Below are 144,179 nucleotides of genomic sequence, written 5' to 3'. Positions count from 1 at the left end.
TTAATGTATACACATGTTGTTTTTTATTTTCAACTAGGTTTTTTATACGTCTATTGTTATTTGTACACATATATTGTATACACTTGTTGGTTTGTTCAATGAGTTATACACACCTAATGTATCCATATATTGGTTTTCTTAAAAATTGGTTGTGTATACATATGCAAGTTTGTTGAATGCATTTGATTTTTTATTTTGATTTTAGTTAGGTTTGCATAGACGTAATAGTATACACCCTCTGATTTGTATGCATATGATAGTTTTTTTTCAAAAAAATTTGGATGTACTTTATTGATAATCAAAAAGAAGGTTGCATATTTTAAGGCTTAAAATATGCTAAACGTTTTAGGTTAAATATTTGCTAATATTATGTAGTACTTGTATGAAGATGTCAATTTGCCGCCAAAATATTCAGGGACTTGGCCCATAAAGAAAATAAAATGTGAATAAGATGAATTCATGCATACTACATTAAAGGGTAGAGGAGAGATAATATGACCATATCTCAGCAATCAATTTGGAATGTGAGAAAAAATCTGGGAGCTAGAGCAATAATTAGTCGAATGCTTACTTCTAAAAGAGTAAAAGGGCTTAATCAAGCAAATTTATCTGCAACTACTTGATGATTTTCCAAAGGTTGACTGGAATTGTCTGATGTTTCATCATGTTGTTAGACCTAAAGCCATATTCACAATGTAATTGCCTGTACAGAAACTTTACCTAGTTTTGATAGCTCTTAACTTTTTTACTACTATTTGATGCGCCATATTCTGGAGCTAAGATAATAGCTCCATATGTAGGACATAGAGATGTTTTATCTTGTCGTTTAGCTAGCTTTTTCACTTGGTTATTAGTAAAAAATGTTCAATTAGCACGACAAAATAAAATATATTGGCTATGCAAAAACTATTTATACAATATACATAATTACCGATAAATCTTTATAATAAGTATTAGAGATAATGGTTAAAAACATAATTCAAGTATCACATATTTTTTAGTTTCCGACTTGAACTATCACGTGTGAGAGTTTCCTGCCTAAAAACAAAGTAAGAAAAGTGAACAATTGATAGTTGAGGTGTGTTTTGCTAACTAGTTGGTGATATTTAGTTTAGGTAGGAAACTAAAAAAAAAAAAAAATGATACTTGAGGTGTGTTTTTGACCCTTAAGCCTTAACTCTAAGTATTAATTGTTAAAATTGACCTAGCGCAACAGATTAAAATTGTGATAGGGTATATAACACTTACATTATCAGTATACAACTACTACTACTACTACAACAACAATATATATACCCAGTTTAATCACATAAAGTCCGATTTTGTGCAAGGTAGTGTGTACACAGATCTGACCCTGCCTGAAAGGTAGAAAAGTGTTTCCAATAGACTCTCTGACTCAAGAAAAAATAGTTCAAAGCAAGCATTTATTACTTAATTTTTTTTTCTCATAATAATACTCCCAACCAGAGTCCAGAAGAAGTTCCTTTGAAGTTGCCCAAAGTTCTAACCCCTTTCTTATGGACTTAATCTCTCCACGAGCTTCTCTATGTCACAATCATCGGCTGTGGACCATCTGGCGCTCTGTTTGCACATGAGGACAAAACAAAACCAAAAAAAAAAAAAAGGGTGAAAGGTCAGAACTAGTGGTGTTCAAACCAAACCAAGAATCACGTTAAATCAAAAAGTCAAATCAAACCGATAAAAGAAATCTATTAGGCTTGGTTAGGCATTATGTAAGAAAAATTCGAACCAAACCGACATATAAATGTATAATTTTTATATATATTTAAAATTTTATATAAGTTCTTTAAAAGCATATGTCAAGAAATATTTTTGATTCTCCCATTGAGTATACTATTTAGTAGGACTATGTAGTGCATCCATTCTATTTACTTTAAACAATGTTTAACTTATTCCTATTTCATAAATATCAAACTCGTATATTATCTTCACTACTAAAAAGTCACTATTTTCATACTGAATTTCCCGCTAAAAAATATTCAGTGGTTATTTTCACATGTCAGTGGGAAAAACTTAAATAAGTAGTGTTTCACACGGAAAAATTAAGAAGTTTCCCAGCATTTCAATCGGAACCTGTTTCCCACCGGCGTTTTCCTAGTGAGCTGGTTCGGTGGAAATGAGATGAAAAACTCATATTTTATAGCACAAATTTCCTACTGAATGTCGGCGAGAAAAACCTCTATTTTTTTAGAGCTTCGAATTTGAGGTGTATTACTTGTAATTTATAAAATTAAACAAAGCATATCATTTTTAGGTTTACATTGACTTTTGTGTTTATTAAAATTTGGTTAAGTTTGAGCGTGCACAACGTTGAAAAAATATTTTAAACTAAAGAAACCTATCATATGTTTAATAGATCATAAACAAATTGTTCAATTATTACTAGACATATATTGATTTATTAAACTTCATCTATAATTCCAAAAAAGTGTTTGTGTATAGAAGAAGATTTAATGTTAAAGAAATAAGGAGAAAGTGAGCGGGATGAATCTGATTAGTGAAGAAGGTGAAAGATGGCTTTTCGATCTGTTATCACTCCCGTTTTATCTAGATTTACTCAAGCATTATTTAGATAATAAGATTTAAAAAAATAAATAAGAAAGTGATACTAACTAATACAAGTAAATCAAGACCCTTGATTTTGCATTGTACACATGGCTCCATCTAATAGTGTATCCGACGATACTAGACATTACTCTTTTCGTTCACTTTTATATATCTATAATGGCCTTTACACTTCCTTTAAGAAATAATAATAAAGGAAGTGAATATTTTACTATACTTATTCATTAGTGTAAAGTTTTAATACACTTGATAAATGATTTGAAGAATAAGCAGTTAATGTTTAGTAAAACAAGAAAAGAATTTTTTAGTTCTCTTGATATGCTAAAATGGACAAGTAAAAATGATAATTTATTTTTAATATAGCGCACAAGTAAAAGTGAGCGGAGAGAATAACTTACTTATAATTGTGTGTATGTCCATTTACCCTTGGTGAAGGATACATATGCATCGGAGTCTCCCTGTTACTGCGACCTCGGACTAGAATCATATCTTCACCTGTGTCGTAGATATAAATTAAATAAATAAAAGTGTGATTTCTATAATAATTTAATTTTTAAAATCAGAGATGATCATACAATGTAATTAACAACATGAGATAAGAATGAACGAGAAAATACCTTTGAATTTGATAAGGGGTGAGCCGAAGACCCTGGCTTCACTTTGTAGAAACCATGTATCCACTGATAATACGAGAAAAATTACAATAACATAATAGTAAGCAGCAACCTTCCTCATTTCTGGATTTCAAATTTTACCTGCCAAAATTAACGTTGGGTTAAGTATAGAACGGATGCTTTTTATATATGATTGCAGATGTATGGAAAAAATCCAACCTCTTAAAATAATCATTACTTGCGCTTTGCAGTTGTCTAGCATACTTTAAATCAACAAGGGTTGTGGTGGAATGATAACTATTCTTTCATCCTTAACTAGAGGTGTCGGGTTAGAGCCCTATTAGATACGAAGTTGCATTTGTTATGAAGTGTTCTATCTTCCAATGTGAAATTTTGCAGCGCGAATCCAAATTTAATCAGGTCAGAATACGTTACCAAACACCGATTTAGAAATAAACAACAAACAAAAATAGTCTAGCGCTCACCTGAGTCAATAAAATGGATGTGTGAGTGGACACTACAGTCAATAGAAAAACCCAAAGTTTGGTAATTTTCCAAATCCCATTAGCCACGGAAGGAACCCAAAGTTTGGTAATTTTCCAAATCCCATTAGCCACGGAAGGAGCAGCGCACTAGCGGAGTCAAAAAATTCTAATGAGAATACTAAAAAAATGGTATGCCTCATATTTAGATTTTGAACCTGCAATCAAGATATACATATATATATATATTTCTATTAAATATAAGTGCCAAAGGAGGGCCAACACAGCATTAACAAATTGTGCATAGAGCGTTTCATATTGTACCCTATTTCACTGGCTAAGGACACGTTAGATTATACTATAAATTTTGTCAATTTCATTAATGATGAATGGACACGTGTTTGCACAAAAAGTTTAGTAAATTGTACACTTTAACCAAATTTCTTTTTCATCCCACTTGACATATGTCATGGTACTGAATATTTATTCCCTTATCCTATATACATGTGTATGCACTTCATTATAATCCTCCTATTTTGAGTGACACATATTTATACTCTCCGATTCAAAATAATTGTTTACTTAGCCTTTTTTACATCTCCTAAGAAAACACTAGCTTCTAGAAAGGGTATTTTGTCTAAACTATCTTTAATTAATAAAATTCTTGCTTATTTATTGTCTTGAGTAAATAGAGGTAAATCTGGAAGAATACAATTAATTCCTTCATTATGTAAGTTAACACTTATTTTGAACAGCAAAAAGACTAAGTGGACACTTATTTTGAACGGAGTACGTTTTTATTCCTTTTTTCCTTCTTTGACATTACTTTACTTATTTTTATTCTCCTTTGTGTTCTCTGATTATTGGTTCTTTACATTTATAAAATTTGAAATTTATCACTTTATATTTTCATTTAGGAATTTGATAATTTTACTTATGGATTAAAACTCTATGATTTACAATATTATGTCTATCTTTCTAATTTTGATTTTTGTTTAAATAATTTTAAAAATATTTTATTAGTTTTCTTTTATGAAATCCAATGAACAACAGTAAAAAAGCTAAGTGGACACTTATTTTGAATGGATTACCTTTTTATTCCCTTTTTCCTTCTTTGATATTACTTTACTTATTTTTATTCTCCTTTGTATTCTCTGATTATTTTTTCTTTACATTTATAAAATTTATTAATTTATATTTTCATTTAGGAATTTGATAATTTTACTTATGGATTAAAACTCCATGATTTACGATATTATGTCTATCATTTTAATTTTGATTTCTTTGTAACAATTATTTTAATCTATAATTGTTAATATAAAAAATTCTAATGTAACTAATTTACCCCTTATTAACTTATTTTTTGTTTAATTAATTTTAAAAATATTTTATTAGTTTTTCTTTTATGAAATCCAATATATACAACAATGGTTCTTATGTTTGGATATGAACAATTAGTCAATAGCGATGAATATAAACTTCTCGGGATACATATTAGATATTAAAAAATTAAAAGAAAAAACTAGAATCAAAATATTATTTTTTCCTCAAATTCTTACTAATTTTCTTTTTTCCATCGATGAACAACTTTCATTGACGCTCAAATTACACCTAATGGTATAACGCGGACGTTGTCAAATATAGTAACCCAACGAGGTTGGGGTCGAATCCCACAGAGAATATGGCGTGAAAAGTTTACTAAACAAGTATTATACTAATCTTGCGGTCCTAGTGTATTCCAGAGAAGAGTTTTATAGTTGATTTGGTTTATGGACTAATTTAAAGTGACTGGAAATTTAAGGTTGAAAATATATGGGTAAAAGGAACCAAGGTTGTGTCCCCGTCAGATAAAGTGTATGATCATGGGTATTGATCTTGATATACTTCTAATGGACTGTTGTATGGATGCACTTAACCTCTGCGTGAATCTAAACTATTTCCCAATAAGAAAAAATTATTTCTTTCTATGCTTTTTCCAAAAATAAGAAAGTATGCATGAAGAACGGTTAATTATGCCAAGTAAATTCCTTTTATTCCTAAGTGAATTTATTAAACAAGGTTTAAAGCCCTGAGTTCTTGTTATTTGTTCTTACCTAACCCTAGCTATTTTCCCAAATAAACTAAAGTTTATGGCGTTAGCTAATGTCTGCAACCACTAACTATATGATGAATACGAAGAACAAATAAACCCTAACAATCCCTTATGCGTATATCCTTCATGATCCCCAATCACAACACACCCATCCTTGGGTTCACAACCTTAGTAAAGGTGTTTAGCTACTCATGACAATAAGAAAACAATAAAAGATTGAAGATTGCATAATTGAATTATTGTATTTGAACTTACGAATAAAACTTGAAAGTAATGAATGTAATTGTCTGGAAATCTTCCAAAGCAATAACAACTCAAAAGTAATTACTACAAGTCTAAAACTCCAGATGTCTGAAAAATAAAACCTAAACAGGTATTTATACAAGTCAAACTCGGAATAATCAATCCTAGTCCTATTCCAGCTCGGCTTGCACTTCGACGGGTCGTCTTTGCACTTCGACGGTCGTCGACATGCTCGACGACCATATCAACGATCTGAGTCTGCCTTTTTCACTCTGTAGGAACTCCACCGTCGAAGCACTTCGACGGACTGTCGATCATGTCGACGGTACAGGTCGACGATCTGATGATGCTCTGATGATATGTTACTTCGCAGGAACTTATTGACGAGGCGATTCGACGGACCGTCGAGCATGTTGACGGTCCGTCCTTATGCTTATCAGAACAGATTTCTTATTTTCCTCGTTTTTTCGCTTTCCGAGCATTCTAACTTCAAAATACCTGCACAACACATAAAACACATCAAACTAACACAAACTTGCTCGAAAACAAGTAAAACTTAGAGTTAAAGAGCATTAGATGTGCCAAAACTCCCAGCACATCAATATGACAACGAGGAAATAGTCCAACTCTTTCCATCTCAAAGACTTAATTCTATTCTATCATACATGTTTGAAATTTCAAAAGAAAATGATTTAAAACACATGAAACTTATTTGCACTAATGTTAAAGTTAGAAGATATATTTAATTTTTAAACTCCAGTTTTTAATTTTAACTAAAGTGATGGTACGTTAACGAACCTTAAAGACTAGGTAAAGTGAATAACTAAATTAACTATGTTGGGCACGTGCATCGCACGGGCATACTTTGCTAGTGTATATATATATATATATATATACACATATGACTAAATATTTGTTATCCTATTTGCGTTATATAATTTTTTGACAAAAAAGATTTAATATATACCCCTTAATCTGAACCATGTAGTTTATTCCTGCACACTAGCCGTGGAAGTGTAATGGATCTATATTTATGGAAGAAGATAGAGACAATTTCTATTAATTGCAACGTTCAAGAACAATTAAAAAGAACTAAAATAAAAGGAAAATAAAGAGTGGAGGGAGATTCCAGATTTCTATTGTGAATAACTAAGAAAAAAAAGACCAAGTTCTAGCATAACTTTAATAAAATATTTCTTCTTGTATATATAAGCATCTTCATAAAGTGCACATACTCCTTCTAACCTAGAATCACAAATTATGTAATTTGCTAAATATCCAATTGTGCCCTCCTTCAAAACAACAATCTTCTAGACGAAATAACTATGGCTTTTTATGAGTTCATTATCTTTTTTCTTATCTTAACAAAGGGGAAAGAAAAAGGAAAAGGCAGGGTAAGCTTGTCAATTGGGCCGGGTCGGACCGGGACCGACCCACCCAACCCTGCCCATAACCAGCCCGACCCCCCAATCCGGTAAGAGGGTGTTGGGCTGGGCAAGTGGAAAAAATTAGGGGGCTGGGCCGGACATGCCGTTTAGCCCGGCCCACCAACAGCCCGGGTTTTGGCCCACCGAGGGCCCGGCCTAGTCCGGCCCACTTCGAATTATTTTTTTTTTAATTTTTTTTATTTAAGTGGTATATTTGTGTATATCTTGTATATGTTAATCGTATATTTGTGTATATCTTGAATATGTTGTTGAAATGAAGACTCCCAATGGCTATTTAAGTGCTAAAAATTATAAAAAATTGAGAATGTTATACAAGACTACATAAGTAATCTAAAATAAAACTTCAAACTTAAATTGATAACATTGCAAATTCAAAACATACAAACTTGAACGGTTAACTTATTACAAATGAAAAGTTCAAAACGCTAGCATCGATGGAGAAATTTAAAGAAGAGATAAACTTCAAAGTTCAATTTTGTGCCTTTTGTCCAAGTGCCTACGTAACGGACCGGTACCCCCAAAAACCGGTTCGGACTTATGGAGATATATTTTACCACAATATTGACATTTAATATGTTCCTCGTCTACTCGCTCAAAATGCAACCACGCTTGACTTGAAATTGATCTTCGGACTGGAGGACGAGGTGGAGGATTATCATTATCCATTAAATTTAAATTTTGAAATTTGAACTTGGAAGTTGGAAGAGAGAGAGAGAGAGAGAGAGAGAGAGAGAGAGAGAGAGAGAGAGAGAGAGAGAGAGAGATTTAGATGAGTAGGAAATTTAGTAAAAGAGGAGAGGAGGGAATTGTGAGACAATATGAAGAAGAATGAATGGTATTTATAGATTGAAAATAGGGCCAAAGTATAATTTAAAGAACTTGATAGTTAAAATAAAGTTGACAACAACTAGATTTTAAAGTATCAAACTTAAAAAATTTTAATATTAGAATTGTTTTTTAAATAATTAAAACCCGGCCCGGCTCACTTAGCCCACTATGTACCCCTACCTGGGTAGGGGGCTGGGCCAGACACCCCTTTCCCTCCTCCAACCCGGCCCCAATCCGACCCACTAACTATGGCCCGACGCGGCCCCATGTGACCCTCATTTATATGGCCCGGCCCGGCCCACTTGACAGGCTTAAGGCAGGGTAAGCAAGGGAGAAAAAAACAGGTTGTCAATAATTCTCAATTCATGACCAAATTCAAAAGGAGATTCAACATGATAATTATAACTGTCCACCACGTTCATATAAAAACAATTTTCATTGTAGGAGAATCCCAATAATATCTGTTACTATTCCACTAATAATATTATTCTATCAAACTCCAAATTCAAGTCACCCAATTAACACCGGATATGAAAGCATGGGTGGATGATGTTAATAAAAATTATTACAACAACAACATATCCAGTGTATTTTCATAAATGCGATCTGGAGAGGATAGAATGTACAGAGACCTTACTCATACCACGAAGGTAGAGAGGTTGTTTCCGGTAGACCCTTGGCTCAAAGGAAAGCAAATCATAGCAAATGAGAAAAAGAAATAATAGAAACAATGAAGTCATGGCAATATGCTACATAAAACATGACAAAGCATTCTGGAAAAAAGAAACAATAACGTAACTACCACAAAATCATATGGCAATCGAAGTATAGGACGCAATAGATAGTAACATGAAACTACAAGAGTAATACGAAGCGTGACACGCACAACGACCTATTAGTCGTCTACCCTGATCCGTGTCCTTCATAACCTCCTATCTAAGGTCATGTCCTCGGTGAACTGAAACCGATGATGTCATGTCTAATCACCTCTCCCCAATACTTCTTTGGCCATCCTTAACCCTCCTAAAACCATTCATAGCCAACCTTTCACACTTCCGCATTGGGGTATCCGCGCATCTCTTCTGCACATGCTCGAACCATCTTAGCCCTGATTCCCTCATCTTGTCCTCCACCGAAGCCACCCCCACCTTGTCCCGGATATCTTCATTTCTAATCCTATCTCTCCTCGTATGCCCACACATCCTCATTTCTTCCACCTTCATCTTCTGAATGTGGGAGATCTTTACTGTCCAGCACTCTGCCCCATACAACATAGTTGGTATAACCACCACTCTCTAGAATTTGCCTTTAAGTTTTGGTGCCACCTTTTTATCACACAAGACTCCAGATACAAGCCTCCAGTTCATCCACCCTACACCAATATGATGTGTGACATCTTCGTCAATCTCCCCATTTCCTTAGATAATAGACCCAAGACACTTGAAACTTTCTCTCTTTTGAATGACCTGGGCACCAAGCCACACTTCCACGCCATCCTCATGTGCTACTCCACTAACCTTGCACTCCAAGTATTCTCTCTTGGTCCTGCTCAATCTGAGCCCTTTAGATTCTAGGATTTGTGTCTCCAAACCTCCAGCTTAGCATTAACTCTGTCACGAATCTCATCAATCAAAACTATGTCATCTGCAGATAACATACACCAAGACACCTCACCTTGAATTTACCGCGTCAAAACATCCATCACCAGAGCAAAAAAAGACGGGCTAATTGCTGACCCCTAGTGCAAACCCATCACAACTAGGAAGTGTTCTGAGTCTCCCCCCACCATCCTTACCCTAGTCTTGGCTCCGTCAGACATGTCCTTGATCACCCTAGTGTACGCCATAGGTACACCACTAGCCTCCAGGCATCTCCATAGAACCATAAAAACTGTAAATTTGAATTTTCATATGATATTTTTTTTTTCTGTCAAACTATTCCTTTCAGCCGTTATGTCTATATTTTCTTGTACTACTAATAACATATATTGTTTATTAAGTATCATATTAACTTCGAGTCACCAAAAATACAGTGTAATCTTTGGTCAAAAAGTGAAATATATTCGACCAGTGTAATCTTTGTACATCCAACTAGCTCATTGAATTCTAGAGCTAGTTCCCAAAAAAACTGAAAACAACAACTTGAAGGAAACCTAGCTAACATTTTATGACTATACAATTATCCGAGGAAATTGTTCAGTTTGCTAAGAAAATAACTCCATTTATGTTGCCTCTGCCCTCTGATGTGAAGTTGAAGAATGATCTCCTTGACTCAAACTCTTGCATCTTGATTGTGTTGTTGAAACCTACGAACATTTATTTCCTTCCATACATGATAAACCAAGGCAGCAAATAACCAACTAAGGATCTGAGTCCTTGGCTTCCCTTTCTGAGCTTGACTTGATAACCATCTCACCTCATCCTCCCATGTAGTAATCTGATTATTCAATCAGAGTAGAGTCTTCCACATAGTTCTCGTATACTCACAATTAAAGAACAGGTGCGAGTTGAAGAACTTGTATTCCCCATTTTTCCAACATACCCACTGTAAGAGAATGTTTTCCTTGATTATTCTCTTCCCTTGAGTGGGTTGATATACATGATTTACAACATAATTGTAGGCTACAAATTAGGAACTAATTTGACTAAATAATTCTAACATATGCTATCCTACAATAGAAGATTACAAACTATATTTGACTAAATATTTACATAATCTAGCACACCCCCGCAGTCGAAGCGGGAGGTTTACGAACGGTTAGACTGTCCCGAAAATCATCAAATAGTACGCGCGGAAGACCTTTGGTGAAGATGTCAGTAATCTGATAACGGGACGGAACATGTAAGACACGAACCTCTCCACGTCTAACCTTTTCACGAACAAAGTGAATGTCCATTTCAATATGCATGGTACGTTGATATTGTACCGGATTTCCAGACAAGTAAATGGCACTCACATTATCACAATAGACCAAAGTTGCTTTACGAATAGGACAATTGAGTTCAAGCAACAGATTACGAATCCAACAAGATTCAAAGACAACATTAGCAACCCCTCTGTATTCAGCTTCAGCACTTGACTTAGATACAGTAGATTGGTGCTTGGAAGACCAAGAAATCAAGTTATCCCCAAGATAGACACAATAACCCGATGTGGAGCGTCGAGTGTCTGGACATCCTCCCCAATCAACATTTGTATATGATAGTAGTGACTATAGAGAGGTTTTGTATAAATGTGTGCCAAAGTCAATCGTACCTCGAATGTAACGCAAAATGCGTTTTAATGTTTCCATATGCTGGACTTTGGGGTCATGCATAAACAAGCAAACCTGTTGGACGGCGTATGATATGTCTGGCCGAGTAAATGTCAAGTATTGCAAAGCACCTGCCAGACGACGATACTTCGTAGGATCCTCATACGGGGCGCTTGAAGAAACGCTGAGTTTGCCTTTTGTGTCAACTGGAGTGTGGCAAGGCTTACACTGTGACATGCCTGCCCTGTCAAGAGTATCCTCTGCATAAGAACTCTAAGACATAAAGAGACTATTTTTGTCTCGGGAGACAGCAATCCCCAAAAAATAGCTCAACGGACCCAAGTCTTTCATTGCAAATTTCGTAGCTAACTTAGACATAATACCGAGTCTGAGAGAGTCTGAAGATGCAGTTAGAATAATATCATCCACATATAACAAAATGTAAGCAGTATCCTTTCCACGACAATAAGTGAAGAGAGAGTTGTCAGATGTACTATGCGAGAAACCAATGGTTGCCACATATTCAGCAATACACTGATACTAAGCCCGTGGTGCCTGTTTCAAACCATAAAGAGACTTACGCAAGAGACAGACATGATCAGGACGAGCCGGATCCCGGAATCCCAGAGGCTGATACATATAGACGGTCTCATTCAAATTGCCATGTAAGAAAGCATTCTTTACATCAAGTTGGTGAATGGGCCAAGAGTGAGATAAAGCAATAGTAAGAACCACACAGATAGTTGCCGGTTGACCACCGGACTGAAAGTCTCGTCACAATCAACACCTTCCCGTTGAGACCTGCCATCACCTACAAGACGGGCTTTATGCCTCTCAAAAGAACCATCAGATTTCTTTTTATGCCGAAAAATCCATAAAGACCGAATAATATTAGTATTTGGAGGACGAGGGACAAACTCCCAAGTCTTACTATCAATAAGAGCATTATATTCATCTTGCATAGCATTTTTCCAATTCGGGTCATTAAGGGCACCAACGGGATTCCGAGGAATGGGGGAGATGGAATTGTTGGTGGCACTTATGGCTTGATTATGGTATTTCAAGTTCGGCTTAAAAATCCCATGTTGACTACGTGTAGTCATGCGATGAACGGGTGGGGGCTGGCAGGGAGGGGGCTGCTGCCGTGGTGGGGCAGCGAGGGAGAAGGAGTGTGGGCCGTAGCAGGAGGAGGAAGAAGCTGGCGGGCAGCTGGGGCAGTGGGGGTGCACTGCTGGGCAGTCGACGATGAAGGAGAGGAGGTGGGGAAGCTCGGGTGGTAGGTTGCACGAGAGGGAGGGGGCTGCATTGGCGGAGCAGTGGCCTGGTCATGCAACAAATGGATTCTCAATGGGGAAGTATCATCACCCAAAAATTCATATGAGGTAGGAGATGGAGTATTTATTTGTTAAAATGGAAACGAATTTTCATCAAACCACACATGCCAGGCTATGATTATTTTTCGGCTCGATAAATCATAGCATTTGTACCCCCGATGATTGGAAGGATATCCTAGGAAAACACACTGAGTGGACCTAGATTACAGCTTATGAATTTGTGTGGAGGGAAAGAGAGGAAAGCATAGACAGCCAAAGACTCGGAGATGAGAGTATGATGGATTTTTTTGATAAAGAATGTGAGTGGGTGTCTTATATGCTAAGAGTTTAGAAGGGAGAATATTGTATAGGTACGTAATACGTTGCCATGGCCAAGGCGTGATGCCAATAGGAGGGGGGCATAGATGCATGGGCAAGGAGTGTACGAACAATATTATTGATGGATTTAATTTTCCGTTCCGCCTTACCATTTTGGGGGGAAGTGTGGGGACAAGAAAAGCGGAAAAGCATCCCGTTTTGTTCACAAAATTTATGAAAAGGACCATTATCAAATTCACGCCCGTTGTCACATTGAAAAGTTTTGATTTCTTTTTCAAACTGAGTGCGAATGAAAATCCGGAAAGACAAGAAGCAATTATAAACTTGGGACTTTGTTTTGATGGGAAAAGTCCAAAGAAAATTAGTGTAATTATCAAGAAATAAAACATAATATATGTGACCAGAAGAGCTAAGAACAGGTGAAGTCCATAAATCACTGTGAACAATGTCAAAGGGCATAGTAGTAGTTGAAAGATAGTCATAAAAAGGCAATTTAATTAATGTCCCCAGAGGGCAAGAATGACAAACATTGTTTTGAGCCTTATTACATTCAATCAAATTACTACTACGTAAAGAACTAAGAATAATATCCCCTGGATGACCTAAACGGGAGTACCAGATATGAGGAGAGATGACACTAAAAGCAGATGGTGCGGAAGACGAGATGGCTTGAAAATTTTTGAAGAATGGATAAAGATCACCCGAACTCTCACATCTCATGAGTTTGCTCCCCATCCGTAAATCCTTCACAGAAAAGCCAAAAGGATCAAATTCAACAGAAACCATATTATCGATAGTAAATTTACGAACGGAAATAAGATTTTTGATGAGTTTAGGTTCATGTAAGACATTTTTCAGTTTTAAGGAGGGATTTACTTGAAGGGATGTATGACCATAACCACGAATTGGAATCATGTTACCATTACCAACAACAATGCCATTATTTTTGCTCAATTGATAATAAGATGAGAGAGTACCTTGGGAGTTGGTCATGTGAGATGTGGCTCTGGTGTCCATGTACCAATTCTTGTCATTGGGCAGATTCAAAGACATTGTGTGCATAGCCTGATCAATATCCGTGGGTGCATACCCACCATGTGATAACGAGGCTGACGAGTAGAACGACTGTGGAGGACGAGGACCAAGAACTCCCTGCTGCGAGGGAGTTGGGCGCGACTGCTGCCACCCAGCCGTGGAGTACGGGCACGGTGGGGTGGCCCATGGCTGTGGCCCCCAAGCAGCCCATGGTGAAAAATACCACGACGGGGCAGTGGGTCCCTGCTGCTGCGACGCGGCGGGCTGGTATGCCTGTTCATTATTTCGACTACCCCCGCCGCTGCTTTGCCCATTCCCGCTGCCACCGCGGTTGTTGCGGTTGCTGCCGCTGCGACCGCGGTTGTTCTTCTTTCCACGATTGTGCGAATTTCCTCGATTGTTGAAGGTATTTTCATAATTATTGGGCTGTCCATTACCGGAGAAATTCTGAGGATTAACATTGTGGGAAACAAGAGCAGCATTCGAGCCGGAGTCGTGAATGGCGTCCTCGGCATGGCTATCTTCCTCAAGCTCAAGCATCGACCGGACAACGTCAAAAGATGGGAGAGGAGTACGGTGCTGCACCGTCGTTCGAAAAGTTTTATATTCCTCCGACAACCCTCGCAGAAGACGAAGCACAAGTCGTTCGTCGGAAACTTTGTGACCGACGTTGGCGAGGTTGTCTGCAAGAACTTTAAGCCTGGTGCAGTATGCTTTCACATTTGGAAAATCCACCAATTTGGTGTTGGTGAATTTTGCATCAAGAGCAAGAGCCCTAGCCGATTTGTTGTCCTGAAAGAGATGAACAAGGCGATCCCAAGCCTCGGCTGCGGTGTCCTCTTGATGAATGATCGTGTTGAGAAGATCATTCGATATCGTAGCATATATCCATTGCCGAACAATGTCGTCTAGCCGTTCCCATAGGGCCTTAGCAGCAAGTTTTTCGGCTGCAGTTGCCGGTGGTGGCACGGTGGGGGAGGCAGGAGGTAGGATGTGGTCAATCACCAAGTTTGCACGACAATGGAGCTTGAAGACGGTAGCCCAGTTATTGTATTGGCTTCCTTCATAGTCAAGTACAATAGGAATGCATGATTTGATGTTGGTGACGGTAGTCGCAGGATGCAACTTGGAGGTGTCAGCCATGGAGAAGAGGAGGGGGAATAGCCGAAGGGGAGGAAAACGAAAGAGGGGGGGGGGGGGGTCGGCGGCCAAGGGCTAGGGTTTAGGATGCTAGGGTTTTTAGGAGAAACCTAGTCTGATACCATGTAAGAGAATGTTTTCCTTGATTATTCTCTTCCCTTGAATGGGTTGATATACATGATTTACAACATAATTGTAGGCTACAAATTTGGAACTAATTTGACTAAATAATTTTAACATATGCTATCCTACAATAGAAGATTACAAAATATATTTGACTAAATATTTACATAATCTAACATCCACAATTTCCGATCTCTGATGCAATGCAAGCCAACGGATGAACCGGTGCTTTGGCACTATCCTTGTGTTCGTGACTAAACTTTTCCAGCTTAGCTTTGGATATTATGGAATTAATAGAGGGCATGTAGGTGTCCTTTATGCTGAAATTTCCTTTCTGTACACTCTTCTGCAGGGCTGTTACCACATCTCCGGTCAGAAACCAATACCTTGCATTAAATATCTTCCTCACAATCCAACAAGCTTGTTTAGGAGTCTGCATATTGTTGATGTCCTGCCTCTTTATGTAGAACCTGTGTATCCATTGAACCCATAGAGTATCCTTATTCTGAGTCACTGCCCATAGCAGCTTGCACAAGGCAACTTTATTCCAAGTAAGGATTTCTACGAAGTTAAGACCACCTACACCCTTTGATTTACACATTGTCTCCCTAGATACCAGAGATTTCCTTGATGTCTCGGTGTTACCTGTTAGCAGTGAAGTAAAACGCTACTGGACTGCAAGTGCGTTCCCTCAACATTCCTCCTTCCTTCGGATATGAAAATTATATATTCCTCCCAAAATCAAATCCTTACAACAAACACTTACCTCTAGCACCTTGGCATTCTCGACAATGCTACATGCATGTCTCCTTTGCCAACAAGCGGAAACCATTCCACATATACTCTTATACTGTAAAATAGCCACCAATGTGGATCCCAACTTGGATTGCTAATCTTTTACCCACTACAATGAATAATTCATTTGGTCTATCCAACTAGCTTAGAACCATACTACATTATGTTTCCAACTACCAACTAAAGCATGTTATTAATAATTAGCTGCTACACCATCATAATGTTTTTAATAAATCAAAAAACATTGTCAACGTCACACCTATAATTATATATCCATAAAGCTATTACTAGTATACACTTATTGGCTATCCCAAACACCCCACATAACCCCAGGTTCCTACATACCTGAAATGGCACCCACCAAAGCCTGATGTACTACAAACTAAATACTGACGGTGCAACTTCCCAAAGACATGGCGTACTTCGTGACTCCCTAGGAAATTGGGTATTAAGCTACACAGGAAATATACATTTTGTCTCTTGTTTTCGTTCTGAATTAATTGTTGTGATGCAGGGACTCCAACTTGGTATACATAGGGTTTTGAAAAAAAAAAAACAAATAAAATATGGATGTAAAGGAGGTAATTCGAATGTTATATGAAAATAATCTTTGTTACAAAAAATTTAAAATGATTACGCGTTCTTTCTGAGTTTGTTTAATGATCCTCCTGTCGAGCATATATAGGGAACAAAATAGGGTTGCAGATAAGCTGGCGCAACATGGTTGCACTCAGAGGTCCTTTAACTCCATCAGTTTTCTTGTAGATACTCCTACTTTGTCCAAGCAGCCCTCCAGGATGATATATCAGGAAACTCCACCAACTATATATTAGTTAATTCTGGCGATTCCAAGTTATCCCTTTTTGTAATGACTCCACTCCCCAGTTCAACATGTTTGTCATGACTATGTTTTGACTCATGCATCCCCTTTTGTGTATTAAATGCTCCAAACAATGCTCCACGTAGGCACGTACTATGGCTACTTAAGTGACATGTTTCTTCCAGACCAAAAACGAAAACTAATTTTTAGCTAGAAGATTTTGAGTTTTGACATCCGTACCTCAAAAAAAAAAAAAAAGGAATATACTCATGCCAAGCTATTTTTAGCTAGTGATTTAATTACCTCGGAATACCTTGTCTAGCAAAATGTAAGCTAATTTAGGTACGGATGAGTGTTCCAATAATAGGCCCAAGCGCTCCCTCAAAAGCTTTTTTTTCTTTTATGTTTTTTTCATTTTCATCTCAAATAACAGTTTGACAAGAAAAGAAAATCACACAAACACTATGAATTAGTAATTACATGTATCCAATATTTCAGGAACTACCAAAATTTCTTTCTCTGTCATCTATTTCTTCTTGTAATTTTCAGTACTAAGAAATTAACTAGGAATTTTCACTACAGGAATAATCAATGACTAATTCTAAATTATGAAGAATATCCCACTTCAAATGTCTTCATTGTTCCAATTAATTCATATTAACATCGGGTAGGCCCACTAAGGGACAGTTAGGTGTTCCTCACCAAGAAGTTTTCATTCTCGAAGCTCAAATTCGAGACCTATAGTTAAGAAGATAATATCTCAGATGGTCACTTAATTATGGCTAGTTCACTCAGAAAGTCACTCAACTTTGTTTCTAACCAGAAAATCACTCAACTATGGGTATTTCACTCAAAAAGTGACCTGACCTATTTAAATAATTTTTCATTAAATTTTACTGACATGAAATTTTTTTATAAAACCAAAATTGTAAAAAGTAAAAAAATATCCATTTTAACCATTTTATGACCCGGCCCACTAAAAATATATTGACCATAACCTTTTATTTTACCCTCATTCTCTCCTAATTTCTCTCGTGCCCAGGACTCTTTCTCCTCTTTCTCTGTGTTATTTTTCCTCTTTCTGCCTCTTCTTCCTCTTTTGGTTGGACATCTCAAGCTCTATGTTAAGTAGGAAAGGTAAGAATAATGTGGCTGGTAGATTGTTTAATTTAATCCTCAAATAGTTATGTCTTTTCCTTGACATTTGCTCAATTTAATCCTCAATTTCATCCTCAAAGAGGAGAAAGAGTCACGGACACGAGAGAAACTAGGAGAGAATGAGGGTAAATAAAAGGTCTTGGTCAAAACATTTTTAGTGGATCGGATGAAAATACTTTGTTATTTTTATAATTTTGGCTTTAAATAAAACTTTCATTTCAGGATTTTTTTAATGAAAAATCACTTAAATAGGTTGGGTGACTTTTTGAGTGAAACACTCATAATTGAGTGATTTTTTTGTTAAAAAATAAAGTTGAATGACTTTTTGAGTGAACTAATCATAGTTGAGTGATCATCTGAGATATTATCTCTATATTTAATGATGAGCATATCCCAAATTATACTATCATAACCCTTTGATGGCAGAAAGAGAAGTAATACTATCATTTAATATTAGTAAAACGACAGCTTCTAATCAATATCTAATACTAACTCCAATACTTTTTAATATGGCATTATTAATGTGAAGAAAGAAAACAGAGAAGATAAGGAATTAATAAAACACTAAATTGTCCCGTAGTCTTTAGCTGACGACTGGTAGAATATTCAACAAATTCAGCAGTTAATTGAACAAGTCGTCAACAAATGCCTTCCGACATTTTCAATGAATTAAAAATTGACGAAATTAGAATTTTGAGTTTATGAATTTTGGATTCTAAAAAGTATAGCTTACTCAATTCTCGATAAATTATTTATTCATATTAAATGAATTTTAATAAAAATACAGAATTTGAGCTGAAGCTACTAAATTATGTTGAATTCGCAGAAGAAGCTCTAGCTCCGCAGACACACACAACACCCCACCCCCCCACCCCCAATCTAAACACATTCATATTGGCATCTTCATCTTGGTTCTTCATAAGAGCTTCCTTGCCCATTACATTATCATCGGGGGTGGACTATAATCACTGCGTGCAAATTAAAATTTAGATCTGTTAGAAATCTTTCATAAAACAGCAAGGAAAAAAAATAGAAATAAAAATTATGAGTGTCTAAATTATACATACTAATGACTACGAGGGTTTGCTATTGGCGAAGGATTGACTTTGATTGGAATCTGCCTGTTACTCCGACCTCGAACAACACCTTTGAATTTGATTGAAGACAAATCCAAGTCCAAGATCCTGGCTTCACTTTGTAGACACCATGATAAAATAAGAAAATTTGCAAGAATAAAATAGAAAGTAGAAGGACTAGACGCCTTCTTCATTTCTGGATTACAAAAACTGGCCACGCGTTTTTTTGTGTTAATGTGTATATATAGAGAGAAAACTAGAGGTAGATGCTTTTGTCTTATATAATATAAATAAATAAATAAATGCTTATTGTCCCTATATTATAATACCCATATCATCTGTTGCAGTACTGTTGCACTTGCCACCCATAACTTTGACTTTCTCAGTCAAAACCTTCCGGCTGATACTTGAACTGAAATCTTCAGTCAAAGAAGAAAATGTGTTATAGTTTCTCAAATCACACCAACCAACCCTCACGTCCGAACCCAATAATCAAACAATTGGAAAATTCAAGTGAATTAGGCTGCCATATATAGATCACTTAGATTATTAGTTTTATTATATATATAGGTGTCTGAGCCAGCTTGCACGCATCTCGATTAATTTTACTGGACACCTACTACCTCCCAAAAACATAAATCACTTTTTTTAAGCGATCATATACCACTAGACAAAGTCTCTAGCGACTTTTTTTTAATAATAAAAAGTAATCCTCAAAAGGGAGAAGTACAAACAAGGGAAACTAACCTTCCCTTACCAATCCTAATGAGGTAACAAACACAAGCGTGCAAAAATAAGAGCTAGAGATAACTAGATATACTATGATCATCGCAGAAATTATATTACACTCTATGGATGAAGGACTATATTACTCAGAACAAAGGCAATGCCAACTGTTGTTACCCTCCAACATACTGTCTGAGCTATGATCAAGTTTCTCCTGCTTTAAGGATGGCTTTGGCTTCCTATTTAGCTATTGAGGAGCCTCAGTTATATTAAAAGGCTTCTCAGATCCCAGAGTGGGTGGGAGCAATGAAGTCTAAAATTTCTGCACCTGAGGAAAACAATACATGGTCTATAGTTGACTTGCCTTCTAGCAAGATACCTATTGGTTGCAAGTGGGTATTCAAGGTGAAGTATATTGTTGCTGGAGAGGTGAAGAGATATAAGGCTAGGTTGGAGGTTAAGGGGTACAGTCAAAGGGAGGGTCTAGATTACACTGAGACCTTCTCTCATGTGGCCAAAATGGTCACTGTCAGGTTTGTTATTGTTGTGGTTGCAGCTAAGAATTGCCATCTGTTTCAAATGGAAGTCCATAATGCTTTTCTGCATGGTGACTTACTGGAGGAAGTTTATATGGATATCCCTCAGGGATTTGCAACCCATAGAGGGTCTTGTAGAAAGGTTTGCAAACTTAATAAGTCATTATATGGCCTGAAACAGGCTTCCAGACAATGGAACAAGAAGTTGACAAATACTTTACTCAAACTGGGATTTGTTCAGAGTCATTTTGATTACTTCCTTTTTACACAAAAGATTGGTGATGATCTTGTAGTTGTGTTGGTATGTGTAGATGACTTAATTGTCACTGGATGTTGCTTGTCACTTATTTAGAAGACTAGAAATGATTTGAAAATCAAGTTCAAGATGAAAGACTTGGGGGAACTCAAATTCTTTCTAGGCATAAAGGTTGCAAGGTCAACAAAAGGAATAGTCTTAAACTAGAGAAAGTTTGCTCTGGAACTAATCTCAATGATGAGTCTTTGAGGCACTAAACCTACTGGTATTCCTCTAGAAGCAAAAGTAGAGTTTGATTCAGTTGTGAAATCCACTTCATCTTAGGAGTTAGATAAACTGCTAGAAGATCCAGGACACTAGCAAAGGCTAGTTACGAGGTTGATGTATCTTACAAAAACCAAAGTTAATATTTACTTGGTTGTTCAAAACTTAAGCCAGTTCATGCACAATCCCAAGCAATCACATTGGGATGCTACACTTAGAATAGTGAGGTACATAAAGAATGCACCTGGTCTTGGCTTGTTGATGCCACCTGAAGGAACATGTAAACTTAAAGCTTATTGTGACTCAGACTAGGGTGAATGTCTACAAAGTAGGAGGTCTGTCACAAGTTACTTGGTAAGATTTGGGATGCATTGGTGTCTTGGAAGTCTCAGAAGCAGGATATTGTGGCTAGGAGCTCTGCAGAAGCTGAATTTCGAAGCATGGCCTCAACGGTTGCAGAATTAACTTGGCTCACTAGTCTGTATAAAGAACTGGGAACTAAAGTGCATTTACCTATAGATTTATTTGGTGATAGCAAAGTTGTAATTTAGATTGAATCCAATTCAATATTTCATGAAAGGACAAAGCATATTGACATTGATTGTCACTTTGTCAAGGAGAAAACTGTGCTAGGTTTGGTTAAAACTCATCATGTATCTTGATGGTCCCAAGTGCATTCGTGTTTTGATGATTGTCAAACTGTTTTAGAACCAGACAGAGACCTGATCTGTAATCTGCTCTTTGTCCACCTTGCACTTTTGGCAGAGACGGTTGTAAAGCCGAGCCACTTGTTGCACATAAGTACAACTGTGAGTTGGCCCATGCTTTAGGTCAAAGTGACTAAATAGTCTCTATCCATCCCACATGCTCATACTAATGTACAACATGATGGTAACATATTGAGTAGACTTGAAAATCAAAGCAAAATCGAGCAAATCTTTGCCGTCATAAATTCTCAAGTTCTCTTAAGAAAAAGTCACTTACAAAATTGAAGAACCCGATCCAGAAGCAGATTTAGTCTAAGTTTTTTATGTTGTTGTAAGTCTTTCTTCATTTGTGCTTAAACTATAAAACTACTCTTTTTGTTTAGAAGCTGGTTGTAGGTGTCTCAAATTCTCAAAGTGTGCTTGTTGGAAGTGTGTTTCCATAAGCTTTTGAGTGGTACACTAGGCTAGAGTTAGTCTAGGTGTATTAGTAATCCTTGGCTAGAGTTAGTCAAGTGAATGTGCTTGCAATCAGAGCATTGCAAGTGAGAAGGGACTATAGGGGTTAGTTCCTAGGTTGCATAAGTGTTATTATAAGGGTGATAGATTAAGGGAGTTAATTCCTAGCTTACGATAGAGTTGTAACCTAAAGTTACTCATGTAGTGGAGTTTAAATCCTACTGGGGTAGGTTGTAATTTTTAATCCCTTGAGCAAGGAGTTTTCCACGGTGAAATCATGCTTTTTTTACTTATTGCACTGTATAATGGAACTGGTACACAACCAGCTCCCTCATATACTGTTTGGTGAGCGCACAGCCTCTAACAAGTAGTATCAGAGTAGGTGTTCTGTAAAAGGTTAACACCTAGAAAGAATCTGTAAAATGGTAGCCCCACCAAATATGGAAGAAGGACAGTTATTCACCACACCTTCCAGATTTAATGAAAAGTACTATTGGTGGTTGAATACTAGGATGCACGATTTCATCATGGCCGAAGACTCAGAGCTATGGGATGTCATCTGTGATGGTCTTTACATTCCAGTTCACACAAGTGAAGACGTTAAAGAGACCACCGTCAAAACAAGAAAGGAATACAACGAAGCTGACAGAAAAATGATTGAAAAAAAACTATAAAGCTAAGAAGATTCTCATGTGTGGAATAGAAACGGATGAGTACAATCGAGTCTCGAGTTTTTCATTAGCCAAAGAGATCTAGGAAGCTCTTCAAACTGCCCATGAAGAAACAACTCAGGTAAAAAACTCCAAGATTGACATGCTCACCACGGATTACGAGATGTTCAAAATGAAAGAGAGTGAATCCATTCATGAGATGCACACCAGATTCACCTCCATAATCAATGAGCTCCACTCTCTCAGAGAAGTCATCACAACCACCAAGCTGGTAAGAAAATTGCTTGGTGTATTACTTATATCCTGGGATAGCAAGGTAAATGCTATCTCTGAGGCCAAGGATCTCAGCAAATTGACAGTCAATGAGCGTATTGGGAACCTTAAGACTTATGAAATGAAGATGATCATGAAGAAGGGAGAAAAGAATGAGGTTAAGAAGGAAAAGAGCCTAGTTCTCAAAACTGCAAGAGGAGACTCAAGTGATGACGAGTCAGAAATAGCCTATCTCACGCAGAGATTTCACAAAATAATCAAGAGAAGTGGGGGTTTTCCCAGAATAGGAGGCTCTAGTAGAAACTTCAAGGGAAATGACTACTACTATCATATATGTGGGAAACCTGATCATTTCATGAAAGATTGTCCTCAAAATAAGTAAGGCAGTTATGACAGGACTGTAAAGCGGAACCAAGTCCCCGACAGGAGTTTCAGATGGAAAGAAGCAGCTGATAAGATTGTGAAGAAAGCATTTGCAGCCTGGGGAGACTCCTCAAGTGAGTCTGAGAGTGAAAATGACAAAGGGGGATCGTCCATGACGGTAATTGATGATGGAACAACTAAGCATAAGTCAGACCTTACACTCATAGCTGAATTTGACACGGATGATGATGATGAGAACAAAGAGGTAAATTTCTTTGATATAAAGAAAAACTTGAAAATTTACTCTCAAAGGAAACTCATATCACTGTCAAGCGTGTTGATTGATGCGTATCACGCCCTGATCACAGAGACACAGGAGTTAAATCTTACTCTTGATGAAATAGAACTGGATAGGGAAGACTTGTGTATGTTAGTTAAAGATATGAAGAATCAAGTTCATGAAACAAACCAACAAAATATCTTATTGGAAGGTCAAGTGAGTAAAGACGAGGAAATCTCCTTCAAAAGAAGAGAAGAAGCAAGCAAGACCTTCTTAAAGCATGAAGAGGAGCTGAAGAAATTAATGATGAACCTCACTGTTGAAACTAAAAAGAATGAGCAGCTCAAGAATGACTTAGAAAGGGCTAAGTTTGATCTTGACAAAAATCTCAAATGGACGTTATTGTCTGATGAATTTACTTCCAGAAATGAGACTAATGGAAAAAACAAACGAGGACTTCGTTTTGTGAAGGAAAAGGCTCCCTACAATCTTCACAGCAATCATGTTTTCAATATGGAAAACTGAGCACGCATACACGGTATACAAGCTGATCACCACCGGGAAGCCTTTAAAACAAGGACTGAAGTTGTTCAACCAGAAAAGAACCGTGTCAAGAAGGGAATGAGAAAGAAAGGAACAGGTCCTCAAAATAAAGGATCTCGAAGGAAGAAAAATAACATGTTGCCCGTGTGGGCCAGAAGAACTTTAATCTGTCCTTTCTACAACTATAAAGGACCTAAGCTGGTTTGGGTTCCCAAATCCAACTACTGACATCGTTTAAAGGGGTGGGAGAGAGAAAGAGTAGTCAACATGAATTGATAAATCGTGACAGCTCTAAGATGGAAGACTGAGGTCAAAAGGTCTCCTTTCAAAGCCATAATAGCAGGATGTGTGTCGTACGGAGATGTTTTTTTGTTGAGAAGGAAGGGATCTCTCAATGGCTACAAAGGATGCTAGGTATATCGCTGGCAAGTGTTTTTTGGCTATATCTAACTCACTTTTTCACCATTACATGTATACATACATGGGAGGATCAGGAGAACTTAAGCACAAGCAATTATGCATAGTTCACAGTGATTGTTGATACATTCAAATTACCGTTCAGTCTCCGTATCTCAGGTCAGTAATCTTTTCAGTACTCATAAATGTATTTGAACTGTAAGTTTGCCAAATAAATTATAGGTTCTTTTCTCTTCCAAGATCTTTCAAAATAGTATATGTGCCAAATCATCACTTAAACAAATTTCTTGTCCTCTGTTACACCTATTCCAAAAGTATCAACTCAGCCTGTTTAAAAGACATCCTTTTCATCTTGCCCTTTATTCTCTTCCCAAAACCGTCGAAGCACAGAGACCAAGTTCCTCCAATAGGAGAAGTAGTAAAAAGAATCTACAAAATTAAAAGTTTCTCCTTGGGAGAGTTTTTAAATATCAAGATTGAGAGAGGAACCAGAAATAAAGGTTTTGATGGAAGTGGTGAAATTTCAGGAGTGGAGCTATCTTTTTACTTAACCACCATCACGTGTATATGCAGCGGAAGTGGTTGAATTCTAAAAGAATCTGCTCTGCTCTGATAATGCTCTGGCCCTAACAGTAAATCTGACAGAGTGTATGCTCACTAAGTTGACACTTGGGAAAATCTTGGGAGTAAAGATAGTGAGATTGAGAGTCGTAGCAGATAAGAGATCTCCAGAATCCCAGAGAGTCATTATTCAAGCTGCACGGTTTGCAACAACTGGTTTCTGAAAGAGTAAGCTTAAACCTAAGCAACAACAAGCCTTTGAGTTTGTCAGCAAGGGCCTTTTGCCAAGAATAGAGGGATGATCTACCGCCACGATAGCATACTTGGTCTCCCTTATGGACTTTTCCTAATGAAAGTACTTACGCTTTTTAATCTAAGAACTGGTATAGCCTACTTAGGAACTAAGGACCATGTGTTCTCTATGGCCACTCTGAAAGAGTGAGAGTTTGTGCCACATGGACTATTTGTGCCATAGGGACTAAGTGCTGGAAGTCCATTCTCTCACTCAATTCTTATTGAAGCTTAAGAAGCGGCAAATGCAGAGATCAAACAACTCAAAGAGGAAAATTCCCTTTGGAAATCCCAACTGGCTGAACGACCGACCCAACCAAGTTCTGGGCTAGAAGAAGAAGAAGAAGAAGAAGAAGAAGAAGAAGAAGAAGAAGAAGAAGAAGAAGAAGAAGAAGAAGAAGAAGAAGAAGAAGAAGAAGAAGAAGAACAAGAAGAAGAAGAAATTGAGAAGCTACAGACAGAGAGGGATTAGTTGAGAACTCAAGAGGACGCACTCAGAGATGAGATGATGAAGGATCGTCAAGCCCATAGAAATTGACCTACTTGCTCAACCCCTTCAAGTCTCTACACTGTCTAGAAAATCCTTCCGAGCCCCCATCCCATTTGCATAAAATTGAAGTCACCTTCTTCTAAATTTTGGCAGATTTGCAGTTTAACTATCATTTGTGTGCATTGAATTGATTGCTATCTGCACTGGTGTTGATCTTTATATTGGCATATTGTTGTGTTCCTGTGCATTATCGCTAGCTTGCTTTCCTCTATCTTACTCATGCTTGTGTTGCCCAGGTGGCTATGTGTTAATATATCTGAACTTCTTGTTACTCATGCTTAAATATTTTTTATGGTGCCAAAAGGGGGAAGATATTGTGAGGCAGTGAACTGTAAGGAGAATTGTAAGGGGAAAGACAGTGAACTGAAAGGGGGAAGACATGAAAGGGAAAAGACTGACATGTCGAAGAATTATTCCGAGCAAGGGAGAAAAACTGGAGGATTGATATGTAATGATATTATGGCAATTCTTGTCTTCCAGTTGAAATTGGTATTATGTTGCTAACATGTTGCAGGTGCCTTAATAATGATGGTCTGCTTCGCAAGGGGAACAAGTGGGAAGCTGGTTCTCAGATGGAACATCAGTCTATGATTTTATCATCATCAAAAGGGGGGAAATAGATAGTCCCAAGTGCATTCGTATTTTAATGATTATCAAACTGTTTTAGAGTCAGACAGAGACCTGGTTTGTAATCTGCTCTCTGTGCGCCTTGCACTGTCAGCAAAGACAATTGTAAAGACGAGCCACTTGCTGCACACAAGTACAGCTGTGAGTTGACCCATTCTTTATGTCAAAGTGAATAAGTGGTCGCTATCCATCCTACATGCTCGTACTATATATACAACATGATGGCAATATATTGAGTATACTTGAAAATCAAAGCAAAAGCGAGAAAATCTTTGAGGTCACAAGTTCTCTCAAGAACTAGTCACTTGCAAAATTGATGAACTCGATCTAGATTCAGATTTAGTCTAAGTTCTTTATGTTGTTGTAAGTCTTTGTTCATTTATGCTTAAACTGTAAACCTACTCTTCTTGTTTAGAAGCTAGTTGTAGGTTTCTTAAATTCTCAAAGTGTGCTTGTTGGAAGTGTGTTTCCACAAGCTTTTGAGTGGTACACTAGGCTAGAGTTAGTCTAGGTGTATTACTGGTTCTTGGCTAGAGTTAGTCAAGTAGAGGTTCTTCCAATCGGAGCATTGCAAGTGAGAAGGGACTACGGGGGTTAGTTCCTAGGTTGCATAAGCATTATTGTAAGGGTGAGAGATTAAGGGAGTTAATTCCTAGCTTACGATAGAGTTGTAACCTGAAGTTGCTTGTGTAGTGGAGTTAAAATCCTACTAGGGTAGGTCGTGATTTTTAATCTCTTGAGCAAGGAGTTTTTCACGATAAAATCGTTCCTTCTTTACTTACTCCACTGCATAAGGGAACTGGTACACAACCAGGTCCCTCATATACTGTTTGGTGAGCGCACATCCTCTAACATATCTACTAAGGAACAATTCGCTGACTTGCTAACCAAGAGTCTTAGGAGAATACAATATGACCACTTGATCCCATCAGCTTGAGGGAGGGTTTTGAAGCTAACAAGCAGCTGGTGGTTGTTGGGAGAGTTAGGTTAGTTAGTTAGTTACTTAGGGGCGAATGTGTACTTTAATATTATGCCAAATTCAGTTAGTTAGGCATGAAAATATCTAAGTTTGTTAGAGTAGATAGTTGTATAAGTAAAGTAGATCTATCTTTGTAAATAAGCTTTTTGTATACGAGAATAAACATCTGAGGGTATTCTCGTACCGAAGAACGCAAGGTCCAAGGATACCGGTTTCTCGGAACATTGAGAGTAAGCAGGCTCGGAGGTTTCAAAGAGTAAGCGAGAAGTTTTAGCGGTCACAAGAGTCTCAAACGCAGCTGCCTCCCACTCCAAACAACTCCCTTCACATCAGCCGTCATCGAGCAGAGTGCCGTTGTGAGCAGAGTCCAAGCTGCATCACTCAACTGACGTCGCCTAGGGCAGTAACATATCAAGGGTTTATTTATATAAATGAAGCTTAGGAGAGAAGAAAGCATCATCACACTTTTGTACCCAAGTTCTCACTTCTTGTATTATTATTTGGCTAAGAAATGTACTTAGTCTTGGAGATCTGATCATTATTGTGATTTTCTTATTTTCCATTTACACTGTTAACTTAGATAAATATTATTACTTGTATCCCTTATAAGAAAAACAACCAAATCCCGAGCTCGTTTGAGAGAGTCTCCGGATTGAATACGACCTACTTATCTTTAAACCCGAAAAATTAAATCTCTAACTTTGTTTCTTGGTAGCTAACAATTTTATCGAAAAATAGTTTGGCGCCGTCTATGAGGATAGACAGTTGCAGAGTTGTCTCGATCTGTAGCCGATTTTCTTGAAAATCTCAGGACTAAGCACTTCATCAAAACATGGATGGACAAGCTAATGTTGCACTGGGAACGTAGGGACTCAGAGGACTAACGTCACCCGTCGAACCCCAAAAACTGGTAAATTTCTCAGAAGCGGCAGGAACAAAAGAAAAATCTACGCCAAAGAGGCGGAGCAATGAAAGTGAATCATCGATCAAACCGTCGAAAGAAGGTCGTTCTGGCGGGGCCTCAGGGAAGGCAAAGGTGAAAGAAATGCTTAAAGGTGGGGCTCGGCTAGATCTTGAACGAGAAAACCCCGAGCGGCTGAAAAGGGAGGGTCTTAGCAAAAAGACGATCACAGCCATCCTGAAAGGCCAGAACTAAATCATGTTGCGCATGGAAGTCGCGGTAGCTGTCATAGCTGCTCACTCATGAACTGGGACACCCACGATAGGGCAAAACGCTGCAGACGCCATGGCTAATCCTAGAGCCAGCAAAAAGGCTAACGAATGTGGGAAAGAATAGATGGACGCATTCACGGAAGATCTGCAGTGTATAGAGAGGGAAATAAATGAGCGGATGAGTTATATCCCCAGAGCACCACTGATGATCAAAGGCACATGAGCCAGAAGATACGGCGTCTGGCCATACCCGGGAAGTGTTGCACCTACCCCCATCCCAAAGAAGTTCAAAATGCCTGATATACTGAAATATGATGGCACCACGGACTCGGAAAATCATATCGCAACCTTCGAGGAACCAATCACTGGGCATGACCTTAAACAATCGAAAGTCGACTCCTTCATGCTCAAGAAATTTGGCCAGACACTCATAAAGGGAGAACCTTCCTGGTATATTCAATTGCCTGAAAATTTAATTGATTGCTTTGTTTCTCTTACAAATGTCTTTGTTAAGGCGCACGCAGGAGCCCGGAGGGTGGAAACGAATCAGCAGTGTTGACACCCAATTTTGTCCCTCCTTTGATCCAATTTATTTCCTTGGGCTTTTAAATTTATTAACGAGCTAAATACTTTGTTTTCACTACTATTTTTTATTACTATTAACATCGTTACTTTCATTACTTTATCACAAATTTTATATGGTTCGTCATCGTTTCATTTTAGGATTTGTACTCGTTAAATTAATTTTTACTTTATACATACTAATTACTATTTATCTTCACATAATATATTTTGTACTAGTTATTAAGTTAAAAATCCAAAGAATAATTAAATAGGAGGAGGAAGGATCAACAAATTTCAGCCAAATAAATGGCCTAAACGACCAGCCCATTACCCCTAAAACTTTCGGACCAACTACCTGCCTAAAATTACCCAGTCCAGCCCACTCCAATACCTGACCCGGTCCAACCCCACGTTTTCACTTCATCTACCCTAATCAAAACACAAATAACGCCGGAGCCCCCTCTCTCTCATCTCTTTCTCTTTTGGACAAAGCTCCATTTTTCTTCAATAATGGCAGGTTGAAAATGTTCCATTTTCGTGCAACGCTGCTGCTCTCCCGTCCTCTTCTTCATCTCTCTCCCTCTCCATTTCTAGAAAAATCCTAATCTCCTTTAACCGAACTCAGACCGTGCCTTTCCAATTTCATGAAATCTTTTGCTTTAACATAAAACTTTCAGAAGTTCACTGCAAAAGATCAAAACCGAACAGCTTTTGTTCAAATTCAAACGGCTATTCACTCAAATCCCGCCCAAATTGAAACCCTAGGTTTTGATTTACACCTATAAATACGTCTCTAAGTCCTCAGCCGAAAGGGGGACTCATTTTTGAAAAACGTTTTGGAGAAACAACTGCTTTCGGGTCCGTAGCATACCCTAAATTTCATACTACTTTGTTCTTTAGCATTTCTCATAGAAGAATTTCTAGGTTTTGGTTCGGAGATTTTTTCTGGTCCATTGGCTTACCCCTAAATTTTATGCGATTTGATAAATTACTTTTAGTTGTTCTTGAATATTTTCTGGACATAAAACTTTCTGGTTCGTTTCGATCTGCGGTTCGAATCGTTCGTCGTAGTCGAGTGTAGATTCGAGACCCGACGCCCCATTTCACTGTACACGGAAAAGGTCAGAAATCCTCCTTCTCGCCCTGGAGTAGTTCTGTTCTATGTGAACTCATATAGTTAGAACTATTTTGATTTACTGTGATCCTGATTTGGCATGATAATTAGCTACTTTTCTAAGTATGTCTTACTAATCCAGTTTGTTTGAGATATAGGAGCTATATAATGTAGTTAATCTGCTTAATAAGATTATGTGTGTTAGCTTAATTGGTTGTTTAGATGGTTAAGCTTAATTGGAGCCGTTCATGTATGACACTCGATTGTTAGTTACTTATGAAAGGAATTTTACCAATTACCTCATGTATATCTTGTATGTACTTGAACAAGATTGAAGGTCGTATATGCCTGCTTTGAACAATTCTTGAGTGTGCAATGGTTTTCTTTACTAACGTGGTTGTTGTCATACTATGTCAAAAAAAGGGACACTGTTGGAGTTTATTCCCTTTAATTTCTATAGCATGTTTCACTTCTAAATTTTTCTACCTAGCATAGTCATGTAAATTCTGGGCATTCATATCCCCTGGATTCCATAGATAAAAAGGTTCAGAAATTAAATTAGCTGGTTGTGGTTCGAAGAAATTATTAGAAGTTATTGTCGTATTCGCTCAGTTGACTGCTATAAGCTGTGCATCGAGCAGCGACTAAGAGAAAGTGTCCATTTATGCTATAAGCTGTGCATCGAGCAGCGACTGAAAGAAAGTATTAATTAGGCATCAATCTAAATATGCATTCCTTTATAGAATTCCTGAGTTCAAATATAAGCTAAGTTTGTTTAGTTAGATGTTTTCCAGTTTGTTTTCTCTTCCCTTCTATATGAATTAAACTAAGGATGATTTTTTTTTCTTCGATAAATGATAAGTACTTTGGATAAAGTTTCTGTTAAAAATTGCAAGCCTCATTTCTCTTTAAACATTCACTTATGTCCTGTTTTCAACTTTTATGTGAGTTAAGTTTTATTTGGATTACTCGGTTAATCTTTTCCCCCTTAGTCCTTATGTGTAGGACATGAACTACTATCCCTCCCTTTTCAAACTCTGTTTCTTTCTCCAGGGCAAACTCTGTTTCTTTCTCCAGGTTGTTGCGTGGAGAAAATGTTGAGTTTGCTAGCATGTTTGCATCTCTTTCTCTTTGTTGTGTCATGTTGTTTACTTTTCTAAATTCTGTTGGTCTATAGTGTATTTCTCAAGCTAGAATGACGAATATCCGGTCAAGTATTCATATGAATGTGTTCTTTCGGGTTTTCTGTTTTATTGTAGGTTAATGGTTAACTTGCGTCTAAGTTTTCAATTTGGAGAATGTTGCTGAATTCACTTAGTTTTTTTTTTTTTTTTTTTTTTTTTGTGTTCAAGTATTGTATGAGCCAAAACATGACTCTGTGTATTTTCGTTTCTCTTGTGTTCAAATCCCTATGTGTGGCTCATAAAATTTCCACTAGATGCCATGATGTAAGAATCTCGATACCCTTTTAGAAAAATTGATGCTAAGAGACATATATGATAAGCGGCCTCGAACCGCTGACATCCGCCGCAGGGTAAACCACCGCCTCTCAGGTCCCCCGACTGATTCTACCATAGAGGCCAACGATAGACAATAACTCCCCCCCCCCCCCCCCCCCCCCGAACACAGCTTACAACTTTCATCGTACTGTGCTCTCCAAATTATAAATATCCATTCCTAAAAAAAACAGAGAGTCTCGTTTAACCTATCTTTGGTGAAGATAATATATAAGTAGTGGAGATAAGTTTCCTAGTGATAAGTTGGTATTTTACCAACTTATCTCTTCTTTAATCTTATATTTTTGCTATATTTGCTTGAGAAAATAGTGTATTTAATATCATTTACATCTATTTTACAGGTCTTATGTGATTTAGAAGTGATTAGAAGAAACCAAGTGAAAATAAAGTCAAAAAGAGGTCAAATTGGACAAAACTGCACAGTTTTGCAAAACTGTCAAAAGTGGACAGTTTTGCAAAAACGGGACAGATTTGCAAAAAACGGGCAGAACTGCAAAAACGAAAATCTGGGGCATATTTTGTCATTTTTTGGACTTGAAAAAATTGGAAAACATAAAAGGAAGACTAGGGGGCAAAACATTTTGATCTTTGGCAGTTTTCACAAGTTTGGAGGCTAGGGTTTCATCACCAACACCTTGGAAGAGAAGATTTGGAGGCACCCAATGAGAAATTCTTTACCCATTTCTTCATCTCTTGCTATTTATTGAATATTTATGTGTGTAATATTTCATTTCAATACTTGAATCTCATTTGTGGAAATATTCTTGATTAAAGTTTGAATTGAATCTCTTGTTTTGCTTATGTGTTGAATGATTTTATTCCTAATGAAGTGAGTTATTGTTTCTTTAATTAATCTCATTTTGAATGATTCTTAAGGGAGTAGCTAACCCTAAGACTTGCCCATTTATTTCGGTTTAATCTTGGAAGAGGCAAACTCGGGATTGGGAAAGATTAATTAACAAGAATTTGGGGCGTTAACCCTCATCTAATGGAAATCGACCTAGGGATAGGCGACACCACTTGTAGCCATATTCGGGTGTTCTTAATGCTCCTAATTGCTTTAAGGATATTCAATTAGGTAGTCTAGTTAGTCTTCGGAAGAAGCTAATCTAGAGTCATTATCCGAGGCTAAGTAATATAAACTCACCATTATTTGTAAATCATGAAGTACATTGGATCGTTACTTGAGCATAGTTTCCCTTGTATCCATGCTTGTGGCCATTGATCATTTTACTTGCTTTCTAGGTTAGTTTACATTTTTGCATTAGCTATAATTTTCTCCAAAAACCAAAATATTATCAAGTGTTTGGCTTAGTATAGAAAGTGAAAATTTCTTACTTTCCTAATCGCCTATATATTGTTCTCTGTGGGATTCGACCCCGACTCATAGTTGGGTAAATTATATTTGCATATGACCGTGCTCATTCTAATTAATTGGGTGGATTTGGACGTTATCACCTAGCAACACCTTTTAATTAGAATATGATATTTTTGGAATGTTTTATAAACATTTTGCTTACTGTTAGTACATACATGTGGAGTATTCGTACACTTCATTCACAAGTTAGTTTGCTCTACATTGTTGCTTATGGATAAGAAACCAATATGTCTTTTCTAACTCCTCTTCTTTTCATTTCTTTGGCACGATCATCGCATACGAGTCCGAGGGACTCGTTTTCTTTCGTATTTGGCGTTGGGCTAAAAGCCCAACATGACTCCTCTCTCTGTCCAGTCATCTGCCCGCAGAAAAAATAGAAAACAAAAATTCTGGGCCAAAGTCCGATAGGCAGGAACAGCCGCAGCAGTCCATAAAAAAAATGACTGGGCCAAAGCCCAACAACAGCCTAGTCACAGCAGTCCTAAAATGGGTTGAGCCCATTTAACTTATTTGCTCTTCTATTTTATTTTTGTGCATTTAATTTGTGTTGTATGACTAACACTTTTGTTTGTTAATTTAGATGAACTTTAGCAAATTAGTGGAGTTTAGTTTAATAATGGGTAGTTAACTTAAGGAAAACTAATAATTAATTTCATAAAGTTTCATTTTCTTCTTTTTATATTAAAGTTATTTATAGTATCTATAATATTTACCTTTAGAATAATTGATTTTCAATAGCGTAAATTCCTATTTTTGAGTTAAGAGAATCATACTTTACTCTTACTATCTTAGAAATTTAAACGTCACAAATTTTACACTAACGTTAGCTTATTTTGAGAAATAAAAAGGTAAACTAGTTCCGTGGATAATTTCTTCACTTTAGCTCTTTGTCAACACTCAAAACACGTATTTGTTAACAATGAAGGTCCCCAGCAGAGTCGCCAAGCTGTCACACCCCATTTTAACCCCGGAGAGTTAAGTAGAAGTATGACGTATTGGAGATTCCTATTTTGTGTTTGTTTTAAGGAGTCGCCACCTAATTATTTATGGTGAATTAGGACACCTAAAGTTTATTAAAGTTATGTTAACTCTGTTTAAGGTCTGCGAAACTTAAGATTCTAGGTAAGGGTTCAATTAGTCTAAAGGGAAGGTATTAGGCATCCTTTAAGACCCATTAACAATGGTTAACCGACCAGACTTATAATTAATTAGGCTAAGTGTAAATATAGTATTATAGAAAAAGAACGTAGCTTTGTAAGTATGGCTAAAGTTATAAATGAACATGTAAGAATGCTATTTAAAACAGAACTTGTAGAAAACAATAATTTGTATAAAAAAATACTTTTAATGCTATTTTAAAATGCGACTTATAAATGTTGTTAAGATTTCAACTATAGATGTTATTTTAAAAATAAAGCTCGCCAAAGATAATTTATATATGAGCAGACAAAAATGTGAATTTATGCAGCGTTTTGATAAATATTTGAAAAAGTTCAAATGGTGAGATATTAATGATTTTTGTATTTTAGAAGTATGAATAAAGTACGAAAATAGTTAATGTGAGTTTTTATCTCTTTTATTATTTCTTATAAACTATACTCAATCAAAGTATGTGCAATTTGGATAAATCTAAAAAAAAAATCATTTTACAAACGTATACGTCAATTCATATTGGTCTACTCGTTACGTTTGAATTCTTTAAGATAATGAAAATAAGTTATGATTCCCTTAGCTAGAAAATATAGTCATACTATTTTTTAAGAATCAATTATCCTAATATATATAAATATTATAGATGCCATAAACAACTATAATATAGAAGGAGAATGAAATCTATGGGGGCTAATCGTGAGTTTCTCTCTTAAGTTAAGCTACCCATTATGCTAAAGTTAAATCCACTAATTTACTAAAGTTCATCTAAGTTAATAGAATAAGATAAAATGTTAGTTATGCAAAACAAATAAGAATACACAACAATAGAAATAAGGGGAGAGAGTAAATGAGTAAATGAGTTCGGCCCATTTGTTATGGGCTCAACTTCTGAACTGTTCACGCTTATTGGGCTTAGGCCTAGATTTTTATTTCCTTGTTTGGCTGCTACTATATGGGCTGACTCGAGAAGAGTTGTGTTGGGCTTTAGCCCAATGCCAAGTGCGGAAGGAGACGAGTCCCCTTGGACTCGTATGCGATGTTCATGTATAAAAAAAAGGAAAAGAAAGGATTAGTATATGATCAATGAATAAAGCTAGGCATACATAAGGTAAACTTGAAGGAGGACAGATTAAAATTCATATACGTAGTATGTATATCTAATATATTTCCTATTCATAGGGAACATAGAAGAGATCTGTTAATTGCTCAAAACCCTTAGTTAATCAACGAAATGCCCAGAGTTAGTACATCACGATTCCCAAGTTAGCAGTAAGAAAAGAGATTAACAAATGTATCCTCAGATAACAAAATGCAGTCGAGGATATGACGCTTTGATCCAACAATTAATTATAGCAGAAACAGGTTCAAAACACAGTAGCATGTGGCAGCTAAATTTAAAGAGGAACTATTGTAGACTTGAGCACTTAAAGACTTAGGCATGAGTCCTTATTGTTCTCTTGCCAAAAAGATTTAGAATGGCAGAAATGAGGCAAAAAAAAATACTAATTTTCTGGTCATAATCAGTTTAGCAGGGCAAAATAACATAGAAGAAAACAAGCAGGCAAATGTCAGGAGACTCACAGATATAAACATGGTTACATGCTCATGGGCAGTTTGGGAATAACATTTAGTCAAACATAGAGAACTACATGACTTGAAATGCATTTTTGTCTTAGTATAAAAAGGTTTATCAACTTTTAATAGAGGATGGATCAAAACTGGATCAATGAGTGTTCTTGCGAACTCAGATTGAAGCAGTTTAGACTAGAAGCAATCACAAAAATAGGAGCATTTTAAAGGACACTAAAGGGAACTGAATACAAGTCCTAAGGACCCCTGTACTAACAAATACCAGCATAGTGATAAATCACATGGAGTTGCATCAGTTATCGCTTAATGGTTTCCATGATCATGAGAAAAAAAAAAGGCTATGCAGGTTCTTGGTCATAGTGCAACCTACTTAATATTAGGTAAGTTTAGAGTTAGTATTTTTACTCCTTTGGTCAATCAGGGAGGCTTGGGAAGTGTAACTTTAAATCAACACTTGATAGTTGACGCACATGAACTGCAAGAGCTATAACTACTCAATCGACAAACAAACATGCTTGAAATTACATTCCTATTCACTTTGTAAAATTACAACCATTTCCAAGTTACGCTCTCATCATGGCTTTATAAATAGAAGCTCATGTTTCTGGTTTCATCAGAATCAGTGACTTTTCATAGAGGTCAGAACACAATTGCCTTAAGTCTACAAAAACAGCTCTTAAAGAAACCTTAAAGGATGAAGGCAACTAAAACATCCAGGTGAAACAGGGGACAAGTGTATATTAGCATGTCAATGATAATATTAGACGACACAAAGCATGTGAAACACTCATAAACTATGGCATTAATCATTTTGAATGTCCATGAGGCATTTTGAGTCAATCTCATATATGCATATCCAAATGAGCAAAAATCCAAACAACCAAAATGGCAGCAGGGACTTCAAAGCATCGAAAATTGTCAAAATGTATGCAACTAACATCTAATACATGCTCATAAACTAAACTCATATTAGTTAAACAAGATGTGCGTATCCGAATAAACTTTCGAAAACCAAAACCTTCGTGTTCTTTTGAGATGGATAAGATCCAAATAAAACAGCAAAGTAGAGACTAGACAGGATGTTCCCACATTCTCATTTTTTATAATCTTAAACATTATAGCAATCAGTGAGCATATCGGGCTGATCCTGAATTTCAATGTGCAATTCTGAGGTTCCAAACAAGAAGACAGTCACTCAAACTACAAATCCGATTCAAACATGATCCAAAACAGAATCAATACTCAAACAAATACTAAGCCACACCAAACCAGCATATCCTTCACAAAAACAGATCAGAAATTCATCCATATCTTAACTCTGTTACAGAATAACCAACTAATCTAGAATACATGTTCAACACGAATCGACTACATAATGCTTGGAGATATATTTAAACTCGACAGGCTAAAACTAACAAATGGCGGCGCTTAACATAATAGACTATAACGCATGGAATATATAATGATAATCTCAGAATGATCCACGCGGTCAAATAAACCAAATTAAACCAACCCATTGATACGTGCTTAACTAACTAAACAGATACAATTATTTAAATTATGCTATTACATAAACATATTTCACAGCACCACAAAAACTGAACCTAACCCAGAATCACTAGCACATCTTAAAATCTGAAATAAATGACAAGAGGAAAAATAACGCTGACCTTTTGTTGGCGCAGTGAATTGGGTGTCGATGTCTCGAATCTACGCTCGAACTCGACGAGCTCGAAATCGATTGAAGAAACTAAAGTTTTAAACGGAAAACGAAAGGAAAATAGAGTAATTGTTCGCTGTCTTTGTTGATTAAAACTCGTGTTTGTGGGGGGTTTTCGTTTCCAGATCTTCCACCCTTTTTCTCTTGCTCATCAAATCCCTCTTTTCTAAAACGATCTTCCCTCCTCTATTTGTTTTTCAAACAAATTCAAATCAGATCCTCTAAATACTCCTAAACCTCTTCCTCCAACAATGTTTTCGTCCCTCAAATATTGAATCCATTTTCTCAAAAAAATCTGAAAACTCCCTTCAATCGCTCCCCAAATCCCCCTTTTTTTTTTTTTTAAATTGATTGCGGGTTCCGTCTCCTTCTCCCCAAAAATCCGTCTGATTTTTGATCCCCTCCTTTCTTTCTGTTTCTTTTTCGTTGATTTCCCTTTTTTTCTTTCTTCCCCTCGTTGTTCTCCTCCCTTTATAGGTTTTGTTTTCGTTTGTTTTTGTACTAAAAAAAAAGGAGGAGGAGCGGGAAAGAGAGACAAGTGGGGGACAGGGGTGAGTGGGTAGCGGAGAAGAAGGAGGGAAAGGGGGTGAGTGGGAGCGGCGAGTGGCGGAAAGAGGAAAGGAAAAGGGGGGGAGCTGAAGAGCAAGAGAGAGGAGGCGGGGAAAGGGAAAAGAAAGAGGCGGAAATGAAAGGGGAAACCCTAAAAGGGTTTCCCTTACTTTTGCTGAAAATGAATTGGACCCGGTCCATTTGTGGACCGGGTCAAATTTTAGACTGGGTATTTAAAAGAATGGACCAGTAAATTAAACATGGACTGATCTAAAAAATTGAGATAAAAATATGGTCTAGTCCAAAATATTAGGAATTAATCGGACTTTGATTTGGGGTCCAGTAAGTCAAAATACGGACTGAGTGCAAGAAATAGTTTGGCTTCTAAATTTGAATAAGAGACACATTTTGATTAACGATGTATTAAGGGTGCCAGAATATCACCTAATACAAAAATATGTAATTATAAAAAGACCCGGGTAAAAAATTATATGATGTTGCAAATGACCGTGCAATAATATTTAATAACAAACGCTATCATTTAAATGTGCTAAATAAATGCGATGTGTGTGAGGAAGTTGGTAGAAATGTCGAGAAATGCAAGTTTCAATAATACTAAATAATAGTAGCAAATAAATAACGGTAGTAATACTCCTAAATAACAATGATAATGGTAATAATGATAATGTTGATGATAATGGTGATAATAGATATAATAATAATGGTAAATAACAAACATTGATAATTAAAAAATGATAATAATTAATAATAATAATAAAGATGATAGAAATTAATAAATAAAAAATAATAACGATAAATAACAATTATTGATTATAACAAAATGATAATAAATTAATAATAATAACAATAATGGGGTAATAATAAAATAATAATGATAATAATAATAAGAAATAATAATGATGATAATAATAATAATAAATAACAATTATTGATAAAATAATGATAATAATTAATAATAAAAAATAACGATGATAATGATGATTAATAATTGATAACAAATAACGCTGATAATAATGATTAGTAATTAATAATAATAATGATAATGATAATGATAATGGAAATAACAAGAAATAATAATTAATGACAAAAAATGATAATTTAAGAATAATAATAATAATAATAACAATAATAATAATAATGATAATAATAAACTGCAGAAGAATAAATAAAACGTGGGTGTTAATAAAAGACTAATAATTATAGTAAAACTTAAATGCATATTTTTTTAATTTCTCGAAATACCAGAAGTATAAATAGGTATTTCGGAGGAGATGCGGGACAAAATTGGGTGTCAACAGATGCCCCTCTTCGACCGGAGGTGATGTAAGAATCTTCGGGCGAAGAAGTTGACGTAGTAGCCAATTTTGTTTGGACTGACGAGTATGAGTTTGTAAGAAAGTATGATTTAGGAAAATTGATGGGAAATGTTATGAGGGCCGAAGGAATTATGGAAAATTATGGCCGAATCTCAGTTTCGAGTTGCCTACATATCTCGGGTTGCACGAGAATCAGGCCATGTGTAGTTCGAAAGTTTTTGTGGATTCACAATCTTGCAGGGGGTTGTAGACAAGTGACGCGAACGTTCAAGAATGGAACATACGCTTATAGCCTCCTAATTATGAATGTGGCGCGCAACACACTTTCAAGTAGGACTCTACTAGGCACGATGTGAATTCTTCAAAGATGCCCCAGTGTTGAGTTATGGAGACACTGGGGGTGTAGAAAGGAATATGAGATTGTGAAAAGAGTAGATTGAGTAGAGTTTTAGCGGAGGATGTGAAAGAGAATTTAACCTACGTATCACGTGTTTGTGGACATAGGCGGAATCGAGTTCGAGAGTAGATCCGTGACCTTTGCTTGTGAGTTTGGTATTCCTCTTCAGCAAATTTTCCCCAGTTCACTGCGTAAGACAAAGTTCCACGTTGTGTTGCGTCCCTGCAGGTTGTATTTTCTGCCAAAACTGAAATTCATGTCAAAATTAGTAATAACGTTGAGAGTGTAAAATTATAAAGAGTGTAAAATGATAATAAATATGAGTGTGGGAATGAAAATGAAGCCGTGTGGCCAATGTTGTCTCTGGTTGTCTTCATGGACTTGAATGAATGTGTGATGCGTATGTTGAGGATGTGATAATATCTCTAGTTGCATTTGAAGGTTTTAATGATAGTAATAAGGCATCCGGCTATCTTCTGGACTTGATGATAAATGATATCTGCGGAATTCAAAGTAAAGTTGTTAAAGTATGTAAAGTGGATGGTAAAGTACAACAATAAAGTAGAGAGTAAAGTAAGTGTATAGCCGTTTGGCTTATGCATGTGAGGTTTTTGTATCCGTGTGATGTCTCTGATTGTTGTCGAGACTCAATGATATGCTGATGAGGCCGTACAGCCAAACGATGTCTCCGGTTGTCTTCGGAGGCTCAATGATAATGCCTGTAAAGTTCAGGGTAAAGTTGTTAAAGTTGGTAAAGTAAATGATAAAGTAGAGAGTAACGTCAAAGTGTAGCCGTCTGGCTTATGCGTATGAGGCCGTGTGGCCATGCGATGTCTCTGGTTGTCTTCAGAGATTTGATGATGATTCCCGTAAAGTCCAGGATAAAGTTGTAAAGTGGATGATGTCTCCGGTTGTCTTCGGAGGCTCCAATGATAATTCCTGTAAAGTTCAGGGTAAAGTCGTTAAAGTTGGTAAAGTGAATGATAAAGTAGACTGTGGCCGTCGACTGCACCGCCGATCGACTAAATCCACAAGATCAATCCAACTAAAGGGGTAATTTAGTAGTGCACGGGCGCGAACCGCGAAGCCGTTTTAAGTGTGTGAATATGTGTGAGTTTTCCAGAAGTGGAGGAAACATGAACGGAATGACAGTTTATCAAAGCAGTAACACATAAACAGTTTATATCAGACAAACAGTTTATATCAAACAAACAATTAATAGCATGTAAAAACAGTTAACAAGTAATAAAAATAAACACACAACCTATTTAAACTAAGTCCGTTATGGTTAGAACCTAGGTATATACTCCCCAGCGGAGTCGCCAAGCTGTCACACCCCATTTTAACCCCGGAGAGTTAAGTAGAAGTATGACGTATTGGAGATTCCTATTTTGTGTTTGTTTTAAGGAGTCGCCACCTAATTATTTATGGTGAATTAGGACACCTAAAGTTTATTAAAGTTATGTTAACTCTGTTTAAGGTCTGCGAAACTTAAGATTCTAGGTAAGGGTTCAATTAGTCTAAAGGGAAGGTATTAGGCATCCTTTAAGACCCATTAACAATGGTTAACCGACCAGACTTATAATTAATTAGGCTAAGTGTAAATATAGTATTATAGAAAAAGAACGTAGCTTTGTAAGTATGGCTAAAGTTATAAATGAACATGTAAGAATGCTATTTAAAACAGAACTTGTAGAAAACAATAATTTGTATAAAAAAATACTTTTAATGCTATTTTAAAATGCGACTTATAAATGTTGTTAAGATTTCAACTATAGATGTTATTTTAAAAATAAAGCTCGCCAAAGATAATTTATATATGAGCAGACAAAAATGTGAATTTATGCAGCGTTTTGATAAATATTTGAAAAAGTTCAAATGGTGAGATATTAATGATTTTTGTATTTTAGAAGTATGAATAAAGTACGAAAATAGTTAATGTGAGTTTTTATCTCTTTTATTATTTCTTATAAACTATACTCAATCAAAGTATGTGCAATTTGGATAAATCTAAAAAAAAAATCATTTTACAAACGTATACGTCAATTCATATTGGTCTACTCGTTACGTTTGAATTCTTTAAGATAATGAAAATAAGTTATGATTCCCTTAGCTAGAAAATATAGTCATACTATTTTTTAAGAATCAATTATCCTAATATATATAAATATTATAGATGCCATAAACAACTATAATATAGAAGGAGAATGAAATCTATGGGGGCTAATCGTGAGTTTCTCTCTTAAGTTAAGCTACCCATTATGCTAAAGTTAAATCCACTAATTTACTAAAGTTCATCTAAGTTAATAGAATAAGATAAAATGTTAGTTATGCAAAACAAATAAGAATACACAACAATAGAAATAAGGGGAGAGAGTAAATGAGTAAATGAGTTCGGCCCATTTGTTATGGGCTCAACTTCTGAACTGTTCACGCTTATTGGGCTTAGGCCTAGATTTTTATTTCCTTGTTTGGCTGCTACTATATGGGCTGACTCGAGAAGAGTTGTGTTGGGCTTTAGCCCAATGCCAAGTGCGGAAGGAGACGAGTCCCCTTGGACTCGTATGCGATGTTCATGTATAAAAAAAAGGAAAAGAAAGGATTAGTATATGATCAATGAATAAAGCTAGGCATACATAAGGTAAACTTGAAGGAGGACAGATTAAAATTCATATACGTAGTATGTATATCTAATATATTTCCTATTCATAGGGAACATAGAAGAGATCTGTTAATTGCTCAAAACCCTTAGTTAATCAACGAAATGCCCAGAGTTAGTACATCACGATTCCCAAGTTAGCAGTAAGAAAAGAGATTAACAAATGTATCCTCAGATAACAAAATGCAGTCGAGGATATGACGCTTTGATCCAACAATTAATTATAGCAGAAACAGGTTCAAAACACAGTAGCATGTGGCAGCTAAATTTAAAGAGGAACTATTGTAGACTTGAGCACTTAAAGACTTAGGCATGAGTCCTTATTGTTCTCTTGCCAAAAAGATTTAGAATGGCAGAAATGAGGCAAAAAAAAATACTAATTTTCTGGTCATAATCAGTTTAGCAGGGCAAAATAACATAGAAGAAAACAAGCAGGCAAATGTCAGGAGACTCACAGATATAAACATGGTTACATGCTCATGGGCAGTTTGGGAATAACATTTAGTCAAACATAGAGAACTACATGACTTGAAATGCATTTTTGTCTTAGTATAAAAAGGTTTATCAACTTTTAATAGAGGATGGATCAAAACTGGATCAATGAGTGTTCTTGCGAACTCAGATTGAAGCAGTTTAGACTAGAAGCAATCACAAAAATAGGAGCATTTTAAAGGACACTAAAGGGAACTGAATACAAGTCCTAAGGACCCCTGTACTAACAAATACCAGCATAGTGATAAATCACATGGAGTTGCATCAGTTATCGCTTAATGGTTTCCATGATCATGAGAAAAAAAAAAGGCTATGCAGGTTCTTGGTCATAGTGCAACCTACTTAATATTAGGTAAGTTTAGAGTTAGTATTTTTACTCCTTTGGTCAATCAGGGAGGCTTGGGAAGTGTAACTTTAAATCAACACTTGATAGTTGACGCACATGAACTGCAAGAGCTATAACTACTCAATCGACAAACAAACATGCTTGAAATTACATTCCTATTCACTTTGTAAAATTACAACCATTTCCAAGTTACGCTCTCATCATGGCTTTATAAATAGAAGCTCATGTTTCTGGTTTCATCAGAATCAGTGACTTTTCATAGAGGTCAGAACACAATTGCCTTAAGTCTACAAAAACAGCTCTTAAAGAAACCTTAAAGGATGAAGGCAACTAAAACATCCAGGTGAAACAGGGGACAAGTGTATATTAGCATGTCAATGATAATATTAGACGACACAAAGCATGTGAAACACTCATAAACTATGGCATTAATCATTTTGAATGTCCATGAGGCATTTTGAGTCAATCTCATATATGCATATCCAAATGAGCAAAAATCCAAACAACCAAAATGGCAGCAGGGACTTCAAAGCATCGAAAATTGTCAAAATGTATGCAACTAACATCTAATACATGCTCATAAACTAAACTCATATTAGTTAAACAAGATGTGCGTATCCGAATAAACTTTCGAAAACCAAAACCTTCGTGTTCTTTTGAGATGGATAAGATCCAAATAAAACAGCAAAGTAGAGACTAGACAGGATGTTCCCACATTCTCATTTTTTATAATCTTAAACATTATAGCAATCAGTGAGCATATCGGGCTGATCCTGAATTTCAATGTGCAATTCTGAGGTTCCAAACAAGAAGACAGTCACTCAAACTACAAATCCGATTCAAACATGATCCAAAACAGAATCAATACTCAAACAAATACTAAGCCACACCAAACCAGCATATCCTTCACAAAAACAGATCAGAAATTCATCCATATCTTAACTCTGTTACAGAATAACCAACTAATCTAGAATACATGTTCAACACGAATCGACTACATAATGCTTGGAGATATATTTAAACTCGACAGGCTAAAACTAACAAATGGCGGCGCTTAACATAATAGACTATAACGCATGGAATATATAATGATAATCTCAGAATGATCCACGCGGTCAAATAAACCAAATTAAACCAACCCATTGATACGTGCTTAACTAACTAAACAGATACAATTATTTAAATTATGCTATTACATAAACATATTTCACAGCACCACAAAAACTGAACCTAACCCAGAATCACTAGCACATCTTAAAATCTGAAATAAATGACAAGAGGAAAAATAACGCTGACCTTTTGTTGGCGCAGTGAATTGGGTGTCGATGTCTCGAATCTACGCTCGAACTCGACGAGCTCGAAATCGATTGAAGAAACTAAAGTTTTAAACGGAAAACGAAAGGAAAATAGAGTAATTGTTCGCTGTCTTTGTTGATTAAAACTCGTGTTTGTGGGGGGTTTTCGTTTCCAGATCTTCCACCCTTTTTCTCTTGCTCATCAAATCCCTCTTTTCTAAAACGATCTTCCCTCCTCTATTTGTTTTTCAAACAAATTCAAATCAGATCCTCTAAATACTCCTAAACCTCTTCCTCCAACAATGTTTTCGTCCCTCAAATATTGAATCCATTTTCTCAAAAAAATCTGAAAACTCCCTTCAATCGCTCCCCAAATCCCCCTTTTTTTTTTTTTTAAATTGATTGCGGGTTCCGTCTCCTTCTCCCCAAAAATCCGTCTGATTTTTGATCCCCTCCTTTCTTTCTGTTTCTTTTTCGTTGATTTCCCTTTTTTTCTTTCTTCCCCTCGTTGTTCTCCTCCCTTTATAGGTTTTGTTTTCGTTTGTTTTTGTACTAAAAAAAAAGGAGGAGGAGCGGGAAAGAGAGACAAGTGGGGGACAGGGGTGAGTGGGTAGCGGAGAAGAAGGAGGGAAAGGGGGTGAGTGGGAGCGGCGAGTGGCGGAAAGAGGAAAGGAAAAGGGGGGGAGCTGAAGAGCAAGAGAGAGGAGGCGGGGAAAGGGAAAAGAAAGAGGCGGAAATGAAAGGGGAAACCCTAAAAGGGTTTCCCTTACTTTTGCTGAAAATGAATTGGACCCGGTCCATTTGTGGACCGGGTCAAATTTTAGACTGGGTATTTAAAAGAATGGACCAGTAAATTAAACATGGACTGATCTAAAAAATTGAGATAAAAATATGGTCTAGTCCAAAATATTAGGAATTAATCGGACTTTGATTTGGGGTCCAGTAAGTCAAAATACGGACTGAGTGCAAGAAATAGTTTGGCTTCTAAATTTGAATAAGAGACACATTTTGATTAACGATGTATTAAGGGTGCCAGAATATCACCTAATACAAAAATATGTAATTATAAAAAGACCCGGGTAAAAAATTATATGATGTTGCAAATGACCGTGCAATAATATTTAATAACAAACGCTATCATTTAAATGTGCTAAATAAATGCGATGTGTGTGAGGAAGTTGGTAGAAATGTCGAGAAATGCAAGTTTCAATAATACTAAATAATAGTAGCAAATAAATAACGGTAGTAATACTCCTAAATAACAATGATAATGGTAATAATGATAATGTTGATGATAATGGTGATAATAGATATAATAATAATGGTAAATAACAAACATTGATAATTAAAAAATGATAATAATTAATAATAATAATAAAGATGATAGAAATTAATAAATAAAAAATAATAACGATAAATAACAATTATTGATTATAACAAAATGATAATAAATTAATAATAATAACAATAATGGGGTAATAATAAAATAATAATGATAATAATAATAAGAAATAATAATGATGATAATAATAATAATAAATAACAATTATTGATAAAATAATGATAATAATTAATAATAAAAAATAACGATGATAATGATGATTAATAATTGATAACAAATAACGCTGATAATAATGATTAGTAATTAATAATAATAATGATAATGATAATGATAATGGAAATAACAAGAAATAATAATTAATGACAAAAAATGATAATTTAAGAATAATAATAATAATAATAACAATAATAATAATAATGATAATAATAAACTGCAGAAGAATAAATAAAACGTGGGTGTTAATAAAAGACTAATAATTATAGTAAAACTTAAATGCATATTTTTTTAATTTCTCGAAATACCAGAAGTATAAATAGGTATTTCGGAGGAGATGCGGGACAAAATTGGGTGTCAACAGATGCCCCTCTTCGACCGGAGGTGATGTAAGAATCTTCGGGCGAAGAAGTTGACGTAGTAGCCAATTTTGTTTGGACTGACGAGTATGAGTTTGTAAGAAAGTATGATTTAGGAAAATTGATGGGAAATGTTATGAGGGCCGAAGGAATTATGGAAAATTATGGCCGAATCTCAGTTTCGAGTTGCCTACATATCTCGGGTTGCACGAGAATCAGGCCATGTGTAGTTCGAAAGTTTTTGTGGATTCACAATCTTGCAGGGGGTTGTAGACAAGTGACGCGAACGTTCAAGAATGGAACATACGCTTATAGCCTCCTAATTATGAATGTGGCGCGCAACACACTTTCAAGTAGGACTCTACTAGGCACGATGTGAATTCTTCAAAGATGCCCCAGTGTTGAGTTATGGAGACACTGGGGGTGTAGAAAGGAATATGAGATTGTGAAAAGAGTAGATTGAGTAGAGTTTTAGCGGAGGATGTGAAAGAGAATTTAACCTACGTATCACGTGTTTGTGGACATAGGCGGAATCGAGTTCGAGAGTAGATCCGTGACCTTTGCTTGTGAGTTTGGTATTCCTCTTCAGCAAATTTTCCCCAGTTCACTGCGTAAGACAAAGTTCCACGTTGTGTTGCGTCCCTGCAGGTTGTATTTTCTGCCAAAACTGAAATTCATGTCAAAATTAGTAATAACGTTGAGAGTGTAAAATTATAAAGAGTGTAAAATGATAATAAATATGAGTGTGGGAATGAAAATGAAGCCGTGTGGCCAATGTTGTCTCTGGTTGTCTTCATGGACTTGAATGAATGTGTGATGCGTATGTTGAGGATGTGATAATATCTCTAGTTGCATTTGAAGGTTTTAATGATAGTAATAAGGCATCCGGCTATCTTCTGGACTTGATGATAAATGATATCTGCGGAATTCAAAGTAAAGTTGTTAAAGTATGTAAAGTGGATGGTAAAGTACAACAATAAAGTAGAGAGTAAAGTAAGTGTATAGCCGTTTGGCTTATGCATGTGAGGTTTTTGTATCCGTGTGATGTCTCTGATTGTTGTCGAGACTCAATGATATGCTGATGAGGCCGTACAGCCAAACGATGTCTCCGGTTGTCTTCGGAGGCTCAATGATAATGCCTGTAAAGTTCAGGGTAAAGTTGTTAAAGTTGGTAAAGTAAATGATAAAGTAGAGAGTAACGTCAAAGTGTAGCCGTCTGGCTTATGCGTATGAGGCCGTGTGGCCATGCGATGTCTCTGGTTGTCTTCAGAGATTTGATGATGATTCCCGTAAAGTCCAGGATAAAGTTGTAAAGTGGATGATGTCTCCGGTTGTCTTCGGAGGCTCCAATGATAATTCCTGTAAAGTTCAGGGTAAAGTCGTTAAAGTTGGTAAAGTGAATGATAAAGTAGAGAGTAAAGTCATAGTGTAGCCGTCCGGCTTGTGCGTATGAGGCCGTATAGCCATGTGATGTCTCCGGTTGTCTTCGGAGATTTGATGATAAATCCCTCCGGTTGTCTTCGGAGACTTAATGTTGATTCCTGTAAAGTTCAGGCAAAATGGTTAAAACAGATAAAGAAGGTAATAAAGTATGTAGTAAAGTGATAGCATAGCCGTTTGGCTGATGAAGTCGACGCTATCGCAACAGGCTGAATCAATGACGCGTAATCCTGATTTGATTCGTCTTTAACCTACAAAACAGGCATATTCGTTAATGAAGTCATAAAGTTGTTCTGATAAAATAAAATTAAAGATAGAGTTTAGAAATAAAGCCGTTTGGCTTTTGAGGCGAGGCCATATTGAGCCAGATGATGCTTTTCGGTCGTGATAGACTTGACTGTTGATCTCGCGGTCTTTTAATTCCTGCACTCAAAGAAAAATTCTTAGTTTGGGAGGGGGAAGTTGACTCGTGTTGACTCGAAGCTTGACGTGGTTGGCGCTCCATTCGTCTTGTTTGTTTGGATCTTGTGATCTCCGTTCAAGCCTCGGTAAGTGAACAGTAGTGAAACAATTGCAAGAAAGTATTTGATTTGAAAGGTAGATATGTAGGTATATGTATAAGGAAATGTGACTATATGTATATAGGTTGTGAAATATGTATATGTAAATGTATGTATGTAAGGAAAGATATATATGTAAACGTATACATATGTAAGTTGTAAAATATTCTGCCAACTTTAGATTGTGACGCTTCTAAAGTAATTGGTCTATAATACTTCCTGTCTGATAGCCTTAATCTTGTCGATGTCCAACCGTTCTTTTGTCTATATATTTTCAAAATATGCCCCAGTTTTGAGTTCAGAAGGGTATGTTAAATTTATGTTGTGGTGTGACCGAACCTTGTATAGGTTGCCTACGTATCCCTCCAAAGGAATCAGGTCAGAATGTAGTTCGTAAGGGTATATAAAAAATGGTCTGAAGTTTTCTAATAAAGGGACCGAACCCGATGTGGATTGCTTACGTATCCCACCAAGGGAATCAGGTCGGCGTAGTTCTGTTATATAAATGGTAAAAGGTTTGTTGGATTTTATCTAGGTGTGATGGATCTGTATGTTAATAGTCTACGAATCTCGCCGAGGAAATAAGGCCATATGTAGTTCTCCTTGTATAAGGATTTCTGATTTTATGTTATAATGCAACCGAACCCTGTGTGGGCTGCCTACGTATCCCTCCATGGGAATCAGGTCAGCGTAGTTCGTATGCATGCCAATGGGAAAAATTCTAACCTAGTATGACCGAGTCCCTATGTGGGCTGCCTACGTATCCACCGAGGAATCAGGTCAAGCGTAGTTCGCATGCATAAGGTATTTTGGACTTTTTGTTCTAAATGCAACCGAACCCTATGTGGGCTGCCTACGTATCTCACCATGAGAATCAGGTCAGAACGTAGTTCGTATGTATGCAAAAATCTTTTGATTTTTGTTCTAAATGCAACCGAACCCTATGTGGGCTGCCTACGTATCCCCCATGGGAATCAGGTCAGCGCAGTTCGTATGCATGCAAATGGGAAAAATTCTAACCTGGTATGACCGAGTCCCTATATGGGCTGCCTACGTATCCACTGAGGAATCAGGTCAAGCGTAGTTCGCAACTAAAGGAAAGGTTGCAAACTAGGTTGTCTAACCTAATGTCGTACTTTGATTTCTTCTTGAATTGCTAGCTTTTAGGCTTATGTTATCACCTATCGGCTATTTCAATTCTTGTGAGTGGAATCTTGTCTTGTCCCCCTAGTTTCTTTGTTACTCTCTCGGAATGTGTGTTGTCTATTCGTACATTTCATGTCACAATCGTAGAGTTGACAGTTTTGATAAATAAAGTAGAAAGTAGATGATTAAGAAAAATCAGAAATGCATTCATAGTTTTGCAATTCAAGCTTCCACAAGGTGAAGCAAAACAAACAAAATTTTGAGTACGGTTCAAGCATCAATAAAAGAAAACAAGTTCACTACATGTTCATGCTACCAAGGCTCCCGACGGATCGAGGACGGAGTACAAGTCCAATTCTTCAGAGTCTTTCCTGGTTCGGCGCCCCATATTGTCAGTGCCTTGGTGTTGCGAGTAGTTGTATTGAATTGTTCCCACGAGAGCGACAAAGTTGTTGATCTGACTCTTTCCGCACTGGACTCCTCTAAATCTTGGTATTTCCGTGAGCAGGCAAAGGATTGTTGACCACATTGGGCTTAGCTTCAGCGAGCTGAATTACTCCTTCCTTAATCAGGGCTTCGATTTTGTTTTTAAGCCCATAGCAATCTTCAGTGGCGTGCCCAACAACTCCAGAGTGGTATGCGCAGCTTTTGGAACCATCAAACCATTTTGGGATAGGCTCGGGAATTTTTCCTTCAATCGGTTGTATTATGCCTGCTGCTTTCATTCTTTCGAACAATTGAGCCAAGGGTTCAGCGATCTGAGTGTAATTACGGGTGTTTTTGGTGTCAGGGTTTGGACGGGCTCTAGGTATAGTATGTGGTCGATTTTGGTAAGTTGGAGCTTGGTTGGGTTGATACGGGCGTGGGTTTTGATGCGGAGGTGCTCGGGGTTGGTAGTAGTTTGCTTGGGTGTTGTAAACGGGGTAAGGAGGTAGTGGAGCTTGGTAGGGTTCAGGGTAGTGGTAAGGGTGGAAAGTTTGTTGTGGGTGGTTAAAGTATGGAATGGCTTGGCTCGGCTCATGTCCTTGAGCGTTCATGACTGCAGCGACATCTTCCTTCTTCTTTTTAATCCCGTTGATAGAACCAGATTGTATAGCTTTGTTCATTGCTTGTAAAGCAATAAGATCCTGAATTTTCCCCGATTTGATTCCTTCTTCCAGTGCTTCTCCCATTCGAACAACTTCTGTGAATTTTTGTCCCATCATACCTATCATTTTCTCGTAAAATATGCCAGCCTGGCATTCAATGAAGGTAGCAGTCATTTCCCTATCATTCATCGGAGGTTGAACCCTGGCCGCTTCTGACCTCCAACGTAACGCATATTCGCGGAACGTCTCAGCTGACTTCCTGGTTAACTTAGTCATGTAAACTCTATCAGGTGTGATATCGGTGTTAAAACTGAACCTGTCCATAAATTCTTGCGCCATGTCACTCCAACCACGCCATTTACGGACATCCTGTTGTGTATACCAAGTAAGTGCTTCGCCAGATAAGCTTCTTATGAAGAGCTTCATCCTTATGCTCTGGTCTCTACCCACTCCAACCAGTTTGTCACAATAAGCCCTTAAGTGTGTATGAGGGTCGCCTGTTCCATTGAATGTATCAAATTTTGGCGGTTTGTAGCCTACGGGTAAATCGACGTCAGGTTGGACACAGAGATCTTCATATTCTACACTCTTAGTTCCCCTAGCAACTTGAAGGTTTCTCATTGCTTCTTTGAGACTGTGGATCTCTTTTAGCAACATGTTATCTGCCCCTGCCTTTGCATCCTTTTCCATTTCTTCGTACTGATCTACTTCGGGTTGGAACCTGACCGTTACTGGATTGGTAAAGGCTTGTGTTTCTGTGGCGTATACTGGAGGAACATATTGTGCATTAGGGGTGGCAAAGTGTGCCCCGTGTATATGCTGGGTTGGATAAGTTTGGGCGATGGGGGTGTTCTGGACCGGTGGTGGTGTGTTATAAGTAGTGTTTATAGGTGGTTGATTTGGTGGGTTTAGATGAATGGTTGTGGGTAGTGGATTGGTGTTGGTGGGTAAAGGAGCATAGGGAGTGCGAACTGGCGATTGACTTGGGGGGTTGACGGGTGGTGGATTATGAGTAGCATAGGTAGCGTAGGTGGGTGGTTGATTTTGTGGAAGAGTATAGGCGGATGATGGATTTGGTGGATTTGCGGGGGTGATCGGAGGTAAGTTGTTGTTAGTAGGTGCATTGTTTTGGGGAGGAAAATGCTCAGGAACTGGGGATTCGAGTGATGGGAAACGAGGTGGTTCTGGTGCAGTATTGCTAGGTTCAGAAGGTGAATTTTGGAGTGTGATGGATAAATTGGTCAAGTCCCTAACCCGATTTAGTTCTCCACGTAGATTCTCAATTTCTTGAGTCAGGCGGGCGATATGTTCATCCCGTTGAATAGCAGTTCCATGTTCGGAAGTTTCAGGCGGATTGCTAGCGATCACGAGGTTTTCTACACCAGTTGGAACAGATGCGGCCGGATCAGACATAGTAATTTCATTTCCTTGGACAGCCCAACTACGTTCAGGTAACGATGACGTCTTTGACCTCGTGATGTAAGGATGGTCGGCCATCGAGCGTCAACACGAATCAACTCTCTGTTCGGGAATAATATAAAATAGACATACAGTATAAACGATGTTAATCTCATGAACATATCTAGGTAAAGTCATGGTCACGTAAAGTCGAGTAAGGCATGTAGCGAATAATTTATCAAGTAGAGTCAAATAAGTTATCAAACAAATGTAAACGATTATATCAAAACAACTAGCACGTCCTAATATGCATGTGACCTCTTTACGCCAGAGGTGGGCCTAACGTTGTTTAAAGGATAAAATGTGCCATAATATGTCATCCTGTTGCTTTGATTATTTAAACAAATTCTATTTCCCCAACAATAAAGTACAAAAGTAATGTAACGTTTATTACATGTCAAATGAATACAACATAAAGTGTTTCCTAATCTAAATTAAGTGAATACAATTTCCTATGTCTAAATCTCAGCCCCGCTTTTGTGATGTCATTGATCTTCGTCATTTGTTGTACTCCAATGCAAATGCATACCTGTCATAGAAATGTTAGTCATTCCCTCCTTTCCTAAAGTTTAATTAATTAGAGCGAATAGTCAATATTTAGGCACAGTTATCCTTCAAACATGCATATAAAGTATGATTGGTATCACTCGGGGTCGTGAACCCGCTTGGACGTTTGGGTAAAGTCATCTAATGGATTTAATACACCAAGGGTATTAAACCTCCTAGGTCATGAAATGTATGCTCTTAATAAAGGGTGTTGGTTTAGCTCTATCTTAGGCTGACTAAGAGTTGGCTTCCTATGACACAAGGTTCTCCCAAGCGGACAACTTGGGAGTGGAAAGTCTGTGGCCGTCGACTGCACCGCCGATCGACTAAATCCACAAGATCAATCCAACTAAAGGGGTAATTTAGTAGTGCACGGGCGCGAACCGCGAAGCCGTTTTAAGTGTGTGAATATGTGTGAGTTTTCCAGAAGTGGAGGAAACATGAACGGAATGACAGTTTATCAAAGCAGTAACACATAAACAGTTTATATCAGACAAACAGTTTATATCAAACAAACAATTAATAGCATGTAAAAACAGTTAACAAGTAATAAAAATAAACACACAACCTATTTAAACTAAGTCCGTTATGGTTAGAACCTAGGTATATACTCCCCAGCGGAGTCGCCAAGCTGTCACACCCCATTTTAACCCCGGAGAGTTAAGTAGAAGTATGACGTATTGGAGATTCCTATTTTGTGTTTGTTTTAAGGAGTCGCCACCTAATTATTTATGGTGAATTAGGACACCTAAAGTTTATTAAAGTTATGTTAACTCTGTTTAAGGTCTGCGAAACTTAAGATTCTAGGTAAGGGTTCAATTAGTCTAAAGGGAAGGTATTAGGCATCCTTTAAGACCCATTAACAATGGTTAACCGACCAGACTTATAATTAATTAGGCTAAGTGTAAATATAGTATTATAGAAAAAGAACGTAGCTTTGTAAGTATGGCTAAAGTTATAAATGAACATGTAAGAATGCTATTTAAAACAGAACTTGTAGAAAACAATAATTTGTATAAAAAAATACTTTTAATGCTATTTTAAAATGCGACTTATAAATGTTGTTAAGATTTCAACTATAGATGTTATTTTAAAAATAAAGCTCGCCAAAGATAATTTATATATGAGCAGACAAAAATGTGAATTTATGCAGCGTTTTGATAAATATTTGAAAAAGTTCAAATGGTGAGATATTAATGATTTTTGTATTTTAGAAGTATGAATAAAGTACGAAAATAGTTAATGTGAGTTTTTATCTCTTTTATTATTTCTTATAAACTATACTCAATCAAAGTATGTGCAATTTGGATAAATCTAAAAAAAAAATCATTTTACAAACGTATACGTCAATTCATATTGGTCTACTCGTTACGTTTGAATTCTTTAAGATAATGAAAATAAGTTATGATTCCCTTAGCTAGAAAATATAGTCATACTATTTTTTAAGAATCAATTATCCTAATATATATAAATATTATAGATGCCATAAACAACTATAATATAGAAGGAGAATGAAATCTATGGGGGCTAATCGTGAGTTTCTCTCTTAAGTTAAGCTACCCATTATGCTAAAGTTAAATCCACTAATTTACTAAAGTTCATCTAAGTTAATAGAATAAGATAAAATGTTAGTTATGCAAAACAAATAAGAATACACAACAATAGAAATAAGGGGAGAGAGTAAATGAGTAAATGAGTTCGGCCCATTTGTTATGGGCTCAACTTCTGAACTGTTCACGCTTATTGGGCTTAGGCCTAGATTTTTATTTCCTTGTTTGGCTGCTACTATATGGGCTGACTCGAGAAGAGTTGTGTTGGGCTTTAGCCCAATGCCAAGTGCGGAAGGAGACGAGTCCCCTTGGACTCGTATGCGATGTTCATGTATAAAAAAAAGGAAAAGAAAGGATTAGTATATGATCAATGAATAAAGCTAGGCATACATAAGATAAACTTGAAGGAGGACAGATTAAAATTCATAGACGTAGTATGTATATCTAATATATTTCCTATTCATAGGGAACATAGAAGAGATCTGTTAATTGCTCAAAACCCTTAGTTAATCAACGAAATGCCCAGAGTTAGTACATCACGATTCCCAAGTTAGCAGTAAGAAAAGAGATTAACAAATGTATCCTCAGATAACAAAATGCAGTCGGGGATATGACGCTTTGATCCAACAATTAATTATAGCAGAAACAGGTTCAAAACACAGTAGCATGTGGCAGCTAAATTTAAAGAGGAACTATTGTAGACTTGAGCACTTAAAGACTTAGGCATGAGTCCTTATTGTTCTCTTGCCAAAAAGATTTAGAATGGCAGAAATGAGGCAAAAAAAAATACTAATTTTCTGGTCATAATCAGTTTAGCAGGGCAAAATAACATAGAAGAAAACAAGCAGGCAAATGTCAGGAGACTCACAGATATAAACATGGTTACATGCTCATGGGCAGTTTGGGAATAACATTTAGTCAAACATAGAGAACTACATGACTTGAAATGCATTTTTGTCTTAGTATAAAAAGGTTTATCAACTTTTAATAGAGGATGGATCAAAACTGGATCAATGAGTGTTCTTGCGAACTCAGATTGAAGCAGTTTAGACTAGAAGCAATCACAAAAATAGGAGCATTTTAAAGGACACTAAAGGGAACTGAATACAAGTCCTAAGGACCCCTGTACTAACAAATACCAGCATAGTGATAAATCACATGGAGTTGCATCAGTTATCGCTTAATGGTTTCCATGATCATGAGAAAAAAAAAAGGCTATGCAGGTTCTTGGTCATAGTGCAACCTACTTAATATTAGGTAAGTTTAGAGTTAGTATTTTTACTCCTTTGGTCAATCAGGGAGGCTTGGGAAGTGTAACTTTAAATCAACACTTGATAGTTGACGCACATGAACTGCAAGAGCTATAACTACTCAATCGACAAACAAACATGCTTGAAATTACATTCCTATTCACTTTGTAAAATTACAACCATTTCCAAGTTACGCTCTCATCATGGCTTTATAAATAGAAGCTCATGTTTCTGGTTTCATCAGAATCAGTGACTTTTCATAGAGGTCAGAACACAATTGCCTTAAGTCTACAAAAACAGCTCTTAAAGAAACCTTAAAGGATGAAGGCAACTAAAACATCCAGGTGAAACAGGGGACAAGTGTATATTAGCATGTCAATGATAATATTAGACGACACAAAGCATGTGAAACACTCATAAACTATGGCATTAATCATTTTGAATGTCCATGAGGCATTTTGAGTCAATCTCATATATGCATATCCAAATGAGCAAAAATCCAAACAACCAAAATGGCAGCAGGGACTTCAAAGCATCGAAAATTGTCAAAATGTATGCAACTAACATCTAATACATGCTCATAAACTAAACTCATATTAGTTAAACAAGATGTGCGTATCCGAATAAACTTTCGAAAACCAAAACCTTCGTGTTCTTTTGAGATGGATAAGATCCAAATAAAACAGCAAAGTAGAGACTAGACAGGATGTTCCCACATTCTCATTTTTTATAATCTTAAACATTATAGCAATCAGTGAGCATATCGGGCTGATCCTGAATTTCAATGTGCAATTCTGAGGTTCCAAACAAGAAGACAGTCACTCAAACTACAAATCCGATTCAAACATGATCCAAAACAGAATCAATACTCAAACAAATACTAAGCCACACCAAACCAGCATATCCTTCACAAAAACAGATCAGAAATTCATCCATATCTTAACTCTGTTACAGAATAACCAACTAATCTAGAATACATGTTCAACACGAATCGACTACATAATGCTTGGAGATATATTTAAACTCGACAGGCTAAAACTAACAAATGGCGGCGCTTAACATAATAGACTATAACGCATGGAATATATAATGATAATCTCAGAATGATCCACGCGGTCAAATAAACCAAATTAAACCAACCCATTGATACGTGCTTAACTAACTAAACAGATACAATTATTTAAATTATGCTATTACATAAACATATTTCACAGCACCACAAAAACTGAACCTAACCCAGAATCACTAGCACATCTTAAAATCTGAAATAAATGACAAGAGGAAAAATAACGCTGACCTTTTGTTGGCGCAGTGAATTGGGTGTCGATGTCTCGAATCTACGCTCGAACTCGACGAGCTCGAAATCGATTGAAGAAACTAAAGTTTTAAACGGAAAACGAAAGGAAAATAGAGTAATTGTTCGCTGTCTTTGTTGATTAAAACTCGTGTTTGTGGGGGGTTTTCGTTTCCAGATCTTCCACCCTTTTTCTCTTGCTCATCAAATCCCTCTTTTCTAAAACGATCTTCCCTCCTCTATTTGTTTTTCAAACAAATTCAAATCAGATCCTCTAAATACTCCTAAACCTCTTCCTCCAACAATGTTTTCGTCCCTCAAATATTGAATCCATTTTCTCAAAAAAATCTGAAAACTCCCTTCAATCGCTCCCCAAATCCCCCTTTTTTTTTTTTTTTTAAATTGATTGCGGGTTCCGTCTCCTTCTCCCCAAAAATCCGTCTGATTTTTGATCCCCTCCTTTCTTTCTGTTTCTTTTTCGTTGATTTCCCTTTTTTTCTTTCTTCCCCTCGTTGTTCTCCTCCCTTTATAGGTTTTGTTTTCGTTTGTTTTTGTACTAAAAAAAAAGGAGGAGGAGCGGGAAAGAGAGACAAGTGGGGGACAGGGGTGAGTGGGTAGCGGAGAAGAAGGAGGGAAAGGGGGTGAGTGGGAGCGGCGAGTGGCGGAAAGAGGAAAGGAAAAGGGGGGGAGCTGAAGAGCAAGAGAGAGGAGGCGGGGAAAGGGAAAAGAAAGAGGCGGAAATGAAAGGGGAAACCCTAAAAGGGTTTCCCTTACTTTTGCTGAAAATGAATTGGACCCGGTCCATTTGTGGACCGGGTCAAATTTTAGACTGGGTATTTAAAAGAATGGACCAGTAAATTAAACATGGACTGATCTAAAAAATTGAGATAAAAATATGGTCTAGTCCAAAATATTAGGAATTAATCGGACTTTGATTTGGGGTCCAGTAAGTCAAAATACGGACTGAGTGCAAGAAATAGTTTGGCTTCTAAATTTGAATAAGAGACACATTTTGATTAACGATGTATTAAGGGTGCCAGAATATCACCTAATACAAAAATATGTAATTATAAAAAGACCCGGGTAAAAAATTATATGATGTTGCAAATGACCGTGCAATAATATTTAATAACAAACGCTATCATTTAAATGTGCTAAATAAATGCGATGTGTGTGAGGAAGTTGGTAGAAATGTCGAGAAATGCAAGTTTCAATAATACTAAATAATAGTAGCAAATAAATAACGGTAGTAATACTCCTAAATAACAATGATAATGGTAATAATGATAATGTTGATGATAATGGTGATAATAGATATAATAATAATGGTAAATAACAAACATTGATAATTAAAAAATGATAATAATTAATAATAATAATAAAGATGATAGAAATTAATAAATAAAAAATAATAACGATAAATAACAATTATTGATTATAACAAAATGATAATAAATTAATAATAATAACAATAATGGGGTAATAATAAAATAATAATGATAATAATAATAAGAAATAATAATGATGATAATAATAATAATAAATAACAATTATTGATAAAATAATGATAATAATTAATAATAAAAAATAACGATGATAATGATGATTAATAATTGATAACAAATAACGCTGATAATAATGATTAGTAATTAATAATAATAATGATAATGATAATGATAATGGAAATAACAAGAAATAATAATTAATGACAAAAAATGATAATTTAAGAATAATAATAATAATAATAACAATAATAATAATAATGATAATAATAAACTGCAGAAGAATAAATAAAACGTGGGTGTTAATAAAAGACTAATAATTATAGTAAAACTTAAATGCATATTTTTTTAATTTCTCGAAATACCAGAAGTATAAATAGGTATTTCGGAGGAGATGCGGGACAAAATTGGGTGTCAACAAACAACCTTCACACAATTTGTATTGAACTAATATCCTTTCTATAAAACCTTTAAACGTTTATTAAAATTAATCTTACAAACAACTGTTTTAATTTGTTAGTCAGCGTAATTTATTTTCTCCAAATATTTATAAAACATTGCACCATCTTGTGTTTTCTTCAGTTTGTTTAAAACTAAGCTCTTTCATACAAATTATTATTTTTTACAAGTCCTAATTTAAATAGCATTACTATATGTCTATCTATAACTTTAATAATTCTTACAAAATATTTTCTTAAATGTTGCAAAAGGTTGCGTCCACATTTTTAGCCTTAATTAATTAACATAAGTTCGGTCAGTTAACCAATTTTAATGGATCTTAGAGGATGCCTAATACCTTCCCTCTAGATTAGTTGAACCCTTACCTAGAATCTTAAATTTCGTAGACCTTAAACGGAGTTAACTTTAGAAAATAACTTTAATGAACTTTAGGTGTCCTAATTCACCATAAATAATTAGGTGGCGACTCCCTAACTTTAATTAACCCTGGAATTATCAGGATGTTGTAAACTATTTTGACTTCGGTTAAAATAGGGTATAACAAGTAGAATGTGTTTACAGTCAAGCAACAAGGGGACGAACTACTGCGATGCTTCGTGGATAGGTTCCAAAGAGAAAGGATGTTGCTGCCAGCTATTGACGAAGACTGGGCAGCAACTGCTTTTGCTGATGGGTTGAACCGAAAAGCTCAAATGCCTCCAGAAACTAAAGGAGAGCTTAAGGAAGCACCCGGCACAAACGTGGAGCAAAGTCAATATAAGGTATACATCCAAAATGAGAATCGAAAAAGATCGGCGAATGAGGACGACATCTCACATTGATAGTCCCCTCCCTCACCCTCGAAAAGACCTAGCCAGGGGTACGGCTCCATCGTTACAAGCAATAGGTGTTTTGGTCTGTACGAGATGAGAAAGCCCTCGTATACAAGCATGAACCGAGGCAACGTCAGGAATAATCAAGGCCTCATAGATCGGGGCCCTCGGCAAACCGAAAGGTCCGCGTCAAAAGGTAGCAGGCCTCCGAAGCTATAAGACCATAACTTCAGCATCAGCACAGCAGATATAGTGTCGGTAATGAAGATAATGAAGGAAGACAAATTCCCCGATTCCATTAATTCTAACCCAGAGAAAAGAAGTACGGGGTTATGGTATCATTATCATAACACCCACGGGCACACTACTGAAGATTGTGGTAACTTAAGAATAGAGGTAACGTAATTGTTGTGCGCTGGGCATTTAAGGGAGTACATCAGCGACCGAGCAAAGCTCAACTTGAGCTGAAACGATAGGCAGAGGCCAAACCAGACGCCACCACTTACGCATACCATTTATATGATCATTAACACAAAGATGGTAAATAAAGTCACTTACACTTGCACGAAAAAGTTGAAGGTCTCGATTACCACCACCGTACAAGAGCCAGGATTCGCAGAAGATCAAGATATATCATTCACCGAGGCTGATTGAGGGAACCTCTCCCCATTCCATAAGGAGGCTCTGGTAATATCTTTAACAATTCATAAATCTTTTATTAAGCGTGTCTTAGTTGATTCACGGAGCTCGGCGAATATCATTTAGCTAAGGGTTCTGAAAGAAACAGGGGAGGAGTAGTCCGTTGTCCCCACGACTAAGGTGCTGGCGGGATTCAATATGTCCAGCGAGGTGACCAAAGGAGAGATAGATTTGACTGTTTGTGCTGGCGACGTGAAGCAGATCACAACCTTTAATGTCGTGTCCGGGGATATAACTTACAACGCGATCCTTAAAAAACCATGGATACACGCGATGTAGGCCAATCCCTCAACTTATCACCAGAAAGTCAAGCTCTCTCACCTTAAAGGATTAGAGAACTTAATGGGGACAGCTTCCATAGTCAAAGAGAGGATATGCTGGCGGTAGTGGCTTCCCGGCGATCAACAGCGGATCAATAGCAAATACAGAAGCCGGACCCAGGCAAGGGATCCGAAGAAAACAAGAAACGGTTAGATGAGAAAGAATTCCTAGGTTAAGCCCTCCTGAAAGGCTTCGTCTTACCACCAGATAAAGATCCCGCAGATTCAACAATCGGAGAACTAGACAGTGTGGAGCTTTTTGAAGAATGTCCCGAAAAGAAGGTATACCTGGGCTCAGATCTATCACCCAGGCTAAGGAGTGAATTTTTGAATTATTTAACTCATAATTCTAATTGCTTTGCGTGATCTCATCTTGACATAACAGGGATATCCTCGGATATAGCCGTGAACAAATTGAGTGGGGACCGTAATCACGTCACAGTCAGGTAAAGGAAACGACCCATAGCGACAATAAAAGACCAGTTCGTTAAGAAACAAGTGACTCGTTTGCTCAACATAGGGTCCGTAGAGGCAGTTAAGAATCCCAAATGGCTGGCCAACATGGTGGTTATACCCAAGAAACTTAAAAAGTTCAGCATGTGTGTGGACTTCAAAGACTTTAACGAGGCATGCCCTAAAGATTCTTTCCCGCTTCAGCACGTAGAACAAACGATAGATGCCACAACCATTCATGAGTTGCTCAGTTTTCTAGATGCCTATTAGGGGTATAATCAGATCAACTTGCACCCGGATGATCAGGAGAAAACCTCGTTCATGACTAACCATGGTAATTTTTGCTATAACGTTATGCCTTTCAGTCTTAAAAATACAGGGGCTACTTACCAAAGGTTGGTTAACAAAATGTTCGAGAAACAAATCGATAAGACCATGGAAGTCTACATCGACGACACGCTGGTTAAGTCCTGACGAGCGGATACCCACCTGGAGTCCTTAGCCAAAACTTTTGATGATTTACGTCGCCGTTGCATGAAACTAAATCCTGAGAAGTGCGCTTTCAGAGCCAAAACACACACACTCTCTCTCTCTCTCTCTATCTATCTCTCTCTCTCTCTCTCTCTCTCCTATGTCATTGTACGCCGGATTTAGCAAATATAAGGGTCGGCATGGCTTTTGCAGGTGGGAAATTGGCCGAGAATGGCAAGAGCATTAATTTCTCTGCCAATTCTCAACCATTTCCACCAATACCCACCCAAACATGGTATAATACTCTCCTCTTTCGTCACTTTTCTGTGATTTACAATGGGAAGAACTGATTTTCTTTAATTGTATTTGTTTGTATTCGTTTTTGAATGGGCGAATTGCCATTGGTTTGGAGAGAGTCATGCGGATTGACCTTGTATGAGTCAAATCCGACCATTGATTCCTCTTTTACTTTCATTTTAGTCTGTTGATTGTTGATTGAAGTTTGATGTCATGAAAAACCTTGAAGTCCCACATCAGACCCGACTAGGGTTTTGAGAATTTGGGGGTTCTATATAAAGAACCCCATTCTCCACTAATTAAGAGAAATTTTAGCATATTGCAAAATCACTACACTGAAAAAGACTAAATTAACTTAGGGTTTCTGCTTTTAGTTATTTGCTTTGCTGTGTAATCATGCATTAACTGTGTTTAGTTAGTTAGTTTTGAAGTTTTTGATTAATTATGTATACCTTTTTAGTTGTTTACTTGAGCTAGCTAATATCTATTTAAGTTATAGTTTAGAATTGGTTAATCACTATGGTCAGTCCAAGTTATTATATAAAAATGACTAATAACTAGATTTCGTTCAACTAAGCTACTTTGTCACATAAAATTTGCTTAAAAAGTCTGTTAGCTTGTTTATTGAAGTTCATGTTCAACCATAGGTGTATAAAAGGTCCTCAAAACCTTTAATATGTGTTTGTATGCTATGCTTGCTTGGTTGTGTGTTAATGACATGTGTTTAGATTTGACAATTGGGTTATGTGGTGGTTTGTTTAGATGTAAATCAGTCTCTGTCACCCTTGTCTTTGGCAGTCTTGTTCTGATGTGAGATTTACTAATGGTTTGTAATGTTTAGGATGTAAGTAGGTTGTGAGGATCATACATGTGGTTAAGTTTTCTCAAAACTGCTTAAACTCTGAAAATATTGGTATATTCTTAGTTGCTTTCCCATCTAGCTTAGTCTCACTAATAGCATGACTATTAAGTTGTCTATCATAATTTGCTTTTAATTGGACTCTTCCTTGAAGTTTAAAGTAAAAATGCCTAAGGAAATATTGATTTTCTTAAGGAAAAAAAAATCAAGTTAGTTGGGTAGAATCCTCATTTGTCTTAAGTCAATTTAAACAACCCCTTTAAATCTTTAACATGGTTTTGTAGAGTTATGTTCATCAGATAAAGAAAAGAGCTGCAATTGATATTTAAAACTTGGGTAAATTTAGTCTCAACTTGTTGTCACCTAAGTCTAGCACAGAAACCGATTTGAAGAGGTGTCCTACTAAGTAAACAAATCTCAATCCTCCAATTAAACTTGCTCTTTGTCTTCTCATGTTTAGTTTGTTATACTATGATTTATAATACATTAGTAAAGGTCTGAACTATTTAAGTGTTGGTCATATGTGCTGGTCTTGGCTGACTTACATTTCTGAGTTTGGTTTGTAACTCATCTTAAGTAAATACATGTTTTCATATGTAGAGAACGGTTGCTCGTACCCTTGTGTGCCTTTATTTTTGTCTAGGTATGTCAACATGTGCCTATATGTAATTCAGAATACCATGTTTTATAATAATCAAGCTTGATCCTTTTTATTTTATTTTATTTTAACCATGACAACATAGGTTCTCTTTGGTAGTTTGTAGGCAAGATGTGTTGGCCCCGTTTTATTGTGTGAAATCTTGTGTACACATCTTTGATGCTTAATTTTTAGCTCTGTTGCACTCTAAAAGAAGTCAAAGGCTTAAATCATGTCTACACTACATATCTGCCCTGCACTCCTCTACCTTTAGACTTGAACACCATGAAAGATTTGTCTTATTTTCCTTGGATTCGTAAGTTTATAATTAGGTAGCAACCTATCAGGTTCTGAATTTTGGCTATTTGAAACTAACTTGTTTTCATTCCTAAAATATCATGTAGTATCACAGTTGGGATTTATGCTCACTTACATTCAAGTTTATATCATTTCTTTTCATGATGCACTTGTCTATTTGCACTGAAACCGCCTTCTTTTACTCTGCTCTGTGTTGATGTTAGGGTTCAACATACTTGAGATATACAAAGTATACACCACTTGTGTACGCTCTGGTGTATATAAAGGGGTATACCTTGTATATCATTCTAGTTGAATTTACGTACTTACCTTATGTGCTTGAATAGCGAGACTTTGTACCTATTTGGTTTGGTCCTTCATCTGCTTACTTGTTGGGCCTGTCACTTGGCTTATGGTTAGAATGTGTTTATTCATTGACTTTACATTTTGGGCCTACTGTTGTTTTTGGGCTTTTGTTTTCATTTCTATCCTAGGTCGAAGTATAAATATGTACACATAGTAAATACACACACACACACACACACATATATATATATGATTTATATGTTGTATCATATCTACTTAAACTCTTGTTAATTTAGTCCTTAAGTATAGATACCCTTTAACCATATTTCTCCTTGTTTTTCTTCTTTGTTTGCATGGGACTTCGTCTCGGGTCACTTGGGCCATCTCTTCTATCAAATATGTTGGGTTTGAGGCCCAACACCTTTCATTGATTGGGCCGATGAACAAATAAGGGAAGCAAATATGATGAAGGCCCACCTATGAGTGAAAATAGGCAAACTGGTGGGCTTAGGTAGGCCCACCAGCCTAACCCTTTTCTCTTATATATATACATATGTGACTTGTATATTATTTGTATATATGTTGTATATGTAAAGAACACGTGTACATATTGAAACCTCTTATGGATGCTATTATTTTGGGAGACGCTTAGTATCATTAGGAAGTCGCCTAATTGCTTTTCAAACCTCGCCCAATCCAACATTCGCATGAAACCAACAACTAGTCGCCTAATTGCTTTTCAAACCTCGCCTAATCCAACATTTGCATGAAACCAATAACTATTTTCTTAAGCTTAAAACTGGTTCAATATTCGTTTAAGTCTAAACAAGTTCTAATTTGGCATTAAATTATAAGTTTTGGGCCTTCTGCCCTTGATGAAAAATTTGTAAATAAAAACGAGTTAGCATAAAAGCCTTAAGCCCATTTCAAACTATTTTGAAGTAATTTTTACTTGGCATAGCTTACTATGTTACATATTTATGGAACATAACTATACTTTTTAATAATTAAGTTTAGTAGCTATAATATTATATTTTTACAACTTATAGCTATTCACTTTTCTACCAATTAACTTACCACTCCCCACACCCCTATTTTTAGCTGCACACTTTCTCTCTCTCCCTTTTTCCTAAATATACACGTTTCTAACTCCCCATCTCTCCTAATTTCGTGCTTTTCAAATCAGTTTCTGATTTCTTTCACTTCCTTTTTTTACTCTGTATTAACTGCTCATTAATTTCAACATTTTACCCTCAAAATTCAACTCTATTTCCTAAAATATGTAAGATTCTCTGTTATTTTTGTGTTTTAAACGACGATTATATATTTGAATTCACCTGTTGAAATATCGAATTCAAGTTGAGTTCATAATTGAGGTAACAACGTTTTCACTGCAACTGTTTTATGTTTTTTATTTTTCTGAAATTTTGAAAAATATAGTCAAAATATATGAAAAATATATCTGAAATATAGTCAACAGAAACCAGAATACGTAATATTGAACATATTAATCAAAATATAATTAAAAAATATAGCCAAAATATATTCATAATTGAGTTCATAATTGAGGTAGCAATATTTTCACTGCAACTTTTTTTTTTTCTGAAATTTTTCTAAATATAGTTAAAATATATGAAAAATATATCTTAAATATAGTCAACAGAAACCAGAATAAGTAATATTGAACATAATAATAAAAATACAATTAAAAATATAGCCAAAATATATATAAAAAACAACTAAAAATTTCAGAAAAATAATTAAAAAAAAGTTGCAATTACACGGTGAAATGTGTAATTCAGTTGATGAACAAATCAAGCTTTGCATGATTTATGGAACATTAAAAAGAGATTTTTTTAGTTATATTTTGGGAAAAAATATGAAGAAAGTTTTTGAATTCAAATTTTATGTGAATGATTAGATGTTGAATGAGATATGCGATTAGATATGGAAGAGAATGAGATTTGTGTGATTTATGGAATATTAAAAACATATTTCTGTTTAGTTTTGAAAAAGATTTTTTTTCCTTAAATAGAGGCATTATTTGCTCAACAGTTCCGTGTATTTAGTCTATATTTTGGCTATATTTATGCGACGCGTCCAGGACCTAAATATAGGAAAAACCATCTACGAATTGTAAATAATAAACTTGTAGTTATAGCTTGTTAGAAGCAGCTAAAAGGTCTATTTGTGAAAATTTTACTATTTTGATCAAACTGATATGACTGTCTCCTTTTTGGGCCTCAATATTAAATTGGGCTAAATCAAATAGGTTTAAAGATTGTCGGACTGGAAAGAAATCCATTTCTGAACTTGGGCTAATTTTGAGAAAAACTTGGAAAGTTAAAAACATCCGAATTTTCATTAAGTAAACATGAAACTCTTTTACAACTTCAAGGGACTTAAGCTGATTTTTCGGAAAAAGAAAAAAATTGTTTTGGGCCAAAGCCCAAACCTTAAAGACCAAAAACAAGAGGAATTATACTTAGACCAATCTTTGAGATAAGATGGCTTTGGAAAGTGGAATAATGGTTGATTACGGGCTTCAAAGGTATAAAACGGGCTTCATATGTATGTATGTATATGTATAAAAATAGAAGATATACTCCATATTTTCTTATAGATGTATTATAAAACCTATAAGGACTAAACTCAATTTTCTTAGGACTAGAATAGTAGCGACTCTACTTGGGAGAAATCCTGAGTGTGTCTTAGTCCGCCAATAAAATGAGTTGAACACTCATACGGATGTTTGAAACCAAAATCCCTCTTTTGAGGGAACTTTTTGCCGAAATTTCGAATTTTATGATTAGCATGATAAGTTTAGCAATGAATAAACATTTTAGAAAATAATCACAATATATCACACATTGAAGCTCGTAGGTCAAACGTATTCTATGGATCCTTAATACTAGGATGCTTAAAACCTTCCAAAGGGATCATCAGAACCCTTACCTCGAACTCTGGTATTAAAAAGAATTTTTTTCTTGCTTGAATAAACCCTTTTACCCAGTTTTTCTAATTTCCTTTAATAAATTAAGTGGTGACTCTAAAAATACTAAAATCCATTTAGAGAACCAGCAACCTCTTAGTAGCTTTTAAGCACCCGCATAAAAGTGAACCGTAATAAACGTACCGTTGGTATTTGAGTCAGCAAGCACGTTACCGGTAAAAAATCACAAAAGGATAAAATATGTGAGAGACAACGGGCACCACGCTTAGGAGCATCACGAAGGCATCCAACTACCTCCCAAGCGCGCGGTACTAGTCGTCCCACACATATACTATACCTTGTGCGGAAAACTCTTGAATAGCTAGTGGGCCAGCAAAATCCCAGCCAATCAAGAATGGCGGAAGAAGGTATCATGGGAGCGGGTCTTTTGCCTCTAACCAAGAGGGAAGATTTTTTGTTACACAGAGGTCAGGGACCCGAAAACCATAAGTTTCGAGAGGGTATCAAAGGACTTTGCTCGCCAAAAGATGGCCAGATAATTTCAAGCATTAACAGCAGTCGGCAAGGCGAAATTCGCCTTAAATAGTAAAATTTCGGTAGGGGTCTCACAGTTGAAGGGCCAGAGATAGAAGATAAAGGAGTCATTGTTAACTTGCTATGGATAAAGATGGAACATGATTATTAGTGATGCGAGGTCAGGATGAAAATAACGTTTTGGGATGGTTGGCTTATATAGGGAAAGCAGTGCGCATCCTTAGGGAAACATCAATCAATGCCTTGAAAAAAGCGCTTCAGAAAGGGTGATTGTCCATATGTCGATGCGTGAAAGCCAATAGGACACGACGGTCCTTCCGTTCCCGAAAACCCAAACAAGAAGCATTTAATGCTAAGTGATGGCGTGAGAGGATATTAACAACAGCTGTCCCAGAGCGTGATTCTCAAGAATTGTCATGTAGCTAGATTGACGACTGACAACTTTTCTTTTCCACTTCCCGATCTTTCGCAGAAATGGAACGTTCGGAAAGTAGGGGACTTTCTGTATGCGGGAATAAACATATGAGGGTATTCTCGTACCGGGGAACGCGAGGTCCAAGGATACCAGGTCTCGGAATATTGGGAGTAAGCAGGCTCGGAGGTTTCAAAGCATAGACGAGAAGTTTCTGCGGTCACAAGAGTCTCAAACGGATCTATATAGCTGCCTCCCACTCCCAACAACTCCCTTCACATCTGCCGTCATCAAGCAGAGTGTCGTTGTGCGCAGAGTCCAAGCTGCATCACTCGATTGACGTCGTCTAGGGCAGTAACATACCAAGGGTTTGTCTATATAAACGAAACTTAGGAGAGAAGAAAGTATCATCACACTTTTGTACCCAAGTTCTCACTTCTTGTATCATTATTTGGCTAAGAAATATACTTACTCTCAGAGATCTGATCATTATTGTGATTTTCTTACTTTCCATTTACACTGTTAACTTAGATAAATATTATTACTTGTATCCCTTATAAGAGAAACAACCAAACCCCGAGCTCGTTCGAGAGAGTCTCCGGATGAATACGACCTACTTGTCTTTAAATCCGTAAAAACAAATCTCTAATTTCGTTTTTTTGGTAGCTAAAGATTTTATGGGAAAACACTTTTCATTTCATTCAATACATGAGAAGATATTTACAAATTCTCAGAATTCTCTCTTCTCTATCGAACGCTCTATATCAATAGAAACTCCATAGCTGTTGATGAAGATACTCAAAGTTATTAGTACCTAGGAATTTTCTTTACAGAAAACACCTGATTATGAAATAATAATGACTACCCCTGCAGCCACTGCAATAATCAATGACTAAATCTGAATTATGAAGAAAGTCCCACTTTATATCCCAGTCCCACTTTATATCCCATGTCTTCATTATTCCAATTAATTCATATTAACATTGGGTATTCCCACTAAGGTATCATTTCTTCATTTTTGAAGTTCAAATTCAAGATTTAAAGGTGAACATATCTCAACCATCATATCACATCCTTCCATGGTAGAATAAGAGGTAATAACATTTAATAGCAACAGCAACAACCAATACTAACTCCAATCTTTATAATATGGTACTTATTATTGTGAAAAGAGAAAACAGAAGATAAGTCCCAAATTAAGTGTCTTATCTTTCTTTTTTATATGTCTCAAAAAGAGTATTTATTTCAATATTCAGTAAGTTGGCAATTTAAATATCATATATGATAAGTTTAAAATCATAAAATTCAAAATTTTAGTACATTACACACATCTTTAATTTATAACTACAAGATTAAAAAATCTCTTCATATTTTTTAAATTTCGTGTTTAATTAAACTAAAACACTTAAGTTGGGAGAGAGGGAGTGATAAAACACTAAATTGCTCTGTAGTCTATAGTTGTGGCCTGGCCCAATCTTAGTTAAATATTCAACAAATTCATCATACAGTAAATTCAACATTCCATTTTTGGTTCTTCACGAGCTTCCCTATTCACCTATCATCGGCGGTGGACTAAAAGCACTGCGTGCACATTAAAATTTAGATCTGTTAGAAATCTTTAATAAAACAGCACTGGAAAAAATTAATTCAAAAAAACAAATGATGAAGTGTCTCTTAATTATACTTCCTCCGTTCCATAATAAGTGGTGTTTTAAGCTTATGCACACCCCTTAAGAAATTGTCTATTTCTAAAAAAATTATGAGTGCATTTACTAACTTGTCCCTAGTTATTGCCTAGAAGAAAAAAAACTAGTTAATGATTCTTGATTATCTGAATAAGGGTATGGAGGAACATAATCAATTTTTACTTGAAATCCTAAAACACCACTTATTTTGAAATAAAATGAAAAATCTAAGAGCCCGTTTGGATTGTCTTATAAGTTGCTTATAAGCTATTTTTAACTTTTTTTAGTGTTTGGCTGGCTAGCTTAAAGTCATTTTATGCTTAAAATAAGCCTAAAAAAATAATTGAGTCCGTTTGGCTTAACTTATCTAAAACAGCTTATAAGCTGCTTTTTTTAAGCCCATCCAAACAGGCTCTAAAACACCATTTATTTAAAAACGGGAGGGATTACTTACGAATGACTATTAGCATTTGATTTTGGTGAAGGGTTGACTTCGATTGGAATCTCCCTATTACGATGACCTCGTACAACACCTTTGAATTTGATTGAGGACAAGTGCTCCATGTCCAAGATCATCCTGGCTTCACTTAGTAGAGACCATGATGATAAAATAAGAAAATTAATTACAAGAACAAAATAGAAAATAGTAGTAGTAAAACCCTTCTTCATATCTTGAATACAAAGCTTGCTAGACATTTATTTTGTGTGTTAATAATGTTATATATAGAAATGGATGGATTTGTCAAATGATTATGGTTGTAGAGAAGAAACCAACGTAAACCATGGGTCACCGATCAAAATATACCCATGTCATTACGTTGTAGCCAGACGAAATTCATTCGAGTCCAATACTTTTAATACGGAGCATAAATTGATATGTAAATATGGATTAAAATTATTATAAGTACTCCCTTTGTCTCAATTTTGTGACACGTTTAGTTTTTCGAGTCAATTTGACTAATTTTTTAAGCTGATAGAATTAAATCAACTTAATGTTTTACAATTAATATTTAAATATTCAAAAACTATACCATAAGTATTATAAGTTGCAATTTATTTCATATCAATATGATAAAAACATAAATTTTAAATGTTGATGATAAAAACATAAATTTTAAATGTTGATATATAAAAGTTAATATAATTAAAAATTTCAAAAAACGAAAGATACCACATAAATTGAGATGGAGGAAATAATAGATATAAATCCATAACTTGAAATACATAACGAATTCAATATTAAAAACCTTAAAAATTGAATTCATAAGCTTAAATCTTAGACCCACCGATGTGTTTCACTTGCCACCCATAACTTGGTTTTGAAGGGAAAAAAAGACTTCCTTTACCAACTGATATCATTGGTTGTCGTTATTAGCTACAAAAAATATAGTAGTAAGATAAAACTGTCATAGTCATCCTACCAATTAAAAACCAAAACATTGGACCCTTCATGGGTAGTTTTAGTGTAGTTAGACTTTTTGAAGTCCCAGCTGCTACATATGCAAAGTTCCCAAAGTTTGATTTTTGTTTGTTTGAGGAAAAGAAAAAGTAAAAGAGGAAGAAAGCAAGTGGCACACGCGGTTTTGATTATTTCTTTTCCGTGTACATTGACATATTCCGTTGTCACCGTGAACTCATATAATTTAGTTAATCAATTTCATAATTAATTTCAATTAAAAATTATTAAGGGTAATAGAACTCTAACAAACAACATACATGAAGACATGTGTTGTTGTAGGAGTGGCTGTAAGAGGTGACACTACCAGCCTACCAGCGATTGTACGCCACAGCCCATCAAGGATGTTCAACCGATGGTCAACCGAACACCCTTCGCCGAAAAATTATATGTGTAGACCTTAATTTCAATTATTGCGTTGTACAGATATATATTACATATTGAACACCCTTAACATATATATATATATATATGTAATATTACTTCTTAAAAATTTGGATACCCTTGACAAAAAATTTGGCGCCGTCACTGGTAAGATGTGACGCTACCGGTGATGGAGAACTCTTCGAAGAAGCTGCCAGAGATGCTTCTGTAGCCCGTGCCAAACAGATCCAGTCACTAATGATGTCGTGGGCGATAGCAACTGCGTCGGTGGACGGATTTATGGGAAAGAAACTAAAGCATATACTATCATACTTTTGTGGGAAATCAATTTTCAATTTTGGGGGCTAAAGCTAAGGGCAGTGTTTTAAGAGGCGGGGGTGCGAGGTGAGGCGTAAGTCCAATGGATCTACAGGGCATAAGTCTTATGTATCTTCAATTTTATAGTTTATTACTAAAAAAAATAAGTAAAGTCAAATTTTCATTAAAAATCTGCAAATTTATCACCAATAATATAGAAAAAATATTATAACTATTATTTGAGAAGGGTAACAACACAAATAATGAAAATAGCCGAGATAATCTGTAAAATGAAATCATCATCGATCTCCACATGCATTTACTAGTCCGTCTCACCTCAATTAATATTTGCATTCATTTTTGTTTATATATTTCAAAGAAGGAGAAGGATAAAAAGTGCAAGAGCAATGACAAAAAATAGTAAAGTTTTCTCAGGAACATGATGCTATGGAATCTCTATCATATCAATTTCAGGCATAATCATCTGAAAAAACCTATTTATGGCAATGTTAATTTCTTGGAGAGTTTTTTTCTTTATTTATATATTTTAGAAAAAATTCCTATAACATGAAAACATGATAGCACGAAGTATAATTATCATTACACTAACAATAAAATCATGATCTATAGCAAAAATACTTTTAAAACAACAAAAAAACAAATTTAACGCACGTGTCGTACGCTTTTACACCCGAGGCGTATGCTTTTGCGCCCGGGGTTTACGCCCCAAATTCTAAAACGTGCACCCTATAGATCTACGCTTTTCATTTGCGTCCTGAATCGTTTTTGGTACGCCCTGCCCCGGGAGAAACTTGCTTGACACGCCTTTGAAAACACCACTAATTATGGGATACTCCTTTTCTCTTAAATTGCTATTTGTAAAATATTGTTATCTTTGGTAGTTAATTAAAAATATTGATAAGAATGGTAATTAGGAGCCCTTTTTCGTGTGCGAGCGTGTAAAATTGGTGAGTGTGTAATCGTAAATCTGAGTATCATCTGGGGGATATTTAATGCATTTTCCTAGCTTGAGCTTGAAATACGAGGGAAAACGTCATAAATCTAATATTATAAGGAAAGTTTGATTTTCTAGTGAGAGAAAATGATATTCACCCAATTAGAAATCATTTTAATTTGGAATTTTCATTAATGAACAATATAATCAAGATATCACCTGCTTTATATTTAGTTTTAACTAATATATCACAGTATTTATAGGGGGGAATGAATTGGAAGCAAATTCATTTGATATTCTACCAATGGACTTTAATTATGTTGATAGAACAGTATTTAAACATTCAATTTCCACAACCATAGCTTTCAACGAATGTTTGAGAAGCAAAATTTTAAGGGGTTTCCTTCTACAAGAAGTGTCTGCAAAGCACTAGAAGTGATACGACTCATCATATCAAGTTTTTTTTTTTCAATGTGATTTTCAAAAGCTTATTGGCCTTAATTTAAATTTGTAACACTAACACATCAACAAAGTAAAAGATTTCCTACCAAAATGTTCTTTATTTTAAAAATTAACTCAAGACTCCTAATTAAGGATAAAGGAATTTCAATTATCTATACCACACGTTCACACCCCATGGACGAGTCACCTTTGTTCAAAATGTGTCAATTGATATCCTTTTGTTGAAATTTTTTAATTTGTAAATAGATGAAAAAAATTGTAATATGCATTATATGTTAAATTTTCTTGATTCTTATGTTTAATTCTCTATATTTTAACTTGTTTTTAATAAAAATCACCATCTCTCGAGCTCCCTAAATATTTGAATAGCATAATTTTTCAAGACACTACTAGTAGTTAAGTGGTCATAATTAAAATCAGATCATACATCAACAATTGATAATTTGCTTTCTCTTTTGTGATCAATGAATAGTCAACTCTTTACGCTATACCAACAGCCCCCTTCAAACCGCAGACTACGTCAACCAACAAAGTAACTAACAACAAAAAGAGAGATCTTTTGATAAAAAATAAATTTTCGGACAAAAGCTTAAAAAGACAAATTGATGAAAAAAGGACAAAAAAGGAAACTAAGGGGGAGAATTTTGTCAAGAAATTAGAATATTTGTAATGTCAATGCACTGAAAGAGACAAACAAAAAAAAAAAAAGGAAAAAAGAAAAAAGACATGCAGGTCACGAATTGAGTTTTCTTGCAGCACTTGTTGACTCTCTCATCAGGTGAGTTCATTTACATATTTTTCTTGGAAATTTATTGATCCTTTGATGTGCAAAAACAAAAAGTGAGGAATATTTCATCCAATGAATTTGTTAGAAATGTGTGTTCCTATTTTTAAGCTTTTTTTGGATACTTAATATCTATGGTTTTGTTGATGGAAAATTGTATCTTTTTCCATGCAGAGAAGAAGAACCATTAGTGAATGATAATTCAAATTTTCCAGGGGCAAAGTCCCATCTTGAAGTGAGTTTGTTTCTTTTTCCTCTCTATTTGCAGTTTCATTACCTTATAATACATTCCTTCTAATGCACCAGTTTATAGCATCATCGCCTAATTAAGGCCAGGGGATGGTTGGGATCTCTCCAATACTTTACCAGATGTCTCGGATTCGAACCCTGCAAATGGAGAACCTTGTTGTAGGGAGCACTTTACCCTTTTTTGGCATATAATCTGATGCCACCGATTAGTCGCCTAGTGGATTTCAAATATCGGATGCCTAAAGTAGTAAGGAAGAATTATGGCATTACTAGTGGGGGAGCTAGGACTTTTACTAAGGGGTTCAAAAATATAAAGTAAACACACGAAGAAGCCAAGAAGGTTCCACATCTATTATATCTACATAAAAAATTATTTTAACCTGTAGATACAGTGTAATTTTTAGGCTAAGGAGGTTCGTCGCCCCATACCGACTCCGCCCCTAGGCATTACGCAAATGTCCCTGAGTATCCAATAAGTTCAGAGGCGGATATAGAATTTGAAGTCTATGAGTTCTAAAGCTTATATTCAGTGGATTTTTCAACAAATATACAGGGAAGAAATGTACTTGAGAGAATGAGAAAGCAAATAGACACTTGTTGGTTAGAACTGAATGTATGAGGAATCATTGCTTATCTTCCTTATAAATAAATTTACTTCCCATTTATCAAATCTAGGGTCATCACTGGGTAAGTTTGAAAGTAAATGGTCAACAAATTCTGTAAGATATAGGAGAAGTAATCAGAATACTGAATAACAAACTCAGCATTTGGTCTTACTCTCAGTGGCGAAGCCAGGATTATCACTAGGGGATAACAAAATATAAAGAAGCAAAACACGAAGAAACCAAGGGGATTCAACTTATCGTGTACATATATACATTTAGAAAAGATTGACCCATTTATACAGTATAATGTTCTGGCGAAGAGGTATCAATAGACTCCCCTTGGACAAGCGTAGCTCTGACCTTGCTTACTCTCGTAAAGAAATAATATCGAATCCTGTCAGCTTTTTCCCTCTACCCTCTGCCACCCATTCACTATATCAACTTTGCCTCCTTTGGACATTAATAGAGTTGTTTTTGATGTGTTGTCTATTAAGTGAGTTTCTTCATGCCTATCAAAACCTTTATATCTATCTGTGTATTTATGATTGTCTCTGAGTGAATGAAAATCTCTTAAGGAAATACGAGTCGTACTTCTTTGATAATGAAGTGGCCTTGGTTGGTACAGATGGGATCCTCAGATGAAACAGCAGTGCTTCAACTTGAGGACGAGAAACTTGTCAGATTAGAGCATTTATATAGAAAGACATCTTCTTTGGGCACCGCTCCTAAAAGATCTTCTTGTGATCTCGAAGCAGATGATGACAGTCGTAAAAGTATACTGTATAGCATACAAAGGAACATTAAGATTGTTTTTTTCTCCAACAAGTTAAACATACTTGTACCTTGTGGTCCTTTAGCCATACTTGCCAATGAGTTAACCGATCATCACGTGAGTCGTCAAACTATTTTCAGACCAAAAATTTGTCTGTTCTTTATACGAGCTTGCTGACATTGTCTTCTCGTTGTTGAATGTTTCAGGGATGGACCTTCATACTAAGCTTATTAGGCATCATTCCGCTTGCAGAGCGTTTAGGTTGGGCCACAGAGTAATTTTCTACAACCAACGTCTATAATATGTTGCATGAGCATATTAATAAGGATCAAAAGTTAAATGTACAATTGCGAAAGACAATAGCTTTCTGATCTTTTCTCTGTTAAATTTAACATTGCACGTTGTGTTTGGAACATAAGCTATAGACTACTTACTTGGTTTTTCTACAAACTTTTATACTGTTGTACATTTTCCAAAATGTAACTAATATGTTTTCGGTTTCATTCTTTGTATAGGCAGCTGGCTTTTTATACTGGACCTACAGGTAGTCTTGTCTTTACCTGTGGTTGTACATAGATATATATTTCTTTAATTAAGTCAAGGGTTTGTTTTATCCCCTTATATCAAATAATTTTACTGGAGTTGCTAAAAGAAACAGCAAGATCCCGCATCACTCATCTTCATATCGCCAATTTAGTTGAGTATATGATATATAAAGGCATTATCTGTTAATCTTCTTTGGCGATGAAATTTAAATGTGTGATAAAATATGCAGACAAGCAAGAAGGAATAAACAGTAGTTCATTTCTCGTGTGCACCCTAAAAATGTTAATGAAGTCTCACACCATATAATGTTTTTATCACATATTTTTCAAAGTGAGATAGAAAGATATATCAACCTGTTTCCCTATTCCCTGTAGTTGCACTGTGTTAAGCCAATATCATTTCTATTAATCTGCAGTTAAAAAACTTTTGCAGTGGGAGGACTTTTAAATGCCACTTTTGGAAATGCGACAGAGTTAATAATATCAATGTATGCTCTGAAAAGTGGCATGATTCGTGTAGTGCAGCAGTCACTATTGGGCTCAATTCTTTCTAATACTTTACTAGTGCTCGGATGTGCATTTTTTGGTGGTGGAATTGCTAATTCTAACAAGGAGCAGGTTTTCAACAAGGTATATTTTTTATCGCTCTCCATATATACGGGCTTTATGTACACCAATATCAATATTAGTTTTGTTCAAGTTGTATCATGATCAAAGGATGAAGCTAGGATAATTGGATTTTTCTTTGTTAGGGAACTGCAGGGATGAATTCGGGGTTGCTTTTAATGGCAGTTATGTGCTTGTTCTTCCCTGCTGTCCTCCACGTTACGCACACTGAAGCTCATTTTGGGAAGTCAGAGTTGGCGCTTTCCAGATTTAGCAGCTGCATTATGCTTTTTGCATACGGAGCATATCTATTTTTTCAGCTGACAAACCAAAAGAATCTTTACATGCCAATGGCCGAGGTTGGGGTTCTTCATTTTCCAGCATAACTTTGTATTGAGTGGTGCTACCTTATAAATAACTATAGTCAAATCTCTCCATAACGGCGTCGTTTGTCCGGATATTTTTCGGCTGCCATAGTGAAATGTTGTTATAGAGAACATATAATATAATATAACATGAAAAAGGGTTTCAAAAAAGTCTGGTCGTTACAGTGAAATGTTGTTATAAAGGATGATTGTTATGGAGAGGTCAGACAGTAGTGTTATCTGGTATTTCTTTAAATTTTGCATGCTTATATAAGTTCAACTAGGAAACAATGTTGTCTTGAGAATATTTAATGGGATTAGAAAAAATAAATATCCTATCTATGTTACTTTAAAGGCTACACTGAGCTAATACGTTTGCGCGTCCGATCTTCCTTCTTGAGTTTTCTCTCCTCTGAGTTTAGTACAATTTCAGGAAGAAGATCAGATTGATGGGAGTTCAGATGATGAAGAAGCTCCGGAGATATCTAAATGGTGGTCAATCCTATGGCTCTCTGTTATGACACTATGGATAGCAGTCCTGTCAGAGTACCTAGTTAATACCATAGAGGTAAGCGCATCCTATTAACCTTTTCGTCTTTTTTTGGTTTTGCAACTTCGTATTCTTTCTGAAGAACCATCTAGTTTGTAGAAAAGTCAAGAATCTTGTTTTTCTCCTTGTTCCTTTAAAACTTACTACTATGGATTTATATGATTGAACTTATCAAGGTTTTACTTTATCATAACTCCACAAAAAAGGTCCTTTTATAAAGAATATGTCAAAAAGGAAAAAAAAAAAAAAAAACTTAGTATAACTATGTTGCTCGGACATGCCCACCCACATAGTGTTTGCCTAGATTATATATAAATGCTTCTGGGTCAATTTTTTCTGCTTTGAAAACCACTTATTTTTCAGGAAAATATTTTCCTTCATACCAAACACACCCTTAGTTCTCTGTGTTAAACAGGAAGGTATTTTAACACACTCAAAAATGTATTGTTTTTTATAAGAGTTCTTTGAGTTCCTCTACCAACAAACGTATATGACGATGTTTTCAGGGGGCGTCCGTTGCAATGAATATTCCTGTAGCATTTATAAGTGTGATAGTGCTTCCCATTGTTGGAAACGCTGCGGAGCATGCCGGAGCTGTCATGTTTGCTTGCAAAGACAAGCTTGTACGCTCTGCACCTTTCTTCATTACAAAGCTAACGATTTACAATTTCCACCCCTCATTTACTTAGTCGTTGTGCAGGACATATCTTTGGGAGTGGCAATAGGTTCATCAACACAGATAGCCATGTTTGGGGTAGGCAATTAATGTATCACAGTTTCTGTATCCTGATTTACGCCACTAAGGAACTTCAGTCATTACTTTTTATCTATGCAATCAAGATATGAACGTGTGACCTTAGCTGCTTTTTAGTTACTTGACGCTTCACTTTTTCGCTTTTCATTTCAAGAAATACAAAAAATTACTTGTTGGTTCCGTGTTTACCCCCTTTAATATCAAGTAAAACACATTTATCAAGTGTCAAGTTTAAAAAGTGAAAAAAGAAGATATTACCTTTGTTTTAATTTAGACTTCTACCTTTTTTCTCCTAGGTAGTTTATGTGTGTTTTCAACTGTTCTGTTGCTGCAGATCCCGTTCTGTGTTGTAGTTGGATGGATAATAGGCTCACCGATGAACTTGGACTTCCAAATGTTTGAAACAGCCACACTTTTTATGACTGTCCTTGTAGTAGCTTTCATGGTGCAGGTATGCTATTATTCTAGATATTGTAATAATTATTCCCTTTTCTGGCCATTCATCTTCAATTTAGAAACATTGGTGGAGAATTCAACATTTAGCCTTGTTCTTCATAAATTGCTTGAAGACTAAATGTCTAGGATTAGAATTTACCGTTACAATGCTGCATCCTTGCAGTTAAACTAAATCTTTTTTCGACAGGACGGGACTTCTAATTACTTTAAAGGGTTGATGCTCCTTTTCTGCTATTTTATAGTTGCTGCAAGTTTCTATGTACATATAGATCCGGAGTCTATACGTGAGTTGCCTCCCTCTCTTTGTGCAATTATTATATGGTATCTTGTGATATTTGTTGTATTTACGCTTTTCTATATCTTTTTAGTATAGATAATATCTGTTTCTAGCTAGCATTGCTATTTTAATATGCTTTGCTTTATTGTTTTCTCAGATTATTTTAGCACCATTTTTGTTGTTTAATTAAATGAATAGTTAACCATGTGGGATCTTATTAAAATATATTTTTCAATTATACACGCTCTTTTTTTAGAGTGTGTTCTAGCAGCATTAGATAGTTTTATCTCTTGATGCTTAAAGTAGTTAGCTACAAAATAAATAGCAATGAGGTCTGGTTTTAAGTCCATATTTTTCTACATATACCACCAATTATAAGATATCTCCGCTTGGTATGTACTTGTTAGGACACTCGAAGAGTAAATATGCAGTTAATTCAGTCTCAATAACAAAATAAATACAGATCCTCCTTGACCAGATTCCTAGCCTTTGTGGAGATGTTTGATGTTACTAGCAAATCCAAGTTCAAATCTAGCATTTAGCTTAGGAGAGCTTAGAGATTCCAAATTGTATATGTAGTAACTCTATCTATACTTGTTTTTTATGCTGCTCGGACTCTCCAAATATGTTGCCACACCAGTGTCATGTACATGTAAAAGTAAAGCTTCTGGTTCTTATTTGTGTAATAATTGAGAGTTGATGCTTAAATGAACTAATTTGGTTCCCTTAGAATGGAACCACTCATATACGATTCTATGAATCTTATATCCGATCCTTCTGCAATTTCTCCTATTTTTTCTTGCTGTGAATTAAGTATTGTAACAACCTTGGACCTAACTCACACCCCAAAAGACGTTACTAGTCCCGGGCGAACACTGCCATACCGGCGTCACCATCCAAGACACGACGAACACGAAGAGGGTGGGTGGCTCTGATACCATTTGTAACAACCTTGGACCAAACTCACACCCCAAAAGTTAGACATTAAGGTGGGAGAGCCCAAGGCTATTTAAACCCACATAAGCACATTATGCCCACCGATGTGGGACATAACAAGTATATAGACCTAAATAGTGGCCCGAAGGGACACATAAGCCTTTGCATATCTCATTAGGCCCAAACAGCTTTGATTGATTGTTAAGTTTACATATTATTGACTGGACTACCCTGAGAAAAGCAGTCGTTGAAATTTGAAAGACGTAAAGAATGCAAAATCTGAAGAGATTTCATTCATTAGAACACTTGCAGTTGCAATCCAGTGAGATTCTAACCCTTCCTTGAGAATTAATCTAAAGAAAGAAGAAAAGGAAGAGTGAAAGGAATAAAACAGAAGAAGCAGATTATGAGTTCTGGTAAAACTTCAATAAAAACTTAATGTCGCCGCGTCGCTCAATAAAATTCACTTTCTCTCAGGTTACCTCCTGAAAAACAGAGAAATGAACAGAAACTAGTAGATGAAAAATAGTGCTGGAAAGTAAAATGTTGACTATGAAGTACTAGATACACATGGAAGATGGCTCACCAAAATCTCTAGTTGTCTTGCATTTATAACATTCCGCTCTACTGGCATAGTTGTGCATACCACATCCTAATCTGGCAGAGACGAAGGTACTAATTATGTCAGCCAGTAGTAAATATAGAAAACTTCTACTACTTTCTTTTTATTTTCAATTGCTTTATATAATTTGGTCTGAGATGAGCTCAATGGAGCCACAGACAGAGCTAGGATTTTGAGTTTATGTTTTTTTGAATTCTAGGAAAGATAGCTTATTGGGTTCTAAATAAATTATTTATAGATATTAAGTGGATCTTTAGACAGAATTACATGATTTAGACCAAAGCTGTTGGGCTCTGCCGAACCAGTAGACGGGCTTGTAGCTCCGTCCCGGATGGAGTGACATGGACAGTGAGGATTCATATAGCTGACCAAATTTGATTTACTCATAGATTGTTGTAGCAGAGTAAATGGGAACTAACCTGCTGCAAATCCAATCACCGCTCTTCCAACCAGGACGAGCACTTGCATCATATCCATAACCTGTCAATGCCATATAATTACCGCTTTTTAAGGCGTCGCATCTATAGCAGCTTGTTCTGCTTGCGTAGTTGTGAGAACCACAGTTCATGGCACTGCAGTACCAGTCTCCAGCTAGAACTTCTGTTTTGTTTAGACCATACATGGAAACATCAGCCATTGTTGCATATTTAGGGCAGCTACATCGTTGGCATGCATCCCGTTTCTTGAAATTTTGGTGCTGGCATGCAGCACACATCCAATCTCCTTCCCTGCTCATTTCTGTCTTGGAAATCTGAAAATGAACACAGAGATATTATGAGAGCAAATTTTAATATGGGAAGCAAAATGGGACATAATTGTAAAAGGCATGTAATAGGACATTGTAAGAGGCATGTAATTGGCCATTGTAAGAGGCATGTGCAACAACAGTAGTGGTGGAGCCATATTCAAGCAAGGGGGTTCATATGACATTCCACTCCAAAATTTTACTTATTATACATGTATATTATAATCCAAAAATAATAAAATGCATGATAAATACAAGGTTTGAATTTCCTTGACTTGAAACAGAAGCTTGATATGACCTATTTTTATTAAAGTTGAATCCCCTTAATGAAATTTCTGGCTCCGCCACTGGCGACAACCATCAAATCTAATTGGTTATACATCTTTGAGGCCTCGTGTTTTACATGGTTATAGTGTTCAAGATTTCAGGTACACTTAAATGTATGCTAGGATTGCATTGCTTACACATGAACAGTCATTTCATTCTAGAAAGAAAATTCTTGGCACATGAATCTTGTATTGAAGGCCTAATTTTTTGAAAAACTTGCATTAAAGTCAGTAGTTTTTTTTTTTTTTTTTTTGTGTGTGTGTGTGTAGAAGCTAGAAGAAGAGAAAATTTAGCTCCCATGTGAGATAATGAAATGAACTACACAAGGGAAAAACATGATAAATTTTTCACCTAAAAAGAGTAAGGGGTTTGGAGAACTGAGCTTCTCGACTAGACGTAAACTTGAAGCTCAAGAAATGGTTTGTTGGAGCTGGTAATTTTGTTGTTCGGGGAGGTTTATATAGTCCGGAAGAACTCATAGTTGTCAACCATTAAAATCATGCATTTGAAGCACTATTTTCTTGAGTGTAGAGGTATGGTTTGAAAAATAAATATGATGCTAACATCCCTCTTTTCCTTATTATTCTTCAATAATTTGAACTTTCTTCGTGGATTGGAAAACAGTAGAGAAAATTTAGGGAACAGAATCCTAAGATTAAAACAGTGATATTTAAACAAATAATGACTTTTTATCGACAGAGATATTTGAAAGAAAGGGCTGTCTAGGCCCCAGGAGAGATATGCCATGAAATTGAAACTACTTCACATGAACTAAGGCACTTGTCTACATTAAAAAAAGACATAATTAATTTTGAATGGAATGTGAACCTTTCCAAAGTAATGTCTTATTCCTACATGGAAATCTAGCAATAGAATATGTTGGACGCATAGGCCATCCATGATTTAACTTGAAAGTTCAATCTTTAAGGTCCTTATGGCTGAGTCCATTGCCCTTATGGAATTGTTGGTTTTGAATAATGTTTGTTGTCGTTTTAGTGATTTTTCACATGATGGTCCGTCTTGAAAATAATGGTTTCGCAACCCCCACCCCCACTCCCACCCCCACCCCGACCCCCACGCAACCAACAAGACAGTGGATGGTTTGCACTGGATGTTAAAAAGGTGGATCAGTCCTTGTTGGTTGTTGCAGAGACTTCATTATGTTGATTAATTGTTTGTGCTTTAGCGGATACCTCATGCGATTTTGGTTTCATTACAATCCAATGTGTTGTAACTGACTTTGCAGAGGACAAGCCCCAAAAACATACAGGATAAACAGTAATTTCATGTTAAAGCTGAAGGCCCGATGAATACTTGCTTGAGATTGAAGAGCACCTCGTTGACAACCGTAAGCAGTGATCTTGATAAAGAATTCATCTATCTGCTATAGCTCAAGGTTCAGTTTTTCTCTTATAAGTTTAGTTGAGCAGCTTCTTGTTTCAGCAAATTTGATATTCATGGTCGTGTCATTAGGTCTATAGTATTGTAGATGTTGAATTCTTTTTTCGCCTCTAAAATGGCTGGATGTAAGTAGTATCAAGTTAGAATGTAAGCAAAATTTAAGGTTCATTTTTTCTTACCATTGCTAAAAGCAGGATGTATTATTTTTGTTATCCTGGAGCAGAATGATATTTATGATCTCTGCAACCAAATATTTGCATGGTGGACGAAATCATTGGTTGTTCATGTGTCACATAAACAAGATATTGAAGACCTTATTTACATCCAAAAACTTAACATAGAAGTTATCACCTCTAGAATCATAGACTAACATTTTGTCAAGTAAAATAAAATCTGTAGTCCTTAAGAAAATCGAAAGTCATATCCTCGACTTACTTCCCTAATGTGGCTTGGTTGAAGGGAGAAGATGGGAAACAATATACCAACTTCTGGGCAGGGCAGGGCAGGGCTGTGACTTGCCTCCCACAAGTGGCCTGTGGGAGTCGCGTTAGACCACGTTATCTGGTTAATGCATGAAAACGTAGTCCTGACCACCTTATCAAAAAATGAAAACACAGAGTTGGCAACAGAAGTAGAGGCAATTTGGTTGGGAGAGTTCAGTTCAAAGTTGTCATCCACTAGGATACATGGCACTCTCTTTTGTCAACATTTAAAGAGAGTTGAGAAAGTTCTCCAGGAAGTTAAAGGGAAGTTCAAGAGAGCTCAAGCTTAAAGAGAGAGAAAAGACAGAGGAGAAAAAAAAAAATTGTTAAGACAGGTTTGAGATGGTCAGCTGCTTCTCAAAGATCAAGGAGGATTGGGTTTGTGGATACATGTCTGTTTGCTGCTTTTGATAGAGAAGTTGTCATGGTTCAAGAAGTGTCACCTTCATTTTGTTTGTAATTTTTTTATTTTTAGACTTGATAATAGGAAAACCAGTGTACGCCTTTGCTTTGGTATCTTTTATTGCTTATCTCTTATTCCTGAAAAAAAAAAAAAAAAAAGTCGTCCTCCTTCTTGAACGTAGAGGAAAATAAAACAAGGTCCACAGTTCTGCAGTACTCTTCTTAAAAGTAAATATCTTATAAAACTAGACGGCGTATGCCCGTGTGCACATTTTAGATTATAGTGTATCTATGTGTATATAGTTATATTTAGATAGTGATAATATATATATTTTATATTGCTAATAAACTACATAAGTTTGCGCTGTTTTTATGCATATATATATATATATATATATACATACATACATATACTATGTTCAAAACACGATTAATATAACATTATAGTTTGTGCTTCGTGTCTAAAATTTTATTATATTAGTATTTGCTACGAATACAAAGTTGGCAAAATTTTATTAATACTTTTTAAAAGAAAAGACTTGTTTAAAAGGATTTGTTTTTCCTCGCTTTGAGATAAAATAATAGCAATATTTAAGCATTAATTGATACTTTAAATTTTAATTCGATTAATTTAAAGGTGTAAAATATTCTATTGTTAATGTATGTAGATTGGACCTAAATAATTATTATTATTTTTTATCAAATTTTGATTTGGATAATTCTAATTCATTAAATTATTTTTACATGTTTAAAACGAAACAAAGTAGAAATTTGATTTTCTATTTAAACAAAGAACTACTATTTTTTAACTTTTGGTTAATATTCTCGGTTTATCTCATTTTACTTGTCATGTTGTCTTTTGCATGGTTTTTTAAGGAAACGTCAATTAGAATTAGAATTTGATTAATTTACCTTATTCATTATTTGATCTGCTTTTGATATTATTTTTTCTTTTATGACATTAATCTCTTTTCACATTTATTAGAGTAAGAATAAAAATGAAAAAGTAATTAAATTCTATTTTATTTTAAAATATATTTATTTTAATAAACATACCAAATAAATGACATGGCGGAATAGCAAATACAACATTTCAATAGCTAGATTAGATCTCAGTCTAATATAAAAAAAAAATGTATGATTTGGCTACTTAACCTTTTAAAGAAAAGCAATAATATGGGGTTCATGTTTTTTGCTGTACAATAATTTTATTTGCTCCCACTAATGGGATGCATGTGGCAATGAATTCATCATTAATGACTTAATGAGATACTGTGAAAATTACATTAATATTTTTTTATTTTTTAATATGGGGTGTACGTTTTTTTTTTAATATGGGATCCATTTTTTATTTTTTTTTATATTGCATGATTTTGTTAATATGAGATCCACGCTTGATTTTGTTAATATGAGGTCCACATTTTTTCATGAATTTGGAGATGGTGGGCTTCACTTTTTTTATTTTTTTATTTTTTTATTTTTTATATTGTTTGGTGTTTTTAGTACGGAGCACCCACTTTTTTTTTTTTTAAAGGTGATGATGACTGATGACGATAAAATATAGAAACCCACATTTCTATATAGTTTAAAGGTGATGATGACTGACGACGATAAAGTACAGAAATACACGTTTCTATATAGTTAAAATATAAGAGGCTCTCTAGTGTCTAGGTGTTAAGAACCCTTCTACCACCCTAGTAAGTGGGTGTCCCCAATAATTGTTTTTTATCCGGGTATTTTGATAACAGCTATTTTATCTTCTTGTTGTGAAAAAGAGCTTCACTTCAATCAAAAACTGGCGGCAAAGAGTTCCCTAGCTATCAAAGTTTGCTGAGAGAATAGCTCAAACAAAGTATGGTGAGAGAATTCAACAAGATTGTTGGTCAGGTAAAAGAAGATATGAAGGACATGAACAATTCCAGGTTTGGATTGTTATACCCCGTTTTAACAAAGTCAGTAAAATACAACATGTTGGTGATTCCTATATTAATTTAAGGAGTCGTCATTTAATTATTTTTAAAAATGAATTCGAATACCTATTTTAACTAAGTAAAAGATTAAAAACTAACTATTAATGGTCTGCTTAACTAATGTGATTCTAAATACGGGTTCTAGTTATCCTAAAGAGAAGGGATTAAGCATCCTTTAAGATCCGCTAACTACGATTACTGGCCAAATTTAGATTAATTAATTAAGACTAAGAAAATACAAGTATATAACATTTTAAACGTATAAGAAAACAGCTTGTAAATATTATCAAGATTACAAATGGGAAATATAAGAATACTATTAGAATAAAATAAGGTATTAGTTTGTAGGAAAGTCTTTAGTTATAAGTTAAAACTTTAGTTATAAGTTAAACTAAAAGAAAGTGTAGGATCAAGCAATGTCTTTATAAGCATTTAAAATAACTCAATGACTAGGTATCAATTGATTTTAACATATATTAAGCGATCAGATAATATAAGTAAATATGCAAATTAGCTAATGTAAATTTGAAAAGTAACTTTATAAGCAAAATCTTTTTCTTTGTTAAAATAGGAACTTGGCGAGAATGGAGGCTTCAAAACATTAAAAACTCGTTTTTTCAGCGATGCACTAAAACACTTGGTGAAAAAGTCTTTTTTTTCATTACACTTCCAGCCATGCTCAGTTAATACTTTTAAGATTTGCAGCCTATAAGTCACGTTCTATGGGAAAAAAAGAAGTACTTCACTAGCTATTAACTAGAGTGGGATAGTATAAATGATTAAACAACCTATGTATAGTATAAATGATTAAACAACCTATGTTGACTGTAAGTTTATCCTACAATCCCAAATCGGGATAAACCAAACAAGCACAAGTAAAATAGCAATTATATTTAAAAGAGAAAAAAATGAAGATGGCACGATTGGTAGAGGAAAGGTCCCCATGGGAGGTCCTGAGCGAATTTCGCTCGTTCCTCTTGGTAATCAGATGCATTTAAGGGAAAATCTGTGATATCGACTCCATGCTCGGGTATGGCGGTGAGTCTTGTACCAAGATTCGATTTCGCTCCAAGTGCATATGCAAACAAAGAGGAAAAAAAAGGAAATTAGAGGAAGAGACTGGCTCTCACAACGAAAATGAGATACATAAAACAAGAATAGCACTGATTTATTTACTTTGTAGCCTAACAGAGACTCAAGATATTTCTATATAACATCAAATTAAACACAAGAGTATTAAATAGGCTTGCTATCAGGTACAACAAAACAGATTTAAAACAATGAGATCATCACTTCAAAAGAATCATACAATGTTGTTCCCATTTTAACCTATGAACAGGCAAAAAATATGTTTCACCTCCTTCTAATGTCACCTTAAATTAATAACAATACAGTCACTTATTAACATAAGCATGCATTTTGTTGGGCACAGTCTGTTTTTTTATGAGATATTTAAAATCCTACAAACATGATTTCTAAATGAGAGTAAAATATAAAGTACAAGAATATTACTTTCATAAAGTAAACACTCTTTCCTCTATTAACTATTTTGACACCCAATAAGCTTTCGAGGGCATAGCTCATTTACTTTAACTATTAGGTCGACATAATTGAACAAAATATTAATCGGGAGACAAATATGGACTTTAAGTCAAACTACATCCTTGGACATGTTATGCAGACTGTGAAGAAAAGGAAATCTTGAACAAAGTTTCAGGACAAATATTACATATATATTTCCTAAGTCAACCATGATCAACCATGAATGACATCCTAAGTTAACCATGAATAACAACTAAGCAGTAACTAAGCAAGTAGTAGTTTATTACATGACCAGAACCTAAGTAGTAATTTCTACAAACAAATAAAGAGAAGGGATACTAGGACATGACTTCTAATAACATACACATCTATTAAATACTTAATTCATGACTTCTAGCGAAGTAATGAACACAAGATGATAAACACGAGTTAAACACGATCAAAGACTAACATTAAGCATGCTAATGCGGAATATCTTTAACATAAAAGGAAAATTAACAACACTTTCGCAATGTGTACAGAATAAAACTACGGAATTGAAAAAGAAAAGAGAAGCCACTGACCTCTTGCGTGTGCAGTGAACTAAGGCGTCAACCTCGGACCTGCTCGTCAATTGCCGGAGTAAGAAAACAGAGCCTTTGTTTTGGTTACGGTAAGAGGCAGAAATGAGCTTTAAAAAAAAAAAAAAAAAACAAAGGAAAACAGTAAGTTTTAGGAAGATAGAGGTGACTAATAAGAGTCAGTTTGGCTTAGCTTAAAAAAAGTGACTTATAAGCTCATTTGATAAAAAAATAGTTTATAAATCAAAAAAAAAAAAAAATTGGGTCCCAAACTTATTTTTTTGGCTTATTCTAAGGATTTTTTTACCTTATAAGCTAGTTTGCCAAACACCTAAAAAATTAAAAAACAGCTTATAAACTGATTTGACCACTTATAAGCCAATTCAAACGGACTCTAAAAGCTTGTTGCAAAGGAGGGTGTACACAGGCTAAACACTTCTCCTTTAAGTGGACTCCAAACGCTAGTATTTATAGGTAGATATTGGAGTCCAAGAGAGTTTAAATTTTGAACACAAAATCGACAATAAAATCATCTTTGCAGTAAACAAAAGATTTTCTATCATGGAGAATGGGAAAGAGCCGTTTGAGAAATGAGAAGTGATTGAAGAAGATGAGAGAAGTCAAAAGGCTATGAGGAGGAGAAAGAATAGGGTCGGCTACTAGGAGGAAAATGGAGGAGAGATGAGGTGAGATGATTTTTCTTCAGGAATCAAATTCTTGTGGGGTATGTATGTTTAGTAGATTAAGTGGGAATGTGCAGGAAACTCTTTGGGCACGTGAGAGATGGAGTAATATGGGTTGAATAGCAAATTAATACTGGTCATGTCCAGGCAGATTTGGGCTTTGTTTGAAATTCCTTTCTTCCCTAGTATTTCCTTTTGAGCTTCCAAATAATTTCATGCTATATGATAATAGAACTAATATTAACTAAGTAATTAAATTTATTTACTAAATACAATGTAATATATTATAGTCACCATCATTCAAATAGATTATGGGATGTTGTAAAGTTTAGTTTAAAAAAAATGCTATAGTAAAAATATTTCAATAGTTATTTACATAGTGTAAAAAAAAAAGTACTACTATTTAATTAAGTCAAGGAACATGAGATTGATGTCTTAAATATTATAAGACTGACAATTAGGAAGAAAATGATGATAATAATAAGAATAATACTAATAGTAATTATAGCACTAATAATAATAATGCAAATAGTAGCGATGATAGAAGGATTTGATTTATCGATAACCTAGAAGCTCAAGAAAATAAATTGAAAGAAATGAGGGTCAAAATTGAGTGTCAACGTGGATATATGTGTTACTGGATTTGGGGGGTGTAGCTAGTAGCTATATTCACCTGTTTCATTAAAAAAAATATTTAAACATAAAAAATCCTAATACTACCAGAAATTTGAAAACCTAACCCTATCTAACCCTACCAGATAAAACCCTAACTAACCTGATACGGAAATCCTAGTGGTTAAATAGGGTTTTATGCTTGTCGAGATCAGCAGCACTCCTTTCACGGTTATGGCACACATTACAAACGAGGGCACACATTATAAACGAACTTTAGGGAGTTTGATACTGTCAACACAAAGCTTGACAAACACCAGTAGCATGAAATAGGTCGGAACAAGACAGGAAAATAATGTCTCTAGAGTTAGAACGAGACAGGAATAAGGCATGTTTCCTCTCCTTGGAAGTGAGAAGTTTAGGAAGTTAACTATGTCTCATGATCAATTTGTAGAAGGAGCTGCTTAGGGAGTTTGATACTGTCAACCGACAAACACCAGTAGCATGGAACATTTATGGTTGAGTTGTGAGATATAAATAGGAGATGACCGACTAATAGAAATGACTCTAGTGATGAAGGAAATGTCTGGACAGTGTATAAATCGACCACTCCGAAATATTTAGTGATTTGAGCATATTTTGAGTTCTAGAGCTTCGTTTGAGATGATTTTCGTGGCGTTGTTCTCGTCTCAACTAGGGGGTAAAAGTATCTAACCTTTATTTTGGTGTTTCCCTATGATTATTTTTTGTTGGTTATCGTTTTTATCCTTGTTTGGTTTGGGAAAACTAGGGTTTTAAACCCAAAAGTTAAAAAGTGGTAAACCATGGATTTGAGGATCAAGATGAAGGCTTTTTTAATGGGTTTTCTAGATTTAGATTAAAATAACTATGAGTAAATCAATTTTGAAATAAAATTCTAGTTTTGCCCTTTCGGGCTTGGGGTTACTTTTTGTGTTCGTTTATCATCATTTGAATTTGATACGGTGGAAACTATCAGATTAAAAAAATTGTGTCAATAAATTAGTAGTTTAAAGTCGTTATTTTATATTGTAGTATCCTTAAAAGATAAGCATTTAATTTTACATAGTAATAGGAAAAGATCACCCAGTCTGGGTGTCTATCTGACCCTGTTTTTTGTATTCAGGGATTTTAGATATACTTTGTAACAGTAAATTGAATCTTCCTTGGTGACATCAACTTCTCCCCTTAAAAGGAATAGCATGTTCCCAATTAAAGTTCTCTTCTATTACTCTCCTCACAGTAAAAGAAAAAGTGTGGTTGACTCTCTGGTTTATAAGGGTTGCAGATATAACTACAGACTTGACTGTCAATGACTCCCCCACTGCTAAAAATCAAGGGAAGAACAAATGGTTAGACTTACCATGCGAGTTTGGATTTGTTAATTTGATATCACTATATCTTTTCCTTAATTTACTAGTCGTTTGGTCTGGAACAACTACTATATTCTACTACTATTCCATTAATAAAATGTTAGTCATGTATATGCAATATATTAATTTGAATGTTATTGTAAATAACTTTATTTATTCATATGAAGATTAGAATAGTTTAATTTAAAGTTCAAAATATTAAGTTGTTCAAAAAACTAAGTAAATCATTCTTTCTTTCTTTCTTTTCTTTTTATAGAAGTTTCTACTTTTTTGCTTTTTCAAATCTTCAATATTAGTTAAGCGAAAATAAAATCATAAAATTCACTAATATAATTTTTTAGAATTTTAACATTTTGGAGGCCTAAAGCATGAGCTTGACAAGCCTCCTATTGAGCCGCCATAGTAAGTTGGTGTCTCTCGTACTTATTCATATGACTTTAATAATTTTACATTTGTAAATTTATTGTCTTTTTCCTTTTATTATTACGAGTCATTCGTTGCAAACAATGGGCACAGCAAAACAAAACTATATGATGATTATTTTCTCAAGTTGTAAGAGATAAGCATCCAGAATCTAGATATTGAAATGACAAGTAAAAATTCCATATATGATGATGAAAATATAATCAGAACATCTAGAATTCCTTAAATCTTGCTAAACTTTTTCTAAATATCTAATCTAGAAATCATACTAGAAGCTAGATAAACTAAGTATCCATGTGTGAGACTACTCTTGTGAAACTGTTTGAACTTTTACTCCTTTAGGGTGTCCACCAAACTCCTCAAATATCACCAAATTGTTGTCACTCTTACTCAAGAAAGATCTTGGTACATGATACCTACAAGAAAAAAGTGAAAAAAAAGTTATAATATTACAATAAAATATAGTACACCCGTTGTCTCAATTTATATGACATATTTCGCTTATTCGGAGTCAATTTGACTGATTTTCGAAGTTAAATTTGAATAGATCAACTCAATAATAATTGTAAAAGTAAATTTAATTTTTTAAAAAATTATACGAAAAGCTCTAGAAGTTTATAACGTACCAGCGTTGAGTAGGTTGTCCACAATTAGTTGCACATTTATCAGGATGATAATTACCACGATAATCACATGTACCGCCACAGCCAGTCTCTTTCTCAAAATCATAAGAATCAAGCCAATATCTACCAATATTATTTCCATTTACCCAAGCAGTACCTTTTCCCAATCCCATCATATCCAACACAACAGGGTCATCACCAGATGGAGTCTTGAATGTTGTCTGCATGACAAAGAAAATTGTACAAATTATATTAACAAAAGAGAACAGAATTACCAGGCAACACACTACACATTAGCATAATAAAATAAAATAAATGAGACAAGGGTGTCTTTGGTTTAGGAGCAAGTGTCTTAGATCACAAATTCGAGCCCTATGCCAATTAAATTTAGTATTCAAGTGCAGAATGATAGAGGAATAGATGTCTGGATTAAAATTATGAAAAATATTTTTTGGTATTTGATTGCGAGAAAATGACTTATTTTCTGGAAAAAACAAACAAAATCAGAGTTTTGAATTGTCTTGAAGAATAATAATAGAAAAAAAAAAAACATTACCTTATACCATACAAACATTCTGTTTGTTTGAAGAGTTTGAGCTGGTTTCCATTTTCTATCTTCATCTTCCCAAAGCTTTCTTTCAAACCCTCCTAATCCAATTTTATACTCCCATTGGTTATTACTCAAATCTTTCACATTACCATTTGGTGATTTCAACTTAACAGGACCAAGAATTCCATTCTTGACTTTGTCAATATAGGCTCCATAATTCTGAAGCAAAAAAGAAAAAAGTTGTGTAAGTAACTATTAATAATCCAATACTATCAAAATAGATAAATTAGTGACGGACAAATTCTATAACTAAATAGCATGATTCATCACTAATCCAATTTAGCAACGGGTTAACAACAAATTATCAAAAAGAATTGTTAATTCCAGTTTATTTTTATTTATTTTTTTGGTAGTGAAAAAAGGTAAACAAATTATCTAACAAAAGAAAGAGTCGAAAACTAATACTTAGTGGAGAAAAATCAATTAATAAATAATCCAATAATAATAAATAAATTAATAATGTCTAATAAAGTAAAAATAGTAGAAAACATTTAACTTGATAGAATGAATTAAATGAATAATCCAAAACAAAGTAAATTAAATTAATAAATAGTTTTAAAAGACACTAAACAGAGATAATGTGTTCTTTCCAGAGTTGATTTTCACAGGTTAAGGAAATAAGCCCAAAAAAGGTTAATTAAATTAATAAATAGCTTTAAAACAATACTTACTGGTAATCCCACAGTGACACTAAGCAGAGATAATGTGTTCTTTCCAGGTTTGATTTTCACAAGTTGCTCAAAGTCAAAACTGAAACTTCCACCTTTCGACCATTTAGTCCCTAAAAAATAACAAAATGAAAATTAAATTAAACCAAACCTTAGATAAATTTACATGTAAAATAATTATTTTGAATACATACCAATATGCTTGCCATTGAAGAATGCATAAAGAACATGTGCATCTGTGTTAACTTCAAGAATTGCTTCACCACCATAAAGTGGATCAGATTCTTTAATATCCACGCTACAAAAAAAAAGTTTATAAATACAAAATCATTGTGCAAATAATTAAAAAGTAACTGCAATCTGAAATAGTCGAGCCAGTTGATCTGAACCAAATGGTTAAATTAAATAATGGCAAACAAGATAAACGATAGAAACAGATACTATTTCAAATGGTTTAATATGAATAAAGCAAAATTAGTTTATTAACCTCTAATATTATTTGTTAATATGGATCCTCATTCTACATTATTTTCTTTACACTACCTATATTTTTTAAACTGTTTATTTATTTTTAACAATATAAATGAAAAAATAAAAAATGAATGATATGCAAAGTGAGTTCATAAATTGCTCCAACAGACACGAATACACATTTTTTATAGTGAAGTTTGATGGTATCGCATGTCTCTCAGATCCTTCAAGAATTACTTTTCGTATACAAATTTTATAAAAACTAACATGGCATTACATACAATGTGCAACATTTTGAAAACCTAGTTAAATTTAAAGAGAGAGAGAGAGAGAGAAATATTACCTTGTCATGTACCATAAGTAGTCACTTGTATCATTTCCCATAATTTTTTGGTCAAGGAGTTGATTGAAATAGAAAACACCTTTTTTGCTATTGTTGAAATAAGGAAGCTTAAAGTGTAAAGATTTCTCAGGTCTCCAACTCCAATTTAATCCATTAGAATTCTCAGCAGTGTTCTTTCTCATCATGTTAGCTTTTGGAGCATTAACCTATAAAAAAAAGTTGAATAAAAAAATTATAAATACATTTATTATTATTTATTCATTTATTTTAAAAAAAAATAAGACATATATTTCTTACCTTTGCTGTATTATAATTGACACTGGAACAATCAGGAAGAATGCTAACTGACCAAGCAGGAACAGTGTAATTTTTGCCTTCAAAATTCATTGTATAATCATTTTTGTCATTTGCATTAGCTAAGAAACATGCCCTTGAACCATTGTACTCATACACTGTACTCTGCACATGACCATATTAAAATAAAATAAATTAGTAATTAATTAGCAAATCGAACGTAAACTATTAACGATTAAAATTTTCAGGATATATGTAAAATATGAAAGTAAAACGAAAAATGTATATACATGTATACTAACCGTATATTGCCAATCGTCGTTGCCATAAGACTTAGTTGATGCATTGCCATATGTGAGTAACTTTTCAATTGAGAAAAGTATGTCATGAAGCTCTTTGAGATGTCCATATTTAGGCTGGTTTAATTGTCCTAAAATATTTAAAATAATAATTAGAATTACCCGTTAAATAGTCACTGAAACGTTAAATTAAAAAATAATGCAATTGTTTTACTACAATAAATCAAAATTACCATATTCATTAAGGGGTGCATCATAATCATAAGTTGTGGTAATATAAGGTCCTCCAGCTACACGACCAAAGTTAGTACCACCATGATACTACAAAGAAAAAATTAAAATAAATATGATAATATAAATGATAGATAAGTAAAGAATTACCAAATAAAAAATGAAAAAATGAATTATTTACTAACCATATAGTAATTTTGCAATGTGCCACCTTTTTGGTAAAAACGAGCAACAGCAAATGCAACATCTTCAGCTGTTCTATGAGGATCTTTACCTTTAGTCCAGTCCTTAAACCTTATTAAAGCCCAAATAAAAACATAAATAATATTTAATTAAAATAAAAATTCGGACTATTAATTAAGAATAATAAAGTTTTAAGAATTAATTTAACTAACCAGCCAGTCCAATTTTCTGTCCACATCTTAGGAATCTTGCGTGTTGGATAAAAGTTATCAGCATAATAACCGTTTGCTGTATTAATCTGCAATTGTTAATATGAATAATTTTTTAAAAGTGACCTTTACAACAAGAATAAAACAATTTTTAAATATTCAAAAAGTAATACGAAAAATAAAGTTAAAAAAATAACATACTATAGGGTCTGGAGCATCTTCTTGTTGACACATAATCCAAGGGACACCAATGTTGAGAGATTCAGCAAATTTTGCACATTCTTGAATATATATTTTCCCATCATTACCATATTCAGATTCAACTTGCCAATTGCCATATTCGTTCTCAATCTAATTATTAAAATTAACAAACAAAAAAGAAAAAATGATGTTAATTTTCACTTCAAATATCAAAGAATTAAAAATTTATAAATCTAATAAATAAATAAATAAAACCTGAGAAAGGATAATTGGTCCTCCTTGAGAAGCAAATAGTTTTTCTTCTTTCATCATGTCAACAATCTTGCTGACAAAAGTCTTCATCTCATGCTAATAATTCAAGTTAAAAGAAAAAATAAATATCCAATTTGAGATAAGTAAATTTAGTTCGGAATTAATTGTAAATTATGTCACAAAGGGAAAAATCATAATTACCATAAATGGAGCATTGTTGGTCCTAACAGTCATATTTTGTATGTTGTTTAGCCAAACTGGAAACCCTCTGGAAGAAAAAATAAAAATAATAGTAAATAAATGAGAACAATATAAAACAAATGAGAAATAGTTTAAAATACTAAATAATATGATTAAACAGAATAATTACCCATAATTCCATTCAGCACAAACGTATGGACCAATTCTCAATATGGCATAAAGTCCTTCACTTTGTATATATTTGATAAACTTTACAAGATCCAAGTTGCCCGAGAAATCATACTAATTATAAAAATATAAAACAAAATAAAAAAATCAATTATTGTACAGAATAAATTATAAAATAAAAAAGTAGACTAAACAAAATATGATAAATACAAACCTGACGATATACAGGCTCATGAGCATTCCAAAAAACATAGGTCTCAACTGCATTAAGACCTCCTTCCTTGGCTTTCTTTATCAAAGATGGCCACATCTAACAAAAAACAAATATATTAAAAAAGGTATAAAAGTCTAGCATTTTTGTTTTTATAACAGTTGTTTTCTCGATTCACTACTATTTAAATAAAAAAGATTAAGCTAAGAGTAATTTAATCAACTTTTTTTCATTTAAATATCACATAAGGACAGGTCTCAACTGATTTGAAATTGGCGTCACACATGGTTGATGGATTGAAAACGTGCACATAACAATATCAACAGAGGCAGATATATCTTGCCCCAAGCGGTGTCACAATACAACGCTTCGTCGAAAATATTTACTTATATATAGATAACAAGAAAAATGACAATATTGGGTACAAATATAGTAAATAACATTGCTTGTCAATACTACAATAACAACATATCCAGTTGAATCTCACAAAGTGCGTCTAGGGAGGGTAGAATACGTATGAACACCTTATCCCTACCTTGAAAGGTAGAGAGGCTATGCTTGTCAATATAGTAATTTATTCTTTTGTGCACTTCGATCTTTTGATAAACACTTACGAAAAACCCTGCTTACGCGACTGATAAAAGAGAATAATGAATTCTAATTTAATTTACCTCAGCAGTGCTTCGAGGATAATGAATAGAGCCAGACAATATAATCTTTCTTTCTCCATTAATTTTTAAAGCTCGATCATCATACGTGACTTCAGTAGCAGAAGAAAACAAACAAGAAGAAAATAATATAACCATGCAAAGAAGCAAAAAACTTTTGTATTTAGCCATGGCTATGCTCCTAAAATTGAAACTAATTAACGTAGAAACAATAGTGAGTAATGAGCTCTATTTATAATACATTGTAATAGAGCTATTAGAGACCTATTTGGATACCATTTTTTATCTTGTATTGTTATTGATAAATGTGAATTTAATTTATTGTGTTCTATTCAAGTTCTAGTTGGTAAAATTCTATAGAAGTATAGTTTAGCGCCAACTTTCTTCCATTTTTTCCTCTCCTTTTCTAAATCTAATTGGGTAAAATCGTGTAACTTTTTGGCTAATTTATTCCTTAGATTTTGTTTTATATTGATCTTATCCTATGAAGAATACTAAATTTTACAAAATACTTGATTTAGTTCCGTCGAGTAAATAAAAAATCGCCTACTTTTTAAGCTTTTATCAAGTTTATCTATTGGGGTGAAAAGGATAGATATCAATGGTAGATGCCTTAACCCAATTATTTATTTATCTCAAAAATAAATAAATAAATAAATAAATAAATAAACAAATAAATAAATAAATAAATAAATAAAACAGCCCTAGCTGTAGTAGAACAGTTATCTTATATGTAAGATTTAAAAAGTCCATCACGGATTAATTAAATATCCGACAAAGTTGAAACTTGAAAAGCAAGAAACTTTGAAATATATTTTAAAAATTTTGAAGCACAGGAAACTGGTAAAATAATAGGAACTAGCTAAAAGTGGTTTATGCAATGTTAATTATCAATTGTTTTCTTTTTGTGCCAATGTTGTTTTACCTCTGTCAGGTGGGAAAACAATTATACCAGGCTCGTATTATGCAAATAAAAATATTTATATACGCTACTAATATAAAACGAGTTCTATATTATCAGCAAAATTTGTACACTAGTACTAAGTTACTGACCATTTATTTCAAGCTATATGGAATTACTTTTTCAGTGACCCGATGGAGTAAATTCCCTTTTTCTTTACATTATTAGTGCATATAACTTACACTCGTATATAAAATGCTATAGCAATGAAAAGGGTGTGACTAACCAAATGTTTTCACTAATTATAAAAGGACAACACACTGGGACAACCCAAACATAAATTTATGTGTTTCCAAACAAATTGAAAGAGGAAAAAGATTGTTATATGAACATGGACTCAGTAACTCTTTTATAGTTCTATGGTTTTGCACTCAATGGCTTCAAAAAGTAAAATAACAAATGAATAGAGCAATTGATGTAAGCCATTTTATAGTATGAAAGAAATTCATCACAAGCTATATACTTTTGTCACTTATCTATGATTTATTTCTGTATGTTTTAACCTCAATATTTCACTTAACCTTATTTCTAAGGGGAAGTCTCAATAATGTACAATCTAGCATACAAAATTACATTTGTGTAGCCATATTTTTAAATTACACTCCGCATAGCCACTTTTCACAATATATAACTTTACTTCTAGAGTAGACAATGTATCAACCTTGTATAAAAGCGTATAATAATGTATAGAGTATATAATAATATATAAGAAGTGTTTATATCCAAGAAAATTCAATTGTATACAACAATATACAACATTTTTTCAATTGTAGTAAGCGTACAAATATACAACATGTTTTTGAAGTGAGGGTACAAATTGGGCCATTTTGGATAATTTGACAAATGTGGGCTATTTCGGTAATTATTTTTCCTAAATAGTCATAGAGGGTTATTTTCCCTATTTCGTCTAATACAATTTGATGTAACTATCGAATAAGAATATTTTTTTTCCACAACAGCATCCTCTATTCAAAGATGGAATTCTTCTCCAATAGTTCGGCAGATATTGATTAAACCCCTGAAACGCTCAAATTTAAGTGAAACATGTGTGATTTGTCATGTCAGCGTGAGGTGTTTATGAGACAAATTGTTGTTAAGAAGATGCGTTATATGATCACAAGTATAGTTAAGATGTTTATCTAACAGTTAAGATCATTTTTAAGTGTCGGTGTATGTGTTTGACCAACTCATTCTGTTCTTAACCGTCCCAAGATGGCCAAATTCAATTCTCAAACTCGGACACTGAAAATTGTTCCAAATAGCATTCAAAAGAGTAATGCAAAATAGTTTTTGCACTGCTAGTGCAATTAACTTACTGTAGTATGGCATTGCACATACGATTTTGGTAAACAACCGCCCATGCCTGGCAACTGTGAACCCCTTTCTTAGGAGGCACCCATTCTTTCGAAATTAGGGGACTTTCTAGGTTACCAAATCACAATTTATATAGTTAAGGACAAGTGCTACTTCCTAAGTGGTCGTTTAGTAGGTAGCCAAAATTATCCCGGGATTATAATCCCGGGATAAGTGGGATAAGAAGGAATATTCCCAGAGGCGGATCTAGGATTTAAACTCTTGGGGTTCAACCTTTAAATTTTTTTAGCATTGAACCATTATATTTCTAAAGTTATGGGTTCATATCTACTATTTATAATGCTCCATCCGCCCCTGGATATCCCCCCCCCCCCCTGGGATTATGCTTCATTTTGTACCGTGTTTGATAGGAAGTATAAATTTATCCCACAGGTATAAATTTATACCTCCTACCAAACACGGTACAAAAAATTAGTAGTGGGATATCGCAGCCTATACCATGCACCAAACGACCCCTTAAGTGACCTGACAGTGTAAAAGAAATTATATGCTAAGCAAAGCGAGCTATACATACAGGTCCTCTCCGGAGGACAAGGCGAAACCCATGTTAAGTCACTCTGATTCCTTAATGAAATTTTACAAGCAAAATGTCATTGGCAATGTGTTGAATTGACAGGTTACCTGATGAAGGAGCTGGGAATGTACTTACGGCGTGCATGATGTTAACCAAAATGCTAAAAAGATCGAAGTGGAATCATAAACTACGCCTCATATCTCATATAATGTAGTACACTGTAGCAAAGTTAAAACTCACCATAGAATCTCTAATCCTGGAAAAAGCGAGTTGAAACCTTTCATCTCCAACTTCGTAAGTTGGTTATCCAGAGTAATTCTAAAGCTAGCTCTTGGCCCAAATGATAGCTGAGTGAACTTATTGTTCTGTTTCTTGATTAAAATACTGGCTCAATTTAGCCTCAGAAATGTTGTGCATGAAATGTCTTCCATATTCTTATCACTGAAATCGCGCCTATTTTTACTTTAAAAGCTTGAATTTTGAAAATAGGATTTTAATGCAAAATGGTAGATATTCCATGTGGAGAGAAAGTCATGTCTTAACATAAGTACTCATCAACAAATACATAAAAAGAAAATGATGACATTTCTACAGAGACGGCACAAATTTTCGCACTCGAAATCCTAACTCCAAGAAGTGCTATCCACAATAGGGGGAACAAGAATTAGTCTAGAACTACATGTCAAACAATATGGATGAACGTCATTGAATAAAAAGAACAAGCACTACTTCAAATAGTCAAGAATCTGGGAGATCTGGAGGAACAGAATGCCACAATAAGTTTCTTAGCACTAGGTCAGGTTTGAAAGTACAGCACGATGAAGACGCTTCTCACATATATAAACGCACAACTAAATACATACAATGATTATTGACCTCCTTAGGTACATAGTTATTTGCTCACGGTTTACCCTGTTGAATTTGATGAAGAAGAGCTGCTGCCAATTGCAAAGTTGCCTGCAAGCGTTTCTGTGGATCTGTTTCTTCGTCTGCTGCATTCTGCAGTTGGTTCAAGTGAGTGCCATGTTGAAGCTCTCTTGGAGGTGGGCCCGGCAAACTCGCCATTGGCTGCTGCTGCTGTTGCTGAAGCAATTGCTGAATTTGACTAAACTGCGATGATGACTGATCAACAGGTTGATTGTTTGATAATGGAAGATTCTGTTGTGTTGGCCTGTATGAGTTGTCAGGCAGGTAAGCGTTGCCTGGTTGTCTCGAATCTTGTCCTGTTGATGCAACCCCTGATTGCCTCTGCTGCCCAAGAAGTGATGAGGCTAACATTGCAAGTTGGTCTGATTGAAAAGGTGAAGCTGGTGGAGGTCTGTTATCACCAGTTGAATGGATACTTGAAACTTCACCCCTACTATAGATGCTAGAACTTTCCTGCCCTGTACCAGGCATGGACGGGTTATATCCCTGACCGATGGTAGTATCTTTTCTGATATTCTTGACACTAGGATTTGGCTTCTGCATATCATGTGAAGACCAGTTCTGTCCCATGGCAGGGTACTGCTGATTGACCATGTAGTTGTGCCTGTCTCCACTAAATGACTCAGAAAAGTTACCAGCCGGCTGAAGAGAGCCTGAAAATGAAGCAGGTGGAGGTACAGTATCGGTCCCAGGAAAAGGCATATTACTGATTCCTGGTCTCTGGGTAGTTGAGTAAGATGTAAGTGCAGGATTAGGGCCAGAAGGCGATATCGGCTTGGCAAACGATGTCATGCCCTGGAAACCGGTAAAGCTGGTTTCATTCTTCTCCGCCTGAGGTTCTAATCTTAAAACAACACCAGAGATGCTCAGTTTTCCTGGTACTTTAAGGACCTTCTCAGAGAAGTCTGAAGGAGGTACAAGAAACATAGTGGTCCTATCATCCAATTTCGCCACAGCAGCTCGCTGCTTCTCACCAAGATAATTCATGAATTCGTTGTAAAATGCCATGTCAGCATCAGTAGCTGGAACAAAGAAGACAACCCAAGAACCAGCTGCTTGATAGTAATGCTTTGCAAGCATGTCTAAACTAGTCCTGGCTGTGCAGTCTAAGTATACAGGTCTGCAGAATTGAACCATTGCAAACTCAATGGACGAAAAAGAATTTAAGTTCTATTCACAACATGTGGTATGAAAAGTTCTCAACCTAAGACGATAGCTCATTTTTTAACTTAAAAGTGTAAAGTTAGATTCCAAAAACTCTGAAAAAAATGTATGAGAAGACAAGACATTCATAATGCCTAAGATGAAGAGAGTTAAAACAAGCCTTGTAAGGTAAGTACCGTTCTAGATCCTTCCCATGTACTTGATATCATGAACAAAAATTTCCTACTCCATACTAGAGAAATGATGATTGTACCCGAAAGAGCAGGAAGGAGCAAATTTCAATCTCTGGATCTCCTTAAATTGGGTAGAGTTGACTATCAAATTTTCAGTTAAGACACTTCCATTTTTCTATCTCGGGCTCCTAAGATAAGAAATTTTCAAAAAAAAAAAAAAAAAAATCTACGTAACAGGGAAGTAAAATTTCTCCAACAGATACATTTTATCATAGTTATATTACAAAATATCTTCAATCATATAGATGCAAAATGGTTATCTTTGACTTACGCAAAGCCTAAATATTTGTTATTTATTTGTTATTAAAGCATCCAGCACCCAAGGCTAAGTTAATGAAGTGGGTTAAGAACCATGAGTTCTCAGGTTCAAATCCCAACAGAGACAAAATACACTAGGTGATTCTTCTCATTTGTCTTAGCCTTGGTGGATAGAATTACCTAGTACTTGTTGCTAGTGGCAGGTGGCAAGTATCCCGTGGAATTAGTCCAGGTGAGCGCAAGCTGGCCTGGACACCACGGTTATTCAAATAAAAAATTAAAGCATCAATCAGCTAAACTATGTCTTGTTGAAAGTTGCTGTAAAATGCTATAGACCTGAATGTTGAGCTTACCAATCCAAACATTTTGAAGTTAAATTCAAAAGCACGTACAAAAAACTAAAGTTGCTCTAAAGTGCTATAGACCTGAAAATGTTGAGCTTACCAATCCAAACATTTTGAAGTTAATTCAGAAGCACGTGCAGAAAACTACAACCATTATACAACATTAGCTCCAAGGACTAATATGATTTTATCAGTTATAGCAGAGTATATTTGCATTGAGATATTTCTGTGTTAGGAAGGGCTTCAACCCAAATGACTATAGGCTAGGAGCCCTGCAGTTCGAAAAAACTTTCATTTCTAACTGAAGTCGCCTGTCAGTTTTAGATTTCAACAACTTGTGTGCATTAGATAATGTCTATGAAAACATAAACTTCCCGTAAAGCATGTTATTACTTACAAAATCATGTCTAGAGGTTTGCCCACGGGAAAGCATCGAGCCCGACAGACAGCAGTGCCTCCCTTAGCAATAGTACCTTCCCATTTCCACTCAGTACTCTTAGATGAGGGATGTGGTTCAGGAGTCAACCTTTTCTGCTCAGCATTTGAAGCCAATTGACCAGGGCCCACCTTAAAACCGTCAAAACGTGAATTCCACCGGTCATTCTCCTCAGGATAAGGTATATTGGAGTTCATCATCCTCTTATGAACAAGAGATCCAGAATCGAAGTTTTTATCAAGGACCTCAGCTTGGGAATATTCATGGTATCCCCTGTGTTTTGCTGGTTCCATATCATTGAAAGGATATTCTGGAAGCTCATTTTCAGGAAAATAGGAGCTGGTCTTCAGTTTCTTAGCTTCATGAAAGACTAAAGGATCCTCAGGCAAGTCCCACGAATCATCATAGAAAGGATCTTGTCTAGGGAACCGCTGAGGAGAAAACTCACGCATGTCTACTACTCTTTTCCTTGGAGGACTACGCTGATTATAAGCATTGTCCCCATGCCCCAGTTCAGAATCCAGAACGGGATATCTCCTTCTATCAAGTGTACCATCTTCACCTGCCCATGAATTACCCTTTCTGCCAAAACTAACAAGACGAGAATCACCAGGATCCATATCTGAGTTAAACCTTGGAGACCTCATACCATGATCTCCAGGAACATTACCAAAGTCCCTATCATGTCGAAGGTTCTCGGAAGAACCAATGTGCCCATATGATCTCAAATGTGAGGATGGTGAATCATTCATTGAGCTTCTTTCCTTGTTAGAGGGTCCAGATTCCGACCGGGCAAAACAAATATGTACACGTGGATTGTCAAATAATTTTCCTTGTAATGTTTCTTTTGCCCTGCAAGCTGCCATCACATTCTTGTATCGAACGAAGGCATAAGTTCTACCTGGAAATGCAGTAATCCTATCTATCGGTCCAAATGGGGAAAAGGCTTTTCGTAAAATGAATTCATCTACTTTCAGTTGTGCAGGAAACCCAATCCATAAAACTTCACTGGGTTCTCCACTCTTATCAGGAGTAGAGTGGCGAGTCCTCGAGTCCCTTTGTGAAAGTGGAGATCTTCTTTTCATGGGACGTTCATCTCGACATGGAAAATACTCTTCATCCCGTGGTGGTGCTGGTGATGATTTTTCCTGTGATATAAAACCCTACTTAGAGCAGAATTGTCGCCATATTTTCTTGATAGACTTTTTAATTACGAAAAGAAGAAAAGAGAGGTGAATTGGCCTGCATATAGATTAACTTGTTTCACCAGAAAGTAATAATCACTTATGGGAGTTGCTGTATCAATGCTGAGAAGTACAGCACAGAGAGAAGTAACCCATCAGTCGAAGAACATAGTAACACATATCTCTCTAGTTGTGACCTACATTAAGCAGCAATCATAACCTGATCTCTGTTCTTGCAGAAGGGTTTTCTTTCCATACTGTTATTATTAGCACACACTCTCCAAAGCAGTAACACTACATTATATTCATGAAGGTACTCTGATAATTGCAGCAAAAATCTGGAAATAAGATTTTGAGGCAGACACAAGCACAAACAAACATAAATACAAATGGATATGACAAGTGCAATCATCAAGATCAAAATTAGTTTAACTACCATTTAAATAAGTTGGGAGTAGTCTAACTTTGACTTTAGAAAAGAATGCACTTCATTTAATAGACCCTCTCTTATAAGTACAAAGAGGTAAAGAGAAGTCCTAGCCACTGAAGTATAATGTCCATAGATCTGTTAAAAAAACATAAGCCAAACATTCCTCTAGTAAAACAAATGCAAGATATCACTGATGCAATGACCTGTAGAAGTGAAGGAGCTTTGCGGTTTTCCACTGTATATATCACCAATTCTTACAGAAGATATGATAGGAGCAACATGAAATTTTACTTGTGAGATTCACACACATACAGCTTTCAATTACCTTTCTAGTAGACTGATCAACTCAAGGAAAAATGCCAGGCATGCACAGGATCGCAAACACACAAGCCACAAAAGTGTTCATACATTTCAAAGAAGACACAACCCAACAACATATATATTCTATTCTATCCCCTAGATTAGTAGATTATCATGAAAGGAAGCTCTAGAGATGTTTCAAGTTACACGACAGCAACACAACCTCTGTAGACATATTGAGTAAGAAGCTCCAGTTGGCATGGCCGTATGTCTTCTCTACATCTAATTTGCAAATAATTCCCCATTTGCTTTGTTTTTATCTAGAATCCACCAATTCATTTGCTATTAGAATGACATTTTCATAATATGTCTCCCCTTATTGAATGCCATATGAGAATCCCAAAATACCTGATGGCATTTACTCCTATTCCATCCAAGATGATAAAAAGATGGATAGAGGAAGGTGAGGGTGACGTCAAGCCATCATGCCCCTTTTGCCCTAAGCCATAGGTTAGAAAAGAACGCTTTACATAAACATCTCAATGTAAAATATGAAAGGAACACACAGAAAAATCAACGAGATGAGCCTCCTAAAAGAGAAAATCATGATGGGAAAACCGTGAGGGAAATTCTAAAATCGATTTGCAGTTATTACGCCAGCTAATTAAATCTCAAAGCGGTATACCCAAAAAAAGAAGAAACTACCTTCCTTAAGCAATTCTTCTTATTCATCTTCTTAGATTCCTCGATCATTTGTAAAATCGACTTGTAGTTATTGCGCCGGCTAATTAAGTCTCATAGATTGCTCTAAAAGAGAAAATCGTGATCGAACTTCATAGATTGCCCTATCATTTGTATTTATTACGCCAGCGAATTAAATCTCTTCTTGACGCCTTTAGGGTTTTTTCCAAGCCTATTTTTAGAGTGAATTCCTATGGAAAGGAAATCAAGAAGGAATAAGGATGCATCTCATTGAATGGGAAAAAGGTGTGCTATGTAAAGAGTAGGATGCGAAACTAGGAGTAAGGAATCTCATTATATAAGTGATATTCGGCCAAAAGTATATATTTTTAGCTATATTTTTTATTTTTTTTATTATTATTTTTTTGAAAATATTTTTAGCTATATTTAGCCTCATATTTTGGTACTTTAATCGTCGTTTGAGCATTATTTATAATGCTTTGTGCTCAATTTTGTGTTTTTAATGGGTAGGAATGAAATACTGTGAAGATGCGACAAAGACGAAGAGATTTGGAGAAAAACTAGGATGAAAAATAATTGAAGTGGCAAAAGAAAAAAAAGGAAAAAGAAGAAGAGAAAAATGAAGGCTAAAACAATAATTTGCACGTGATCACAAGTGCACATGAAATTCAATTGTGCAATGACGTGCTAAAGTGCACCAAACAGTGGATCCATACGAACACAAGAAGTAATGTCCAAAACTTCTTTAGGTCATGCCATATTGAACGCGACATGAGACAGCCTGCAAGCGAGAAAATTGTCCTGTTTTTCCCAAATAACTTTGGATTAAGGCCCATAACTCCTAGTCCTATACCTATAAATACGCTTTAAACATGAGTTTTACAGAGTTTTGGAGGTGGGCAAGCGCCAGAGACGGCGAGAGCAAGATTCTTCTCAGGGTTTTTCTTTCTCTTTTTTCCTTGCACTTTATTATTTCTTTGAGAGATTTTGTGCTTGCAACCATGAATATGTGTAGCTAAGCTTTATTCCTAGGGTTCTGATGGAACCTTTTGTTGTTTGAATTATTGATGTTGTTTTTCCTTGATGAAACTTAGTTCGTTCCGTTTATTCAATTGTTGTTTTGTGATTCTAATTAGTTGAAAAGTTATCAACTAGTTGTGCTTGTGGGTTTAGAATACTTGATAAAGATTTTAGACTTGGGTTATGTTGAATAACAATACTTTAAGGCGGGATAGGGATTGAATGCTTTAACTTAAAGGTGCCAACAAGAGAGATCGGAGATCCTTATTGAGATCACTAGCGAGTTGTTCAAGAGAGGGAAGAGCACTTGGTCACCTTTCGAAGTACGAGGGCCAAGACCCAAATTGTTACCAACTCTCCCAGAAGTGCGATAGGGGTTTATGCACGGATTGCAAGGTTATCCCAAGCGAGAACCTCACGACCCAGCATAGGCTCTTGGTTCTAGATCTGAAGATAAAGAGGAAGAGGAGAAAGACGGTTGTGTATGGTCAACCTAAGATTAGGTGGGATTCTTTGAACAAGGACAATGCTCGGGAGTTGGGTGTGCCGTTAAGGGCATTGGGAGCCTAGAGGAGTAGCGGGGACGCGAGTAATATGTGGACCACGACAGCAGCTAACATGCTAACATCAGGGAAGTAGCAAGAGAGGTGCTAGGTACTCTGACAGACACAAAGGGGACTGGTGGTGGAATGGAGAGGTCCACAATAAATTGGAAGCTAAGAAAGCAGCGTATTTAAAGCTAGTGGAGAGTATAGATGAGGGGGGGAGAAGAGGACTAATAGGGAGCATTATAAGAAGGCGAGGAAGGAGGTGAAGTTAGCGGTTATGGCGGCTAAGACTGCTGCGTTTAGACGCTTGCATGACGAACTTGGGGAAAAAGGCGGGGACAAGAAGCTGTACAGGTTAGCCAAAGCGAGGGAGAGAAAGGCTCGTGACCTAGACCAAGTGAAGTGTATCAAAGACAAGGAAGGCGAAGTTTTGGTGGAAGATGCCCATATTAGACGAAGATGACAGACTTACTTTCATAAACTCTTGAATGAAGAGGGGGGTCGGAACATCGTACTAGGCGAATTAGAGCACTCCTAGAGTCGCCGCGACTTTAGGAACTGTAGACGGGTCAAGGTTGAGGAGGTCGAGGGGGTTATGCGTAAGATGAGCAGGGGAAGAGCGACAGGGATGCCAATAGAAATATTGGAAGAATGCGGGCAAGGAAGGCTTGAAGTAGCTTACGCGGTTGTTGAATGTTAGTTTTAGGACGTCGACGATGCCTGAAGAATGGAGATGGAGAACCATGATCCCGATGTTCACGAACAAGGAGGATATTCGAAATTGCAACAACTATAGGGGTATCAAGTTGTTGAGCCATATGATGAAAGTTTGAGAGAGTGGTGGAAGTAAGGATGAGGAAGATAGTGTCTATTTCGTAGAACCAGTTCGAATTTATGTCAGAGCGTTCGACTACAGAAGCCATTCACGTTATGAGAAGGTTGGTGGAGCAGTATAGGGAGAAGAAGAGAGATTTGTATATGGTGTTCGTCGACCTAGAAAAGGCATACGATAAAGTCCCAAAGGAGGTGCTATGGAGATGTCTGGAAGCTAGAGGTGTTCCTGTAGCATACATTAGAGTGATAAGGACCTACATGATGGATCCAAGACCCGTGTGAGGACAAGTGCGGGTGACTCAAAACACTTCCCAGTCACGATGGGTCTGCATCAGTTATTCGCTCTTAGCCCGTTTTTGTTTGCTTTGGCGATGGACGCACTGACGCGTCACATTCAAAGAGAGGTGGCATAGTGCATGTTATTTGCAGAAGACATTGTGCTGATTAACGAGACAAGAAGCGGTGTTAACGCGAGGCTGGAGGTTTGGAGATAGACCCTGGAGTCAAAAGGTTTCAGGTTGAGCAAGACTAAGACAAAGTACTTGGCGTGCAAATTTGGTGACGTGATATATGTAGAGGACGAGGACGTGCGGCTTGATACTCAAGTCATACCCAAGAAAGAAAGTTTTAAGTACCTGGGTCAATCATCCAAGGGGGGAATGGTGAGATTGATGACGAAGTCACTCATCGTATTGGGGTGTATTGTGCGACAAGAAGGTGCCACCTAGACATAAGGGAAAGTTCTACAAAGTAGTGGTTCGACCAACTATGTTGTGTGGGACGAAGTGCTGGCCAGTTAAGAAAGCTCATGTCCAGAAGATGAAGGTAGCAGAGATCTGGATGCTGAGATGGATGTGCGGGCATACCAGGAGAGATGATTCAGAATGAAGTTATTCGGGACAAGGTAGGTGTGGCCCTCATGTTCGACGAGATGCGAGAAGAAAGGTTGAGATGGTTCGGCCATATGCAGAAGAGATCACTGATGCGCCAGTGAGGAGGTGTGAGAGGCTGGCAGTGGTGGGCCTGAGAAGAGGGAGGGGTAGGCCAAAGAAGTCTTGGGGAGAGGTTATTCGGCAGGATATGGCGCAGCTTCAGCTTACCGAGGACATGACCCTTGATAGGAGGGTGTGGAGGTCAAGTATCAGGGTAGAAGGCTAGTAGGGGACCGCGAGGATTTCTTTTCTGTACTAGGAGTATTATTACCTTTGTTCTTTAGCTTATTTTTTTTAGATCTCTATTATAACTTGATAGTTTCTTTCTTCTTTTTTTGACTGCATTTATCATATTATATGTTGTTATTACTGCCTATTATTATTATTATTGTTGTCTTGGCACCTTCTCTTGAGCCGAGGGTCTATCGGAAACAGCCTCCCTACCTTCCACAGTAGGGGTAAGGTCTGCATACACTCTACCCTCTCCAGACCCAACCTTGTGGGATTATTCTAGGTATGTTGTTGTTGTTATAGCGAGTTGTTCAGGGAAATCAATTAGAATTAGCCTCACGATGTATGGATACTAACTAGGCGTAATTTGAAGACACTTTTAGTAGTTCAATGCAACAAATAGGGGAAATCTTAGCTCTAGGTCTTTTTCTCTCTTTGAATTTACTCCATTACTCTAGCTTTATAGTTAATATTAGTTGTTTTGTTGTTTTCTTAGTCTATAATTAGCTCTAAATTTATTATTATTACCTTAGAGCTAAGATTTCCGCTTTTTGTTGCATTCAACTACTAACGTGTCTTCCTCAAAAAAAAATCTTAGTCTATAATTCGTTCTAAATTTATTATTATTACCTTAGAGAATTATTTGATAAATAAAGTACATCATAGCAAAGTAATATAGCTATAAGTTTATTCTCTGAGGGATCGACTCCGGACTTTAAAACCGGGTTATATTTGCAATGACCACTTGTCCTTATAGGACTAGAGTTGGGCGTGATCAAAATGCCGCCTATTTAAATGGCTTTGGGGATGGAATGATCGTAAAACTAGCATAAAGAGGTCATCGAATAAAAATATGGTGTACAATACCCATGGAGCTCCACCTGAATAGCATTCTAGAAACATAACAGTAGTTCTCGATATGAGTTTAAGAAGAAAAAAGTTTGAAGGATGGTGATGTAAGGAAAATTAAAATTTGATAGGATAAATGGTATCTGAAACCAAGGCCTAGGAGACAAACAAGCCATATCACAGGATAACCACAATGTATGGAGGTGGGACGCAACAAACAATGTAGTGTATTCTATCAAGTCATATTATGAGAAATTCATGTTTAGAAGGAGGTTGCCTTCTGTATAGATCGCTTTGGATCCTTCAAGTACCAAAAAGGTATGCTTTTTCACTTGACTACCAGTAAAAGTGGGGATCTTGATAACTAAAAATCTAAGGAAGAGGAAGACGTACATCAGTTGGCGTTTTATGTGTAAGGGATCGGGTGAAAACACTGACCATCTCCTCATTCGTTGTTCGGCAGCCTCGACGTTATGGTGGGATATTTTGAGATAGATTGGAAGACTTCGAGTAATGCCAGGCACGGTAAAAATGAGTAATGTTCAATTGGAACGGTGGTAGATGGAAGACAAGACAGAGGGCGTGCAATGTTGTTCCACTAGCACTTATGTGGGTCGTTTAGAGATAGAAATAGGAGAGCTTTTGAATGAGTATTGATGAACTTTGTTCAATTGAGGAATAGCGCCTTTTCCCTTATTTCCTTTTGGTGCACCCATGAGGTTCCTTTACGCATAGAAGATTGGTTGTCGTTCGTAGAAAACCCTATCGTTGGCATACTTCTTGTAGTCGAGCATTTTTTTTGCCAAAAATTAATTAAATTATTAATTTATCAACAAACTGGTATGGGAGGGATACTTAGCAGAAATCTTGCCTAATTTGCACAGCATCGTGGTTAACAAAAACTGATGCATTGTAAATTGCTGGGATGGAAGTAGCTGGAACTTCCAATTTTAAAGAACTTCTAATGATTGGAAAGTTGAAAGAGTAAGAGAGCTACTTGCAATGGTTAAAGGAATTACAGTGGAGGATAACACAGTGAAACTCTAATGATGGACAGGAAGGAAGGATGAATCATTTTCTGTGAAGTCCTGTTAGCTACTAGCAAGGATATCCGCTAGACATAGTACAGAAAAGCCATGGTAGACATAGCCCTTTCTCTGTACTTCTTATACGGTATTGGTTATTAATAAAAACCTTACCGTTTCCCAAGAAAAGAAAGCTACTCTAGACATAGTACAGAATGGCTATGGACAAGGTAACATGTTTTGGATGGATAGCTGCACATCAAACTTGTTTGACACAGGAAAATAAAGGCTTATACTTATAGTTGGTGCTGCTTATGCAAAGAGAACCTTGAAATTATGAATCATTTGTTGACATTGTAACTATGCCTGCCAGATTTGGCGATTGCTCAAAATAAATGTCTCGCAGATTTTGGTTTATGTTCCTGAATAATTATGGGATTCAATAGGAAATGCCAGGTAATGTAAGGCAAGTATTGAACAGTTGGCAGGGCAGCAAATAAGGAAGAAGCAGAAACTGATATGGAAAACCATCACTTATCTTTATCGAGAAAATATCTGGAAAACCATCCCTGTATGCATTCTCTGAAAAGTTTGGCTAAAGAGAAATTTGAGGGTAGGTAGGAGAATGTTCTTTTTGTTAATATAGATCTATCTAGAATCTGAAACTTTGGTGCAGCGCTCTTTTTTTAATATATATATAACCGTGCTGTCCAGGCCAGCTCCCACCAGCATCAGATACTAGGTAACTCTGTCCACCAAGGTTAGAATAAATGGGAAGAAATCACCTAGTGTTTTTGTCTCTGCTGGGAATTGAACCTGAGACCTCATGGTGCTCAACCCACTTCATTGACCACTAGGCCACACCCTTGGGTGCGGTGCAGCGCTCTTTTTTTAAAACGATATTGATGTAAGCCTGATTTCACAGAATCCCTACAGTGGTGAAGGAATTCAAATTCAGCAAACTTCTGCTCTTTCTCAGTACCAATTTTATGAACAAACAATAAATTCCAATCCCTCAATATTAGAGATATGGAGCTCTGACTTTGTTTAACACCAGAACAATATGAAGCATGCAGACTTTTCATCTTGAACCTCTATCTTTTCATGTTCATGAGAACCTCCCCAGCGAATTTAAGATACCTAGAAGGCTAAATACCTATATAGCCCCTTAACTTGGCACGATGTGTAAGTTAGACACTCTAAGCTAGTGACCATATAGACACTTTAACTTGGTAGAACTGTATATTTTAAACACACTAGTCAGTAAGGCAAAGTGCGTGTGTATTACTTGCATGTGTCAAAGAAAGAATAAGATAGAGACACGTATCAACAAACCCCCTTTTGATCTTCTTCTTCGTTCCAGTAGAACCAACCCCACTTTGCCTTCATTCTTCATTATTTTCTTCTGCAAATTCACGTGTAATTAGCGATAGCAATCAATGATTCGAACTCTTCTTCTCCAATGGTTCCCTTCATCTATCTCTTCCTTCTCCCTTAACCACAATCCATGTTCCACTCTCTCTGTTTTAGTCTCTCTATCAATACTTAACACAGGGACAACTATATGCTTTTTCCTGTTTTCCTTTTACTCATAGATGAAGACCTAAAAGTAGAGCTTTTGGCTATGTACCTGCAGTTTTCTACTAACTTGGAGAGCAATGCAAATTTTCAAGATTAATGGTATTGCTTTGATTGAAAAGTAAAAAAGGAAATTTACAAAATCCAATGAGTCCTTCCTAAGCCTGAACTTTGACATTTTAGAGTTGGCTCTAATCATAATACCTTCAAAGCTTGCAATAATATTTTGGCCTATATTTGCTTCATTTTCTTGTCAAACGAATATGAAGTTCATTGGATAGAAGAGAATATAGAAAAAATTTATTAAAACAGGATTCGATATGAGATTCTAGTCTTTGGTTGTGTTGTTTAGAGATGGAGAAGAGAGCTTTACGCTAGGGCTTTTCTTTCAACAACAATGGTAAATATGACGCTAAATTTGGGTTATAAAATATTTTTACTGCTAATAGAGCTGACTCAGCATTGTTTTAAATAAAACTCGCGCCTAAAATGAACAAATCAACAAGTGAGATGCTATGTAGGACTAGTGTGTTCAAAAGATACATTTCTACCGAGTTGGAGTGTCTATCCGGTCACTAATTTATTAGTGTCTAACTTACAAAACGTGCCAAGTTTAAGGAGCTATCTAGGTATACAGGCACAAACCTAGCGGTGAGATGAAACAGATGTAGAATACCAGCAGCTAACACTGTAGCTATGTTAAATATATATGGCACCATGCAGTACACCTCAAAGAAGTAAACAAAATAATTCATGCTATCAAATGTAGCAAATTCATAAGCATTATTTTGAGATCACTAATGCCTTAAGATCCCAATCTCATGGGACATCAACTGGTATCATTTGCCAGCTTGGCCTCATTCCTAGATTGCGATGCTAATTTGAGATAGAACTGGCAAGTCTGCAAGACTACGGACACAAAAATAGGCACACCCTGGGTCCAACTTCACATTCAATGATACACTTCAGGGAACCACTAGAAAAGCAAAGTAAGCCACTCATCCAAACAAAGCTTTTAAATATTTAAGGGAGCTGACTAAAAATGGGGGGAACAAGCCCATTTAGAATTATGCTTAAGGATATAATTTCTCCATATGTTATTTCCAGGAATAGGATTTTCATTAAGTTTTAAGATATCAAGGATGCAAGCCAAAGAATTTTCTGGTAGGCAAAATAAAAAAAATGCCTCACTTGCAAATACATATAAAATGGATCGCCCACCCAAAAGGAGCTGACAGAAGGAGGATCTTAGTTATAAGCACGCGTGCATTTTGCTCTAGTAATAATACTCTTTGTTTGCAACTATAATACTGACAATAAGTTATACTTCAGCCATTTACTGGCTGATATTTGCATCCGAGCATCTCGGTATTTTCCAGAACATATCATCGCCTAATTATCCAATTCATCAGTCATGCTTCTCCATCATTTTATTTCAGAAGTGAGTGGAGCTTGCCTCCAGTACTCTCAGAAGAACAATTAAGTTAGATCCAGTACACCGAAAAAACAGATAACTGTGTCACAATTACAAAGCATTCAAGTAGAGCACATGTGAGAACTGCTGCTTATTTTTACATCAATGACCACCAGTCATTCAGGTCTAGTACAATGTGAATAAGATGTGTGATAGAGTACATCCTGAAAGAAAACCGAGAAGTCTTTCTTATCTGGAAGGTGCTTCAGCTGATGAACTATCTAGTTCCAGTGAGGCATGTTTTTGTAGAATGTCATGGATCATAAACTTCAATTTGGATACATCACTCACAGTTGTGGATGGTCTTTTGCTACATTAGTTTGTTTCATTAGGTGCTTATTTAGTCCAAAAATATGGTTGAGAATGAGAATACTTATCACTCGGAGTGTTGCAAGAGATTGGAGTTTACTGTGTTAGAGTGAAATCTAGAAAAAAATTGATCTCCCAGTTTCCTGTTAATTTGGTTCATTGATTCAAAAGGTAATAACCTGAACTCTATGGATTAAAGCAGGTACAATTCTATTTTGTGGCTTTTGAAGGCGCCACACCTGGGATGTTGCTTGTGAAAGGACTTCCAATATATATGAGATACTTTTTTATTGTTTATATATGAGCTATAGCTCATAGGAACCGAATCCATGATAAAAGTTGTTTGAACTGGACCACAACAACTCAGAAACCAAGCAATTTTGATAAATTTTCGTGATTTCAATTCTGATAATTCTGGTATTATTAACCTTTACTGTGGAAACGTGCAGCCAACGTAATTTTTACTGAAGATAGCGGTAAAATGCAGATGGTCCCTCAACACAAACTACATGCCTCATACAAAGGTCTTAGCAATAGATGCTTAAGAGGAACCACTTTTGGTGGTTTTACCCTCACCTTATTACATGTTGCATATACTGTTGCCTTCGCAAAAAGACACTCAAGATAAAAAGGAAACACAAAACACTTTATCAAATATTCCCTTTGTCTCCTCTCCATCCCAATTTATGTGACAATCTTTTCTTTTTAGTCAGTCCCAAAAAGAATGACTAATAAATTCCTATATTTTAGTAATAATTTAACTTTAAACTTAGCATTTTACCCTTAGTCAGATGATCTATAGCCACACAAATATCTAGGACTTCTTTTGGACCACAAGTTTCAAAAGTCTTCCTTCCAATCTCAAGCTCCGTGCCCAGTCAAACTCCTTCACATAAATTGAAACGGAGGAAGTACTAGCTTTTTGCTTTGTCATGGAAAACTAATAACTAATGATTTTGGAAAATGGAACAAGGGCACTGTCTCAATAACAGGTCCAGGTTAATGCTCTGCCTTGGGAACAAATCGTCTCTTTAATGCATATGAATATGAAAGAAGCATGTGCATTCAAAATCTGGCAAATGTGCATATGGTGCAGTGCCAGTACGAAGTCTGTGATGTGCTACCTATGCAGATTGGATTTTCCTAGAACAGAAGGAGCCATCTAAGATATAAATGCTGCCACTGAGCAGCTTGTATGGTCCAGGTCAATAGCAGCACTAACCAGCCGGAGATTGATTGAAAAGATAGTCTGCCTGCTATTTATAGCATCCAACAAATTGACACCTGCATCTATGCTCTCACTGGTTATTAATTAAAAAAAAGGTGCAAGAGAATGCACAGTCCTATACATCCACGTGACTCTGATGGCAATTTATAATGATCGAGTACAAACGTTGCTTGACCAAGAAGCTCGCATCTTGATAATTGATTATAATGGCAACAGAGTAAAGGACACCGAAATGGAAGGAGTTGGTGCAATTTTACTCGGATCATCCATAACTTTTGATTGAAGAGCAAACTTGGTGCGAAGTATTACTTCTCCTGAAGTCTGTGCTCATCACTACACTACCCTCACAAATTGAGGCTACACGATTGCTCGAGGGAGCAAATTACAAACATTCTACTATTACAGATTTGCTAAATCACTGCCATATACAGTTTGCAAAAGATTTTGGAATTTTAATCTGCTGAGAATTTCATGGAGTTGTCTTTAGATTCTCCATGTCATTAAGGTATTGGATTTCATTTCACCTTTCTTTTCTTTTTTTGTTTTGACAAAATTTCCCTTAGGTTTCAGATGATTAACTGTTTGACTGCTTAAAACAACCGTTACGATTCTTTCTTTTTATTCTTTATTTTTGGAACAAGGAACCAACTGTTATGATTATAGTGGTAATGCATAACGTAAGTTCTGTTAGAGCTTTTGATTACTCATCATTTTCTCAGGATCAATTGCAAACTCCAATCTAGTCATAAAAGGATGACATAAACTCGATGGTAGATGGTTATGGTGGATGGACTGGGCCATGCTTGGCAATGGCATATGAAGGAATTGGAACCCCAAAAGCTTGAACGAGTCAGATCAGTTAGAGACTCACAGTACTCGCCACAAGCCCCCCTATGGATAAATACACACCAGAAGTCCCATTCATATATATTCTTTTTTTTCTTTTAGAGAAGGAAATCATGCAGGAGCTATAGTACAAATTGTAAAACATTGCTGCTCATCTGTAATACTGCTCGCTTTTGGAGGTTGCTGAAACAGCTGTTGCAAGAATTTGTGCTTAGACTGCTGAATTTCCACTTCTTCTTCTCTTTTTTTTTTTTTTAAAACTGGTACTATTGAAAGAATTTCCACTATTTTCCTTGGTCCAATGGTTAACTTGCTGGATTTCCACTACTTGCCTTGATGGTTAATTCTTTCATAAGATTCTACTCAATCACACCAATGTTTATACATCTACAAATTTATAGTTTGGATCGTTTCTGCTTATATTAGTCTAGTCTCTAATTCAGTCCAAGTAACATTCTGTACCTAAAAAGCAATCGAGTTACAGAAGCACTCACTTCCTAGTCTCTGAAATAAATTCTCATGACCTCAACAATACTGAGTCCACTGTCCTGGTTATTGAGTGAAAGAGAGACAATGGCAAATGGAAGATCAAGATCCACATCGAACTTGGATGGGTGCATTAATGATTAATATTAACAACAGACGTTATGAGTAAGAGAATGCATCTCATAGAAATTTTCTAGGGAAAAATACAGTACTGTCATGTGCTCAGCCAAGAATTCTCTATGAGCAGACAATAATGTCACAAGGAAAATTAGGCAAAGGTTGACAAAACTAACCGCCTTTGTAAACTCAATCCTAAGCGGATTGCCAGCAACAACATAACCTTGGAGATGTCTTATAGCAGCAAAGGCCCCTTCGTCATCCTTAAAATTAATGAAAGCATAACTTCGACCTGGTTGAAATGCTACACTTTCCAGGTCCCCAAAACGTAAGAAGTGATTGGCCAATGTACTTTCTGAAAGACTATGAGATAGATTTCCAACCCAAAGATGTCTGGAAGGGGGATTTTCACGACCATGATGGCTCTTCTCTTCAGATCTTGGAGGATGGTCCCTGCGATATCTGTCCCGCTCTCTCCCTCCTCTGCCAGTCTGCAAAAGAACAATGAAGAATTTTTTCAACCAAATTGCATGAAAAATATTATTGGAACGAAATGGGCCCAAATTGAACCAAATAGATACCAATATTCACGTAACCAACCCCAACTACTTTGGGATTGAGGTGTACCTTGCTGTAAAATATACTCAAGCAACACAAAAGAAATTGTACTAACATCACATGGATGTTCAATTCAAAGATAAACTCTCACCAAAAGGGAGAACAGAAAAAACAATTAGACAACCGGATTGGAGAATTAACAAAAAGAGACATTTACAGGATGTTAAGTTACATTTATGCTGTATATCGGAAATTGGAATTCTAGAGTCAGCCTAGGCGTATATGCTATATGCTCACTTTCCTCAACCCCCTCCTCCGCTAGCCGGAACGCACTTCAAGCACAGGGTAAGTCCTTTAAACAGAGTCACATTTGAGGCTCAAAATGTTCTACTAATCAGGTAGCACCAGTAAATGTCCATGTTCCGTACAGAAAACTCACTTATATCAGCAAAGAATCAACTCGATACAACGGGAACTAATGACAAAATTCAAATTAAAAAAGTACATAACAGTATAAACTTCGTAGACAGCTGAAATTTCAGTAAAACTTACAAAAGCCCTAATGAAGATGCTCAAAGTACATAAAAGTAAAGGAAAATTTTCGTAATTGGTATAGAAAACTCACTTTATAAAAGCAAATTCAGCAAGAAATCAACAAAAGTAATTAACTTCGTAATTAGCTGAAATAGAAAATTTAAACTTACCGACATATGGCGATTTGGAATTAAATTAGGAGAATTAAGGAATTGAAATTAGGGTTTGATTGAACTCTTCTAAGAGGGCTAAAAAAATAAAGTGAGCGAATTAGGGTTTGAGCAATGGGATAAACCACAAGAGGGAATCGGGTAAAGTATCCGAAGATGTCAAGGTCGTGTAGTACAGTGGGCCCTTTTTAGAGCAAGTAGCTAACTAAGGCTCTGTTTGGCCATAAATACCAAAAAAAAAAATCACTTTTTTTGGAATTTTTGGAGCTGGAGTTGTGTTTGGCCATAATTTTTGAAATTGTAGTTTTTGATGAAATGTAATGTAAAAAAATTGAAAAACAAGTTTTTTTTCGTTTTTGATATTCCGGAGTTGTATTCCGGAAAAAAGTGAATATTTTTTATGGCCAAATGCCAAAATTAAAAAAAGTGAAAAAAAATTCCGGAAAAAAGTGAATAATTTTTATGGCCAAACGCCCACTAACTGAGCTATTAAATTTCTACAAAATCGGAATCGCTTATTTATGGAAGTAAATATATTTTTATGCTTCAAATATAATCTTAAGCATCTTTAGTCTCTTAAGTTTGCTAAAATAAATCACTTTTCGCCCAACTAACAGAAATAGATAAGAAACTGACTGAATTTTAAACATACCGGAAAAATGATCGACTCGATCAGTTTGATCCAATTTTATTTTTTTTTGAATAAAATCAACTAAGCTTGGTCATTTTTATTTTGCCCTATAAACGGGAAAAATAAAAGACAGACTGGTCTTGATCAGTTTTTAAAAAAATTGACCGAATTTGACCAAAAAATCGAATGAGCATGGTCGGTTTCTCAAGATAATTTTTTATTTTTAAATAAAACTGATCGAGCCTGATCGGTTATGCTAAAAATATCTTTCCAAAATATTTAAACAATCGAGCTCCGATCAGTTTTATTTTCTTGGTTTTCTGCGCAAAAAAAAAATAGGGATCAAACTGATCAAGTCGGTTTGTTTTTCTGTTCGAATGCCGGACAATTCTTTTTAATCGGTTTTTGTTGTATTTTTAGTAGTGCTTTTTGGTAGTCACCATTAGTTTTTAAGTCCATTTATTTGTTGGACCAAATGTGCTTTACTTTAGCAAACTTTAGGAACTAAAGTTACTCAAAGTTATATTTGAAGGATGAATGATGAGGGACAATTTTGACCAAAAACTCGAGCAAGCACTATAAAATGTTATTTTGACCCCCTTTTTCCATTAATTTGTTATTACTACTACTTCCTCTGTCCAATTTATGTAATACGCTTTCCTTTTTAGTCGGTCTCAAAATAAATAATACATTTTCTTATTTGATAATAATTTAACTTTAAACTTTACCTTTTTTTATGCTTAACGAGATGATCTATAACCATATAAATATCTTTGGCTTATTTTAGACCACAAGATTCAAAAGTCTTCCTTATTTCTTAAACTTCATGCCCAGTCAAACTATATCACATAAATTGGGACGGAGGGAGTACTACTTTTGGAGAGAAAAAAATATTTTTATATATTTCGCGTTATCTCAAAATTAAAAAAAATTAAAAAAATAGATATTACAAATTAAAGATTTTGTCAAGCGATAAAAATACATATAAAATAAATATATCATGTATTCACTTATTTGATGTTAAATATTGACAGGGAGTGCATTTTTTCCGTTCAACATATTTGAATTTTAATGTAAATATAACTATTTTCTTTAAAACTAAAAATTAATGTAACATGATCAAAATGCATTATATACTTGCTCGAAAGCCAAGTCCTTAGCCACCTGGACCAATCGTGAAGATACAATGTGCGAGGGATCATGTACATACTTAATATTGGTACATTTTTTTGTGCGGAGTGGCCTTCAAATGCGCTGCTCTTTAATTTTTGTCCCTAAAATTGTTGGTCTTTAATTTTTGTCCTTCGCATAAAACTACTAGGTTTCGGGTTCGAACCCCCACTCAATCAAAAAAAATTTAAAAATTCGTCAGGTAGAACTTGAATTCGAAAGGCAGAGTTTTGCCTGAGAAACTCTGCTTGAAGCAGGCAAAATTTTGCTTGCAGGCCTAACTTTGGCTGGAACAGGTTTAAGTTTGCTATAAAACTCTACCTTGCAATTTTTTTTTGACTGAGTTGGGGTTTGAAACCCAAACCTAATGGTATTATGCGAAGGCCAAAAATTAAAGACCACCAATTTGAGAGACAAAAATTAAAGACCACCCCAAAATAAGGGCATTCCTACAAATTGCCTATATTGGTACATGAAAGAATAAGTTAAAAACTTTTAGGGTCATTCGCACAAATGCCCTTATTTCGCGTGGTCTTTAATTATTGCCCCTCAAGTTTGTGTCTTTAATTTTTGTCCTTCAGTACTTTTTGTGCGGCATAATTAGCTTCGACATATGTATCATAACATCCTACAAGTTATGCCGGACAAGACAAAACTTTCAACACTCGACATAATCTGAAAAGCGGCATAAGTTTAGATTTCGCTCGGCAAAGTTTATATTTAGCTTCGACATATATATCATAACATCAACACAAGTTATGCCGGAAAAGCCAAAACTTTCAACACTCAACATAATCTGTAAAATATTAAACAACTTATGATGCATACCTTAATTCCTACAAAATTTGTGCCAAGCAACGTAAAAGTTCAGTTTCAAAGACAAAAATGTTACAAAACTTATGCCGAACAAAACAAGTCTAGATATTTTCATTAAATAAGCAGCGGGGCAAAAACTAAAGACCACAAAGACGAGAGGAAAAAATTAAAGACTAGTGCGCTTGAAGGGAAATCCGTGCAATTTGCTGAAACTTTTATGGATGTACCAACCTTTTACACTAGCGTACCAACCCACTAAATAGGCTTTTAAGGCTCCCATAAATTCATGATTTAGCTTCTTTTTTGATAAATCGTTCACTCTTCCAAGCAAGAATTATAACTCTCGATTGCTCTTATTCGCATAACACTTCTATCTACTTTATGTTTTAAGTCTTTTCCTATTGAGCTGAATCTTATATAATTATCAACGAATCGTGTAAGAAAACTCGATATAATATTTATTATCTTCTAACTGAAACCAAATAACTGAATATATATAACGTCTTCCGTACAATACACCATTGAGTGTAGCTTAAATATTGGACTTATAGTTTTTATTTTAGTAAGCGCGGTAAGATGCAAATGACTATGCTAACTATCTCAAAATTTATGACACATGCTCTTGACATGTCTTTGAAGATCTGTATGATAAGCTCGGACTCTTCATTGATCTGTGGATAAAGAAATTCATTTTAAGGTCCATTCGAATGTCCAAAACCTCTACTTTTTTTTAGAAATGATAAGTGAATTGTGAATCCCTATATGAAATAGTAGATACTAACACTATATATAACAGAACAATCTCTTTTAAGCACAACTTTGCAAAATGTACTTCATCTTGACTGGGATGAAAGGTGTTGATTTAGTCAAGCAATTCATTACCACCTAAGGCTAATCATGTATACAGTAATCTTGTGACAGAGTTGCTCAAACTATTCACTCCCACTTTGAATAAGTTACTTTTATTGAATATGCAAATCTCTCGGTCTCCAATGCTCTAATTTATCTTACCGGCAAATCAAACATCTAAGGCAAAAAGTTTGCGACATAAATCATTCATGGTTTTTACTACTAAACATGCATGTTTCAGATCTTGATATATATTTATTGCTCCATGATGTATCAATTTCTTTAAATTATATATTTTTCCACTACCGTTTTACTTAAGCTATAATGACAAGCATACACAAGCAATCATTAATTCTTAATACACTTTCATCGTCCAAGATAATGGCCTTGATTTTTTTTCATAAAACGCCTTCATTGAGCTAGCTAAACTCAGGATCATCATATTATGGCCTTAATACGATCTACCAATGATGACTAGGCTAACTCACATGCTAATAATATCGTGGATCTTTTTCATAAAGTCTTACTTCTTTGTTTGCTAGACTCGAACCTATTTCCAAAATATATTCTATCTACAAATTCAAGGTATGATTTCCTATCCTAGTCCTAACATTATATTTGATTTCTACGCGATTTGAACGGTTAAAAATTATATTCAAAGGTTAAAATTGGATATATTAGACCTAGACATGAAAGAAATAAATGAGGATTTGAACTAGTAATCGATATCAAAATTGGATTTTGATTATATATGTAGTTGGACTCATAAGCTTATGAGTAACCAGTTCATGTAAGCTTAAATGCTCCTTGATAGTACTATTAGATCTGGGGGTATTCAGACTCAAATTATTTTCTATCATTCCTCTATATAACGAAATTTTAGATTTATCCTATGGATTATTCTAATTATTGTCTGCTTTCTCAAGTTATTGAAATTGGTGCACCTGGGAGTAACGACTCTTCAAGTGTCATAACTCTAATGTATCTAAATCATAGCTAAGAATCCATAATCTTTACTCATCAACTTCCTGACTGTGAAGGAATTAAGCAAGTGTGTGGATGTTCCATGACTTGTGTGCATGTTAGCTTCACTGCAATGTATGATGTAGGTGTAATTAGCTACAGATTAAGTTTATGCTCTGTTGTTAGTTAAGTGAACTTAGAAGATAGTACTGTTGATTAGGAGTTAATTGGAGTTGGTTAAGCTGTTACTGCTGGCACAATGAGATGGCATTGTATAGCACTTGTATATATAGACTCTGCGTACAACATTTGAAAGTAACCAGAGATATTTTTCACAAAACAGTTTCTGCTTGGCTTCCTCTCTTTGCAAAGATTCTCTTTTCTACATTGTTATTGATTGCTTGTTCTTTGTGAATTACCGAAGTAATTCTACACTAACCATCATATAAGAGATCACCTTGCTCAAAGGTATAGCCTAATTATCATGTGACTCAAAATTGGTCTCATCCAAAATCTCAAATTTGGCTACCTTCCAATGGAAATCAATTGTGGTATGGAATAAAGCTTAACAATTTATATCCATGATGACATCATATCAACCATCTCGAGTACAAACAAGTTAAAAAAAACTCTCTCTGTCTTGATGAATATTAGACATGAATGCTAAACTCTGTTTACAGTCAACAAGTCGCTCACTTGTATAGCCACTACGAATTTTGTATTGTTTCGTACACCTTATCAATCTTAAGCAAAATAGTTTGGTAGACTAGAGTTGCTACGATAATTCAAATAATGCATAAACATCATGAGAGAAGATTGATGTGCTACTTGTCATGATTGTATTGGATGCCTAAGTATCCCATACGTCCAATGTATAGAATCGAGGTTATCATCAACATTCAGGACCTGTTAGTTACCTCATTGTCATTTGTCCTTGCCACCCCTTCTCGCTGCTCGAGTAATGGTCTCTATTTGATATGGCGCTGCAATATTAGCTAATGATACAACTAGTTGCACTAAAGGCTACTGAAACCCAGCTGAAACTTAGGGTAATTGTTCTTAATGTACCCTATATCTCAACAGTGATAACATCCACAAATCTCTATTGGTGCTATCTCTGCGAGACTTTCCCCAAGAATGACATAAGAGAAGTTGTCAAGTTAATTATATCATGTCATTGAGTGGTAAGGTTTGGAGCTCTAACATCATGTCAGGCTGATAGTGTGCTACAGGTGAATTGAACAAGACACTGTGAAGCCTTTTGCTATCCTGGCTATCTGCCATCACTATCTGCACTAAGAGCTATCCTGAAAGAGCTCGAAATATTGGTATAATTTCAGGTACGTTTGAGGATGAACATTGGTTGAAGAGGGGGGAGAATGTAATAACACGATCTCGCTTTTTGAGTATTTGTGTATCAAATCATGTTTTGATATCTTGTATAGGTCAATAATACCATTTGAGACTTGTTTGTGTGGTTTGGTTTAGGACACGAGGGGCTCGGGGTGATTCAACATCATTGAAACTTTTGCTGGTGCAGGAATTGTGCTCCACGATCACGATGGACCTGCCACGGTCGCAAAGGAGACGAGGAAATGGCATTGCAAACGCGACCATAAGTGCTACGATTGTGAAACTTGCCAAGTTAACCCAGTGCGATCGCCAGAAGATTCCGCGATCGCAATGAATGATGTACAGTATAAATTGAGTTGGTTCAAAAATAGCAACCATTCTCATGGTTTGAGCGAATGCTATTGGATTTGGGATTCAAAAAGAAAAATATTCAATTTACAAACTCAAGATTTGAGTACCTAAGCTATTCCCTAACATTATACTTGGTTTCTACGCGATTTGAACCATTAAAACATGAGATTCAAAGGTTAAAATTGGTTACTTAGACCAAGACCTAAAAGAGGTAAAATGAGGTTTTGAACTAGTAATTGACATCAAAGTTGGATTTTGAAACCCTCAGGGGTTGGCCTGGTGGCAATTGACTTGAGCCTTGGGGTGCTCCCCTTCAAGGTCTCAAGTTCGAAACCCGCTGGGTGCAAACAATTTCTGGGGGCCATCGGACTGGGGAAACCCTGAATTAACCGTGGTGCACTTGCGGGAAACTCCTTGCCGAGGGCCTGTGCACCCCCGGGATTAGTCGGGGCTCAAAAAAGGAGACTCGGACACCCGGTGCTAGTCAAAAAAAAAGTTGGATTTTGAATATAAAATTGGACTCACAAGCTTATGAATAACCTGTTCATGCAAGCTAGATGCTCCTTGACAGTACTATTAGGTTTGTGGGTATTCAGACTTATATTATTTTTTATCTTTCCGCTTTTTAAAAACATTTCAAACATATGCTACGGATTATTTTAATTATTGTCTACTTTCTCAACTTATTTTTTTTTTACTAAATAAGGTTTAAACTTGAATAGCACAGAATTACTAAAAGATTTCAGAACAATCACAAAACTTTCTCTCCAAATGAAATTCAACATAAGTAAACAAACGAAAAGAGTTGATCACCAGTTTAGCTTTTATCCTGAGTAATGTAGCCTTCCTTTCGTCCCTCAAATCCCGGCCTCATAAGCTTCTTCTCCCTTTTAGCAATCTTCCTCATCTTCTTCTCCTTGGCTTTACCAGCAATATTATCCCTTCTCTTCTGTTGTCGTTCCTTCTTCAACTTCTCCGTAGTCTCCATTCTTTCCTTCCACTTTTGCGAACTCTTCTCTTTCCTTTTCTTCTCCTTCTTCATACTCTCCTTCAACAACTTAGGATTATCGTAAACCTTAACTCCCATTGCCTTCTTTTCCGCTGCCTTCCACGCTTCCTTATCCGCCAACGTCCTATCCTCTCTCTTCACTTCTTCTAACCTCTTCAACCTTTCCAATTCTTTCGCTTTCGATACTTTCTTCTCCTTCTTCTTCTTTTTCTTATCATCATCGTCACCAATCTTAACCTTCCCAAACTCTATATTAACTTCCCCATTATCTTCCTCTTCACCTCTTTTTCTCTTCTTCGCTAAAAATCCATCCTTTTCATTTCTTTCACTCCTTTTACGCGCTCTATTGCTCTCCGAACTCTCCCCATCACCTCGATTGCCACGGAGCATTTCGATCTTTCTACGTAGCCTTTGCCTCAACTCTTCATACGTAACAGAGGAGTTATCATTGTCATTATTAGGGTTAGGGTTATCGTTTTCGTCCAAATTAATGGGCTTGGATTCAACATGATCCTCCACGTTCTGAAGGGATTGTTGGAGTTGTCCGAGGGTTGAGGACTGCTCTTTCTTTTCAGGGTCAAGGCGATTGCGACGGGCTTTTTTGAGGTTTTCTTTGGATTGCTTTTTTAAGGATGCTCTAGCGGCTTTTGGTAGACCACGATACCAGGTGTCGGCTTCATCTTTAGGGAGGTAGAATCTAGGTGGAATTAGGTCAATTAGCTTGTCGAAGAAGAGCCTGTGGTCAGAAATTAGGGATTTCAAATCTCTTGTGGTGGATTTTTGTTTATTCTTCATTGCGGCTAGGTTGGAATTTGCCCTTCTCAACTTATTGAAATTAGTACTCTTGGGAGTAGTGGCTCTTCAGATGTCAGTCTTGGTCCCCGATTTTGGGTCGGACACTAGGTATAGATTTTTTTTTTTTTTTTAAAGGAATACAAAAAAGATGCAGAAAAAGAAATAATAAGTATTCTTTAATTATTTCCTCTCTTTCTACACCTCTGTGACAATGTTTCCCAGTTTCCCTTCCCCTGTTGCCGAGAATGACGACTGTCAATTCATAATCCCCTATTTGCACCCTGGTTATTATGGACTAACGGGACCACGATCATTGCATATTAGTAATGAACCGTCTAATGTTCTATCTTTGGCAAATAACCAACCTGTTAGGTTTCTTGGTGGATTGAACATGATTAATGATAATGATGTTAACTATTACAATCCTCCTGTTTTCAATTCTAATGTACAGCCTGATGTTGTTATGTCGACTTCTCAAGGTAAATCACCTCGCATGCATTGGAGTATTGGACTGATATGTATTTTGACTTTCTTAAATCTCATGTCCAATTAAACTAAGTGACAAGTTTGCATTTCTTCCTTTTTGTCTGTCACACTCTTTTCCTCTTAGATATGTATTTTTTCTCTTTGTGATTAAAAATTCTAAAACTGCTCAACTTTTTTGAAATGCATTAATAAAACAAGCATTGAAATTTAATTTTAAATTACTTATGTAATTTTATATGTTTATGTTTTTACCTCTTTATTTTCATTGTTTTTTATTAATATTTTTGTGAAAATAGGTCATTTGAAAAGAACCAAAAGAAATTGCTTCAATAGGTGGAGGTAAGTTCCTCGTACACTTCTCGATTCTTTCTCCAAGGAATGAAGAATAAATTACTTTAAAGGAGTTTGCCTTATGTACATATTGAGTACTTTCACATTATCGCGTCCTCTCTATATGATAATTATAAGTAATCTTTTATAAAACGTAAAATTTGTATAGCTATTTGACCAAGCTGTCGTAATTAACAATTTATAGTAGTTAACAACTTATATATATATATATATATATATATATAAGTAATTAACTTCAACTTTGCAGTCCTTTAATAGATGTATATAAATGTAGGAGCAGATGAAAAAAGTTGATGGTAAGAAGTCCATAGAAACACATGCTTCTTGTGCTGATGATGATGTGTACATCCCCCAGCTCCCAACTGAGGCTGAAACTGAAAACATGGCTACTCATGAGGCTCTTTTTGGAACTTTTGTTGAAGATTTTATAAATTACCTCCCTATTTTTTGAAGAAAAAAAAATTAGTAGTGCAAGGTGTTTGTGACAGTATTACAACACAAGTGTTTGTGTGTTTCTTGTTTTTGAAGTTTGTTATTGTTATTGTTGGATTTTGTTTTCGCTTTTTTGAAGCAGTTAAAACTTTGTCCCTTCAGGAGGATATCCGAAAAACAAATCAATAGAAGTTAAGAGATTTAACTTTTATCTCCCTAGATTTTTGTTCTTTGGCCCATTATCTAAGATTCTCGTGGTAGGATAATGTTTAATGAGATCTTAACTTTTTTAGTCAGCTAAACAAAGTTGCCCTCCTAGCCATAATAGTTTGTAGCTTTACTATGATATACACTGATTATACATAAGTTATCCAATGGATATACATCGAGTATACACAACATACATCGGGAAATACTTACTCGCACCAGATGTTTACACCAATGTGAAATTTAGCATTGTTAAATGATTAAATTTTATATATATATATATATATATAAAAAAAAAAAACAGGATTAATTGTGTATATTAGTACACATGGCATGCATTTCGATTTGGTTTGTAAACACCAGATGTGGGTATATTTTTATTGGAAGTTTGTAAAAATAAAAATTATAGTTATTTTTTTTTGGGGGGGGGGGGGGGGGGGGGGGGGCTCCATTGGGTTGCTGTGTAGTGTAGAAATCCTTTTTTTATACATGAACTAGTGTACTTGCCCGCACTTCGTGCGGTAGTAAGAAAAGACTATGTGACTAGATATTAAAATCACACTTAATTTTTATAAAAGAAAATGAGTTTTACAAATCAAATAACTTTTCATGATTTTTTGGACATCCTATTTCTTTGATAGAAAACAGATGCTTAAAATATTGCATGTTAAAAAAACCTATCTATTTAAGTAAGTGTGTAGAAATAATAGAAAAAAAAGTAATAAAAAGAAAACAAATGGTAATGAAATCCAGGGATATTGTAAACCTAAGACGTAACCTACTTCTTTTTTCTTCTTCTTCCAAGGCATTTTTCTTAATATTTTATTTCATAGCATGAATTGTTGATACTTATGTTTTATTTTTTTCATTTCTTGTTAAATAAAAACTAAAAAGGAAAACAAAATAAAAGTGTGGTTGCAATTTCCTGATTTCTAATACTTCATTTTTCCTTTTCTTCATTTCTTTTGTAGATTTCCATGTACCTAGATTTAGGTGCATGTACTCCTTCTCTTGGACTATATTTCCTTGAAGAGGTGTTGTCTAGTTCTCTGAAAAAGGCTGTAACTGGTGATATGAAGAACCTCTATAGAAAAACTGCAACTTGTGTGATACGGAAGACGTTGAAATAACAATTGAAGACAATATAAAATTAAAAAATACCTTCTGGTTCCTTAACAAAATGATAAGCAAATATATACATGTATCAGCAGCCATTACCAATTATTCCTCTTAAATCACAACTCTATAATTCCTTTTAAAATTGAAGACTAATAAACATTCAGTCAAAAGATTTGTATTTGTGTATTAACAGAAAGATAATATGAAAGGTGAGACTCACTATCGATCTTAGCTTTGCTGTTAAAGATGAATTCTTTGTTTTGAAGTGGCAGGGATGTGTGTTTGGAATACTATTATATACTGTTTTTGTGGCTGTTAAGCTATTGAAATTTACTTACGTCACACTGATGAGATTCAATGAGAAAATAACGTGGGTATAGAAATTTAATGGGGAAGGAATATGGGCATATGAAAAGCAAGAAAAATCAGTGGAGTAAAAGCCAAGAGTCTGATAAAGATAAAACAAAACGTTACATTCATCTTTGGAGTAAAAACTTGAGCATATTTAACATAATAAAGAGAGAGTTTAATGAGTGAATTTAAGTCTTTTTACATAGCACATAAATCAGAAAAAAATAGGGAAAAGGCCAAAAAAAGGAGAAAAAAGATAAATAGGAATGATGGCCATAGAGAGGTGCCACATCACCTTGTCTATGCCTAGCTTTATATTATATATAGATTAGCAGTGTCCAGTATTAAGTATTAATAACGTTAATACCTAGCTATACTATAGGAGAAGTGGTATTATGAATATGAATATTGTTATCTCATAGTATAATCAACTTGAAGAATATCTCTTTCTCAGAATAATAAATAATTGAAGTGCCCGCTTACGTTATTGTTGCTGGATTGGCCGTGAGGCTTGCATTTATTGGACCTGGAGTTGGTCAAGGGACTGTTGTAGACGTTATCGCGAGACAGCCTGAGTCAAAGGGAAAAATATGAGGTACGCTATTGCTTAGTCTAGCTTTTATGGAAGCTTTAACAATTTATGGAATGGTTGTAGCATTAGCACTTTTATATGCGAATTCTTTTGTTTAGTCTTAGTTTAGAGCTTAGAAATATGAAAAATAAATACATTTTTCATATTTTATTGTCTTCGACTTATCTACAGAGGAATGTTGGGGGGGATGTTAATCTAGTTTCACATAACATTTGCTATTGTCACATAAATCATAAGCTTATAATAACTACACCTTTTTAATTCATCTTTTCAATTTCACGTTCAGTAAATGGATCATCAAGAAAGGATCATAGCGGTCAGAAAGATTATACATAATACTTTTGGTTATTTGTAATTAATTCAGATGAACTTACAATAACTTTATACCATTACAATCTGAATCATATGGGACTATAGTAATAGGACTATTTCCATTTCGTGATAAAATATAGGTGTACATTTATATAATCAAATAGGGGTACGACTATTGTATGAGTGTCGTCATATATATAAGAATAAAATTTATAATTTGTACTTCACTAATAGACGAGGGATATCATTGTGATGGATCAACATTTTCAAATGAAGATTGAAGAACTACAAAAATTTAGGGGACAGATCACCCATACATGCAATCTTCATTTCTAAATTAGGTTGCTAGTCTTCTTGTGTAATGTAACGAGCTTTTAAATTTTTTAGGGTTTTTAGTTCTTATAGGGCACTAACTGATATTAAATTCCTCATTATATGTTCCAAATGAGGTACAAAGTAAGATATTACTGTTAAAACACAAAAAAATATTTATACAATAATTTGAAATTATATAACTGCATACACGTATATGAAAATGCATAAAAATGTCAAAATCAAGAGGTGAAGTCGAAGGTCCCAAGAAATTATGCAGACCACATAAATGTACGGAGGGCACAAATAATTCGAAATCATGCACAGTGTTGTGAGTTAAAACAAGTGTGCACAGTATCTAATTTCAGATGTACACAACTCCTAGTGTATAACAAACCTGATTATCTATTTATTTTATTTTGTAAAGTTATGTGTACAAACTTAAAAAAATCACTGGTAGAATTATACAGTAGAAAGAAAATTATAAATTAGTTTTCAAGGTTTTAGGGATAAACAACATAAAAAAGAGTTTGATATAGGAACCGTAAAGGATAAGGTATAGACGAGATCCTTCACTCAAATCCTTCACCCTTAGTTAGAGGTCTCGAAGTAGAGAACACTTTGCCCTTTATGCGTCATACGAAGTGTCTGAATTTGAATAAATCAGACCAATGAATTTTGAATATCAAATAATTATATAAATAATAATAAATTAATAAATAAATAAATAGAGAAATAAAATTACAAAGGCAGTGGTTACGCAACGTGACAAATATTTAAATTTTATTTATGACACATAGCTATAGTCTCAAAAAATTACAAAAAGTAGCTACATTTTGGATTTTGAAGCAAATACGCAATACATACGCACGTTGATACAACTCTTTCACGCGTTTTCAGCTGATCTCCGATCCCCTGAATACAAATCTATTACACCCCGTATCCTAAAACCAAGGTTAGACTCGTATCGTTAGAGTTTTAACGAAAATTTTGAAGGTTTGATCGTTCTGTGAAAATGGTTGGCAAGCCTATTTCAGGCACCCATCACCCCTTGATTAGTTGAGAATTTGGAAAAGTGCCCTTAATGAAAGTTGTAGTACGTAGAAATACCTTTCCAGCCATATAAAGATCAGGTGAAACGGAGAGCGGAGCAAGAAGTTATGAGTATCGCAAAAACGCTCAGAGGGACAGTCCTGCATCCGCGTTGGCCACGCGTTGCGGGACCAGAGCTAAAAAATCAGGCTCTGAATCTCGGCCTGATCCGTGTTGGCCACGTTTCGCGAGCCCAACGTGGGTGGGCCAGGGTGTCAGGTCAGATTTTCGATTTTCGCGTGTTAAGTTATATTTAAGTTTGGGGTTCATTATATTTAAGTTTGGGGTTCATTCCCGAACACCCCTAGTCACGGAAAATCATCCTAAGGCAAGAGAGAAGAAGTCTCAAGAACCCTCTAAGGTGAGTTCTCCAATGATTCTAGGTTGTATTCAAATCTCTAATCCCTTTCAAACTTAAGTAAACCCTTCTAATCCATAGAGTTGTGATTGGAACATTATTGTTGGACATGGAATCCTAACATCCGAATTCAAGAAGATAGAACTTCAAAAAGGTAATACTACTACTCTCTAATGACTTATAGTTGTGAATTGACGAGTCCTTCGGAGAATAGTAAATAGGTTTGATAAAGAGCATCATATGAACTATGATAGGGTTTTGGATTGTTGACTTGAGATTGTTGTAATCATATGGGTGATGAAGAATGATGCTAATTACACCTAATTGAGATTGTGGAATCAGCTAGAAGTAATAGAATGGGAATTGGGTGAAGAAAACACCATTAATGAAGGTTGTGGAGCTTATGCTCACCAAGTGTTTGATAAAATGCTTAGATGACCCAAGCATGGATAAAGCATGGATATTATTGCTAATATGGAATCCCTTTGACTTGTATTGCTATAGATTAAAGTTGAAAGGGGTGACGAATGTTGTGTTACACTCAAAGGCCGGAATTAACGTATGTGAAGCTAACTCTCTACGTTTGGGAATGTTAATGATTCTCCCTATGCAGTGTTCTTTTACAACGTTACTAATTGCCTCAGAACTATAGTTAAGCTTAGTTCCTCGAATAGTCGCAGAACTTCTATTCCCTAGTTTCGTAGTTCGTTCATGACTTTCATTCCGAACGTTGTAAGCTTAGTACGTAATCAATATAGACTTGTGTTTGATGCCCACGAGTCTCAGTCTAGATTCTAGAATACTCAGTATGTTATAAACAGCTAAAGTTTTAGTTCTCATAATCAATCATGAATACATGTCTCAGCCTAGTTCTATTCAATATTCCGGTATCATGTAACTCAGTATGATTCAGTATTTCAGCATCATGTTTTACAGTATGATTTTCAGTTCCTTCATATAAATTGTTGAAAGTTGAACACATGTATTTGGGCCTGAGGCCGTAGTTTATGCTTTATGCATCTTGGGCTTGAGGCCGTAGTTATGTATACGTATACTTGGGCCCTTGGCCGTAGCTTGTGCACTTATATGTTGGGCATGATGTCGTAGCTTATTTACTTGGATAAACAGGTGGGTTCTCATTCAGAACATGGAGTATTCATATCTTTACTTCTTGTTCAGTTCAGTTATCAGTTACCAGTTCAGTTTTCAGTTTCAGTATTTACAGTTTTTTAATTCAATTGCTTTACATACCAATGCAATTCAAATGTATTGACGTTCCTTTTTGCCCGGGTCCTGCATCTCGCGATGCATGTAACGATTTACAGGTTGATGATTTTCTTGCTAGGACATTCTCGTATCAGCTGCTTGGTGAGCCCCACTTCCCTCAGGGCGTTATCATACTTTCAGTCTTTACAGTAATTCAGTCAGTGAGGTATGTCGGGGGCCTTGTCCCGGTAAACAGTTAGCAGTTCAGTACTCTTTAAAGGGCTTCGTAGACTATAGTCCAGTCAGCCAGATGTTTAGTAGCTTTTGTGTTAGCCTTGTCGGCTACTTATTCAGATTTTCAGACTTATTCAGTATTTCCGCATTTATGATATTTCAGTCAGATTTTAGTAGAACATCATGTGTTAACGTTATTTCTGTATTCAGTATGTTTTGATATCACGTGGTGATATAGCCATCCAGTTGTTCGCTCGACCACATGCAGTCCGGCACCGAGTGTCGTGTTACGCCCAGGCCATGGTTTGGGGCGTGACAAACTCTTTCGCTGATACAGTTGAAATAGTAATTGTCTATTTCAAAAAATTACTATTTCAACAATTACTATTGCAAAAAATAGTAATTGTTTTGCAATTATACCCTCATAGTATTAAAGCTACTTCTTAATAGTGCTCAATTTTCAAGAAATATCTAATAAATAGGGGTAACTTAATAAACTACACCTTGCATTTATTGTTTTTCTTAATGGGCGTGAAATGAGTTAAATGACACTTATTTTGCGACGGAGGACTATTACTAACCAAGAGAAAGTAGTACTCCCTCTGTCCCATTTTAAGTGCCTTACTTTCCTTTTTGGTCTGTCCCAAAAAGAGTATCTCTTTCTATATTTAGTAAGTTGATAATTCGAACATCCGACATGACAAGTTTATAACCACATATTCAAAGGAAATTTTAGTACATTATACACATCTTTAATTTAGGACCACAAGATTCAAAAAATCTCTTTTTGCTCCTTAAACTTTGTGCCCAATCAAACTAAAACACTTGGAACGGAAAGAATAGTAAGTAAATAAATACAAAAATAAATTTAAAAAGACAGTGACAAAATAAAGAAACCCGTAAAAAGATAAAGAAAAAGGCAAACCTTAAAAGCCACAAAAGAGCACTAGTAGCAGCCACCACTACGTCCTCAGTATCGGCGACAGTCTTTTCCTCCTAATTAACATAACAAGTACCCTTCTTAGCATCAAACTTTTACCAATTTACATAAATAACCTCCATTCACTTATATATCTGAATTTGACTAAATCAGACCAATGAATTTTGAATATCAAATTATTAAATAAAAAAGGAAAAGTGGCCAAAAAATGCCCTTAAACTATGCGAAGTTGAACAGCAATGCCCTTCGTTAATAATTTGATCCAAAAATGCACCTGTCGTTAATAGTTTGGCCCAAAACTGCCCCTATTGTTACTTTATTAGGCAAAAAATGTCCTTTTCGTAATAAGCATACTGTTTATTTTCTTTTTAAATACATTCTTTTCTTAATAAAAATATTATTTTTAAAGAACCATTTTCTTGTTTCTTTTATTTTAAAATTCCTTTTTTTTTTTGGCGGAATAGCTTGGTAGGCTCCTGTACTTGTCCGGAATTGTCTTGCCGGTGTTCGTACTTACGAATTTGCCAACCAAACCCCTCTATCCTTCAAAACTGAGCATATTAAATCCTTTTTCAGCCCGCTAATCCTATGTAGCATTTTTTATCAAAGTGCGTGTGATACACTCGTCTAGGGAGTGTGAGGCCCGTTAAAAAGGCACCAACAGTCATTTTTTGGCTGTCATCTTCTTCCCCCATTATTCATCCTGCATTATTGAACAAAAATGAGCTTTCTTTCTCTCTTCAATTTTTTCTGTCCAATTCTTTCTCCCCTCCCCTATCTTCTTTGTTTATTTATTCCATCAAATCTAAAACTTTATCATGAATTTAGAATCCTCTGGCCAATAATCCAAATCTTCTTTTGAAATTCAATTATATGACCTCTTTGTAGAAGGGAAACTCATCAAAATATCCAAAATACCAACAAACCAAAAAAAGGTCAATCGAAAGATCCTCAAAAATCACCACACCTCAAAATTAACCCTTACGGATTTTGAACCAGAAATTATGCATATTTTATCAATTAATACTTCAAAAAGATTTGAGCTTTTTGAGAAAATTTAGCCCTAAATTTAAAAAATCAAACAAGACAAGAATACAAGAATTATCCAAAATCAGTTAAAAAAAAAAAAGAAAAAAAAAAGAAGGAGAAAAACAGTGAATTACTCCCCTACTTTTCGCTCTGAACAAAAAATGGACGACCGAACTTCTTCTCTGCCACCTAACGCCTTCAGCCATTTAAATGCGCCATCGAATTTCTTCTCCCACTTTCGATCTGGACAAAAAAAAATTATTTCTTTCTTTATACCTTTTATTTTTATTTTTATTTTTATTTTTATGATATATAAAGGGGAAGAATAGGATGGGGAGAGGAGGAAGAACATGAAGACAGAGAAACGAGATGGGGAGGAGGAAGAACGTGAGGGGGAAAGATAGAAATCAATGGGGGAGGGGATTAGGGGATCCTATTTTCATTTTTTATTATTTAATTTTAATAATTTTTAATCTGCCATGTAACATGACATCTACACATTGTTATTTTTTGTCGTGACAGTCAACATGGAGGTGTTTAAATAACACACACCATGATCGGGCCGAATATAATATGCTCAATTTTGAATGGTAGAGGGGTTTGGTTGGCAAACTCATTAGTACATACACCGGCATGACAATTCTGGACAAGTACAGGGGCCTACCAAGCTATCCCTCCTTTCTCTTTAGCCAAACTATTGAACAAAGTACATTTTTATTCAATTTTGCATAATGTTTTACCCTTTTCCATATAAAAATAATACTAATAAGTAAATAAATTTACAAAGGTAGTGATAAAATAAGCAAGGCGCACCAATTGACAAAAATGAACTATCAGTAACAAAGAAGAAGAAGAAGAAGAAGAAGAAGAAGAAGAAGAAGAAGAAGAAGAAGAAGAAGAAGAAGAAGGGAAACAAATTACAAACCGGTAAAAAGAATAAAGAAAAAGAAAACCCTTAAAAGCCATAGAAGAGCAATAGTAGAGGCCATCAAGACATCCTCAGTATCGGTGAGACATAACAGGAAGCCTTCTTAGCACCAAAATTTCACTAATTTATAGAAATAGCTTTCATTCGCTGTTATGGAAATAACCAAAGCTGTCATGAAGTTGAGAAACAACGAAAACGAACGGTTGGGGCTGGTGGAGCAACGGCTGGGGCTGGGGCAATTTTATTAGCAGAGGGTGGGGGTGGGTTTGGGGGGTTCGCCATTTCTGAGAACTTGAGAGTGAAAAGTGAAGACTACTCAATTCTAATGTCTACCTTTATAGCAAATACTAGCAATTGCTTTGTGTATAGCTACCAACTTTTTTGCACCGGTGCCCTTCAAACTAACTTGTCTTTCACTTTTTGCCCCTCACGGCCGTGTTCTTTTCTTTTTGCCCCTCGCGGCCGTGTTCTTTTATTTTTTGCTCATTCTTTTAGTTCATTAAATTAACATTGTAGTTGTTTGAAATCATATTTGTTAATTAGAAAACGAGTTGAAGGAATTGGTGGATTTAATTTCTTTATTCACTTTTGTTTTATGAATAGAAATTTTGCAAAAAAGAAAAGAAAAAATAGTATGCTTTAACAAAAATTAGTTACCCTTTTTGAATTTTGAAGTCAATTTAGCTATTATATGAATAAATTTGTGTTCTTGATAAAGTAATATGAGTAACTAAATTTTAGCACAATAAGTGTTTGAGCAAATGCGCCTAAGGAACTTCCATGCGCGGGGTATGTCAGTCATATATGAGTAAATTTGTGTTTTTAACACTTTTGTGCGTGCTTTTTTTTTCTTTTTCTTTTTTCATACTTATTATTTGCAGTGTGCTATCTATAATTAAAAGACATAATGCTTTTAACTTCACATAGCAGTATTATTGGTATTATTTATATTAGGAAGGACTAATTCAAGTTAGTAAGATGTTATCCATGTGAATACAATATAATTCGTTGGACGTTGTTGTGTAAAATTTTGATTACTAATATGAAGATGTGAGTAATTTAATTCAGAATTCTAAAATATTTCTACTATAAAAGTAGACAGCTTTTCTTTCTTTCTTTTTATAAATATTTTTCCTTTTTTTTTTTTTTTACAAACTTTAATACTGTCTAAGCGAAAATAAAATTATAAAATTCGATATTAATTAAAAAAAAAATTGGATCCTCAAGTTTTTGGGAGCCTAAAGCAAAGCCTTTACTAGCCTTCTCTTTGAGCCACCCATGGTTGTTGCAAAATTCGTGGCACACCTCGGCTCCCATGCATACAATCTCATTATTTATTTATTTATTTATTTATAATATAAATTCTGTCATATAGGAGGGTTTGGGAATGAAAGGAAAAGGAGAAGAGGAAAACGAGAGTGGTGAAAAATCAAATGCACATCTATTCTGTGAGAAATTCCCACTAAAACATTAAAGTATGTATTCTCTATTTATTTTATTTTGTAACTAGCAATACATGCATGTGCGATGCACGGGCCAAACATGTCTATTCGTTTTAATTAATCAGTCTTTAAGGTTTGTATTTTAAAAATAAATTTTAAATATATTGTAATTGTTATTATATATAGCAACATATACAAAATGTATTTTATGTAACATCACTTTAGTTATAATTAAAAAATGAAGTTGATGGAATTAAGTCTTTGAGAGGAAAAGAGTAGGACTTTTTTCTCATTATCATGACAATGAAAGTTGTTCATTGATGTGAAAGAAAATTAGTAAGAATATGAGGGAAAATTAATATTTTGATTCTAAATTTTTTCTTTTAAATTCTTTAATATTTTATATGTATACTGACAGGTTGATATCCATTTCAATTAAGTAACTGTTCAGATCCAAACATAAGAACCATTGTTGTATATATTGAATTTTTTAAAGGCAAAACTAATAAAATAGTTTTATTAAATTAATTAAAAAATATATTATAATTTTTTATGTTAACAATTATAGATAAAATAAATTGTTACAAAGAAATCAAAATTAGCAAGATATACGTTATATTATTAATCACCAAATTTTAATTCTGAAATGAAATTATAAAGAAAACAATAAGCAGAGACTGCAAAGGAGAGTAAATATGTAAAGTATTGACAATAAAGGAAAACGGGGATAAAAGTCACTCCCTCCCTTCACTTTTACTTGTCGACGTTAACATATCAAGAAAAAAAATCTTATTTTTATTTTACCCTTCACATTAATTATTCATTTTCTGAGGCTGTTGAGACTATACACCAATAAATATAGATATTATGATAAAATATAGTATACTTTATTTATTAATTCTCAAAGAACGTGAAAAGTGAAAAGTCAACAAGTTATGTGTAGGAGAATTAAAATAACTTTTGGTACAAATTTGCATTGCTATTGTTCGTCATCTCTTCACGTTTAAAGTATTGACAAAGAAGAAAAACGGAGATAAAAGTCACTCCCTCTGTTTATTTTTACTTGTCCACTTTAACATATCAAGAGAAAGAAACTAATATGGTAATTATTAATTAGTATGAAACTTCAATTATGCTGATTGTGTATAAAGATAACGACTATGCATCTATTATAGGCATATATATTTGTATACATGTCATCCTTTTTCTTGTATTCCTTTATTTATCATGGCGATTATCAAGCTAGGAAACGCAAGAAGAGTGAGGAGAATCATGCAGAAGGGGCTGGCCATTAATTTCCATAGAATTAATGAGTGAGTATTTGTGTGTTCTTATTATTAATTTTACCCTTTAATTACTATTTTTCAAATTATTTTTGAAGGCTATTGAGACTTACACCAATAAATATGAATATTATGGTAAAATATATACTTTCTCTGTTCCATATTACTTGTCACTTTCCCTTTTGCACGCCCGTTAAGAAATCAGAAGTAAAAGATGTATTTTACTATCTTACCACTATCTCTCTCCAATAAATATATTCTAATCAAAATTGACTATTTTCAAGAACATTTATTACTAAGGGTAAGATGGGAAATATTTAATTAATTTTATCTTATAGTTTTATCTTGATTTTGTAAATGAAGAAGTAATTTGGACATATATTTTTAGTAATGTGGCCAAGTGATATGGGACGGAGAGGATAAGATGTAAAACATTTAATTAATTTTATTTTGGTTTCGTAAATGAACAAGTAATTTGGACATATATTTTTAGTAATATTGAGTACTTCATTTATGAACAAGTAAAAGTGCACGGACGAAATAAATATATGTCGGACAATTAAAATTGAAATGCATACTTGTATACATCAGCAGAGAATAAATATTCAGTAAAAAAATAGTTTAGTAATGTGGCCAAGTAATATGGAATGGAGGGATTACTTCATTTATTAATTCTTAAAGAACTTAAAAAGACAAAAGTCAACAAGTATAAGTGCATGGAGGAAATAAATGTGTCGAAAAATTAAGTTTGAAGTGCATACGTATATACATGAGAAGAGATAAATATTCAGTACTGACATATGACCACGTGGGATAAAAAAGTAGTTGGTTAAAATGTACAATTTATATTGCTTGTGGTACAAATGTCTATTGTTGTGTTAGTCCTCTCTTCACATTTAGATATATTAGAAATAGAAAAGAAGAAAAATATAGAATAGTAAAATAGACATATATTTTTAGTAATGTGGCCAAGTAATACGGACGAAGGGAGTACTTCATTTTTATTAATTCTTAAAGAACGTGAAAAGTCAAGTATAGTAATGTGACCAAGTAATATAGGACGACGAAAGTACTTCATTTATTAATTCTTAAAGAACGTGAAAAGTCAAGTAATGTGGCCAAGAAATATGGCACAGAAGGAGTATCATTTATTAATTCTTAAATAACATGAAAAGTCAAAAGTGAACAAGTAAAAGTGCACGGAGAAAATAAATATGTGTCGGATAATTAAAATTGAAGTGCATACATGTATACATGGGAAGAAAATAAATATTCAGCAAAAACATGAAAAGTCAAAAGTGAACAAGTAAAAGTGCACGGAAGAAATAAAGATGTGTCGGAGAATTAAATTTGAAGTGCACACATGTATACATGAGAAAAGAATAAATATTCAGTACGATAGAATATATCCACGTGGGATTTATTAATTCTTAAAGAATGTGAAAAGTCAAAAGTGAACAAATTAAAGTGCACGGAGAAAATAAATTTGTGTAGGAGAATTAAAATTGAACTGCATACGTCTATACATGAGAAGAGAATAAATATTTAGCTAAAACACAAAAAGTCAAAAGCGAACAACTAAAAGTGCACCGAGGAAATAAATGTGTCGAAGAATTAAATTTGAAGTATATACGTCTATACATGAGAAGGGAATAAATATTAATGTCTATGTGGGATATAAAAATAGTTAATTAAACTGTACAATTTATATAACTTATGGTACAAACATTCTTTGCGTGTATAATTTTTAAAGCCCATGGTACAACCGTGGGAAGCTGTGTTCGTCCCTTTACCACATTTATATATACTAGCAAAATATGCCCGTGTGATGCACGGGCCCAACATGTTTATTCACTTTAATTAGCCAGTCATTAAGGTTTGTATTTTGTAAATAACTTTTAATAACATTCTAATTGTTATTATATATAGCAACATATACAAAATGTATTTTTCGTACGATCAATTTAGTTATAATTAAAAAATGGAGTTTTAAAATTAAAAACATATGATAGAGTTAAGTCTTTGATATGGAAAGAGTTGGACTTTTTTCTCATTTTCATGACAATGAAAGCTGTTCATCGATGTGAAAAAGAAAATTAGTAAGAATATGAGGGAAAATTAATTTTTGATTCTAGATTTTCTATTTTAAATTCTTTAATATCTTATGTGTATACTTACAGGTTGATATTCATCGCAATTAACTAACTGTTCAGATCTAAACATAAGAACCATTGTTGTATATATTGGATATTTTAAAAGCAAAACTAATAAAATATTTTTATTAAACTAATTAAAAAATATGTTAATAAGGGGTAAATTAGTTACATTAATTTTTTATATTAACAATTATAGATAAAAAGAATTGTTACAAAGAAATCAAAATTAGAAAGATAAATATTATATCGTAAATCACCAAATTTTAATTCCAAAATGAAAATATAAAGTAATACATTTTATAAATGTAAAGAAACAATAATCAGAGAATACAAAGGAGAGCAAAATAAGTAAAGTATTGACAAAGAAGGAAAACGGGAATAAAAATCACTCCCTTCCTTCACTTTTACTTGTCCACGTTAACATATCAAGAGAAAGAAATTTTTCTTCTTATTATTTTACCCTTCACATCAATTACTCATTTTCAAATCATTTTTTAAGGCTATTGAGACTATACACCAATAAATATGGATATTATGATAAAATATATACTTCATTTATTAATTCTTAAAGAACATGAAAAGTCGAAAGTGGACAAGTAAAAGTGCACGGAGGGAATAAATATGTGTAGAAGAATTAAAATTTAAGTGCATACATGTATACATGAGAAGAGAATAAATACTCAGTACTGTGACGTATGTCGAAGTGGGATAAAAAAGTAGTTGGTTAAAGTGTACAATTTATATAACTTTTAGTACAAATTACATTGTTATTGTTAGTCCTCTCTTCACGCTTAAATTATTGATAAAGAAGAAAAACGGGGATAAAGGTCACTCCTTCCGTTCACTTTTACTTGTCTACGTTAACATATCAAGAGAAAGAAATTTTTCTTCTTATTATTATTAATTTTACCCTTCACATTAATTACTCATTTTCAAATCATTTTCCAAGGCTATTGAGACTATACACCAATAAATATGAATATTATGGTAAAATATATACTCCCTCCATCCCGTGTTACTTGTTCAATTTCCCTTTTGCATGTCCCTTAAGAAATCATCCAATAAATACATTCTAATCAAAATTAACTATTTTCAAGAACATTTAATACTAAGGGTAAGATGAGAAATAATTAATTAATTTTATCTTGGTTTTGTAAATGAACAAGTAATTTTAACATATATTTTTAGTAATGTGGCCAAGTAATATGGGAAGGAGGGAGTACTTCATTTATTAATTCTTAAAGAATGTGAAAAGTCAAAAGTGAACAAGTAAAAGTGCACGGAGGAAATAAATACGTGTCGGAGAATTAAAATTGAAGCGCATACGTCTATACATGAGAAGAGAATAAATATTGGTTAAAGTGTACAATTTATATAACTTTTGGTACAAATTAATTTTTCTTCTTATTATTAATTTTACCCTTCACATTAATTACTCATTTTCAAATCATTTTTCAAGGCTATTGAGAATATGAATATTATGGTAAAATATATACTCCCTCCGTCTCATAATACTTGCCCAATTTCCATTTTTCACGCCCCTTAAGAAATCATAAATAAAAGATTTATTTTACTATCTTACATCTATCTCTCTTTAATAAATACATTCTAATTAAAATTGACTATTTTCAAGAACATTTAATACTAAGGGTAAGATGGGAAATAATTAATTAATTTTATCTTGATTTTGTAGATGAATAAGAAATTTAAACAAATATTGTTACTAATGTGGCCAAGTAATATGGGAAGGAGGGAGTACTTCATTTATTAATTCTTAAAGAACGTGAAAAGTAAAAAATGAACAAGTAGAAGTGTATGGAGGAAATAAATATGTGTCGGAGAGTTAAAATTGAAGTGCATATGTGTATACATGAGAAGAGAATAAATATTTAGTACTATGACATATGTCTACGTGGGATTTATTAATTCTTAAAGAACGTGAAAAATAAAAAATGAACAAGTAAATGTGCACGGAAGAAATAAATTTGTGTAGGGGAATCAAAATTGAACTGCATACGTTTATACATGAGAAGAGAATAAATATTCAGCAAGAACGTGAAAAGTCAAAAGTGAACAAGTAAAAGTCCACGGAGAAAATAAATGTGTCGGAGAATTAAAATTGAACTGCATACGTCTATATATGAGAAGAGAATAAATATTAAATACTATGACATATGTAAATATTCAGCAAGAACGTGAAAAGTCAAAATTGTAAAAGTGCACAGAGGAAATAAATATGTGTCGGAGAATTAAAATTGAAGTGCATACATGAGAAGAAAATAAATATTCAGTACTATAACATATGTCCACGTGAGATTTATTAATTATTAAAGAACGTGAAAAGTCAAAAGTGAACAAGTAAAAGTGCACGGAGGAAATAAATTTGTGTAGGAGAATTAAAATTGAACTACATACGTCTATACATGAGAAGAGAATAAATATTCAGCAAGAACGTGAAAAGTCAAAAGTGAACAAATAAAAGGGCACGGAAAAAATAAATGTCGTGTATATATATAAGAAGAGAATAAATA

At 35.2% G+C, this 144,179-nt stretch overlaps 5 protein-coding genes across 8 annotated transcripts; 1 reads left to right on the top strand and 4 right to left on the bottom strand.

Annotated features, from left to right (window-relative positions):
* The first annotated feature begins 74,063 nt into the window (after window positions 1-74,063).
* LOC132636551 (vacuolar cation/proton exchanger 3-like) lies at window positions 74,064-84,081 on the top strand. Of its 3 annotated transcripts, none has more exons than XM_060353469.1 (13): window positions 74,064-74,402; window positions 74,583-74,643; window positions 75,888-76,151; window positions 76,241-76,308; window positions 76,550-76,578; window positions 77,013-77,209; window positions 77,332-77,544; window positions 77,984-78,118; window positions 78,607-78,723; window positions 78,801-78,854; window positions 79,189-79,305; window positions 79,498-79,594; window positions 83,464-84,080. In XM_060353469.1, the coding sequence occupies exons 3-13, from the start codon at window positions 75,888-75,890 to the stop codon at window positions 83,490-83,492; spliced, it is 1,320 nt and encodes a 439-aa protein (XP_060209452.1). In that variant the 5' UTR covers window positions 74,064-74,402; window positions 74,583-74,643; the 3' UTR covers window positions 83,493-84,080. The 3 variants fall into 3 exon arrangements, with proteins under 3 accessions (XP_060209452.1, XP_060209451.1, XP_060209450.1); XM_060353468.1 differs by lacking the exon at window positions 74,064-74,402 and adding an exon at window positions 74,407-74,464 and having other exon boundaries at window positions 83,464-84,081; XM_060353467.1 differs by lacking the exon at window positions 74,064-74,402 and adding an exon at window positions 74,417-74,500 and having other exon boundaries at window positions 83,464-84,081.
* Window positions 79,605-81,994, bottom strand: LOC132636552 (uncharacterized). Its single transcript, XM_060353470.1, has 2 exons — window positions 81,565-81,994; window positions 79,605-81,180 (listed from the first exon to the last, which is right to left on the bottom strand). Exons 1-2 carry the CDS (start codon window positions 81,879-81,881, stop codon window positions 81,084-81,086), a joined length of 414 nt encoding a protein of 137 aa, XP_060209453.1. The 5' UTR covers window positions 81,882-81,994; the 3' UTR covers window positions 79,605-81,083.
* A 7,723-nt stretch (window positions 84,082-91,804) lies between the features above and the next one.
* On the bottom strand, window positions 91,805-97,468 carry LOC132636550 (beta-galactosidase-like). Its single transcript, XM_060353466.1, has 17 exons — window positions 97,319-97,468; window positions 96,651-96,746; window positions 96,438-96,550; window positions 96,269-96,335; window positions 96,071-96,163; window positions 95,816-95,965; window positions 95,618-95,703; window positions 95,408-95,516; window positions 95,225-95,312; window positions 94,995-95,122; window positions 94,696-94,857; window positions 94,399-94,604; window positions 93,779-93,882; window positions 93,588-93,697; window positions 92,863-93,075; window positions 92,310-92,527; window positions 91,805-92,099 (listed from the first exon to the last, which is right to left on the bottom strand). The coding sequence occupies exons 1-17, from the start codon at window positions 97,451-97,453 to the stop codon at window positions 91,988-91,990; spliced, it is 2,190 nt and encodes a 729-aa protein (XP_060209449.1). The 5' UTR covers window positions 97,454-97,468; the 3' UTR covers window positions 91,805-91,987.
* Window positions 97,469-100,856: 3,388 nt separating this feature from the next.
* LOC132636549 (flowering time control protein FPA) lies at window positions 100,857-119,064 on the bottom strand. 2 transcript variants are annotated; one of them, XM_060353464.1, is made up of 4 exons: window positions 118,882-119,064; window positions 117,796-118,110; window positions 103,488-104,674; window positions 100,857-102,211 (listed from the first exon to the last, which is right to left on the bottom strand). In XM_060353464.1, exons 1-4 carry the CDS (start codon window positions 118,885-118,887, stop codon window positions 101,065-101,067), a joined length of 2,655 nt encoding a protein of 884 aa, XP_060209447.1. In that variant the 5' UTR covers window positions 118,888-119,064; the 3' UTR covers window positions 100,857-101,064. The 2 variants fall into 2 exon arrangements, with proteins under 2 accessions (XP_060209447.1, XP_060209448.1); XM_060353465.1 differs by lacking the exons at window positions 117,796-118,110; window positions 118,882-119,064 and adding an exon at window positions 106,146-107,277.
* A 6,664-nt stretch (window positions 119,065-125,728) lies between these two features.
* On the bottom strand, window positions 125,729-127,061 carry LOC132636548 (ribosomal RNA-processing protein 14-C-like). The gene has a single exon (XM_060353463.1). It carries the CDS (start codon window positions 126,816-126,818, stop codon window positions 125,832-125,834), a length of 987 nt encoding a protein of 328 aa, XP_060209446.1. The 5' UTR covers window positions 126,819-127,061; the 3' UTR covers window positions 125,729-125,831.
* Between the last annotated feature and the right edge of the window lie 17,118 nt (window positions 127,062-144,179).

This window comes from Lycium barbarum, chromosome 4 (genome assembly GCF_019175385.1).
Source record: "Lycium barbarum isolate Lr01 chromosome 4, ASM1917538v2, whole genome shotgun sequence".
Taxonomy (NCBI): Eukaryota; Viridiplantae; Streptophyta; class Magnoliopsida; order Solanales; family Solanaceae; genus Lycium; species Lycium barbarum.
The sequence above is the reverse complement of the archived record's forward strand: the minus strand, read 5'-3'. Positions and strand labels throughout refer to the sequence as shown.

Bases quoted from the DNA above. Each gene is read 5' to 3' on its own strand.
- LOC132636551 (XM_060353468.1), top strand. The intron at 79,306-79,497 runs GTATGCTATTAT...TTTTTTCGACAG, and splicing joins TAGTAGCTTTCATGGTGCAG to GACGGGACTTCTAATTACTT. The intron at 79,595-83,463 runs GTGAGTTGCCTC...CTGACTTTGCAG, and splicing joins TATAGATCCGGAGTCTATAC to AGGACAAGCCCCAAAAACAT.
- LOC132636552 (XM_060353470.1), bottom strand. From the start codon at position 81,881: ATGAGCAGGGAAGGAGATTGGATGTGTGCTGCATGCCAGCACCAAAAT. The intron at 81,181-81,564 runs GTTAGTTCCCAT...CGTCTCTGCCAG, and splicing joins GGTGATTGGATTTGCAGCAG to ATTAGGATGTGGTATGCACA.
- LOC132636550 (XM_060353466.1), bottom strand. From the start codon at position 97,453: ATGGTTATATTATTTTCTTCTTGTTTGTTTTCTTCTGCTACTGAAGTC. The intron at 95,123-95,224 runs GTAATTTTGATT...TAAATATTTTAG, and splicing joins TGCACCCCTTAATGAATATG to GACAATTAAACCAGCCTAAA. The intron at 92,100-92,309 runs GTACGTTATAAA...TTTTTCTTGTAG, and splicing joins GGACAACCTACTCAACGCTG to GTATCATGTACCAAGATCTT.
- LOC132636549 (XM_060353464.1), bottom strand. The intron at 104,675-117,795 runs GTTAGTTTTGTC...TTTATATCACAG, and splicing joins GGATTGAGTTTACAAAGGCG to GAAAAATCATCACCAGCACC. The intron at 102,212-103,487 runs GTAAGTAATAAC...TCAATTCTGCAG, and splicing joins AAACCTCTAGACATGATTTT to ACCTGTATACTTAGACTGCA.
- LOC132636548 (XM_060353463.1), bottom strand. From the start codon at position 126,818: ATGAAGAATAAACAAAAATCCACCACAAGAGATTTGAAATCCCTAATT.